We start from the raw sequence: 114,822 nt of genomic DNA on the forward strand, positions 1-114,822 counted from the left end.
GTAAAGAGTATTTTAGCAAATGGTCTTCATGCCACTTCTAAATGCATACCTGTCAACCTTTGGAATTGAAGGACATTCTTGACCATGCTACCCGGGCAAGCAATCAGAGTTCTGTGGACTCATGGACCTATAAAAATGACGATGAATTGTCTTTACTTTTTTATTTTAAGATTCTGTTATTCTGGTTCAGTTCCATTTTTTAAAATTTAAAAAGATTTAGTCTCACATGGACAACAAGATCCACATAATCAGCAGGCTGAGATGTTAAGAATTTTAACTTTTTGCCACTTTTAATAGGATGTCTCAAAATCTTTTCTCCATAAATATTCAATTTGGTGCAGGGGGAGTAAACAGTGATAAACCATGTTTGTTTTGAGAAATATAGCCAACATTCTTAATGGTCATAACCCATCTTTGCATATAATCCAGTCTGGCAGATGTACCAATCCTTTGAGTTAGAGGTAAAGGATCTAAAACTAGATACTTCAAGTCTCCCAGATGTCTCCATTCACATAGAAATCACAATGGACTTAAATGTCTGTGTCTGATGGCATAAGATTTAGGCTATACGTAGATATAGCAAAATTTCACCTCGATCCAATTTCGCAATTTTTTCCTAGGCCAAGGACTCACTGAGTTGGGGCATGTTTGTAGTGTTGGGATAAAAGCTTTTAGTTGACCAGGGTGGACGGGCATGTTTTATAACTCCATGAATGGAGTACCGTGCCACATTCACTGCCCAATCTCAGGGACAAAGTCAAAGGAAGAACCTTCTCAAAGTCCTGCCAAGTATGTATCATCATTGTGCTCATTGTGCTCAAAGTGATTGTGCTCATCTTCAGGATGAAGTCTTATCACTGCCAATCACTCTTTCATCTGCACAGATTTGTTAGGCTGCCACCTTCAGACTCAAGTCTCTTTTCTAGAAGCAAAACACAAATTTTCGCATTCTAATTTTGTTATCACATATTCTAGGTGTTCCAAGTAGGCTAAATGAGAATAAAATTATATAAATCAAATTAAGTCATAGGTGTCTTCAAATACTTCAGAATAGCACTAAACATAAACAATTCAACTTCCATATTGCAAATAAAACCTCAGCTAAGTGATCTGTGGTTGCCACACAGGCTGTCCACCAATATTTGGTCCTCTCCTTTCTGATACATGGTAGGATTATGCTTCTGACCCTCCTGTTGAGCCCAGCATGGGCATGTAATTGGCTTTGATCAACAAATATAAGCACAAGTGTCACTTCCAGGAGGAAGCCTTAAGAGTCAACAGGATGTCTCAAAATTTTTTTTCCATAAATATTCAATTTGTCGTGGGGGTAGTACCTCTTTGTCATATTCATTTCTTCCTCTGCCATGATGATCATCAATATTCTCAATATGACTGCTCTATCGGCCTAGATCCCTGAATAAAGATGATAACAATATACAATAGAGATACAATGTGAGCAATAAATACATATATGTTAACTCATTTAGCTTCAGGGATTGTTTGTTACTGCAACATAACCTGACTGATACACCATAACCTGACTGAAACACCATCCGTTTATAGGAAAGAAAGGCTTGGACACTAAGCACTATGATAAATGTTACTATAATCCAAAACAGAAGAAACTTAAGACTATACCTGCTATATGGCAGCATATAGATGATATGTGGGTATATCTATAACAGACTTCTCTCCCATCTCACCCCTCACCAAAAAAAACAAAGACAAAAAACTTCTCAAACAATTGGATAATCTGAATTCTTCAAAATCAATGTTCGAAAACTGAAAGTGAAAAAAACAGAGTTCCCTCATTTTGACCCATTTGTCAAAAATCATTTGCAGACTTCCACTTCTTTTCTAAGACCAAGCACATTAATCAAATACAGAGCTTCAAAGGGGCTTCATTTTGAGTGACGGAACAGACAAATAAATTAGCTGCCCATGGCTCCTTTGTAATTGAAGAGGACCAGTCTGACCCAAGGGGAGAAGACTAAATCAAAAAGCAAAACATCCAAGTAAAAACAGCATCGAGGGCCTTAAACAAACCAAAAAGCCATCCTATACCCTCTCGTGTCCAAGGGTGTTATGTATGAGCCAAGCACGTGTGTGTTCATCCACTAATAAGAGAATGCAAACATCCCACATGTGATTGATTTCTTATGTGCTACCATCATAAAAATAAGTTTGTGTCTGGAATACATATTCCAGACATGTGGCAGTTTATAAACCTGATCGTGCATGTTACACCTACAACTTACAAACATTTTTCTCTTTGAAATGATGTGACTCTAGAAGGTTTTCTTCTTTATTTCTGGGAAGAATCGCTTCAAGTTTCTCATTTAAGTAAGTAAAGAACTGCTCGTTTTTAGTTTGAAGAGCTTTTAACTAGTGACTCAGTGAAGAGTGATGTCATATGTTATCCTAGGACTGCTGGTGTGGTTCTCTCTGCTCATTCTAACCATTCCCCCTGTTTCTGTGGCAGGCAGTAATCCCCGGTTTCCATCCTCTAGTCAGCTTCTTCCCAGCCAGCCATAAGCGAACAGCCTCACAAGCAGCGGATGAAACAGGAAGTCTGACAGCTTGAGTCTGCAGTGGGACCCCTAGTGTTTTCCCACTCCATGTCCTGGCATCGTTCCCCAGAAGTACAAACACACACACACACAGAGCTCCCATTGTTGCAGCCTTCCTCAGCCCACTGATCCTAATATGGAATGCAGCAGGAAACCCATGATTTCCTGACACTCGGCAAGCTGGAGGAAGCAAGGGGAAAAAACTCCATTAAAAAGCCCAGCTTTCCTCCATGTTAGATGTGACTTGGAAAATGAGAAAGATTTAGCAAAATTCCACCGTGTCTTTTGCCAGGCTGGAGACAGGGAGAGCAGAGTAAAACCCTCAGGCTGCTGAAATTTCTAGGCTGTGAGGAAGCCCCTCAAATTCTGTGAAGATAAGGGTTTCTTAACTCACACTGAGAACGGAAAGGGGCAGACCCTTTTCATAACTCCCCCAAGTGTGTGTTACCTTTCTTTACCAGCATGGTAAGCAACAGGGCATATCCCAGCCTCGGACATGTCTGTATGATCCAAGGTACCCAAAGTCAGACAGAGTAAATTCAAGCCTGGCACTGGCTTTCCGCCGCTTCATGTGCTTTGGAAGAAGCAGGAGAAGCAACAGCAGCAGGAGTCCCCAGCAGCTGGAGCCGCAAGAATGAACTGCAAAGAGGGAACTGACGGCAGCTGCGGCTGCAGGGGCAACGACGAGAAGAAGATGTTGAAGTGTGTAGTGGTGGGGGACGGTGCCGTGGGGAAAACCTGCCTGCTGATGAGCTACGCCAACGATGCCTTCCCAGAGGAATACGTGCCCACTGTGTTTGACCACTATGCAGGTAAGAAAAAGTGGGAAACTCTCTGCATCCAGATAAACGATGCAGGAGGCGATACCTTAAGTTCAGAGGGGCCTGGCTCATTTCTAATGTCAGTATTGGGTGCGGGCCTGGCAGTAACCAGGGAGCTTAGCATAGTGTACAACCCAGGACTTGACTGTTGGTAGAACAATTTGTGCATCAATTTGTATGGTAACACTTTTTCTCCCTTAAAGCGAATGGGTAACGGCAGGAAAATACTCTGACGTGCCTTCTAGATTTGGGGGACAGAGATTTTACTCAACATTTGCCTTAAGATTCATTAAAGTTTTACTATGAACATTTTTAAATGCAGTGTAATTGCATCACAATTCTTTTCTGCCAAAAAAAGAACCACCACTAGACACACAAATGGTAAAAGGATTGTTCTTGCCGCTCTTTGCGTATTCACCTCATGCCATTTACAAATGAAAATGCTAAGATTAAGAAAACATTCATTTTTTCTAAAACAGTTGGTGCTGTAATACTATAGTTTTATTTTCCTGGGGTTGTAGATTGGGGGAGAGTTTTTAAAAGGTTTTAAATATGTATTAGGCAATCTGTATCTTAAAAGAAAAATGTTTAACATGTTTTTAAAAGTAAAAATACAAATAAAATCGGAATTATTTTAAAGTATGTCCTGAAAGGACAAAATGCACATAAAATATTTTAAAGCATGGCAGTTAAGACACTGTAGTCACAACTTGCTGGGGACTTTTTATTTTTTGAGTGTTCTAAAGTTTGTAGGTGTACTTGTCTGGGTGATAGTATTATCTAAATTTTTCCATTTTGATTCTTACTTTTTCTCTTACTTTCCAAAACAAATTTTATTAAGTTTATCAAAAGCAAGTTAATGAAATTTTTCAAGCTTATAGTAGCTTACATTTTATAACTTTTTAATCATAACGATCTTTATCAGAGATCTGAGACCTTGTGAATGGAAAATTTCTCCTCCTTCATTTTGGCTTTGGGTCAGGTTCAGCAAAGGGGAAATGGCCCACAGGAAACCAGCGTGAGTGTCTGCTTGGCAATGTGGCCATTTGAAATCCTCCTTCTATAGAAAGTAGCTTCTTTTCCAGAACTAAGCCATCACCTAAGTCACTGCTTCCCCCAACACTTACATGATGTATGAAAATATTACACAGCAGACAGGGAGAGAACCACAGTGAATACAGTATCCATCTCCCAGCAAGTTTTTCTATATTTGTAGAAATTAAGAGCAAATTTTAATGCTGGCTCACTTAAGCCTTTCTGAAAATATAATGACTCTGCCCAGAGAAGAACATTTTAATGAGAACAGAATAAAGAGAAGAACAGGTTGACTTTCATCTTGAGAAAAAAACTAATTATAAAATTTGAGGGTCTGCGCCTTGAGAAAGTTCCTCAGATTCTTGTCCTGAAAGCATCTTAGCAAAAGTTATTTATTCTACACCTTCTTTCTGCCAAAAAAGGGAAAGTAGCTACCTTATTTCAGAAACTTTTAAATCAAAGGTAGAACTCAAAATCTAAAGGGAGAGGCTTCAAATGCTTATGAAAATTATGTATCCAAATCCCCATGTATTCAGGGAGCCAGTTACAGTATGGTATCAGGAAAAAGGAGAATCAAGTCAGCCATAAAAAACCACACTAGAAATCAAACAAAGGCTGAACCACAGCTAGATTCCACTAGGCTCCAATAATTTTATATTTTAATTATGTACATACTTACTATTGTTGAGCATTAAAGAATCTTAAAGATTTTGGCTAGTCTATTATTTTAGCTCCCAAGAAATCACAGCCACTATACTCAGAGCAATACTTTGCACATAGTAAGCATTCCTAAACATGGTTACTTTGATGTACACTTTGTACCTCCTTAAGTGTATAATCATCTCATGTGCTTTCAGTAAGGTTAAAAAGAGAATGAAGACATGAGCCACATACATCTAGGACTATAATGAAGTCGTCTTTTTTTTTTTTTTTTGAGACAGAGTCTTGCTCTGTCACCCAGGCTGGAGTACAGTGACGTGATCTTGGCTCACTGCAACTTCCACCTTCCAGGTTCAAGCGATTCTCCTGCCTCAGCCTCCCGAGTAGCTGGGATTGCAGGCGCGCGCCACCATGCCTGGCTAATTTTTGTATTTTTAGTAGAGACGGGGTTTCACCATGCTAACCAGGCTGGTCTCAAACTCCTGATCTCGTGTTCCGCCTGCCTCAGTCTCCTAACGTGCTGGGATTACAGGCGTGAGCCACCGCACCGAACCAGAAGTGGTCATTTCTGTAAGCAGAAGGATCTTCTCCACCACAAAGACTTGAGTTCCTTTTACCACCACTGTCCTGATATATGATCTGGTTGAATATAAATCCTTAAGCAGACACGTGAGCATCTACAATCAATTGCAAAAGAACTAAATGCCCTCTTCTCCATTTGGATCCAGTGTCTAGTTCCTGGGTCCTACCGGCCTACTCTAAAATGACAACCTGCAGTTGAGTGCTGAGACTTTAGAAGTTATAGTTCAAGTCATAGAGAGCCTATCCATTTTTACTAGTAGACTTTTTACTAGTAACTGCCCAACCCAGAAAAGTAGGGATAAAATAGTAAGGATGGAAATACAACCTACTGTGCAAGATGGTGATCTCTGAAGCCAGGCAGCCCAGTTCTAATACTGGCTCTGTCATTTACTCTGTGGCCTTGAGCAAGTTACTTAACCTCTCTGTGCCTCGGTTATCACAAATGAGAAACAGGGACAATGAAGGTATTAGAATTGTGTGTGAGAACAAAATGATTAAATATATCTTAGAACAGTGCCTCCTGTGTGATAAGAGTTAGGTACATGGTAGCTATTAAGAATATGGTCTTGATACTTGCATACAGCCAGGAAAAAGAATGAAAATGTAATTAAAAGATAAAGACTACAAGGAGGAAAAATGTAATTACAAGAGTATCCTTTAGAAGACTAAGGTAGAATGGATTGTATGTATTTTCTTTATAAAATGGTTACCATGTTTACTGATAATTAACAAATGTGTCTATATGAAGTAATAGTAGTGGGATATTAAATTAGGAGGGGAAATATCAGTTTTGCATGAGTAAAAATATGCAAAATTGTTTTGAATGAGTTTATTTTTACAGGAAAAATCAACAACCAGCTACAAAAAACAATTTTTAAAGTTTTATGAATTCTGATGTATCCCTACCTCCTACCTACCAAAATCCAAAAGCACATCTGCTCCATGTAGCTTTCCTTGATTCCCCAAGAATAATTCCCTGTTCCATCTTCAATCCCAATTTCACAAATTTGTTTACATCTCTCGGATCTTCCACTACTGTATAGCAACTTACATGCTTCCTTATTTTCCCATCTCTGCTGTGCTGGAAATTCCTTAAGGGAAAGGAGCTGTGTCTTTCACGTCCTGTGAAATCCAACAGTCAGTTCTAGGTCCTCCTCTTGATCTCTTGGAAGCTTTTTTTATGGTTCACTACCCCCCTTCCTAAAGCATTTTCTTGGCTTGGTTTCTGGGATGCCACATTCTCCTGGTTTTGTTTCCACTCACCAGCAAATCTTTCTCCATCTCCAATGCCACCTCCCCTCTCTCTTCCCAACCACCAAATGTTGGGAAACACTGAAACCCCAGTGTTCAGTCCCTGGGTCCTCTTCTTTATTTACACTTAGGGTATGCTTGATTGTATCTAGTTTTGTAACTTTAAACATCATTCGTATCCTGATAACTCCAAAACTTGTAGCTCTACCACCAAAACCCCTTGAGACTCAGACTCATATATCCAACTGTTTGAATATCTAATAGGCATCTCATTCTTAACCTGTCCAAACCGAATTGTTTAACTTCCCCAATCTACTCTTCCCCTAGGTTTCCCCATGTAAGTACATGACCACTATTATCCATCCAGTTTCTGAAAACAAAAACTTTGGTATTGACTCCTTTCGTCCTTTGACAACATTCCCCTCCCTTTCCATTCAAACCAATAGTTATCATCCCTTCCTCCTACCGATCAGCTCAACATTCAAAATACATCCCAAACCTGATCACTTATCACCATCTTCATTGCCTTCACTCTTTTTCAAGCCACCATCACCTCTCTTTCAAACTATTATAATCAATTTCCAATTCCCTACTTCCAATCTTGCCCCCTATCATCAATTCTCCACATAACTGGCAGAGGGACTGTCCAAAACCCCAACTTCTCCAATCACTTCCCTTAACACTCAGACCCAACCCTGTATTATCTTGTATATGATGCACTCCATGACTCAGTCCCTGTTATCTCTCCAATCTCATCTCTTAACACTCTCCTCATCAGTGTTTTTGCTGTAGCCACACTCACCATCTTGCTATTCCTCAAGCACACCAAACTCCTTCCCTTGAAGAGTTTGTACCTGCTTTTTCCCCAGCCTCATACTATTCTGCTAGATCTCCCATAGCTTCAATTGACCAGATTTTTTAATGCATGTGTGCATGCACACACTCACACCACACACACACTCTCTTTCTCTCTTTAACCTATCTTGCCACAGCTTTCATTATAATAGTTAATACTACCTGATATTATGTATGTATTTGCTATCTCTAGTTTCAAAAAACAAAGTCCCACATATTATAGACTCTCAACAGACTCTCAACTCTCAGATTATTCTCAACTGAATAAATGAATTACTATGTCTTCACAGTCTTAGTCCTTCCAACACTTAGTTTCTGGTCCATTAAAACTTTGATGAATAAATGAACAAATTGCTTGTCCAATAGATATCTCTTTAGGAATGAACATACAAAAATGTTTATTACATTTATTATATTTCTGAACTATTTTGTTCATATTTTAAATAATCATTTTATCCCCATTGTAATTGTAATATAACATTGAATTTTCTTTTTCTTTTTTTTTTTTTAAGACGGAGTCTCACTCTGTCGCCAGGCTGGAGTGCAGTGGCACGATCTCGGCTCACTGTAACCTCTGCCTCCCAGGTTCAAGCAATTCTTCTGCCTTAGCCTCCCAAGCAGCTGGGACTACAGGCACGTGCCACCACGTCCAGCTAATTTTTTTCTATTTTTAGTAGAGATGGGGTTTCACCATGTTGGCCAGGATGGTCTTGATGTCTTGACCTCATGATCCACCCACCTCAGCCTCCCAAAGTGCTGGGATTACAGGCATGAGCCGCCACACCCAGCCAGTATTGAATTTTCTTGACCTAAGTGGCCTGTGTCACATCTACTGAATAGTGTAACTATATAATGTGTAAATAGCACTTGGGATTCCTTCATTTACATTATATTCAAAAGCTGACATACATTTTGGGTGCCTCACTCAAACTCTTCTAGTTCTAATATACAGAGCATATTTCAGAGTAACCCTAAGTTTGGCTGACGGCTAGGTCTAAAAGGTAGGAGCAGGGGGATGAAGGTGGGAAAAGTCACTCTTGTTTATTACAAGTGTGCCTAAGAAACAGCCCTGGGCTCTGCTCCTTACTCCCTTCCAGGGATGACTCAATGTGTCCTAACAACCTTTAGAGCTTTCACAGCTTACCATGGAAGAAGTGCATTTCTTCCCACATCCTATCTTTAGTTTTGAGTTTTGTAGCAGACCCCTCACTGGTGAAATATTCTTACCGATTAATGTTTCACGTGACATATAGCATAAGCATAAGAGCTCCATTTTGAATTTAGATTGTATGTTGAGTTAGATTTGTATGTGGTTTATATGTCCAGGTACATAGGTGTGTAAAATAAGCTCATTCCAGATGAAACGTCTTTATGATGTTCACCATTTCCGTCATCCTCTGTATTATTTTGTCTGTGAATCTTTCTTCTGTCACTCACCCTTCCAGAGCTTGTTTGTTGAAAGCCATCAAATTTGGAATACCACATGAAGCCACTATTTGCAAACCCAGGCTGCCTATGCAGGAAATTAACACAATTCATGGAAAGGAGAGAAATCCAGTTATTCTATCAGCTGATTGAGATGTAAAAGGAAGTTGTTTTTACAGAAAGCTGAAAGTCAGTTCTAACTTTTTCCACTTAGTTAAATGGTGATCAACCCAAGGTAGACAGTCACAACCTTAATGGCCAGAGCAGGGGGTGGGAAACAGGTCCAACCCACAGGGGGAAGAAAATAACATAATCATAATAAAGAGTGAATAACAATAAAGTCCCGGGTTTATAAAGGGTTGTGACATAGTTCTGCTCATTTGGGAAAATTTATTCAGAAGTTTCTCTTTTGCTCTTTCTGAAGACACCTGAGAGTCTCTGAAGAATGGATGAGATTCTTTTTTTGTAAGCCACAAGGAAAGCTAAAGCAATTTGCACGAGACTATAAAATAAATCACCAGGTTCTTAAACACAAATATAAAAGAAGTTTGTGAAAGAGGAGACAAGAATGGGCCAGGTGAATCACTCACTCTGTTCCTTCTAAATGAAATGATACTCAAAACCCTAAAGTCTCATAGGTATCTAGTCCCCTGATGTTTCTTTTTGAGGCAGTGTGATGTGTAGCTGATGATCTTTCTAGATTCTAGAAGGCCACACTAAAGATACAGTGACAGGAATCAGGTGCACACATTCCTCCACAGTGTACACTGTGATACTTAATAAGAGCAAGCTCCCTCAGAGGCTTCAGGGATGGAAATTGCACTCAGAAAGCTGAAATGTACTGCAGAGGTGGTAAATTGTGAGCTGCTTCTCTTAGGAGTAAGAAAGAAGAAAAAATAGAAGAGGGACAAAGAAAAGTATCTGTGACCAAAGGAGCATGAGAAAAGCCATGTTCCCAGGGGTGGAAGCTGCATCTGCCCCTATGACCCTCTTGCATTCCAGCTTCAGCTGGCAACAAACCAAGGACTGTGACCAATTCAGGCCTCATTGGACAGTCTCCCTCTGAGCAAGACTTTGCAAGACTTTTAGTTCCACATAGCTCTGCACCCTGCACCATCCAGGTCCAGAAATTCTTCATAAATTTTACTACCTATTTGCCCACTGAAGTTGAGCTTCAGGTAAACAGTATTTTATTCCTAGACTAGCTTTTTTCAGACTTTTCCATCCCTTCTCCTTCTTGTGGGACAAATAACAAATTTGGCTCAAATGACTCCGTACATAGGATATCTGTGTTTTTGGATAGAGTGGCCCTGTTCTGCGTCAGCATGGAGGTGGGCACAAACATAAGGTGGCTCAGGAAAGGACAGGAAGAAAATGCAGCAGAAACTGTCTCCCTCATTAACCCTGAGCACAAAAACCACAAGGATCTATGGAGGCCCTACCATCTGTGTAACACAGGTTCTGATTTGGCTGAAGGTTTACTTCCCTGCAAATAAAAATCTATGACATATCTTGGGTTAGTTGGCAGAATCCAAACAGTTAATGTTCTGGAGATACCAGAGTCAGGATCAATCCCATCATAAATTCAATATGGGTCAGCTCTGAGTCACAGAGTGGCCTGGTGTTGTTTTTGAATGCTCCAAAGTCCCTAAACATTTTGGATGTGCCCAGTTTTCACACAACAAAAGGACTTGATTCATGTCTATTCACTTAGCACTGTGTCTTGGTTCATGGTACAGCTTTCATCTATGGTGTTCTTCACTCCCAGCCTCAGCATGAATTTCACTTTGGCCACGTGTGTGTGATCCTACAAGCAGTATGGTGGTATTAATTATGACACTAGGACACCACTAGAATATATGTTAACTACAATAACAATAGCTATACACTTATATAGTTCTTGCTATGAGTCAGGCATATTTAAAGTATTTTTATATATCAATTCATTGCCTCCTCACAATGATCCTATAAGATGCTATTTTTTTCACTTTTCATTTTTTAAATTTTTATGGATACAGGCCAGGTGTGGTGGCTCATATCTGTAATCCCAGTGCTTTGGAAAGCCAACGCACAAGGATCCCTTGAGCCTAGAAGTTCAAAGTTACAGTGAGCCGTAATCATGCCACTGCACTCCAACCTGGACAACAGAGCAAGACTTCATCTCTAAGACAAAAAAAAATTGTGGATACATTAATAGTTGTTCATATTCACTTATGGAGTATATGTGATGTTTTGATACAGGCATATAATGGGTAATGATGAAATCTAGGTAACTGGTATATCTGTAACCTCAAACATCTATCATTACTTTGTTCATTACATTCTAAACCTACTCTTCTAGTTATTTTGAAATATACAATAAGTTATTGTTAACTATAGTCACCCTGTTGTGCTACTGAATACTAGATTTTATTCCATCTAACTATATTTTTGTACCTTGTACCAAATAGCCAACCCTCCTTTATCATAAGATGCTATTATTTTCTCAACTTTGCTGATGAACAACTCCCAGCACAAAGATATTACTCTATTTCCCTCAAGGTTAAATTGCTTGTAATGGGGTTAAGTGGAGGCCATGGAATAATAAACAATATAAGCAGTGTATAGGTAATAACAATAAAAGAGCCACTGTGAGTTACGACCTGCCATTAACAAGTAAATCCAAACATGTAAGGGATTAACTCAATGGCAAAGTATTCCTTGCTCATGTGATGCTCCTAAGCAGGTATTCAAGTCAGTAGGGCTGCTTTCTTCCTTATGGTCATTTAAGGTCCCAGGCTTCTCACATCTGGTAACTGTGACATCCTCTAGGATTTCAGTTATCTGCGTCCACCCAGCCTAATGAGAAAGAGCATGGAGAAACTTGAATGGAAAGTTTTATGGGCCAGGCCTGGAAGTGACAAACATCATTTTAAATCACACTGCATAGGAGTTTATTTAGTCACAAGGCCACACCTCACTGTAAAGGTGGTTGGGGGGAAAGCCTGCCTATGTGCCCAAAAGAGGGAAGAATGGATTTTAATGGAAACTAGCAATCTCTGCCTGCATCACACTCTGTGGCCACCAAATATCCTTGCACATTTTTTCCCACATGTAAAACAAACTCACCCTTTTCCCTGGAGGGACCACCTAGGGTTGCGTTCTGGCACTGCAACTGTGTCAAAGACCAGCAACTGTTAAGTGATGCATGATTCTTTTCATTTGACCTAAATGTGACTCCTTGTGATCCAATAAAAGACAAATTATCTACCCATATGCACCATTTGCCCCCGTGCAATGGTGGAACAGGAATGGGATAATCAAAACACTCAAACTCCCTTTCAGAAAGGGAAGAATGGGAGACACGTTGTAATAATAGAATTCTGATGACAATCCTGATAGTATCATCTATTAATGGAATCCAGAAACAATCGTTTTCTAACTCTGTGAAACCATGAAGATCTGTATTCTATCAATCTCAGCTTTAAAAACAACCAATTCATCTCTTCCCTTTCTTATAACACCTTGCTAAATACGTAAAGTAACAATTAATACATACTAACATTCTGTCATTTTCCTGTCTCTTCATAGAGTGCTGTGGACTCAGTAGGGAGTAGCTTTACCTTCCAGGTTTCACAGACAATAGTTTTACAAAATGTTTTGCTGCAGTATAACATAGATCATCTTTACAACCTGCTCTGTTTTGTCACCATCTGCCACCTAACAGCCAAGCCAACAGTACATGTATTTTTAGGTTTTTGTAATGATGGCACCACACTACTAGGTAAGCTAACATGCTGTAACAAATAGGCCAAAATATATAAGGGTTCAAACTATTACAATCCTATTTTCTTACATAATTGCAACATGTATGTTAGATTTAGAGGGTACATGTGCAGATTTGCTGGCTGGGTATATTGCATGATGCTGACGTTTATGATATGAATGATCTCATCACCCAGCTGGTGAGCACGATACCCAATAGTTAGTTTTTCGACCCTTGCCCTCTTCCTTCCCTCCCCCACCAGTGGTACCCAGTATCTATTGTTGCCGTCTTCCTGTCCATGTGTACCTAGTGTTTATATCCCACTTACAAGTGAGAACATGTAGTATTTGGTTTTCTGTTTCTGTGTTGCTTTGCTTAGGATAATGGCCTCCAGCTACATCCATGTTGCTGCAAAAGACATGATTTCATTCTTTTTTATGGCTACGTAGGATTCTGGTTGTATATGTACCACATTTTCTTTATCCAATCCACCACTGATGGGCACCTATGTTGATTCCATGTCTTTGCCATTGTGAATAATGCTGCAATGAACATATAAGTTCATGTGTCTTTTTGGCATAATGATTTATTTTCTTTTGGATATATGCCCAATAATAGGATTGCTGGGTAGAATCCTGCTTTTGGTCATATAAGAGACCTTGGCAGGTCTTCAGGTTGGTGGGATAGTTCTGTTCCATGTGGTCATTCAGGGATCTCCTTTTTTCCATCTTGTTACTCTGCCATCATCTAGGGCTTTGTGGTGCTCTATATCTAGACACTGGAAGATGACAGACTATGGAGGAGTAAGGTTAGGGAGTGGTGGTATGGGCCAGGCTCACAGGTGGCATGTATCACTTCTGTTCACATTTCAATAGAGAGAACTTAAACTGTAGGCCACACATAATCACAAGGAAGGTGAGCTATGTGCCCAAAGAAGGGACAAACAGACTGTAATAGACACTTAGTCATCTTCACCACAGTCATTAAGTTGAAATTGCTTATACCAAATACAATAGGTACAGATAAACATATCAACTGCCTTAGCACCATATTTAACTTCCTATTTATTGTACTACATATGACACACCTATATTTCCCAAACTTGCCTGGTCATAAGAAAAGCTTACTTGTTAAAAATGCAGATTCTTGGGTCCATATAAGGGCTTCTACACCAGACCCATTTAGAGACAGAGCTGTGAATATGAATTTCTTTTTATTTATTTATTTATTTTTATTATACTTTAAGTTCTAGGGTACATGTGCACAACGTGCAGGTTTGTTACATATGTATGCATGTGCCATGTTGGTGTGCTGCACCCATTAACTCATCATTTACATTAGGTATATCTCCTAATGCTATCCCTCCCCCCTCCCCCAACCCCACTACAGGCCCTGCTGTGTGATGTTCCCCTTCCTGTGTCCAAGTGTTCTCATTGTTCAATTCCCACCTATGAGTGAGAACATGCAGTGTTTGGTTTTCTGTCCTTGCAATAGTTTGCTGAGAATGATGGTTTCCAGCTTCATCCATGTCCCTACAAAGCACATGAACTCATCCTTTTTTATGGCTGCATAGTATTCCATAGTGTATATGTGCCACATTTTCTTAATCCAGTCTATCATTGATGAGCATTTGGGTTGGTTCCAAGTCTTTGCTATTGTGAATAGTGCTGCAATAAACATATGTGTGCATGTGTCTTTATAGCAGCATGATTTATAATCCTCTGGGTAGACACCCAGTAATGGGATGGCTGGGTCAAATGGTATTTCTACTTCTAGATCCTTGAAGAATCGCCACACTGTTTTCCACAATGACTGAACTAGTTTACAGTCCCACCAACAGTGTAAAAGTGTTCCTATTTCTCCACATCCTCTCCAGCACCTGTTGTTTCCTGACTTTTTAATGATCGCCATTCCAACTGGTGTGAGATGGTATCTCATTGTGGTTTTGATTTGCATTTGTCTGATGGCCAGTGATGATGAGCATTTTTTCATGTGTCTGTTGGCTGCATAAATGTCTTCTTTTGAGAAGTGTCTGTTCATATCTTTCGCCCACTTTTTGATGGGGTTGTTTGAGTTTTTCTTGTAAATTTGTTTAAGTTCTTTGTAGATTCTGGATATTAGCCCTTTGTCAGATGAGTAGATTGCAAAAATTTTCTCCCATTTTGTAGGTTGCCTGTTCACTCTGGTGGTAGTTTCTTTTGCTGTGCAGAAGTTCTTTAGTTTAATTAGATCCCGTTTGTCAATTTTGGCTTTTGTTGAAATTGCTTTTGGTGTTTTAGACATGAAGTCCTTGCCCATGCCTATGTCCTGAATGGTATTGCCTAGGTTTTCTTCTAGGATTTTTATAGTTTTAGATCTAACATTTAAGTCTTTAATCCATCTTGAATTAATTTTTGTATAAGGTGTAAGGAAGGGATCCAGTTTCAGCTTTCTACATATGGCTAGCCAGTTTTCCCAGCACCACTTATTAAATAGGGAATCCTTTCCCCATTTCTTGTTTTTCTCAGGTTTGTCAAAGATCAGATGGCTGTAGATGTATGGTATTATTTCTGAGGCCTCTGTTCTGTTCCATTGGTCTATATCTCTGTTTTGGTACCAGTATCATGCTGTTTTGGTTACTGCAGCCTTATATAGTTTGAAGTCAGGTAGCGTGATGCCTCCAGCTTTGTTCTTTTGGCTTAGGATTGTCTTAGCAATGTGGGCTCTTTTTTGGTTCCATATGAACTTTAAAGTAGTTTTTTCCAATTCTGTGAAGAAAGTCACTGGTAGCTCGATGGGGATGGCATTGAATCTATAAATTACCTTGGGCAGTATGGCCATTTTCATGATATTGATTCTTCCTATCCATGAGCATGGAATGTTCTTCCATTTGTTTGTGTCTTCTTTTATTTCGTTGAGCAGTGGTTTGTAGTTCTCCTTGAAGAAGTCCTTCATATCCCTTGTAAGTTGTATTCCTAGGTATTTTATTCTGTTTGAAGCAATTGTGAATGGGAGTTCACTCATGATTTGGCTCTCTGTTTGTCTGTTATTGGTCTATAGGAATGCTTATGATTTTTGCACATTGATTTTGTATCCTGAGACTTTGCTGAAGTTGCTTATCAGCTTAAGGAGATTTTGGGCTGAGACTATGGGGTTTTCTAAATATACAATCATGTCATCTGCAAACAGGGACAATTTGACTTCCTCTCTTCCTATTTGAATACCCTTTATTTCTTTCTCCTGACTGATTGCCCTAGCCAGAACTTCCAACACTATGTTAAATAGGAGTGGTGAGAGAGTGCATCCCTGTCTTGTGCCAGTTTTCAAAGGGAATGCTTCCAGGTTTTGCCCATTCAGTATGATATTGGCTGTGGGTCTGTCATAAATAGCTCTTATTATTTTGAAATACATCCCATCAATATCTAATTTATTGAGAGTTTTTAGCATGAAGGGCTGTTGAATTTTTTCGAAGGCCTTTTCTGCATCTATTGAGATAATCATGTGGTTTTTGTCTTTGGTTCCATTTATATGATGGATTACGTTTATTGATTTGCATACATTGAACCAGCCTTGCATCCCAGGGATGAAGCCCACTTGATCATGGTGGATAAGCTTTTTGATGGGCCGCTGGGTTCGGTTTGCCAGTATTTTATTGAGGATTTTTGCATCAATGTTCATCAGGGATATTGGTCTAAAATTCTCTTTTTTTGTTTTGTCTCTGCCAGGCTTTGGTATCAGGATGATGCTGGCCTCATGAGTTAGGGAGGATTCCCTCTAATTCTATCGATTGGAATGGTTTCAGAAGGAATGGTACCAGCTCCTCTTTTACCTCTGGTTGAATCTGGCTGTGAATCTGTCTGGTCCTGGACTTTTTCTGGTTGGTAGGCTATTAATTATTGCCTCAATTTCAGAGCCTGTTATTCGTCTATTCAGTGATTCAACTTCTTCCTGGTTTAGTCTTGGGAGGGTGTATGCATCCAGGAATTTATCCATTTCTTCTAGATTTTCTGGTTTATTTGTATAGAGGTGTTTATAGTATTCTCTGATAGTAGTTTGTATTTCTGTGGGATCAATGGTGATAATCCCTTTATCATTTTTTATTGCATCTATTTGATTCTTCTCTCTTTCTTCTTTATTAGTCTTGCTAGCAGTCTATCAATTTTGTTGATCTTTTCAAAAAACCAGCTCCTGGATTCATTGATTTTTTTGAAGGGTTTTTTCTGTCTCTATCTCCTTCAGTTCTGCTCTGATCTTAGTTATTTCTTGCCTTCTGCTAGCTTTTGAATGTGTTTGCTCTTACTTTTCTAGTTATTTTAATTGTGATGTTAGGGTATCAATTTTAGATCTTTCCTGCTTTCTCTTGTGGGTATTTAGTGCTATACATTTCCCTCTACACACTGCTTTAAAAGTATCCCAGAGTCTGGTATGTTGTGTCTTTGTTCTCATTGGTTTCAAAGAACATCTTTATTTCTGCCTTCATTTTATTATGTATGCAGTAGTCATTCAGAAGCAGATTGTTCAGTTTCCATGTAGTTGAGTGGTTTTGAGTGAGTTTCTTAATCATGAGTTCTAGTTTGATTGCACTGTGGTCTGAGAGACAGTTTGTTATAATTTCTCTTCTTTTACATTTGCTGAGAAGTGATTGACTTCCAATTATGTGGTCAATTTTGGAATAAGTGTGATGTGGTGCTGAAAAGAATGTATATTCTGTTGATTTTGGGTGGAGAGTTCTGTAGATGTCTATTAGGTACATTTGGTGCAGAGCTGAGTTCAATTCCTGGATATCCTTGTTAACTTTCTCTCTCGTTGATCTGTCTAATGTTGACAGTGGGGCATTAAAGTCTCCCATTATTATTGTGTGGGAGTCTAAGTCTCTTTGTAAGTGTCTAAGGACTTTCTTTATGAATCTGGGTGCTCCTGTATTGGGTGCATATATATTTAGGATAATTAGCTCTTCTTGTTGAATTGATCCCTTTACCGTTATGCACTGGCCTTCTTTGTCTCTTCTGATCTTTGTTGGTTTAAAGTCTGTTTTAACAGAGACTAGGATTGCAACCACTGCTTTTTTTTATTTTCCATTTGCTTGGTAGATCTTCCTCCATCCCTTTATTTTGAGCCTATGTGTGTCTCTGCATGTGAGATGGGTCTCCTGAATACAGCAAACTGATGGGTCTTGATTCTTTATCCAATTTGCCAGTCTGTGTCTTTTAATTTGAGCACTTAGCCCATTTACATTTAAGGTTAATATTGTTATGTGTGAACTTGATCCTGTCATTATGATATTAGCTGGTTATTTTGCTCATTAGTTGATGCAGTTTCTTCCTAGCATTGATGATCTTTACAATTTGGCATGTTTTTGCAGTGACTGGTACTGGTTGTTCCTTTCCATGTTTAGTGCTTCCTTCAGGAGCTCTTGTAAGGCAGGCCTGGTGGTGACAAAATCTCTCAGCATTTGCTTGTCTGTAAAGGATTTTATTTCTCCTTCACTTATGAAGCTTAGTTTGGCTGGATATGAAATTCTGGGTTGAAAATTCTTTTCTTTAAGAATGTTGAATATTGGCCCCCACTCTACTGGCTTGTAGAGTTCTGCCAAGAGGTCTGCTGTTAGTCTGATGGGCTTCCCTTTGTGGGTAACCAGACCTTTCTCTCTGGCTGTCCTTAACAATTTTTCCTTCATTTCAACTTTGGTGAATCTGACAATTATGTGTCTTGGAGTTGCTTTTCTCAAGGAGTATCTTTGTGGCATTCTCTGTATTTCCTGAATTTGAATGTTGGCCTGCCTTGCTATGTTGGGGAAGTTCTCCTGCATAATATCCTGCAGAGTGTTTTCCAACTTGGTCCCATTCTCCCCATCACTTTCAGGCACACCAATCAGACGTAGATTTGGTCTTTTCACATAGTCACATATTTCTTGGAGACTTTGTTCATTTCTTTTTCTCTTTTTTCTCTAAACTCGCTTCATTTCATTCATTTGATCTTCAATCACTGACACCCTTTCTTCCAGTTGATCGGATAGGCTACTGAAGCTTGTGCATATGTCACATAGTTCTCATGCCATAGTTTTGAGCTCCATCAGGTCATTTAAGGACTTCTGTACACTGGTTATTCTAGTAAGCCATTAGTGTAATCTTGTTTCAAGGTTTTTAGCTTCTTTGCGATGGGTTCAAACATCCTCCTTTAGCTTGGAGAAGTTTAATCGCCTGAAGTCTTCTCTCAACTCGTCAAAGTCATTCTCCACCCAGCTTTGTTCTGTTCCTGGCGAGGAGCTGCATTCCTTTGGAGGAGAAGATGTGCTCTGATTTTAGAATTTTCAGCTTTCCTGCTCTGGTTTCCCCCCATCTTTGTGGTTTTATCTACCTTTGGTCTTTGATGACAGTGACATTCAGATGGGGTTTTGGTGTGGATGTCCTTTCTGTTTGTTAGTTTTCCTTCTAACAGTCAGGACCCTCAGCTGCAGGTCTGTTGGAGTTTGCTGGAGGTCCACTCCAGACCCTGTTTGCCTGGGTATCACCAGTGGAGGCTGCAGAACAGCAAATATTGCAGAACGGCAGATGTTGCTGCCTGATCCTTCCTCTGGAAGCTTTGTCTCAGAGGGGCACCCGGCCGTGTGAGATGTCAGTCGACCCCTACTGGGAGGTGCCTCCCAGTTAGGCTACTTAGGGGTCAGGGACCCACTTGAAGAGGCAGTCTGTCCGTTCTCAGATCTCAAACTCCATGCCGGGAGAACCACTACTCTCTACAAAGCTGTCAGACAGGGACATTTAAGTCTGCAGAATTTTCTGCGCCTTTTGTTCAGCTATAGCTCCTAGTGACGGGAGCTCCAAAGTGACAGGGAGAATGGGACCAAGTTGAAAAACGCTCTTCAGGATATTATCCAGGGGAACTTCCCCATCCTCGCAAGGCAGGCCAACATTCAAATTCAGGAAATACAGAGAATGCCACAGAGATACTCCTCGAGAAAAGCAACTCCAAGACACATAATTGTCAGATTCACCAAAGTGGGGTGGATTCCACCCAGCTTGAGCTTCCTGGCCGCTTTGTTTACCTATTTAAGCATCAGCAATGGCAGGCACCCCTCCCTGAGCCTCACTGCCTCCTTGCAGTTCAATCTCAGACTGCTGTGCTAGCAATGAGTGAGGCTCCGTGGGCATGGGACCCTCCGAGCCAGGTGCGGGATATAATCTCCTGGTGTGCCGTTTGCTAAGACCATTGGAAAAGTGCAGTATTAGGGTGGGAGTGACCTGATTTTCCAGGTGCCATCTGTCACAGCTTCCCTTGGCGAGGAAAGGGAATTCCCTGACCCGTTGCACCTCCCGGGTGAGGCGATGCCTCGCCCTGCTTCGGCTCTCGCTCGGTGGGCTGCATCCACTGTCCGGCACCCACTGTATGACAGGCCCCAGTGAGATGAACCTGGTATCTCGGTTGGAAATGCAGAAATCACCCATCTTCTGCATCGCTCACACTGGAAGCTGTAGACTGGAGCTGTTCCTATTTGGCCATCTTGGAACCTCTGAATATGAGTTTCAATAAGCTTCATAGGCATTTCTAATTAGGTAGAACTTGTGACACTGCCGTTTTAGAGTTCAAACCCATTTAGATATCACAAATGTATATAGTTTAAGCTAATGTGACTTAGTAGGTTCAGAAAACCCTTCTTTATGATGTAAAGGTGCCTATGAATCAAGCCAAAAGGATCAATTCTATAGTCAACCATCCATCAGTAAAAAGCAACTTAAAAACAGATATGCATGTAAAATTTCTTGACTTGGGAGTTTCCAGCAGATTGCATCAAACAGAAAAGGCCTTTATAGCCTCTTGGAAACAGCTATCAAATTCCTAAGTAAGGAACCAGGGTGCTCTCTAAAAGATCTGTACCCATGGTGGGGACATAGAGAGCCCCTGGAAGAAGGAGAATACAGAAGGCTGAGAACAGAAAGTATTGGGAGAGGGCTGGTGCAGGGTGGGAGGAGAAGCCTCAGGGAGTCAGACTAGAGGCAAGTGGGAATTGTGATGCGTAGCAGTAAGGAGACTAACCTTACCTACTCAAGGGCAGCCATGGGTAGCCAAGTACCAGCTGCTGGGGAAAAGCCTTGAGCTTGGGCATAATCTGCAAAGCTACATACATGTGAATCACTCTGCCTATGAAATAAATAATCAACATGACTGTAAGACCTTCAGAGGGTTCACTGAGGGAAATTAGAGAGCACCTGCCCTCATGGGAAGAAACAAAGGAATCTTAAAAAAAAACAGGAAAGATCCTGGGATCTTTGGGATGGTTTTAATGTGGTTGTGTTTTGAAGCTGTGATTTGTTGTTCCACATCCATCCAGCCTTGTGATTATGAAATGAACAGTAAACATCTGTTTCCCCTCTGCAAATCCTTCTGTTCTTCTTCATGCTTTGACCTAACATTTGGGGAAAAGGAAAGGAAACAAAAACAGAAAACTTCTTACAGTACAAGTTCTCTGAGTCCAAAAAGACCTCTACTTAGGTCTTCCTGAAAGAGAAATGCATAAATTTGGGGAGAGGCAGATATTTTGTAACCGGAACTCAGCCACCCTTATCTGGACAGCCAGTTTACAATCACTGTTGCTAACAAGGACCAAGCCTTCCTTTAGTCTCTCCAGCTGTTTTAATACAAACTGGTAAATCAACTGACTACAGATTACCAACAAGAGAGAAACAACACTCTGCATGGCCTGAGCAGAATGCACCACAATGGACAAAATGATTCCTGATCTTTTTGCAGCAAGTTACTTAATTAGCTAACATTAAGTAGCTGAGTATTTACTGTGTGTCCAGCCCTGTGTTGCCTTTGCTATCTTGCTTGAGCCTCACATTATCTCTAGGTAGTAAGTATCCTCATTCCACAGACAAGAAAACCGACGCTCAGAGAAGTGACATGTCCAACATCCCTCAACAAAGAAATGGCAGAATTGGGATTCAAATCTATCAGCTCTGCAAAGGGGGCCACTCTGATTAAGTTGGGCCTCCTTTCAAAACCTGTTTATCTCCTCTGTCATTATTATTTTCTTCATTTGCTTAATTTTCCATGGCTTGTCTCTCCCTACAATATACAATTCCTGAAGGCAAGGCTCTTTCTGTCTTGTTTACTTTTATGTCCTCCATACCTGAGAATGAGCCTACAACATAGTAGCCACCCAGAACTGTTTATTGAATCATTGAATGAATGAATGACATCCAAGAGTCTCAGTCTTAACCAGTGCACTACACTGAAGTTAGCATCCTGTGTGGACACTCAGGATAATTTTCTATGTTGAAATTATTTTAGCCTCCCACATGCTGAAAGGATATAATGTAAGTACCATGAGCATACTTTAAAATAGATTATATTGACCTTATTTAAAACTTGTAAAAAAAATTGTTTTCTCTAGAAAAGAAAACACCAAAAGGTTTTGCTTCCAGTCAAATTTTAAGCTTATGAGTTCTGAGTGATTTAGCTAGGTGTAAAGTTGTTTTCCTAATTATATTCAGGATTTCTGTTCTACTTCTATTATATTCTGATGCTATATCCGAGAGGCAAAGGGAAAAACTTAATTACTTAAAGTATGTGCTGCATACATTTTTTCAAATAATGAGGTTAATTAAGAGGAAAAATAATAAGCAAGTAATCTCCTTAATATATGCCAGATACAAACCTCCTAAGAATTATGAAGAATGTTCATAAAACGTAACCGTTCATCTCTTAGAAAATACACCAATTTTCAACTGGTATGCTTGCAAGAGATTCAATGACTATGTTCTCATTCATTAATAATGGGGCACATTATACTTGTCAAAGTAAGAATTATTAGGAGGAAAAAAAGGCTATGCTCTCTCTCCTCAGGAGTCCTCCTCTCTGCTCATATTGAATTAGCTTGCACTGGAAGCACTAAATGCTTTTTTATCTCAACTAAAATGAATTTCATATGACATTTACAATAGTTCAAGGTGGTAAATAAGAGCCTTAAGAGTTTTCCATAGTACACACACTTTTAACCAAACTTTTCAAAAGAGACAAAGAGTTGATGCTAAATCTTAAGTGTCAATATTAGGCATAAACTTTGCTGTAGAGATTCTACTCTATTCATGTCATTCATTTATCCTCTTAATAAGTCTCCATACCATGTTCTTTCTTTTGGATAAACTAAATCTGTCAGGCTGGTCAGAGCCATTTTCTTTCCCTCAAGTCTAGCCAAGATGAAGAATGCCTCATTATTATCCTCAGAATAATTACTCTTCATGTATTTCAAGACCTAGAAAATTCTCATCCCTGTCATCCTCAGATGATACACCCAGATCCTTCTCACTCCCCCATAGCTATTTGACCTATTCTTTCCCCCTTTTTCAATGGACAGCTTTTCGTGAATTCACTACAAGTCAATCACAAATGACTTGCATTTCAAATCTACAGCAAGCACACAGTCACTCTTGCACTTTTTGGTAGGAATAGGTATCTTGTCAACATGGCTAGGTGCAGTCTTGACAGGAGGTAAACTCTAAACGGTCTTTTAGATTACCTCTTTTTCTTTTTTCCCCTGGGTATGCAAGTTAATATAGGTCAACCTAATTAAATGTAGACAACTGAAGTCACCAACATGAGAGTACTACATTTCTCTTCTGGCATTTTAATAAATCTCCATTCAATTATCCCAGGTTTATCTACATTATAATATCATGTTAAAGCTTTCAAAAGACAGGATTTCTTTAGATCTAAGAATTAATACCATTGTGGAATCTTCATATAAGTTCAAGAGACCACATGGCACCTAATTAGAAATGCCTATGAAGCTTATTGAAATTCATATTCACAGTTCTGTCTCTAAATGGGTCTGGTTTCGAAGCCCTTATATGGACACAAAAATCTGCGTTTTTAACAAGTAAACTTTTCTTATGACCAGGCAAGTCTGGCAAATATAGGTATGTCATGGCACTTGAAGAGCATGCTTAACCTTGGCTCAACAGTTTTTAGTAGTTTAGGAGGCATTTTTGTCCCTGTGACTACCATAGATCACTGTGCTTTATAGTAAGGAATATGGTATCATTTTAATAGATAGTCTAGTTTTACTAAGATTTAGTATGCAGTACATTACACCTCATCTTGAGTTACTCTTTTGCTTCATTCATTTCCTACCAGTTAACACATTAAAAGTTTCTTAAGGGTAGTGCACGTCAGCCAAACATCCCATTTAGCAACGTCACCAACTGCTACAGATCCAATTCCAGTTTCACTGGAAAAGATACTCTATACCACGGTAATCTAGAACTCAGCAGATTTTCTGGATACAGGAAAAAATCTTAGACTCTAAGCTATAAACAATCCCTGAGACAACTACAATTGACCACAAGTTATCTTGGAGCCTACTGCTTCATCAACTAACCTTAAGTGTAGTCATATACATGGCAGAAGAAATGGCTTTGTGTCATCATAAAAGTTTCTATATGTGGTTCCTCAAGTAATTTCCGAAACTCTAACTGATGTCCGAGCGCTGCACTTATGGTAGGAGATGAAGAGTAGAAGAGGGTTAGGATATAGATAAATAGATATATAGCTTCAATGTCATAAGCAGCTAGTAAACTTACCATAGTTTTCCTTTGTGATATCCCTACCGACTCGGCTTTCCCATCTTTCACCATCTCCTGAGCAATTTAGAAGCCTGTTCCCTGTGAAATGAGGAAAAGAATTATATTTTATTGGCAGACACTTAGCTCCACTTTTACAGCCAGTATCTAGTTATTCCCATAAACCCTGCAATTAACTCAGAGCCCAGAAAAGAGCACCACACAGAGCATTTTGAGGGTGAAAAGGGTCAGCCCACAGAAGGATCCATTTGTTCAGTAAAAAATGTTAGCATTTTTCCACTTCTTTGAAAACGGGGACCGGCAACCTTTAAGGAAAGTATCTGATAATGGTGACTTCAGAGGATTTAATGCACTTTTTTTTTTCATTTCATGGTTGTTGAAATCAAGAATCTACTATATCAAGAAAAATTGTTTTTTCTTATTTAGTCTTTTTGCCTTCTTCTACTTCTTTTTTAAAGGTTTCTAAACTTTCTTTGGTATGTGCATTAAGAGTTCTCTTTTCTGGCTGGGCATGGTGGCTCACACCTGTAATCCCAGCACTTTGGGAGGCCGAAGCGGGAGGATCACAAGGTCAGGAGATCAAGACCATCCTGGTCAACATGGTGAAACCCTGTCTCTACTAAAAATACAAAAATTACTGTGTGTGCTGGTGTATGCCTGTAGTCCCAGCTACTTGGGAGGCTGAGGCACGAGAATCACTTGAACCCAGGAGACGGAGGTTGCAGTGAGCCAAGATCGCACCACTGCACTCCAGTCCTGATGATAGTGCAAGACTGCATCTCAAAAAAAAAAAAAAGTTCTCTTTTCCTCCCCCTCTGCAGTAGCTCTGTCTGGTGAATTTCTACATGAAGGAGAATGCACATCTCTCTAAGAGAAAAGCAGCAGTACATTAACTTGACGAGCAGCTTCTGATAAGCCAAATTTCATGATAGTACTATTTAAATTTCCTCCTTTATTAAGAAATAAAATGACTTAAAATATTTTAATGGTATACATGAGAATCATAGGAATTCAGTTATGGAAATTATGCTGCGATGCAAGGACTAGCATATTTCTTCTTTGGTGAATTAATCAGAGATTCTGAAGAAATAATGCAAGTCTATCCCCAAGCAATGTCTATCAAATCTACAGAAAGATAAAATTAAGTAACATTTTTCTCTGTGATTCTTCAAGGACAAGGTTTTTTTAATCCCCATTCTTTGTTCCGCTAGGATTCGTTAGTATCCTCTTTGGTGCAGACAGTGATCCTCCTCTATTACTCCCCAAACTTCTGCTCTTTTCTCATTATAATATCAAGTCTCTTAATACCTGGGTGATTAAAAAAAAATCTGTACAATAAACCCCATGACACAAATTTACCTATGTAACGAACCTGCACATGTACCTCTGAACTTAAAAGTTAAAAGAAAAAAAAATCTGGTTGGTTACATTAAATAGAAAAAAAAAAACAAAAACCAACCAAACAAACAAAATTCAGGTCTCAGAAACAAGAAGATTCCACGTAATCCATGTAATCTAGGGAGGAAGACAAGCCGAGGAACTACCCAGTGCCAGAAATCCTGGCTGGGCAGCTCCATCTCATTGGCCAGGAGATGTGCTTTCAAGAGAAGGATCTGCCTGGAATCCTGTTCCGTTACATCAGAGTAGGCACCTAACTTAAGGGAGCTGGATATTCTTAGAAAAGATCAAAGTGTTCGCTGGAATACAAAAGACTGCATTTTAACTTGACTTCCCAAACTCCTTCCTCCCTCATACACACACTATCCTTCAATGGCTAATGATACAGAAATTCAAAAAGCAAAATGGAATTTTTTACTAAAGAATCTGACACTCTGTTCTATTTCTAAATATCTATGTTGTGCTTGGTCTCTTGAGGCAGTAAGACCCCACAAACTTTCCTACTTCTCCTCTATTGTCTCTCAGCTACATGAGACCCTCTCTAAAACAGCTGCTCGGGCTGGGCACAGTAGCTCACACCTGTAATCCCAGCACTTTGGGAGTCCAAGACAGGGAGATTGTGTGAGTCCAGGAGTTCGAGACCAGCCTGGGCAACATGAGGAGACCCCATCTCTACAAAAAAAAATTTTAAATGAGCCGGACGTGGTGGTGCGTGGTTGTGGTCCTAGCTACTTAGGAGGCTGAGGTGGGAGGATCGCTTGAGCCCAGATCAAGGCTGCAATGAGCCATGATCGAGCCACTGATCTGAGCTTGGGCAAAAGAGTGAGATTCTGTCTCAAAAAAAAAAAAAAAAAAAATATATATATATATATATATATATATATACACACACACACACTCCTAATCCCTCTGCCAGGCTCTTCCTTCTCACAAGGTAAGCCTCTTTCTTCCTGTCACACATGGGCTTATAGTAGGTACTTGGTAATAAATGCTGATTGTATTGCTAGCACTGGAGAATGGTGATAGCATTCTCTGACATTAGAAATAAAATCAGCATTATATATGAAAGGATACAGCACTTTTTCCAGTGTCAGAAACACATTTCCCAGTGATGAGAACTGTGTTATGCATCTCCCATGGATATGCCCAAGGAGTTCATTTTAAACTGCAAAATGAGAAATTTAAACTAGACAGGTTTGAATATGACGTTGCCATGCAATTTCCAAAGTGGTCGTGGCATCCCCCTGCAGAGGCTCTGAGAAGACTTCGGTGTGAGTGGATTCACTACATAATGGGCACAGCCTGGTGTTATGGTGGAACTGAATGTCAAGAGAACAAAGGCAGAAGAATGCAACTTTTTTTTTTTCTTTTTTTTTCTTTTTTTTGAGATAGAGTCTCGCTCTGTCCTCCAGGCTGGAGTGCGGTGGCGCAATCGGCTCACTGCAAACTCCGCCTCCCAGGTTCACGCCATTCTCCTGCCTCAGCCTCCTGAGTAGCTGGGACTACAGGCGCCCGCCACCGCGCCTGGCTAATTTTTTGTATTTTTAGTAGAGACGGGGTTTCACCGTGGTCTCGATCTCCTGACCTTGTGATCTGCCCGCCTCGGCCTCCCAAAGTGCTGGGGAATGCAACTTTTTAAAAAGTATCTTATTTATTGCCCTCCTCACCTCTGTGTTTCTGGATAACACAAAGGAGCTAGGGAAGGAAGGACACAGCTCTTCCTGCTCTCAACTCACCTATCATTGTTGAATGACAAAGGACAAGAAGGAGTCAGAGCAGAGTTTGGGCTCATGAGCAAATCAGTGGACCTTGAGTTTGTTTTTCACAGAATTTAGAGATGCAAGTCATATGTGAAGATGTTCCGTCCTGGAGGCACTTTCTCCAAGTTTTATCCACTCTGCTGGGTATAGTTGAGAAGCAGGAAATGATGGTCAGCCATCTGGACTATTGGTTCTGGTGGACCTATTGGTCTAGGAAAGAGGTCTTATTTTCCTCTGTCTCCAAGGCCCCACCCGGCTTCTCTGTGTTGAGCCCCTACCCTTGACAGATGACTCTCCCTTAGTGTTGCAGATCACTTTTCTCTCCTCTTCATCCAAGTTTACATTTACATCTGACATGTTTAACAATTACCCTACTCTCCCATCATCTCAGGATCTACAAGCTGAGTATTGCCCAAAACCCCATTCTCTCATTCCCCTATATCAGTGCTCCTCTTACTGGGAGGTAATTATTATCTGCAGAGTTTCATGGAAAAGTTATGAAATATTCATAGAGGCTAACTTTCATACCTATCGCATTAGTTCAGTGCTGGGAAGGATGTTTTAAATATGAATATCCCAACCTTGAATTTCAAGGGCACCACTGGAAGAAAAGACAGAGAAAGGCAGAGACAGAGACACAAAGACTTCCTCTCTCTTGGTGGTACAAGAAGGAGGGAGATATACTAATATATTCCTCGAGTATTGTTCTCCAATACCCCTACACAAACTCTGCTTTTTCAGATTAGGGTTCAACCTCATCCTAAAAAGATGATGTCAACATGTTTTAATTTTTTTAAAGAAATGATAGTATTATCCATGAAAGTTCTTTAAAAGTTTTTATAGTCTCATTTCATAGTCCAATTTCACTCAATCCTGAGAGCCTCTAAAAATAGCTTGTTGAGCAAATTTATTGCCACAGCTCACAATCTCTCTCTACTATGTCATTTTACATTGAAACCAGGTACTTAGGAAATATCCTGTCTTCTTGATAGCACAGTGCTCCAGGAGTCCCCAGGCAACTAATCTTTGCTAGCCAAATACTCCCAAGAAATCACACATTATATAATGCACATGAAAGCGTTTGTGTGCTGGAAAGCACTATAAAATGTTATTGTTTCTTATTAATAATAAATCACTTAATGTATTAAGTGTGCCAGGAGTGTAGAATGACATAAGGTGTAATTAGCCACAAGGCACAGCAAAATCCTAAAACCAAAGACATCCTCTTTCCCCAACACTGCATCTCTAAGAATGTAGTTAATCTTTATTTGTTCCTTCACACATGCATAAGCAATATGAATACATGAGTGCCAGAAATAGGGCTCAGAACTGGAGGTCTCTGCTTCATGTACTGTAACTCATGCGCACGGCCTTGTTCCTTTTATGGATAGAAATGCCTCCGAGCTGTTTGCATTATCTCAGCAGCAGTTGGGGGAGGGGGGATCTGCACAGTCCACATCCCTCAGCCACAGTACCAGAAGAATCGTTTCTAATCAAGCATGTAAATCCATTTGTATGACCTTAGAAAGACTCCCAATAAGAACGTTTGGATATTAAAACACTCTATTCTAAAAGACATCATTGTAATTGTACTGTTTACTGTTGATACTATACCTAAAACAATGTATTATCTAGTGAAAAATCCAGGCCTGCTTTAAACAGAATAGTTAATAAGCACAATGAGTCCCTACTAGGATAGATCTAGAATTTAGTTATTTGGAAGATTTTGTTTGTTTCTTTCCTGATTCCTCTAGCATTCTGACTTTGGAAGTTAATGCTCACTCTTACCCCACACTCCCAGTTTGGGGGCCCTGAGCCCAGCCCCTCGCCCCATGTCAATTTTGGAAGTGTTTGAGGTCAATCTTCAAGGAAAGCCAGTGTCCTCAGATGTATCCAACTATCACTTAAATAAACTATCATTTATACTTTTTTTCTTTTTTTTTTTTTAATGGAGTCTTGCTCTGTCACCCAGGCTGGAATACAGTGGTATGATCTCGGTTCACTGCAAGCTCCGCCTCCCGGGTTTACGCCATTCTCCTGCCTCAACCTCCCAAGTAGCTGGGACTACAGGCGCCCGCCACCTCGCCTGGCTAATTTTTTGTATTTTCAGTAGAGACGGGGTTTCTCGGTGTTAGCCAGGATGGTTTCGATCTCCTGACCTCGTGATCCGTCCGCCTCGGCCTCCCAAAGCGCTGGGATTACAGGCGTGAGCCACCACACCTGGCCTCATTTATATATTTTTAAACAATAAAGGTTAGAAGTTGATGCAGGAGAAAAATTTTCCCTTGGAGCAGCATAAATTGCCTCCAGCTTTCCAGGAGAGGGTTATATTTGCTATCAAAGAAAAAAGAAAAGAAAGCCATTTATAAACAATCTCATCCCTATTCCCATAAACATTGAAAATCTTTCATTTCTCAAGCAATTTCAACTCTAAAACGCATACTGAGAGTTTCTGAAAACCTATTTGATGTTTTCATCTTTACTTCTGTAAAAATAACAATATCTCATTGAGACTTCTGATATGACCATGATTGTATAAATCCAGTTTTCTTCTCTTCTATTCCTGAAAACTATCCAAAAGAAAAATGAGAAACAAAAACACAAATTGTATTTTCAGTAAAACGAGGACCCAGACTCTAAAGTATTTTGAAAAGGATGCCAAAAAAACAATAGAATTCACAGAAGAGACAACAGTGGGAAGTAGAAAGAAGGACCAGTGGTGTCAGGTCTCAGAAATGTCCCATAAAAACATACTTTTTTTGAAGGCAAGGGACATGCCTGGAGGGGAAAAGGACTACAACCCATGTATATAAAAGAGGTTCAGAAAAGAGATGAATCTTGCGGGTATCAGAAGTCTTCAGTAGACCCAGTTCACATCACAGAAGCTAAGGGCTTCAGGAAGAATAATGCAGATCGAGCCATATTTATCTGAAGACATAGTCTCTGTAACAATTGAAAGTATCAGTCTTTTCATGTAAAAAAACCTGCCCAATCAGGAATACCCCTTTGACCCCTTCTCATGACCATTCACAATAGCTTATACAGAAAAATTCACCTCTTCATATAATAATCAATTTTTGAAAGAAACTAGTATTGCACTTAAAGGTGCCAGAAGAAATAAAGGAGGAAAAAAATCAGCAAAATTTATTAGCAGATGAGACTCGCCCTCAGGAAAAATAATGCCATATGATAGGTAAATATTGTGAACAAATATTTTGCTATAACTGAGAAAAACATAATGAAACAATTACCTCTATTAAGAAAGAACACAAGGCAAAAATGCAAGAAATCAAGGAGAGATGGCAAGACATGTGGAGAAAGTGGAATGTGGGCTAGCAAAACTCAGGAAAGCACTAGAAGGAAAAATAAAGCCATCAGAGAAATGCAGATAAAATTGGAAACAGACCCTGTAGAAAACACATTAAGGGGTATGAGAATAGAGATATGAAAAGTAAGCCAGATGTAACATAAATAGCTTAAAAGAATTAGAGAGAAAACTATGTATAAAACAATATATAAATAAAATAATAAAATATGTATATAATATATAAAATTACATATAAAAGAATAAACAAGGGAAACTCAGCATATGTATAACTGGAGTTCCTGAAGGATAAAAGAATAAAAGCATAGTAACGTCATAGACCAGATTTGAATATTGCTCAAGAAAAAAAAATATCCTGGAGTGAAAGACATGAATCTACACCTTGAAAAAATTTTGCTAGGATAATTAACCTGGCCCAGTCAATGCAAATACAACTCCTAGAAAAGTTAAAGAATGCTAGCTTCAAAGAGACAGGCAAAAAAGATCAAGTCACTTAATGAGATGAAGGGAGTGTATTAGATAGTACTAAGACCTATTCCTAATACTAGAAGATGATGGGGCAATACCTAACGATAATCCAAAAAAGGAAGTGTGAGCTAACTATTCCTTTTTTTTTTTTTTTTTTTTAAAATATATACAGAGTTTTATTCTTGTTGCCCAGGTTGGAGTGCAATGGTGAGATCTTGGCTCACTGCAACCTCCTGGGTTCAATTGATTCTCCCACCTCACCCTGCCGAGTAGCTGGGATTACAGGCGCCTGCCACCACACCCAGCTATTTTTGTATTTTTAGTAGAGACAGGGTTTCACCATGTTGGCCAGGCTGGTCTCGAACTCCTGGCCTCAGGTGATCCACCCACCTCGGCCTCCCAAAGTGCTGGGTTTACAGGTGTGAGCCACCACGCCCAGCTGAGCTAAGTATCCTTACATTCAGCAAATAAGACTTCAAGTAATGGCTACAAACAAACAGTTTTGAATATGCAAGGACTCTAGGAATACTGGTCTCATGAGGCTTTCTTGGGGAAATAAACTAATATAAGACAAATTTCAAGCAATGAAGACTGAGGAACCTATAGTAACAGCACTAGTAGTTAACAGTAAATGTATTTAGCAGTAGAACTAAGACACAACAAATGTAGGTATTAAACTGACAGAACAAAATGTAAGTATAAGAAGCCTTTCCAATATAAAAATAATACTGGCTGGGCGTGGTGGCTCATGCATGTAATCCCAGCACTTTTAGAGGCCTAGGCGGGTAGATCACTTGAGGTCAGGAGTTCAAGACCAGCCTGGCCAACATGGTAAAACCTCGTCTCTACTAAAAATACAAAAAAAATTAGCCAGGCACAGTGGCAGGTGCCTGTAGTCCCAGCTACTCAGGAAGCTGAAGCAGGAGAATCGCTTGAACCCAGGAGGCAGAGGTTGCAGTGAGCCGAGATCACACCATTGCACTCCAGCCTGGGCAACAAAGTAAGACCCTATCTCAAACAATAATAATAATAATACCATCAACAACAATTGGGAACGGAAATAAGAAAGGGGGTGGGGAACAATGGGTACATACACCAATTGCTTATTCTGTAGAAACTTGGAAATCAAAAGAACACTTAAAGCTAACAAGTTTAATAATAGACGTATACATGTGATAAATCCTAAGAAAGATAATACTATTCACTGAAATTGGATAATGGCAAAAAGGGAGTGAAAAGGAGAGAAAGAAAATATGTATTTATCGTTGTTCATAGTAAGGAAATAATAAATACTCTAGAAAATGGAAGAAAAAGGCCATTATATGAAATTAACAGGCCGGGCGCGGTGGCTCAAGCCTGTAATCCCAGCACTTTGGGAGGCCGAGACGGGCGGATCACGAGGTCAGGAGATCGAGACCATCCTGGCTAACACAGTGAAACCCCGTCTCTACTAAAAATACAAAAAAAAACTTAGCCGGGCGAGGTGGCAGGCGCCTGTAGTCCCAGCTACTCGGGAGGCTGAGGCAGGAGAATGGCGTAAGCCCGGGAGGCGGAGCTTGCAGTGAGCTGAGATCCGGCCACTGCACTCCAGCCTGGGTGACAGAGCGAGACTCCGTCTCAAAAAAAAAAAAAAAAAAAGAAAGAAATTAACAATGATGAATTAATACCTAGTACAAAAATGTGAGCATTCCTAAATATCAGTGCTATACATACCAGAATATTTATTCTAAATATAGAATATGTAATATGAAAGAATTAAGACCAATCATAACTGTCATATCAATAACTGTAAATGGCCAAAATTAACCTTTTTTTAAAAAAAAGTATTTCTGAATGAATTGCAAAGCAAAACCCGGTTTTATGCTGTATACAGAAGACATACCCAAAACTAAATGATTCAGAAAAATATTTGTTAAAAGATAGGCAAAAGTTCATAAGATAAATGCATAAAAGGAAGCAAGGTCTTGACTGTATTATCAAACACAGTAAAATTCAGATCAAAATGTACCAAAAGAGAAGAGGGCAGTTTATAATGCTAAAGAGCTCAAAACAAAGTGAGAATATAACATATAACTATCAATGCGTGATATAACATAGTATCAATAGTCTGAAAGTAAAATCTAGAAAATATAGAAGAGAAATAAGAACACATTGGTAAAAGTAATCTTTAGTTCACTTCTCTCAGTCTATGGTAGTCAAGTGGATGCAGACAAAAAATCTCAAAAGAAATATTTCCAGAGAAGAAATAGAGAAAGTTGTTAAAGGGCTAACCACCGCCCCCCCGCAAAAAAAAGTACCAATCTCCAAGGGTTCTGTAGGACAACCTACAAATGAAAGTACCAGAACCAGATGATTTTGTAGGAAAATCCTACCAAACCATTTACGTGATATTAGAACTATTCGAGAACATCATAAAAGAAGGAAAAGTTACAAATCACTTTTGTGAAATAAGTATAACACTAAAGCCCAACAAAGATTTAACTAAAGAAATCTATAGAATAATCTCATTTTAGAAATATCAATACATGACTACCATATGGCTGATAAAAAAAAGAAAAAAATTATTAAGCAGTAGAAATATCAATACAAAAGTCATATATAAAATACTGCCAAACAGAATTCAGCAGCCAGGTGCAGGAGTTCTCCAAAGTGTTTTAAGGATGGTGCAACATCAGAAAATCTGTTAATAAAATGTATCATTTTAGTAGGCCTGAGGAGAAAGATGATATGATCATCTTCATGGAAGATTTTTAAGGCATTAGAAAAATGAATTATTAAAATTTAATTTAAATAACAAAATAGGGAAATGATGGTATGATAGCCTCAATGTTGACCACTGTCAGTTCCTTCCCTCCCTCTATACACAACATGTCCCTCCCTCTATACATCAAGGCATCTATACATCTCCCTCCTCTATATAGCAATAAAAGGAGTTTATTCCTCAACTTTTGAATCTGAGCTGGTCCTATAAGTGTCTTAACCAAAAGAATGCAGAGAAATTGAATGAAGAAAAATCTAAAGGACACAAAAAGGAACAATACCCTAGAAGTCATTAAAACAGATTATAAAATCTCTAATTACAACAGTGTGGGACTGACAAATAAATGTACCAACAGTCCAAAACAGTACTGTATAGAAAGCCGAAACACAGAAAATACAAAGGGGACTTTGGCAGAAGAAAAGCAAATTATTCAACAAATACTTTGAGACTGCTGGATTTGACAATGATTCTAACTTAATAACACACTTGACTGGCAAAGATGTAGAAAAATAAACACCAAAGACGGATTTACATGAAGCTAATGAAGATTACATTTCAGAGCCCCTCATTTGCAGGGGCACCTTCCAAGGTTCTGGAATGGCTGTAAAAAGGTGCTCACATGGTCATGGATTAATTAATTTGAATTTAGTCACATCAGTATAGGGTTTTGCTGCTTTTATGCCCAGTTAAGTTATTGCTAGCCTCCCTAGGATAAGAATGGCTTCCAAGAATATTCCTGTGACCTGCCTACCAACTCCCCTCGTGCTGTAGGACAGAGGTTAAGGGCCATAGATTCCATTGTCCTATGAGCATGTCCAGGCACCCAGCACTGGAAGGATAAGTTGCGGAGGTGATAAAAGGCTTGATATGTTTCTCATTCTAAATAAAATATGTGTATACTTTTACACTAACTTTGTATTTCTATTGTTGGATTATCTTTCTTAAAGAAAACTCATCCATTGATTGATGGTGGGAATGTAAACTGGAGAGCAAATTTATCAGGATTTCAAACACATATTCTTTTGACCCAACAATCCTTCCTTCTGAAATTTTGTCTTACAGCTGTTCTCATACATGTGCAGAGTGACTTACAGACTTGTTCTTGGCAGCATTGCTTGTAATAGCAAACAATTGGAAATAATCCAACTATCTAAGAACAGGGGACTGATTCAGTAAAGGATGACACACTCATAAAATGGAATACCATGCAACTGTTAAAAATAATGAGGAAGCACTTAAAGAATTGATCAATAAATATCTTATGATAAAGTTTTATGTGAAAAAAGTCAAACTACAGAAAAATGTGTATAGTGTGCTTCCATGTGTGTAAAAAAGACTAAAACAGAATAGAAACACAATTGCAATGCACACACACTTTAAAAATCTGAAGAATAAACAAAACACTAACACACCAGTCATCTATTGGAGGTTGTAAACTGGATAAATGAGAAACATGAGTGGGAATTGGACTATTCACTGCATGCATTTATATATTTTTTGTGTTTTAACTCATGAATGTTACTATGCATTCACAATTAAGTAATTTTTTAAGGAACTCATGGCAGCATTACCTTCCGAGTTTCTTCCAGAAGCCTTCCAGAACCCGCAGTGAGGATTGCCTGCTTTCCCTACATGCTCTCACAGCTCCTTCTTCTGACCTGTCATAGCACCTATCACACTGTATTGTGATGGCCTATTTCCTGAGGTGTCTCTTTCACTAAAATACAAGTTTCATAAGAGGAACCAAATCTCTAAGCATCTGGCACGGCACCTGCTTCATACAAGGTGTACAAAATGCTTGTCAAGAAAAAGTCAATAGGAAATAAATCATTTCCTTTTAGAAGTAAAATGCTCAACACTATTTGCTTAGACAGTATATCTACAAAGTGAGTCCAAATTATTTGGGTCCAAATAACTGCTTTAAAGCAAAAAAGAGAAGGAGGAACGTTAGTTTGAATTTAACCATGTTAGTATTATGTATTGATTTTCTATTGCTGTATGGCAAACTACCACGATCTTAATGACTTGAAACAATGCTCATTTATTAGCTCACAGTTCTGTAGGTCAGAAGTGCAGCAGGCATGAATAGATTCTCTGCTTAGGATATAATAAGGTCAAAATCAAATTGGTGGCCAGGCTGGTCTTCTCAGAAGTCTCTGGAGAAGAATCTGCTTCTAAATTTATTCTTTTTGCAGAATCATATCCTTGGGATTGTAGAGCTGAGGTTCCTGTTTCCTTGTTGGCCATCAGCTAAGCACTGTTCTCAGTTTCTAGAGGTCACTCACAGTCTTTGACACATGGCCCCCTCCATCTGCAAAGCTATCAATGAAGCACTGCCTTCACAACAGATTCTTCTCCTGTTTTAAATCTCTAATTTTCCCTTATGCTACCAGCTAGAGAAAATCTCTGCTTTTAAAGGGAACATGTGACTAGGTCAGGTTCATCCAGATAATCTCCTTATCTTAAGGGCAGCTGATTGGTAATTTCATTGCATCTGCAAAATCTCCTTTGCCAGGTAACAGTAACATAAACATGGGAGTAATACCAGGGGTCAAGGATCACTGGGGTTATTTTAGAACCATTTCCACCATACCATGTTGACTCTTAACATGTCAACACTAATTATCCCTAAGGAATAGTTACCCAAATTTGGGCAGCAAAGAATTTTCTCCCTTCTCCACATATTTCTCTCTCCTTTCAATTTCTGGGATTTAATGACCTGAGAACACCAGCTGGTGTGTCTCAAGATTGCCTCAACCACCATGACAGAAAAACAGTGTGTGGGAGGGCAGAGTGGGGAGGTGGTGGTGATGGAAGCAAAGGTATGTGCATGGACAATCCTAAAAATAGTCACAGGAAATTGAACAACAAAAAACGTTTTTATTTAAAAAAAAAAAAAAAAAACCTGGTAAGTATAATTTCTATAGGTATCTAAGACTGACCAAGATTTAGAGGGAAATTCCCCAGACCCAAGTGGAGTCCTACTGAAAACAGAAATGTTGTCCCTCACATAAAGACTTTGAAGTTGCCATCAAGTCCACTGACTTTCGCGTTTTCTAGTTTTTCTCCCTATAACTATGTTTAAATGCTTTCCTTCCTTCCTTATTATCTGGCATTATTTGACATGTCTATTCTCTATTTCCCCTTGATTTGACATTGTTCTTCTATATAACAGTACCATCAGAACTAGCAGTAGTTCCCACTGTCTATTCTCTATTTCCCTTTGATTTGACATTGTTCTTCTATATAACAGTACCATCAGAACTAGCAGTAGTTCCCACTGCCCAGCATTTATGCCCCCAGTACTCACATGACTGTCCTTCACACCTTCTTCAGAACCCTGCTCAAATGTCACATTAGCAGCAAGGTCTTCCCTAATCAGGCTGGGTAAAAAGGAGCTACTCTCCACTCATCTTGCCTTATTTTTCAGTAGAATTTATCACTATCTAATACATTGCACACACATATGTACATACACACAAACACAAACACACACACACACATACACACACACTTCTTTATTATCTGTCTATTAAGAAAAGGGGGCCATATCTCTAGCATTTAGAAGAATTCCTGCACTCAATAAATATTTTTTGAGTGAATGAATGGAAGTTTACAAGGGTACAAGGCTTTCACTTTTTTTTTGTTTGTTTGTTTGTTTGTTTGTTTGTTTTTTGAGATGGAGTCTCACTCTGTCACCCAGGCTGGAGTGCAGCTCACTGCAACCTCCACCTCCCAAGTTCAAGCAATTCTCCCACCTCAGCCTCCCAGGTAGCTGGGACTACAGGTGCCCTCCACCATGCCCGGCTAATTTTTGTACTTTTAATAGAGATGAGGTTTCACCATGTTGGCCAGGCTGGTCTCAAACTCCTGAGCTCAGGTGATCTGCCTGCCTCGGCCTCCCAAAGTGCTGGGATTACAGGTGTGAGCCACCACGCCTGGCCAAGACTTTCACTTTTAATTATTTTTATATGTTAGTTCTTCCTCAATTCCAACAATGATTTGTATCCATCCCTACCTTTTTCCTCAGATTTTATAAGCCCTTTATAGTGGACATAAGAAAGTACTTATGAATAAGCACAGAAACTTTTACCAGTTCCATAATTCACTAGTGAACACAACTACCTTGCTCGGTGATATTAACAACTACTCAAATAAAGTGAAATCACTTTCTTTATAACATGCTCTGCTTCAACCATTGTTTTTCCTGGTTCCATGGGCAAAGAACTAGTCATGCTTTTGCAAAACTTCACATTACAATAATGTTTTATAGCCATGCTAGGAATGGATGCACACACATGTACAGTGGTCAAAAGATGTGATTTTAAATCAAATATGCACAAATTAAACACTCAGCTCAGTATTGCAGTGGTGACTTGATTTTAGACAAGTCACTTAAACTCTCTAAGCTATTGTTTCTTCATGTATGAAATGAGGATAATAACAGGACTTATTTCACCTAAAACTTATGAGGATTACATAAGCCAATGTATCAGTATATGTAGCAGTGTTGAACAAACATCAGTGGCTTCTGCTATTGTTATTTTTGTTCATGTGGGAAAGATACTTGATACAACTTCGTTGTCCTTTTGTAATATCTCATCTCATAGACTATATTTTCTTTGGCTATGCTCAGTTTCCTATATCCAGGGAAGAGTAAATAATACAAAATGCCCATAAACAAAACCAGTGTGGATTAATGTCGGTTGGTTTGGCTCCTAAAACACTGAAATGAGGTTGGAAGTGATGGGGCACACATGTGTGATGCTCTCTTCATAAGAAGAACAGACAGTCACGAGAGTTGAGTGCTTAGGACACTGGCATGCCTGAGACAGGGGATGATGCAACATGACTTCCTGGGGTCTCTTCCAGACCTACATTTTATTTTTCTTGGTAAAAGCTCCATACACTATGAGTTTCATCAAATCATTTTCAACTAGAGAATCACGCCTGCCATCCTCAAGTGAAGTCTTACATTCTTGGGAATTCAGGCCTACTTTCTTCCTTTCTGATACGTGAAAAGATTACTTTTTCACAAGTCCTTCTTAACTTTAAATTTAGAATAAGAAAGCTGTCTAAAAACTACATTTTGCTGATCGAAGATAATCCAAAAGAGGATTCAGATGGTAGCAGAAGGGAGAAAGGTATGCTAGGGTACCTGGGAAATGGGCAACAAGGAAAACAAGCACAGTCTGTGTCTCAGAGCCACTTCCCTGAATAGCTGTTTAGGAAGTTTGCCAGAATCTAAAGCCAATGCACACGGGTCCCTTGCAGGCAGCTCTTGACCGCACAGTCTATATCAAAACTCAATAAGCCATAGTTGGTTTAAAATTAAGTCACATTATCATGTTTCCCATATAAGATTGAGAGGCAATAATAAATATGATTTATGCAATCATAATAATTATACCATACAATTCATCCATTTAAAGTCTTTTTTTGTCTTTTTTTTTGTTTGTTTTTTGAGACAGGGTCTCACTCTGTCACCCACGCTGGGGTGCAATGGTGCAATCTCAGCTCACTGCAACCTCCATCTCCCAGGCTCAAGGCCATCCTCCCAACTCTGCCTCCCAAGTAGCTGGAACCAGAGGCATGCACCACCATGCTGGGCTAATTTTTGTGTTTTTGCAGAGATGGGGTTTCACCATGTTGCCCAGTCTGGTATCAAACTCCTGGATTCAAGCAATCCACCTGTCTCGGCCTCCCAGAGTGCTGACATTACAGGCATGAGCCACCATACCCAGCCTCCATCATTCAATAAAGACATATTTTCATGAGTATTCTTAATTCTTCAAAGTTGAGGTGAGTAGCCAAAGGATAGGTGAGGCAATATAAATTGAGGAGAATGTGAGGATCATGGGAAGTGGTATGTAAAAAAAATGGAAAAGTTAGTTGGGAAGGAAAAAAAAAAGAGAGGGCTTTGTATTCTCAAACAGTGCTCAAGAGCATGGCCTTTGAGCTCATGAAATAAGTAACTTCCTGCCAAATCCTGAGAGACAAATAGTATATTAGTGGTTTTCAGGGACTGTGAAGGGGCTGAACGGGGAGTAACTGCTCATGGGTACAAGGTTTCTTTTTAGAGTGATTATTCTGAAATGTATTATGGTGGCGGTTGCACAACTCTGGGATTCTACCCAAAAAACTATTGAATTGCACTTTAAATGGATGAATTGTGTGGTATGCAAATTATATCCCAATGAAAATGCTGAAAAAAATAACTGAAAGGGGGAAAAGTAAAGATAGTAATATGATGCCTTTGCTTATGAAAGTTAACCTCAAACTAGATAGTAGCTAACAACTGAAATAATGGGAGAGAAAATTTTATTTCAAATTCTTAGATAAATTCATCAAAGTCCTTAGTTCCTGAAATCACAAACTAGATTTTATTTAATAGATACAATAACACCTGGCTACCAGGACAAATAACTCTTGAATCTGTCATCTCCATTCCTACTGTCACTGTTTAGTCCTCCTCTCTTCCCTGGACCATTATACAGTAACAGCCCTTTAACCAGCCTGGCTTCTCCCTTGGGACTCATTCTCCATATTACCACTGGAGAGGTCTTCCAAACAACATAACAACAAATCCAAGCACATCAATCCTCTGATCAATAGCATTCAGCAGCTCCCAACCCTTCCCAGAATAGAGTTAGGAATCTCTAAACAGGCTTAAAATGCCTCCATTTTCTGTGTTCTAACTCCTCTTTTCACCCATATCCCCAACCACACCCAGGTGAACCCTGGGACTGGACCACACTGCACTGCATGTCAGTCCCACACTCTCATTTCCATATTTGTGCAAGCCACCTGGTGTATACAACCGTCATTGTCCCTGAAAAGCTTTAGTACACAGCTCAAACTTTACCTCCTTCTTGCAAGCTTCGTTATTTCCCCAGATGTTCTACTGGGTGATTCCTACTCTATGATTCCTTAATTCATCCATGTGTTCTACAAATATTTATCGAGTGGCTTTTGTAGGTCAAGCATATAGTACCTTGTCTGTGCCTTTATTACAGCAGGGTTCACACTGATAGAACTTTGTACATCTCTGCTCCTCCCACTAAACTATGATCCCTCAAGGACAGATATCATGTTCTATTGTTCATCTTTGCATCCCTGCTCCTAATATACTGCCTGATATATTATAGGTACATAACAATGCCTTGGATAAGTAAAAAAAGGCACTAAAGAGATTATTTGAATATGCTCAACATTCCCTACAAATCATCCTTTCACTTTAATATAAAAGACCTGATATAAAAGAGATATGTTGTATTGGTATTAGTAATAGTAATGCCATTTTGTGGTTGTTCAGATCTAAAGCCTTTGGATATGTAACCCACACATGTACACACACATATATGCATATAGACAAATGTAATCATATAGTTTTTCATATTTGAACATGAAAGGATTTAAAACAGATAAAATAAACCATTAACGTAATTTTTCTCACTTTTGACTTTTCACATATATTTTTTCCAAAAAAATATATATGAATTTGTACTTAAGAAAAGAAAGGTGAAATTCTCTGTCCCCATAGAGCTCCATCCACACTATTATGCAGATAACCGTTTTCTTTAACCACAATTTCTTTGGTAAGCCCTGAACAAACATTCCAATCGTTTGCTAAACATATCCACTGAGGCATGGTGCCCTGTTAAAGAAATTAGTTCCCTTCCTTTTAATTTTAAAATATCTATGAACCAGTAAACTCAGAAACATTGTGATCCCAAAATACTATTATGTTTCCTGCCAAGTTTCTTCTGTCTAATCTAAATCTCCTCGGGTTTCTATGCTAAGACGAAAGCATTTTGGTGACTATCTCTTTACTAATATGCCAAACTAAGTTCTCGTGGTTCTTCGTTCGGGACTCTAAATTATCAAAAGGCATATCAGAACTATTACTGGCTCCAGAATGTGATACATTCCACAAGAAAACTCTCCTGGACTCCAAAAAAATAAAGACACTATCACAGGGAGGAAAAACAGGTGAAGAAACAGCTATAGATGAAATGCTGTGTTTTAAGCTGATTGGATTCTGATTTTAAAAAGAAAAAAGCTATTAAAGTCATTTTGTAGGCAATTAAGGACATTTTAATATGCAGTGATTTAGATTACATTAAGAAATGAATGTGAATTTTCTTGGTTATGATCATGCTGCTGTGGTTATATAAGAGAGTGCTCTTATTCTTAGGAGATGCTGCTGAAGTATTTATGGGTAAAATGTCACCATGTCTACAATTTACTTTCAAATGGTTCAGGGGGCAAAATATGTGCATATACATGCAAAGAGAAAGTATTTGTGGTAAATTGTCAACATCATTGGATGTAGATGGGGGTCATAAGGTGTTCCTATAATTCTTTCAACTTTTCAGTATGTTTCAAAATTTTCAAAACAAAAAACTGGAATAAAATCCTCTTTGAAGAAAATTTTTTTAAATAATAACTGTCCCTTATTATTGAAATAGTGTAACACACACTATTTCAAATTGATAATGCCATTTAGTATTAGAGATAAATCTATTGGTCATTCGTTATTAACTCCAGAACTGTGTTTATATCACAAAATCGAATTCGCTAATCCTACTATAGAACTTATCAAAAGACTTGAGGTTATAATTATTTTCTCCTAGAGAAGAAATCTCAGAATGTAAGTTTATGACTTTCTGTAATAAATGCTTTTTTGCTTGAACACGTATTCCCCAGGAGAAAAATGTGTGCATGGAAACACATGGAAGAAATTCTCCTTCCTTAAATACATTTCTTAATTATTTCAATGTTTTAAAAGCAATCATGAACAGGTTTTATTGTTTTATATTTTTCCACATATAACAAACCTTCCTTTCTACATCCTCTCCTCTTGCTCTGACCCTATAGAATTCTCTTTTATGGCCAACAAGTTCCAAGAGAGGCTACAGGCTCTGTTTCATGCGTCACCTGACAAAGTACCTTTTCTTGGAATAAGGTCTCTTCAGTAAAGCCTGCTGTGTAAGCCAGCTATGGTGCTAGATTACCCAGCTGAATGTCTTCTGGAATATTTTTTTCAGTGTCTGTGTATTAGTACATTTTCACGCTGCTAATAAAGACATACTCGAGACCAGGCAATTTACAAAAGAGCCTTAATGGACTCACAGATCCACATGGCTGGGGAGGCCTCACAATCATGGCCAAAGCTGAGGAGGAGCAAGTCACATCCTACGTGGATGGTGTTAGGCAAAGAGAGAGAGAGAGAGCTTGTGCAGGGAAAAGTCCCCTTTTCAAAACCATCAGCTCTCGTGAGACTCATTAAACACCATGAGAACAGCATGGGAAAAACCTGCCCCCGTGATTCAACCACCTCCCACTGGGTCCCTCCCACAACACGTGGAAATTCCAAATGAGATTTAGGTGGGGACACAGTTAAACCATACCAGTCTGTATGTGGCATGAAATGCTTTCTAGTTACTAACAAGTAGTCAAGTGTCCAGAATTCTCTCTTTATGGAAAGAGGCTTGAAACACACACACACACACACACACACGCACACACACACACACACACGCACACACACACACACACACAGAGTTGTCTCTCAATCTTTGTAGGAGGATTAGTTCCAGGACCCTCCATAGATACCAAACTCCATGGATGCTCAAGTCTTTGATATCCAATGGTATAATATTTGCATATAACATACACACATCCTCCTGTATACTTTAAATCATCTGTATATTACTTATAATACTTCATACAGTATAAATTCTTTGCAAATAGTTGTTATACTGTATTGTTTAGGGAATAATGACAAGAAAAAAATATGTTCAGTACAGCAGCAATTGTCCCTTTTTTTCCTGAATATTTTTGATCCTTGGTTGGTTGAATCCATGGATGCAGAACCCAAAGATCTGGAGGGCTGACTTTCTACTGTGCAGAACTTTATTTCAAAGGAATTTGAATAGACAAAAGAAGATGTTTCATGATACACAGCCTGCCTATAGAAATAAGAGAAAATATGAGCAAGAGAATAAAAAACAATTTCTTATTTTTTAAGAAGGAGCTTGGACCCATATGAAATAAGATGACATAACCTAGAAAGCATGATCTGACAAAATATTAACCAGTTCAGTTTATTTCATGAGAAAAAAAAAACTTTAAAACTTAACAAGAATAATTGTCTTTAGTTTCCAAAGTACTCTGCACAACACTTGAAACAGTATAAATGTCAGATCAATTGCAGTCCCCAGAAAATTTTTAATTTTAAACATTAAGAAGTGTCTGTTCTTGAAAGTCTTTATCATTTCTAAAATCCTCCTAGCTTCCCTCTTAGGCCAAAGCAGGAGACTAGTATGTGGCATGCATCCGGTTAGCCGTGACTCAAAAACTCTAACACACACTTGTTAAGTTTCAGTTTAACTTAAAATTTCATGGTTTCGAAGGGCAATTTCCTCTTCTGGTTTTCCAAATAGTATCCAAATATGGCAGAAACAACAGAAATAGCTGAGAAATTTTGATGAAAATTTAGCTACACATTTGTTTAAAGTTTGATTTTTTATTAATTTCTACTGGATTTGAAGGTTTGACTGAATTAATTGGGGTCGATCGTCAGACTATCTCCATCACACCTGGTCTTGTTATCACAGCACAGCCAGACAAAGGGGTTTTTCACACGCTTCTCATTCTTTAGCAAGTACAACTTAGGTGTGAAAGAAATTTTTCTTGCCACTTAAGCCTGGCTGTTCTCCCACCCTGCTCTGTCCTGCTGGTCCTTCAGCTGCCAAGCACTGGCAAGCTTCAGACCATATTCACCACACTCTAGAGTCACTCTAATGAGTTCGTCTCTTGGCCTTGATTTCCACCAGCAGTAGATCATGGCTTAACATGGCAAATCTTTCACGTAGGGAAAAAATCTTTCTTGATAATTCGTGAGAGATGAGAACAAAAAATTGTACAGTTCAGGTATATTTAGAAAGCTGAAATCAAATTCATTTTAGAAGTACTCTTAGAGGTAGCTACTGTGTTTTGTTAGCTTGTTTATTTGTTTGCTTGCTTCCTTTCCTGGGCCAAAGTGAAAAATGTAGTTCAGACCAGACCACTTTTAGGAAGCCATGTAAACTGTTGAAGCAACAGTCATCATCAGCATGGTATAAAACTAGCTTTTCAAAAATCAGGGTCAGAAGAAACTCTTAAGCTATGCATTTCATTATTATTTTTTTTTTATGGATGGAACCAGGGTCTGGTTCCATCGCCCAAGCTAGAGTGCAGTGGTGCCATCTCAGCTCACTGTAACTTCTGCCTCCCAGGCTCAAGCCATCCTTCCACCTCAGCTCAACCTCCCGAGTAGCTGGGACTATAGGCATACACCACCATGCCCAGATAATTTTTGTATTCTTCTTAGAGATAGGGTCTCACTTTGTTGTCCAGGTGGGTCTCGAACTCCTGAGCTCAAGCCACCTGCCCACCTTGGCCTCCCAAAGTGCTGGGATTATAGGCATGAGCCACCGCACCTGGCCTATGTACTTTCGGTAGTGCACAGGATGGTAAACACAGTCAGCATGGAGCTTATGGAGTCCTGTTCATGCCTCAGGAACTATGAAGGGGATTTTCATATATATCCGCACATATTCCTAGGGATCCTGGGAGGTAACTGTGATTTGTGCAATGCTGGAAATGAGGATGATGCGGCTTAATTAAGAAACATGCCCATGGTCACATCATGCTTGAGTGGACAGCAGAGTTGGAACTGCATCCCAAGCTCATAACCTTAAACCACTCTGCTATATCACACCCTAGGCTGGAAAGTGGAGGCCCAACTTAGCATGCAGTCTCTCCAGGTCATTAGACACTGCTGGGACCTATTTGAGTGAATAACAACTCATGTTTGATTGATTGATTGATTGATTGATTGATTGATTTATTGATTGATTTGAAAGGGAGTCTACTCTGTCGCCCAGGCTGGAGTGCAGTGGCACGATCTCAACTCACTGCAACCTCCACCTCCCAGGTTCAAGCAATTCTCCTGCCTCAGCCTCCCGAAGTAGCTGGAAGTACAGATGCCCGCCACCACGCCTGGCTAATTTTTGTATTTTTAATAGAGACGGGGTTTCACCATGTTGGCCAGGCTGGTCTGGAACTCCTGGCCTCAAGTGATCCACCAGCCTCAGCCTCCCAAAGTGCTGGGATTACAGGCATGAGCCACTGCGCCTGGCCAACAACTCATTTTAAAGTAGGAATTGAAATGAGCGTTCAGGCAACAAATTTGGCCCATGTTACAGAGAAACTCTGGGGAGCCCATAGATTTTCTGTGATTCCCCTGTCATTCTAAGAACACTTGAAGACAAGAATCCACATACATAGACTCCTTTGAGAAATTACAGTGGCTTCAAATTATTTCTGAAAGTTGCTTAGTAACTTAGATAACCACTAACTTAGTTATCAGAACCTGACTTGACTGACCTACTGCACCTGACCTGGGCTGCTTCTCTGCTTCAGGGGCTAAGACAATCATGTCAGGGTGCCTTGGCTGCCATTGTTGTGATAGTCACTGCTATCCACTTGCAGGACAGACATACAAGGAAGCAGACTTCTCTTAAGATGGTTAGAGAAAGAGAAACACCAATCGATGTGTGATATTTTCTGGAATTAAGGGCAGAGAAAAGGGAAGCTTATGAAGTAAGTCAGGGCCAGGTTAAAAGACTAGAGATTAAATTCTGAAGAACCGAAATAAAAACTTGTGTGGATGTTTGAATCCCACTATTTCTAATCCCCAGGAGTAATGGCCCTGACTTGCATTTCCTTTATAAAGTACCAAAGAATGGTAAGTACTCTGTAAATATGGTAGAATGAGAAAATGAATAATTTAAAACATTGAAAATAGAGCCTTTGAGAAAACCCTTAAAAGGTTGGATTTGTTTAATAGGAAGAAGCAAAGGCTGAGAGGTAATTCGTGATGAAACAAAAATATTAATAGTTTTAATAATAAGAGTATGTAAATATACTTTCTTTCTGGAATAGCCTAAGTGTAGTTGTATCTACAAGAAAGAAAGTAAAAAATCTCATCCTTTTCAAAGATGCACACTTATTATTGTCATCAAAACCATTAAGTGTTTTTTGGCATGAGATACTACTCTATTAGTTGCTATGCAGAGCAATTTGGACCGAAATCCCACATTTCTTTAGGAATTATAGACTCATTCCTGCAGAGGCTGCTGTAGCACAGTATAACAAATGCTTGCTGGATGATTGATCTCAGAGAAGGGAAAAGAAAAAAGATACAGCTGAAGATGTGTAGGGCTCCAGGCATGAGAAGAGAAATGTGAATAAATGAGAGAGAGTGGAATATTTACATTGGATATGCGGTAAAAGTAATAAGGGAAGGAGTGGATGATTGATACCCAGCAGAAGCTGTCAAAATGCAAAAAAAAAAGCAAGCCCACAAACTATAGGGTCACTTGTTTTATAAACTTGTTATTAAGTCACACGATAGATATTTCATAAATACCTATTATCCTTACAGAACAAGTAACAAAACATAATGAAATCAAGTTATGTTAGGATTTCCCCCCACGAAATTAGGTTTTTCAAGGAAAATTATTCAATTCATTTAATGTAACTAAGACATTTATAATAGGATTCCACTATATTGCTTTTCCCATTTTTGACAATGGTTCCATGAAACAGCAACTATAATTCACTAAGAATGTGTTCAACAGTGGACTAAGTAGCTAAAGCTTTTGGTTTCAAATTCAACCCATGGCAAGTCCTCTCTGAATAATTCCCTTGCTTTCTCCCCAGAGAGCTCAGGAGAAACAGTGACTAACATAATATATAAATACCAGATAACAAAGACATCCAGAAAGTTCCCTTTGAGGTTACCATCAGTTCTAGAGTGGCTCGCAAAATGCTGCTCAGGGAAAAGACCAGTGCAGTGGAGGCCACACCATATGCGCATTCATTCCATGGTCATTGAAGTTTACATTTTTGTAATGTGGATTTTAAGCAGGGAGTCAAAAATTCAGTGTCATCCTAAATGTATTGACCATCTGTCCTCTAAGTTTTCTGGGAAAGCAGGACCAAAAATCATTTGCATCCTCCCAAGTCTTCCACAGAGCCATAAATACTCCAGAGGCACAGAGACAGGGAGAGAGGAAGAGATTACTAATCCCATCAACAACTTGCCGGTTTTATTTTTATATTTTAAATGAATACTTGTTACCCCTGTCTCTGGGCACACATTCAGGAGAATGACTTGCCAATAGTTTCTGGTGGTTTCAAGGGAAGGTTTAAGATTTATTAATACAAAGGAAAGTAAGTACAAGCAAAAGACACTCGCATTAACTACCTTTATGTGCCTTCTGCAGCTTTGCAGATGACAGGAACATCAATATCCAGTTAACTTTGCAGAGCAGTTAGTTATGTTGTTAAGAGGTTACGAGAAAAAAAAGTGCAGGCTGGCACCAGAGCCAACTGGGAAGTCAGCCTAAGGCCTGCAGGGTATCTGAAGGCGCAAAGCCCCGTTGGCACTGGTTGATCCAGTAGCAAAATGTCAAACTAATTTATATTCAGGCCAGGAGGTTCTATGGACTAAAGAAAAATGAATAAGTAGTAGAAGGACACTATTTTTCATGGCTACATTACCCTCAAGTGAATTAAAAGTTCACTGGTGAAATCATCAATGCCTCTCAAAAATTTTCACCAAATGTAGTGCTTTGGCAGAAAATGACTACAAAGTAAATGCTTTGGTGGTAAGTCCAAAGGAAGTTGAGAAACTTGGAGATGGCATGGGAGTGTATCCAAAAATAGAGAGCACAAAATGTCTTTGAAAGTCCATGTTTTAATATCCTTATGAATTTGGCATTCTACCTCATAATATCACCTTGTTTAAAGTGAAAGTGAAGTGCATATACTTTCATTCTGGAATAGCCTAAGTGTAGTTGTGTCTAAAAGAAAGAAAAGAATGATAGCTCAAAGATGTAAAATGAAATGGCCACAATTTTTTGCTACATGCAGTGTTATTGTATAAATGAACAACTCCGGCAAGTGATTAAAAATTAAATGTTCCATTTCCTATTCAGTTTTATAGTTCAAAGATAATCCCACACTTGAGGAGGCAGGAGAATGACTTGAGACCAGGAGTTTGAGACCACCCTGGGCACCATGCAACATAGCAAGACCGCATCTCTATTTAAAAATTTTACAAATTAGCCAGGCGTGGTGGTACATGACTGTAGTCCTGGCTACTTGCGGGGACTGAGGAGGGAGGATCCCTTAAGCCCAGGAGTCTGAGACTGCAGTGAGCTATGATTGTGCCACTGCACTCCAGGATGACAGAGCAAGACCCTGTCTCAAAAAAGAAAAAAGGGGGCAGGGGGTTTTGTTGGGAGTTGATGTGCAGGAAGACACATTCCTTGTCTGTGCCTCACTGCTCAAACCCACTTGGAGAAGCCTGTCTCAGATGGGAAGGCACACATTGACAATCACCATAAGTTTCTTTGCCATGATTCTTTTTAAGCCATTCCCCACTCCAATTCTGTGAGAAAAAACTCATAAGCTCTCATTCAAACCAAACGCCACTGTCAACAGGCCTATACAACCAGTTATTTTAAGGATGGCAGTTCAAAGATGTCAAATAAAATGGTCACAAGTTTTTGCTACGTGCAGTATTTTTATACAAATGAAAAACTCTGGCAAATGATTAAAAATTGAAGGTTCCATTTCCTACTGAATTTTACAGTTCAAATCAATATGTTGTGTCATCCACATCCCCAAATACAAGGGACCCACTGGATTCCAAGGGGCATGACAATGCATATTGTAGGCATAGAAAAGTGGCCAAGTGGTACTTGCACCATCTCGTAACTTTTTTAATTGAAATCAAAAACAAATTGAAGAAAATTTCAAAGGGAAAAAAGTGATAAAATATACCTTCAGGCTCTCTCTATTCCCAATCTGAACAAGCCCTTTTAAAAGCCAAAGGGAAAACAAGTATTTTTCCTCATCTGTCTTGAGGTAACCCAGCTGGCGTCATTATTAACTGGTGTTTCAACTGGAGTGAAGAACTAAAACTAGCTGCTCCTATTCCCATGCTCTCTGGAAAGGCATAAGGATATAAAACTTGACATTTCTGTTTTGTTGTTGTTGTTGAGACAGACTCTTGCTCTGTTGCCCAGGCTGGAGTACAGTGGCATGATCTCAGTTCACTGCAACCTCCACCTCCTGGGCTCAAGCGATTCTCCTGCCTCAGCCTCCTGAGTAGCTGGGATTACAGGCGTCCACCACCAAGCCCGGCTAATTTTTGTATTTTTATTAGAGACAGGGTTTCCCCATGTTGGCCAGGCTGGTCTCAAACTCCTGACCTCAGGTGATCCACCTACCTCAGCTTCCTGAAGTGCTAGGATTACAGGCATGAGCCACCACGCCTGGCCAAAACTTGACATTTCTAATGCACCAAAGAGGAGTTAACCCCATGACCAACACCATATTTTAAGTCTAAATTGTAAGGACATCCTAAAAAGCATCGCCATGAAACAACTCCTCAGAGAGTGAGGAAGGCTTAACTCATGACTCCTTTAAACATGTTATGAGTAATACAACAATAGCAGTGACTACTCTGGAATGGTGATCTTTTTTTTTTTTTTTAATTGGGCTATGAGAGATCATACACTCTCTTCCAAGGCAAGCAACAGTCATTTACATAATTGTGCAAAAGGCACTCTTTCTGATGTGATGCCAAAAGATTGACATCATGAAAAGCATACTTTATAGATGGCCTTCTATAACTGACTAACATCAGTTGATTAAACAGTACATATTCCTACTCAGAACATGTACAACATTCATTTCTGAAATAGATGATTCTATTTACTTCTCATCTTCAGTCTCATTAGTTCCAGCATGGGGATGATAGAGCTCTGACTTCATAGATTTGTTGGGAGGAAGATGTAAGATACAACACACTCAGAAAAAGTTCTTGGGAGTTGGCATATTGCAAGAAGGCAATACATTTTAGCTGCTATTGTTGCTATTATTGTTGTTTGTGAAGCTATTGAGAACATTATCAAAAAAAGGTAATGTTCTGGCTGGGCCGCAGTGGCTAATGCCTGTAATCCCAGCACTTTGGGAGGCTAAGGCAGGTGGATCACCTGAGGTCGGGAGTTCAAGACCAGCCTGGCCAACATGGAAAAACACCATCTCTACTAAAAATACAAAAACTACAAAAAAAAAAAAATTAGCCAGGCGTGGTGGCGCATACCTGTAACCCCAGCTACTTGGGAAGGCTGAGGCAGGAGAATCACTTGAACCTAGGAGGCAAAGGTTGTGGTAAGCCAAGATTGTGCCATTGCACTCTAGCCTGGGCAACAAGAGCAAAACTCTGTCTAAAACAAAACAACAACAAAGGGAATGTTCTGTTGAAAATTATCATCTTTGGAAATTAATAATGGCTACCACTTTTGAACACCCATCAAATCTCAAGCATTACACTAGTGATATTTAGACACATTATCTCTAATCCTTAGAAGAATAGCACAGAAGTATTAAGATACCAATTTCGAAAACAAGAAAACTGAGACTGAAATACATTAAATAATTTGCCCAGGGTCATAGAACCACTTAAAAATTAATTTTCAACAAATAAATAAAGGAGTTATCAGGTAAACAAAGGCTTAGCTTTGATATCATTATTCTTGTCTCTGATTATGTCCACTCACGCATGGGTATTTGTGTGTATACATGTGTGTTCACACACTCCAAAAGCAGCACAGCATATTGAAAACTGTATGAGCTTTGGAGTTCAACAAACATGAATTTACACACGGTATCCAGGGTTTACTGGCTATATGACCCTCACTGCATATCAGTCTTTAACTGTAGAAGTTGCTGAATAACTAAAATCCAAACATTCCCTCATCTCCTCCATCATATATTTGGAAATATTAAACCCAAAGTGCTTCCATCTTGTTCTAAAAAACTCTGTAAGCATCCAGGTACTGAAGCAACTTCAACTCTTTTGGTGCTGTTGTGTCTGAGCATTACTACATTTTAGTTATCACATACAAATTCATAATAGAAAAGAAGTTCAAGATTGTCTTGCTTCATAAAAAAGAAAAGGCAGAAAACACAACTGGCTACATCAATACACACGGTATACTATTTAAAAATTTTTCTTGGCTGGGTGCAGTGGCTCACACCTGTAATCCTATACTTTAGGAGGCTGATGAGGCAGGAGAATGAATTGAGGCCAGGAGTTTGAGACCACCCTGGGCACCATGCAACATAGCAAGACCCCATATATATTTAAAATTTTAAAATTAGCCAGGCATAGTGATACATGACTGTAGTCCTAGCTACCTGGCATGGGGCTGAGGAGGGAGGATCATTTAAGCCCAGGAGTTTGAGACTACAGTGAGCTATGATTGTGCCACTGTACTCCAGGATGACAGAGTAAGACCCTGTCTCAAAAAAGAAAAAAAGGGTTATAACTGTACAAATCTGATCTTAGACCAATGTATAAATCTGGAACTATGATCTCGTTGTTGGTAAATGCTTACAAACTGAAGGATCTGGGACACTCCTAAAATCCTTAACTACCCATGGACGCTACTCAATAGAAGACATTCACAAGCACAGTGGCCCAGACCATCAGACTCATCAGAAGAAGCGGGTGATTAGAGCCCAAACTTTGAATTCACACAGACCTGAATTCTAATCCTGGCTCTGTCACCTATTAACCAAGTAATGAATGTTATTATTAGATGATTTATGACCTTTTCATAAACTCAAAGGAGACTCCATAGTGCAACGATTCCTGGTATTTCAAAGACCCGGCTTAGGAGTCTCCTGATTCCCCTCCTCCACCCCAGCTCTCTCCTGGCAACAACCCAGGTTGCTGGGCCAAGCTCCAGAGAAGGGCACAACCCCATGTCTGGTTCCCATCACCTTCTTAACTACTCACTTTCTCCCTCCTCTCTCTCACGTCCTCTCTACTCACCACTCATCTCCAACCCACCACCTTTCACTGTAGTATTGGAAATATTTCTCTTTTAATCTCAGGCCATTTCTTTTCCCTCCCATTTCATGTGTAAGTAAACAGCACAACCTACAACAACAACAAAGATAAAAATTAAAAGTCTAGAGTGTCACGGAAATTGGGCTTAATAATAAGCCAGTAGGCCGGGCGCGGTGGCTCAAGCCTGTAATCCCAGCACTTTGGGAGGCCGAGACGGGCGGATCACGAGGTCAGAAGATCGAGACCATCCTGGCTAACCCGGTGAAACCCCGTCTCTACTAAAAAAAAATACAAAAAAAAAAAAAAACTAGCCGGGCAAGGTGGCGGGTGCCTGTAGTCCCAGCTACTTGGGAGGCTGAGCCAGGAGAATGGCGTAAACCCGGGAGGCGGAGCTTGCAGTGAGCTGAGATTGTGCCACTGCACTCCAGCCTGGGCAACAGAGCCAGACTCCGCCTCAAAAAAAAAAAAATAATAAGCCAGTGATAATCAAGAGCCTTGTAAGCATCCAGAGGTTTTCTTTGGAATCTCTACAAAAACCACATGGTAGGTAAAGCCTGGATTTTGAAACCAGACAAACTGGTGTTCTATTCCCAGCTCCAACTCTTACTACTACTGTGTTCTTGGAAAAGTTACAAAACCTGAGACTCTTTTTTTCTTGTACTATTAAAGTAAGAAATTAATGAGCTAATTCACATAAAGCACTGGTACGGTGCCTACACGGTAAGCATGCCATGAATGTTAGCTATTATTCATATGATGCTCTCTCTCCTCCTATCTCTTGCACCTTGTTTTTCTTTGACCACTAGGATCGAAAATAAAATTTTCACAATTTTTTCAATGTAACAGTATGTGGAGTAAGAAAACCTTCTGTTTTGTTATATATTTATAAGAAGTCAGCTTTACTGTGCACTATTGTGAGCTAGCCTAGGAATCTAAACGTAGAAGTGGCAAGGAATGGAGGGTGGGCAGATAAATATATTCCAGGTTTCAGATTCAGCTGGACAAACTAGATCACAAGCTGTTTACAGGTTTATGAGAGAGGGCTTTAGAGTCAGCCCTTAGTGGAAATGGGGCTTTAATTCATTAATTCATTAATCCATTTTAACTGTTCCCTACATTCTTACCCAGCTCCATTTTACAGATTTTGAGACAGAATTGGAAGGGAATTCAGAACAAGTCTGGAATCAGAAAGACATGGATCTAGGCTGGGAGGCTTCTAGGAGTGAAAGGAATCTTGGCCTTGATCTTGGGTGAAGAATGAAGAATGGAGTAGCCAGAGCAAAGACTAAGCAAAAGGTGGTAGAAGTGTGTTGAAATAATACACAAGTTTTCTCAGTGCAAACAGTAAGTAGTATGTGGGCTCTTTTGACCCTCAACAAGTCCCTTAAGGAATGAACTTGGAAGAACAGCCTTCTAGAACAACATCTCCAGTGGTGTTTCCCTGCTCACCAAATGTATCTGAGCTTTCAAAGCATGGAATTTGAAATTAAAACCCTTCTTTTTTTCAGGCTACCCTCTTTTCATCATTCTTCCGTTTCTACTTTTCTCTTTCCTGTAGCCCTATAATCTAGTGTGTTCTAGCGAGTAGGTGAAAATATATATATACAGAAAAAAAATAAAGACACTATAATCTTAGAAGAAATGATGGACATTTTCATTGTAAATTCTCTTGTAAGAGACTACTAAGTTTCTATTAGCAAATGAAACTATCCTTATTCCCACTTATGAAAGTAAATTGTCTCCTTCTCATACTTGAATGTGCCCTTGGGTAGAATAATGATAGGGGCATCATCATGGCTTTTGGTAGGATCTATTTTGCCTCCTTCTCACCTATTGGTTATGTGTGAAATAAGATAAATTCCTCATATAAGGTATAGCCCCTAATAAAGTATTGTATTAGTCTGTTCTCGTGCTGCTAATAAAGACATACCCAAGACTGGGTAATTTAAAAAGAAAAAGAGATTTAATGGACTCACAGTTCCACTAACTGGGGAGGCCTCACAATCATGGCAGAAGGCGAAAGGCACGTTTTACAAGGCAGCAGGCAACACAGAGAATAAGAGCCAAGTGAAAAGGGAAACGCCTCATAAAACCATCAGATCTCATCAGACTTATCCACTACCATGAAAACAGTATGGGGGAAACTGCCCCCATAAATCAATTATCACCCACCAGGTCCCTCTCACAACATGTGGGAATTATGGGAGCTACAATTCAAGATGAGATTTGGGTGGGGACACAGCCAAACCATATCAAGTATCATATTAATAAATTATGATATGGATCTTTGACTAAGTGTGTTAGTCTTGAGTAGTGTATCAAAACATATACATATTTTCTTTTATAATACAGTAATTCTATAAATTCAAATGTGGGCAAGTTTTTGAAAATTTATGTCAAGGTAAATGCAATTAAAAGAAGTGGAACATTTGTAGAGCTAAGGAAATAATAAAATATTCAAGTTTTGGAACTCCTTGACTTACATGCCTTAAATCTGAGTCAGACTTCCCTAGATACTAGTATTATGGAAAAAGAATTTGCTCCCTCCCATCCATTCCAGTGCCAGATTTATTATTTATTGCAGCTCTTTTCCCTTTTAGCTCCCTTTCTCATTCTAAGGTATCCAGAAGGGAATTCCATATTTTACTATTTCGAGTAGATTTCAGAGACAGGAAAAATGATGGGAGTTTGGCCCTTAATAGAATGGTCTTTTCTTCTGCAATTATATAAACTCAATACTGATTTATATTTCCTAACATTGCTCTCTTTCCTCTGTTTACTGTTCATTTATTTAACAGACATTTATTGGCATGGTAGAGCCACAGAATGAACAAGGCAGACACAGTCCCTTTATCACTACAAGTTATAGGGGTAGTCCTAGCTTCAGATGAAGCTTTAAACATTACTCACACATCTTTCAGCCCTGCCTTCTCAGGGTTACTTCCACTCTCAGATAAATTTCTTTTCACAGTTCCCAGATGGCTCCCAGCAGCTCCTGGAGCTACCTCCTTACTTATGCACTACTGGTCAGAAAGAGGAACCATTCCCCACTTTGCCCCATCTCCATCCTCACTCAAAGAAAGGACCTAGAGTTGAGTCCTGTTGGTCCCAGTTGGTCTGGCTCGGGTCATGTACCAGTGCCTAAGCAATCAATGTGATCAAGAACGTGGGATATACAACAGGTTTAAGCTCATCAGAGCCCATTCTTGCAAATAGTCAGAGCCCACTGCATATGACTGAGAAGCTCAGGGCACTTTTAGGAAAGATAAGAAGGCATGAAATTGATGCTGGAAGGAACAAGACACGTCCCTAAAGTCCCTGTCCTTACAGAGCTAAAAGCTTCTAAAGAGTTGGCAGAATAATGGGAACTCACCAACCCTGCACACACATGAATCATTTCTGATAGATGAGGGCTAACAAGTGCATAGTCTTGGGAATCTTCCCATAGCAACAGGATGCAAGCCGAGTGTTCTGTTAAAAACTACCACCAAGCAGCCAGCATATGCTCAACACTGCTGGCCTCTGGCAGCGATTTAGAGGTGAAACTTTTCGTGTCCAATTAGTCTACACCTTGACTCATGCAGTGCCTAAGAATTCACCTTTATTTATAAAGTTCAGGATCTCAGATAAATTTGACAAGAGCTGCTAAAACTTCAAGTGTTTGCAAGGATATTAGTTTTCTCATTTAATCATAGTTTAATTTTGATTAACAAGTGGACCTAGTTAGAGAAAACTGAAAATAGCTCCATTTGAACCTCATGTTAGTAGAAATATTCCTTCTCAATCTTGTTTTCCACCTTAAATACTGGATTTATTTCTAAGCTCACATGTTATACCTCATCAATCTAATGCTCTAAGTCAGTGGTTCTCATCCTTGGCCACTTCGGGAGCTTTAAGAAATATCAATACCTAGGTCTCAACCCCAAAATCTCATTCAATACCTGGATATCGATAGATTCTGTTGTAATTGGTCCAGGGTGCAACCAATGTTAAGAACCACTGTTCTCAGTAGAACCATGTTAGAGACAAAGATAATGTCTCCTAGGAAGACATTTGATAATGTGTCAAATTTGCATAAGCAACCAATTTAAATGCTGTAGCCGATCAGTTAGGAAACAGTTAAAGTTGACCCAGGATTAAATCAAATTCAGAAATAGGGGGAAATGTTCTCCACATGAACGGCAGGCCACCCATCCGTGCATGCTTTTGCCGCAGCTAGACACATCGCCCACATCTCTACTGCTACCACCTGGTCTAAGCCACCATCATCTTCTCCCCCGGCCACTGTAATATGCTCCCAAGCTATAAAATATACAAGCTCTCCAGGCCATTGTCTGCTTACTCCCCTCATTCACTGCACTCCAGCCATATTGACCTTTCTTTTTTCTTTGAGACAGGGCCTCACTCTATCATCCAGGCTGGAGTACAGTGGCCCGAGCGTGGATCACTGCAGCCTTAACCACCCAGGCTCAAGTGATCCTCCACCTCCCGAGCAGGTGGGACTACAGGCACACGCCACCATGACCTGCTAATCTTTGTAATTTTTGTAGAGATAGGGTTTTGTCATGTTGCCCAAGCTGGTCTCAAACTCTGGGGCTCAAGCAATCTGCCCACCTCAGCCTCCCAAAGTGCTAGGATATTATAAGCGTGAGCCACCGTGCCTGGACTCATACCTCTCCCATCTCAGGACCTCTGTCTGTGTTTTTTCCTCTGCCTAGAATGTCACACACACACACACATACACACACACACAAATACACAAGGACTTTTTTCCACTGTGCACACAAACACTGTGCCTTGCACACTCAACTTATTGCTCAGGGCTCAGTTTCAATGTCAGGTCTTCAAAGGGGTTGCCCCGACCCCTAGTCTAAACTGAGCCTCTAGAGGCCGGGTGTGGTGGCTCACGCCTGTAATCCCAGCACTTTGGGAGGCTGGGATAGGCGGATCACTTGAGGTCAGGAGTTCAAGATCAGCCTGGCCAACATGGAGAAACCTCATCTCTACTAAAACTACAAAAAATTAGCTGGGCGTGGTGGCAGGTGCCTGTAATCCCAGCTACTCAGGAGGCTGAGGCAGAAAAATCACTTAAAGCTGAGAGGGAGAGGCTGCAGTGAGCCAAGATTTTGCCATTGCACTCCAGCCTGGGCAAAAAGTGAAACTCCGTCTCAAAAATAAATAATTAATTAATTAATTTTAAAAATTAAAGTTAAAAAAATCAAGTGAGCCTCCTGTTTTACATCCCCTTAGAGTCCTGTTTTATATTTTCCTAGCAAGGGGTTATTTGTACAGTATCTGGCTCCCCTTCCAAACTACAAGCTTGGCAAGGATAATTCTGTTTTCCTCACCCATGCATGCCCTCGCACCCAGCTTTGCCCCTGGTCCATAGTAGATTCTCAATAAATAATTATTAAGTGTAAAGAAAAGAAGTACATTTTATTGTACCATTTCCTTAAACTGAAGGACATTGTAAGAAATAGCTTCTGAAGTATATAGCCATAATTACTCAAAATCACATTTAGGACCTTGTTCACTACATTATTGTAAGTCTTCTCTTTACAAAAACCCATAGAAAAGAATTATTCACAGTCTCAATTCTAGGAACAGTGTGTTTTTCCTGAAAGAGGAACACCAACCTAAGCTTCAACAAGCTCTCTGTAGACAAACCCAAAGAGAAAGGGGAAGGTGCTGAGCAAGGCACACCCAGTTACTGCTCCCAGATTTACCAATCAGATGATTCTCTCACTCCACTGCGGCATTCAGGCCAAGTGTGTTGACCCTAAGTGATTTCCTTCACATGGAAACATTACGTCAAGGGGAAGGAGGTCCTCTCTGCCAAACATCATTGACTTAATAACATTTATTTAGTAAGTATTTTATAAGATAAAGTCTCTCTTCATTTTCTATCGCTTCTGTAACAAATTACCACAACTTATTATCTTATAATTTTGGAGGTCAAAAGTCCAAAATGTTACAGTGGCTCACGCCTGTAATCCCAGCACTTTGGGAGGCCAAAGCGGGCTGATCACTTGAGGCCTAGAGTTCAAAACCAGCCTGGTCATCATGGTGAAACCCCACCTCTACTAAAAATGCAAAACTTCGCTGGGCATGGTGGTGCACGAGAATCACCCAAACCCGGGAGGCAGAGTTTGCAGTGAGCTGAGATCACGCCACTGTACTCCAGCCTGGGCAACAGAGAAAGAATCTGTCTCAAAAAAAAAAAAAAAAGTCCAAAATGTGTTTCACTACACTCAAATCAAGGAGCCAGCAGAGCTGCATTCCTACAGGCTCCAGGGCGGAATTCATTCCTTGCCTTTCCCAGTGTCTAGAGGCTGCCTACATTCCATGGCTCATGAGCCCTTCCACAGCACCTCCACCCCTGCTTCTGTTCTGACATCATCTTCTCTAACAGGTTCCGGGAATTAGGATGTGGGCATCTTTGGGGGACCATTATTCCACCTACAACGGTTATGTCAAATAATGAGAGGTCTGTGGATAGGCCAAGGTATATATTTGGGATTTGATTAAAACCATATCCAAGAACTATCTATTATCTTCAGTATCCAGTATCATCCATTCAGACCAGTTCATGAATTCAAACAGTTCAGCCCAAAGACATGATATAAAATAGTTTTCATCCTGAAAAAGTAGCCCAGGGATATTTTCAAAACTTTGTTTTAACCCTGAGAAAAACATCCTTCCTAATCAATAGTCCTCTAGTGTGAAGCTGTGATGAAAGAAGCTCTTGTTATTCCTCCTGCTTAGAATTTACTGCTGTCTTTCTTGTCCCCCAGTCCCCCATGCCCCAGACTCTCACTCCTAGCCATCTCCTAATCTTCTCCCTTCGCTCCTCCATGCCTTCCCAAAAAGGAAACAGCATCAGGAAAGGGACATGAAAATGAAATAAGAGATAGGGTATCATTATGTTGCCCAGGCTGTTCTCAAATTCCTGGCCTCAAGCAATCCTCCCACCTCAGCCTTCCCAGTAACTGGGACTACAGGCATGAGCCACCACACCTGATAGAAGCACCTCTTAAGAATAGAAACATGAATATGAGATAATTTCTAACAGACAAATTACAAAATTCTCTGTAACTATTTAGGTTGGGATTTGGCTGGATTTTTAGACAATTTTTCTAGCTCTCCTTCTAGCTCTGGATCTGTATAGAAATTGTTTGTATCACTTGCCTATTCTTTCTTTTCTTATAAACTCTCAAATATGAAGGCCTCTATCATTCTCAAGATCATGCAAGGGGTCATTCAATTTGTCTGTTATCAGTCCTGAGCCTAAGGCTGTCATTTGGACATGCCAACTCCTAATTCCTCCATCTGCTAAAAGTACACTTCCCTGAATGCTTTGAAAGCACATAGGTTTTAAATAATTTTTTTAGAGGCAGGGTCTTACTCTGTCGCCCAGGCTGCAGTGCAATGGTGCAATCATAGCTCGCTGTAAGTTCAAACTCCTGGGTTCAATGATTCTCCTGCCTCAACTTCCCAAGTAGCTAGTTTTTTCTTAGAGATGAGGTCTCACTACATTGCCAGACTGTCTCAAACTCCTGGCCTCAAGTGATCCTCCCACCTTGGCCTCCCAAAGTGCTGGGATTGCAGGCATGAGATACTGTGCCTGGCCCCTAGATAAAATTTGAAATCATTTGCTTAGTTATTTTCCTGTATTCATCTAGGTCCCTTCCCCCTCCTTGCCTATCTCTGCTTTCTTCCAGTCATTTCTATCTTTAGGTAGGTCAGCACTTACTGATTTGTAAGGCTACTCCCTTCCTATTGTTTCTAAGATGGTATGACAAAAACAACTAGTTACAAATGCCATACCCCACGGTCAATGAGCAGAAGATCCTTGCCTTGCAGCACAGTCTAAAAGAGAACGTTTTTTTGCTGACTGGTAGAGGGTCAACCAATGTGATAGTTAAAAACACACACGCACTGCTGGAGTTTGTCTCAGGAGGTATAGTTAATATCCGTTTATTTTCACTAATTCTTTTTTTTTTTTTTTTTTTTTTTGAGACGGAGTCTTGCTCTGTCGCCCAGGCTGGAGTGCAGTGGCACCATCTCTGCTCACTGCAAACTCCGCCTCCCGGGTTCACGCCATTCTCCTGCCTCAGCCTCCCGAGTAGCTGGAACTACAGGCGCCCACCACCTTGCCCGGCTAGTTTTTTGTATTTTTTAGTAGAGACGGGGTTTCACCGGGTTAGCCAGGATGGTCTCGATCTCCTGACCTCGTGATCCACCCCCCTCGGCCTCCCAAAGTGCTGGGATTACAGGCTTGAGCCACCGCGCCCGGCCTATTTTCACTAATTCCTAAGTCTGGAACGTAACTAGCAGGTGTGTTGTTTTTCTGTCTCTTGGTTGGGAGTCAGATTTGGAAGCAGAGTCGCTTCAGCTCCAGAACTGTCCCCCATAGTGCCCCCAGGCAGCACAGTGGTTGGAGTGGTGGTAGAGCCAGCCCCTTGCAGAACTGGGGGTCAAGGTCTTGAGCCCATCCCCCAGGTCCTGAAATTGACAACTGCAATGGCTGCCTTATGTCACGCAGGACTGGATCAGCCCTTGTCTCGGCTGTCAGTGCTGGGAAGTGGCCAAACAGTCCATCACTGTCTATCCTGGAGTGAGCCCAAGCCAGGGGCTCAGTAGGCTTCCTTATTTTCTAGAATTGATCAGTTTCAATTCAACAACTGCGTCTCCTGGCACGCATACCAGAAAGTATCACCATGGCCTTCTGCTATGATTTTCTGGGTGCTGGGAAAGCTACAAGACTCCACAACTCCCCTCTAGTCCACCAGATGCTCCTGAGACCCCTAGCAGAGCTTTATCCATTTGATGTGCTCCCCTGTGAAATGTATGCGCTCCTGGGGGCGGGGGGCATTTAAGCCATCCATTCATTCAGCAGACCTCATTAACTGAATACTCATCACTTGCAAGGCACTGTGCTGGGCCCTAGAGAATTCTCTTTGTCTGTAAGGAGTTCACAGTCCAGTCAGTTATTAAGCATTTGCAGTAGCTCAGTGTGCGGGAAAAAAAGAAAATTGGATAGATTTTAGTCAAGGAGAAGAGAAAAGCAGGATACCAATTTCTAAGGCCAGGGAGGAGAAAGCGGGGAGAGCGGAGCTCACCCAAAGAAGATAAACTTGTGTGACTTCCCCAGCTGCTCCTAAAGCCATGCCCACACAGGCTGCCATGGTAGACAGATGGACAGATGGGCAGAGAACAACAGTGGGTACCTTCCACAGGTCCAGAAGCACATCTTTAAAATTATGTCACAGAACTTCAAAAGGACTCTTGAAGTCCCCATAGAGAAGAAAGCACATTGGGTTTTTATAGCGATCCAAGCTGCTGGCTACAATCTACTGAAATATTGCACTAAACAACAGAAAAGCAGCCCTTTTCGCAGCCTTCTTGGCCCCCATTGCTCACTTTCCTCCCTTAACTCATACTCTCAAATGTTGAAGCCATCATCCCCTTAATAATGACCCAGGGGAGCAAGAGAAATTTTTCCAAGACCTAAGGTTACTTTGTTACAATTTCATCTCTTTCATCTCTTTTTGGCCATAGTCCCTTCCATGCTTCAAATCCCCCATGGTGACCATCAGCCCTCTCGGGAGGTTCTTCCCACAGCAGGTCCCTGCAGTTCTCTACAGGAATTCATCTGGGACCATGTCCCCACCCTCTTAAGGTCTGGCGACCAGTGATGGGGCAAGGATGAGCACTCCAGCTGCTGTCCTGACCCAGTTTCCTTTCTGCATTTCCTTTGTGGAATACACCGCTTCCTTTATACGTATCTGTCAACACCTTAGGGGCTCAGAGAAGCTACATTTAAGGGAAGGATGAGAGCCTTGTCACTTGAAGTGGGGTCTGCAGACCAGTAGCAAGGGCACTACCTAGAAGCTTATCAGAAAAATAGATTCTCAGGGCCCACCAGACCATCCGAGTTAGAACCTTCACATTAACAAGAACCACCACCACCACCCAGCTCCACCTCCCCACAGCCTTACCCTCCCCTACTCCAAGCTCCTGATTCAAATGCACTTGTGATGGCAGCAGGAGGAGTAAGCCCTGCCTTCTGCCCTGTCTCACACTCCACTGAAGGGCCACCAATCCAGGTGTGAGCTTTCCTCTCTCTGTTTTGGAGCCACACATTTCTTGCAGCCTTAAGAAGAGGCTCTTGCCTTGACTTCACCAAGAATGCCAACTCTACCATGAACAGAAGGATATTCTGTGTCACTGGGGCATTTGCAAATCATTACGGCACCTTTATCCTTTTTTTTTTTTTTTTTTTTTTACCTTTTTTAAGAGACAGGGTCTCGCTCTGTTGCCCAGGATGGAGTGTATGGAGTGCAGTGACCCAGTCGTAGCTCACTGCAGCCTCCAACTCCTGGGCTTAAGCAATACTCCTGCCTTAGCCTCCCAAGTCGCTAAGAGTACAGGTGCATGCCACCTGGCTAACTTTTTTTTTTTTTTTTTTTTTCTTTCCTAGTAGAGACAAGGTCTTGCTATGTTGCCCAGGCTCTTCTTGAATTCCTGGGCTCAAGAAGCGATCCTCCTGCTTTGGCCTTCCGAAGCACTAGGATTACAGGTGTGAGCTATCATGCCTGGCCACGTGTTTATCCTTTATTCCTCAACCACATGCTTCCACAGCTCATCCCTGTGTCACTTACTCCCTGCACTATATGCCAACTGGGGACTGGCATCTCCGTGACTAAAAATATTATTTTATTTATTGTCCATCTGTTGAATCCCTATAGTGGGCCAAATACTCTGCTAGACATTTGTCCTTTAAGCAAGAGCTTGTGGATCAGAGTGCACAGTCCCACTGTATAGCCCTCATTAGAAATTTGTGATTGGAGGGGAGGGAGAAGCGCAAGCTTCACAAGATAGGGATGCCAGAGCGACAGCAAAGGTAATCAGTATGCTACTGCAGCCCACCCCAATCATACCCACACGTGGCTCTTCTGTAACATCCTTTGTCTCTTGGCCAGTCCCTTCCTGGAGGGCAGGGCTCAGTAATGTATCAGTCCCCCCAGGAAAGAACAGGCTGGACCAAAGTGACAAGAGTCTCTTGGCCGGGTGCAGTGACTCACGCCTGTAATAGCAGCACTTTGGGAGGCCGAGGCAGGTGGATCACGAGGTCAGGAGTTTAAGACCAGCCTGGCCAACATGGTGAAACCCCGTCTCTACTAAAAATATCAAAAAATGGCCAGGCGCCGTGGCTCACACCTGTAGTCCCAGCACTTCGGGAGGCCAAGACGGATGGATCATGAGGTCAGAAGTTTGAGGCCAGCCTGACCAACATGATGAAACTCGTCTCTACTAAAAATACAAAAATTAGCCAGGCATGGTGGCACGCACCTGTAGTCCCAGCTACTCAGGAGTCTGAGGCAGGAGAATCGCTTGAACCCGGGAGGTGGAAGTTGCAGTGAGCCAACATTGTACCACGGCACTCCAGCCTGGGCGATGGAGCGAGACTCTGTCTTTAAAAAAAAAAAAAAAAGAAAAAGAAAAGAAAATTAGCCAGGCATGGTGGCACATGCCTGTAGTCCCAGCTACTAAGGAGGCTGAGGCAGAATTGTTTAAACCCAGGAGCTGGAGGTTGTAGTGAGCCGAGATCACACCACTGTACTCCAGCCTGGGAGACACAGTGAGATTGTCTCCAAAAAAAAAAAGAGTCTCTTTATCAGCTCGCCCTGACCCAGTCGCCAGCATCCCTGACCACTGTCCACTCAAGAACCAAGCCCAGCTCAAGCTGAGTTGCCCTTCCAGGCAGAGCCAGCTCAGACAAGAAGTTTAACAATCCTCCAGCATTCATTTGGGTTTTCCCAGATGAAGGGTCATAGGTCAAGACTGATGGAAACAGAGAGAGGCCACAGGTTAGAGAGCTATCTGAGTGACCAGGTCAGATTAGGGCAACAATGAAGGTACCATGGAAGCTATGAGCCAGGCCCGAACAGCCTAGCAAACCAGACTGAACCAGCCCCTTCTTCTTAGAAGGTGCTTTCAAAGATGGATTCAGGTTACAGTAGCCCATGGCTCCCTACATCCTCCTTCCTTTCTCACCATATTCCTTCCCCACCGACCCCATCCTTCTCCCCAGGAAATATGACTTTTTCCCCTCCTCTGATTTTTTTTTACAAGGCTATCATTTCTCTGTAGTTACTGGCAAAGCCACTGAATACCACCCCTCCCCAGCCTTACTCCCACACCAGGTCCTGAATACCTTACTCCACGAGGACAGAGGAGGGGAGGTGATTTCACATCCCCCCATCCAGGGGAAGTCCCAACCCCATATCCACAGGGCTCCCTGGCACAACCTCATTTTGCCTGTAACCCATTAGTGACTGACTCCAAAAGGGCTGTCATCTGGCTCACACCTATAATCCCAGATCACCTGAGGTCAGGAGTTTGAGACCAACCTGGCCAACATGGTGAAACCCAGTCTCTACTAAAAATACCAAAACTAAGCCGGGCGTAGTGGCGGGCACCTGTAATCCCAGCTACTCAGGAGTCTGAGACAGGAGAATTGCTTGAACCCGGGAGGTGGATGTTGCAGTGAGCCGAGATTACGCCATTGCACTCCAGCCTGGACAACAAGAGCGAAACTCCATTTCAAAAAAAACCAAACAAACAAAGAGGGCTATCATCTTATTTCTAATTCCCTTTCCTACCCTGAGCCTTTAACCTTCTGGTCTAATAGAGATTACAGTTTCAGCCACCCATGCTAGCCTTGACAGTGTCATACTTTACGCAGCTGATTATCTACAGGTTCCAAGAGAAAGATATGAGGTTAGTATAGTAAGAGAGTTCAGCAAATAACCCCTTGACCTGTATATATATATGTTTATATATATGTGTGTGTGTGTGTGTGTGTTTGTGTGTATGTGTAGTATTATAAATGTTCTATGTTGGGATTACAAGAAAAGTATTAAATTATAAAAGTTTATCATCATTCCCCTCCTTCCACTTTCCCCTTCTTTGGCTGAAGAGAGAAAGCACCCTTGGCCACCCAGCTTCCCTCTCCCCAACAGCCCAAAAGAGAGTATGAGGGTACCAGTCATGCCCTGGGCTTTCCTGAGTTGCCAGAAAGGAAACTAAACTCTTTACAAAGGCATGCTGCTAAAGAGAAGCAAAGCTTCAAGGCTGTGGCAGGCCATGAAGAGTACTGAGAAGAAGGTGGTTTTAAGAAGCAGTGCTACGCTTCAGGATTTGAATCCCCTCTGGTGTCTTTATCTTTCAGGTGAGAACAGAATGGTTTACAAGTATTGTTGGCTGCAGGTACTGAGTGTTTCCTTGTATGTGAAGCCACCATGAGAATGTACCACATGGTTCCCATTTATATTTGAGTTGCATTTTTTAAATGCTTTGTTTTGTTTTGTTGAGATGGAGTCTCACTCTGTCCCCCAGGCTGGAGTGCAGTGGCATGATCTCTGCTCACTGCAACCTTCGCCTCCCGGATTCAAGCAATTCTCCTGCCTCAGCCTCCTGAGTGGCTGGGGATTACAGGTGTGCACCACCATGCCTGGCTAATTTTTGTATTTTTAGTAGAGACTGGGTTTTGCCATGTTGGCCAGGCTGGTCTCAAATTCCTGACCTCGTGATCCGCCTGCCTTGGCCTTAAATGCCTTTAAATGCACAGAAACTCTAGTGAATCAATTGTACCTTACCTAAAACCAGGCAGAAAAGCATCAGCAAAGCCAAGAATAACAATTCGAATCCTCAAACTGCTAATCTAGTGAGGCTATTGACCCCAGGAGCCAGATATTGCACAAGGCATCTTTCTATCTTTCAGTGACAACGCATAACATAGGTGCTGAAGGGAGTCAACGTTAAGTGCATCCTTTCACCAACTTTGAAACTTTCCTTAAGAGGACTAGCTAACCATGCACTTTATGTTGCTGATAAGCATCCCAAAAATTATATTTTTATTTGTAGGTGCTTTGAATGAAAACAATTAGGAAAAATATGTGAACAAGGACAGAGAAGTGATAGACTTCTTACCTTACACAAACTCTGAGAACATACTTAATAATAAAGGTAACAGTGAAAGATGGTCTTGCATATATTTATTACAGAAAGGATCCAACCACTGTTTTATCTCAAATTATCATATATATAATCCTCCCCCAATCATAATTAACCATCAAATGTGAATCAGCAGATATGAATATTTCTTGACCTATATTAAGAAATAAAAAAATAAGGTTACCTTATTTTTATTTGAAAAGAACCTATGTTTGTTTTTGTTTTTTTTTAATTTTTTTATTTTTATTTTATTTTATTTTATTTTTTTAAATTTATTTATTATTATTATACTTTAAGTTGTAGGGTACATGTGCATAACGTGCAGGTTTGTTACATATGTATACTTGTGCCATGTTGCTGTGCTGCACCCATCAACTCGTCATTTACATCAGGTATAACTCCCAATGCAATCCCTCCCCCCTCCCCCCTCCCCATGATAGGCCCTGGTGTGTGATGTTTCCCTTCCTGAGTCCAAGTGATCTCATTGTTCAGTTCCCACCTATGAGTGAGAACATGCGGTGTTTGGTTTTCAGTTCTTGTGATAGTTTGCTAAGAATGATGGTTTCCAGCTGCATCCATGTCCCTACAAAGGACACAAACTCATCCTTTTTTATGGCTGCATAGTATTCCATGGTGTATATGTGCCACATTTTCTTAATCCAATCTGTCACTGATGGACATTTGGGTTGATTCCAAGTCTTTGCTATTGTGAATAGTGCTGCAATAAACGTACGTGTGCATGTGTCTTTATAGCAGCATAATTTATAATCCTTTGGGTATATACCCAGTAATGGGATGGCTGGGTCATATGGTACATCTAGTTCTAGATCCTTGAGGAATCGCCATACTGTTCTCCATAATGGTTGAACTAGTTTACAATCCCACCAACAGTGTAAAAGCGTTCCTATTTCTCCACATCCTCTCCAGCACCTGTTGTTTCCTGACTTTTTAATGATTGCCATTCTAACTGGTGTGAGATGGTATCTCATTGTGGTTTTGATTTGCATTTCTCTGATGGCCAGTGATGATGAGCATTTTTTCATGTGTCTGTTGGCTGTATGAATGTCTTCTTTTGAGAAATGTCTGTTCATATCCTTTGCCCACTTTTTGATGGGGTTGTTTGTTTTTTTCTTGTAAATTTGTTTGAGTTCTTTGTAGGTTCTGGATATTAGCCCTTTGTCAGATGAGTAGATTGCAAAAATTTTCTCCCATTCTGTAGGTTGCCTGTTCACTCTGATGGTAGTTTCTTTTGCTGTGCAGAAGCTCTTTAGTTTAATGAGATCCCATTTGTCAATTTTGGCTTTTGCTGCCGTTGCTTTTGGTGTTTTAGACATGAAGTCTTTGCCCATGCCTATGTCCTGAATGGTACTACCTAGGTTTTCCTCTAGGATTTTTATGGTATTAGGTCTAACATTTAAGTCTCTAATCCATCTTGAATTAATTTTCGTATAAGGAGTAAGGAAAGGATCCAGTTGCAGCTTTCTACTTATGGCTAGCCAATTTTCCCAGCACCATTTATTAAATAGGGAATCCTTTCCCCATTTCTTGTTTCTCTCAGGTTTGTCAAAGATCAGATGGCTGTAGATGTGTGGTATTATTTCTGAGGACTCTGTTCTGTTCCATTGGTCTATATCTCTGTTTTGGTACCAGTACCATGCTGTTTTGGTTACTGTAGCCTTGTAGTATAGTTTGAAGTCAGGTAGCGTGATGCCTCCAGCTTTGTTCTTTTGACTTAGGATTGTCTTGGAGATGCGGGCTCTTTTTTGGTTCCATATGAACTTTAAAGCAGTTTTTTCCAATTCTGTGAAGAAACTCATTGGTAGCTTGATGGGGATGGCATTGAATCTATAAATTACCTTGGGCAGTATGGCCATTTTCACGATATTGATTCTTCCTATCCATGAGCATGGTAAGTTCTTCCATTTGTTTGTGTCCTCTTTTATTTCACTGAGCAGTGGTTTGTAGTTCTCCTTGAAGAGGTCCTTTACATCCCTTGTAAGTTGGATTCCTAGGTATTTTATTCTCTTTAAAGCAATTGTGAATGAAAGTTCATTCCTGATTTGGCTCTCTGTTTGTCTGTTACTGGTGTATAAGAATGCTTGTGATTTTTGCACATTAATTTTGTATCCTGAGACTTTGCTGAAGTTGCTTATCAGCTTAAGGAGATTTTGGGCTGAGACAATGGGGTTTTCTAAATATACAATCATGTCATCTGCAAACAGGGACAATTTGACTTCTTCTTTTCCTAACTGAATACCCTTGATTTCTTTCTCTTGCCTGATTGCCCTAGCCAGAACTTCCAACACTATGTTGAATAGGAGTGGTGAGAGAGGGCATCCCTGTCTTGTGCCAGTTTTCAAAGGGAATTTTTCCAGTTTTTGCCCATTCAGTATGATATTGGCTGTGGGTTTGTCATAGATAGCTCTTATTATTTTGAGGTACGTTCCATCAATACCGAATTTATTGAGCGTTTTTAGCATGAAGGGCTGTTGAATTTTGTCAAAAGCCTTTTCTGCATCTATTGAAATAATCATGTGGTTCTTGTCTTTGGTTCTGTTTATATGCTGGATTATGTTTATTGATTTGCGAATGTTGAACCAGCCTTGCATCCCAGGGATGAAGCCCACTTGATCATGGTGGATAAGCTTTTTGATGTGTTGCTGAATCCGGTTTGCCAGTATTTTATTGAGGATTTTTGCATCGATGTTCATCAGGGATATTGGTCTAAAATTCTCTTTTTTTGTTGTATCTCTGCCAGGCTTTGGTATCAGGATGATGTTGGCCTCATAAAATGAGTTAGGGAGGATTCCCTCTTTTTCTATTGATTGGAATAGTTTCAGAAGGAATGGTACCAACTCCTCCTTGTACCTCTGGTAGAATTCAGCTGTGAATCCATCTGGTCCTGGACTTTTTTTGGTTGGTAGGCTATTAATTATTGCCTCAATTTCAGAGCCTGCTATTGGTCTATTCAGGGATTCAACTTCTTCCTGGTTTAGTCTTGGAAGAGTGTAAGTGTCCAGGAAATTATCCATTTCTTCTAGATTTTCCAGTTTATTTGCGTAGAGGTGTTTATAGTATTCTCTGATGGTAGTTTGTATTTCTGTGGGGTCGGTGGTGATATCCCCTTTATCATTTTTAATTGCATCGATTTGATTCTTCTCTCTTTTCTTCTTTATTAGTCTTGCTAGCGGTCTGTCAATTTTGTTGATCTTTTCAAAAAACCAACTCCTGGATTCATTGATTTTTCGGAGGGTTTTTTGTGTCTCTATCTCCTTCAGTTCTGCTCTGATCTTTCTTGCCTTCTGCTGGCTTTCGAATGTGTTTGCTCTTGCTTCTCTAGTTCTTTTAATTGCGATGTTAGAGTGTCAATTTTAGATCTTTCCTGCTTTCTCTTGTGGGCATTTAGTGCTATAAATTTCCCTCTACACACTGCTTTAAATGTGTCCCAGAGATTCTGGTATGTTGTATCTTTGTTCTCATTGGTTTCAAAGAACATCTTTATTTCTGCCTTCATTTCGTTATGTACCCAATAGTCATTCAGGAGCAGGTTGTTCAGTTTCCATGTAGTTGAGCGGTTTTGATTGAGTTTCTTAGTCCTGAGTTCTAGTTTGATTGCACTGTGGTCTGAGAGACAGTTTGTTATAATTTCTGTTCTTGTACATTTGCTGAGGAGTGATTTACTTCCAATTACGTGGTCAATTTTGGAGTAAGTACGATGTGGTGCTGAGAAGAATGTATATTCTGTTGATTTGGGGTGGAGAGTTCTATAGATGTCTATTGGGTCTGCTTGCTGCAGAGATGAGTTCAATTCCTGGATATCCTTGTTAACTTTCTGTCTCGTTGATCTGTCTAATGTTGACAGTGGAGTGTTGAAGTCTCCCATTATTATTGTATGGGAGTCAAAGTCTCTTTGTAAGTCTCTAAGGACTTGCTTTATGAATCTGGGTGCTCCTGTATTGGGTGCATATATATTTAGGATAGTTAGCTCTTCCTGTTGAATTGATCCCTTTACCATTATGTAATGGCCTTCTTTGTCTCTTTTGATCTTTGATGGTTTAAAGTCTGTTTTATCAGAGACTAGTATTGCAACCCCCGCTTTTTTTTGTTCTCCATTTGCTTGGTAAATCTTCCTCCATCCCTTTATTTTGAGCCTATGTATGTCTCTGCGTGTGAGATGGGTCTCCTGAATACAGCAGACTGATGGGTCTTGACTCTTTATCCAGTTTGCCAGTCTGTGTCTTTTAATTGGAGCATTTAGTCCATTTACATTTAAGGTTAAGATTGTTATGTGTGAACTTGATCCTGCCATTATGATATTAACTGGTTATTTTGCTCGTTAGTTGATGCAGTTTCTTCCTAGCCTAAATGGTCTTTACATTTTGGCATGTGTTTGCAATGGCTGGTACCGGTTGTTCCTTTCCATGTTGAGTGCTTCCTTCAGGGTCTCTTGTAAGGCAGGCCTAGTGGTGACAAAATCTCTAAGCATTTGCTTATCTGTAAAGGATTTTATTTCTCCTTCACTTATGAAACTTAGTTTGGCTGGATATGAAATTCTGGGTTTAAAATTCTTTTCTTTAAGAATGTTGAATATTGGCCCCCACTCTCTTCTGGCTTGTAGAGTTTCTGCCGAGAGATCTGCTGTGAGTCTGATGGGCTTCCCTTTGTGGGTAACCCGACCTTTCTCTCTGGCTGCCCTTAAGATTTTTTCCTTCATTTCAACTTTGGTGAATCTGGCAATTATGTGTCTGGAGTTGCTCTTCTCGAGGAGTATCTTTGTGGCGTTCTCTGTATTTCCTGGATTTGAATGTTGGCCTGCCCTACTAGGTTGGGGAAGTTCTCCTGGATGATATCCTGAAGAGTGTTTTCCAACTTGGTTCCATTTTCCCCCTCACTTTCAGGCACCCCAATCAGACGTAGATTTGGTCTTTTTACATAATCCCATACTTCTTGCAGGCTTTGTTCATTTCTTTTTCTTCTTTTTTCTTTTGGTTTCTCTTCTCGCTTCATTTCATTCATTTGATCCTCAATCGCTGATACTCTTTCTTCCAGTTGATTGAGTTGGTTACTGAAGCTTGTGCATTTGTCACGTATTTCTCGTGTCATGGTTTTCATCTCTTTCGTTTATGACCTTCTCTGCATTAATTGCTCTAGCCATCAATTCTTCCACTTTTTCCTCAAGATTTTTAGTTTCTTTGTGCTGGGTACGTAATTCCTCCTTTAGCTCTGCGAAATTTGATGGACTGAAGCCTTCTTCTCTCATCTCGTCAAAGTCATTCTCCGTCCAGCTTTGATCCGTTGCTGGCGATGAGCTGCGCTCCTTTGCCGGGGGAGATGTGCTCTTATTTTTTGAATTTCCAGCTTTTCTGCCCTGCTTTTTCCCCATCTTTGTGGTTTTATCTGCCTCTGGTCTTTGATGATGGTGATGTACTGATGGGGTTTTGGTGTAGGTGTCCTTCCTGTTTGATAGTTTTCCTTCTAACAGTCAGGACCCTCAGCTGTAGGTCTGCTGGAGATTGCTTGAGGTCCACTCCAGACCCTGTTTGCCTGGGTATCAGCAGCAGAGGCTGCAGAAGATAGAATATTGCTGAACAGTGAGTGTACCTGTCTGATTCTTGCTTTGGAAGCTTCCTCTCAGGGGTGTACTCCACCCTGTGAGGTGTGGGGTGTCAGACTGCCCCTAGTGGGGGATGTCTCCCAGTTAGGCTACTCAGGGGTCAGGGACCCACTTGAGCAGGGAGTCTGTCCCTTCTCAGATCTCAACCTCCGTGTTGGGAGATCCACTGCTCTCTTCAAAGCTGTCAGACAGAGTCTGCAGAGGCTTCTGCTGCGTTTATTTTTTACTGTGCCCTGTCCCCAGAGGTGGAGTCTACAGAGACAGGCAGGTTTCCTTGAGCTGCTGTGAGCTCCACCCAGTTGGAGCTTCCCAGCAGCTTTGTTTACCTACTTAAGCCTCAGCAATGGCGGGCGCCCCTCCCCCAGCCTCGCTGCTGCCTTGCCGGTAGATCACAGACTGCTGTGCTAGCAATGAGGGAGGCTCCGTGGGCGTGGGACCCTCCCGGCCAGGTGTGGGATATGATCTCCTGGTGTGCCTGTTTGCTTAAAGCGCAGTATTGGGGTGGGAGTTACCCAATTTTCCAGGTGTTGTGTGTCTCAGTTCCCCTGGCTAGGAAAAGGGATTCCCTTCCCCCTTGCGCTTCCCAGGTGAGGCGATGCCTCGCCCTGCTTCAGCTCTCGCTGGTCGGGCTGCAGCAGCTGACCAGCACCGATCGTCCGGCACTCCCCAGTGAGATGAACCCAGTACCTCAGTTGAAAATGCCGAAATCACCGGTCTTCTGTGTCGCTTGCGCTGGGAGTTGGAGACTGGAGCTGTTCCTATTCGGCCATCTTGCTCCGCCCCCGAACCTATGTTTGTTACCTAAAAAGAACCCATATTCTGGCTGGGGATATTAGAAAAAGATAAATGAAATAAATAAAGGGAAAAAACACCAATATATAAAATTCTAGGACTGAATAACAAAGAGACAGGCAAGTAAATATACTCTTAGGATGACAACCATGCACCAAAGTAGGAAACAGAGAAAAATGGCTTAATGGTCTCCAAATTATATTGTAATCATCTGGAGAAGAAGTTAGTGAGAGCAGAAACACACACTAAATATTCACTTGGCTAGTTTATCTCACTATGCCTAGACATTGTCAATAAAGGGCTATATTTAGAACCAATTTACTATTGTTGTCTGTACAGCTCATATATTTCTTTCAGTTTACAACTAATACATTTTGGCAGATTCCCACATTCTCAAATGCACAATATTTTCTTGGTACCTCTGGAAAGCAAGTATAGGTAGAGCATTAGTGGTTCATCATAGTTTTCTGAAAAAGATGAGTTGCTCTGCAATACATAGTTTATAAACCTCCACTGCAGCAGACCTATTTATCACACATTATACTCGTAAAATTATAAGCTTGGTCTTACAGCCTAAAATAAATCTGGATAAGCCTAAGATGAAAGCTTCTGAGAGTCAATATAGGAGAAATGATAGAATTTAAGTGATGGGAGGTAAGTTAAATGACATTTAATCCAATCTGTATATACATTAACAACAGCACAATAACCACACCCAAATACTAATTTTTCTAACTGTTGTACAGGTTCATGATAGCAAAGAATGGAAAAAATAAAGTGTTTTCTGTGGTTATTTTACATATACATGTAGAACTTTATCTCCTGCTATCTGCACATTATATCCTGAATATTTTACCACATTCCCCATTATTTTTTAAAAGGTTCGGTCTTAAGGCTGCTCTGTAACTGCTGAGGACCAGTCCCTGATTGTTGAGTGTGTAAATGGTTTCCAACTGTTAGCTACTATAAACACTTTGATGACGAATAGACTTACATATACACATTGTTGTACACATGTACAGATGTTTTTTACCATAATTACCAAATGCCCTCTATTTATATCAATACTACATTAGCTTTTATTCTGTCATGGGGGATACACTGCAGAATAAGATTGCCGAGTCAAATGTGAAAAAGACGTTTCCTGTTTAGGCTTTTGATCTATATTGCCAAATGGCTTTCCAAAAGAATTAAGCCATAAATTTGCACTTTCTCCAGCAGTGTGAAGTGTCCATATCTTTATGCACTCACCCGCACTGGGTATTTCTTCTCTTCGGCATTGCCAATTTGAATGACCCAAGGTTGTATCTCTCTTTAATTTAAATTGTTTTCACTCCAATGTTAATTTGCCCTTTATATTTATTTCTTTGTGAATTGTCTGTATTCTTTCTTATTTTCTTTTGGGTTAATCCTTATTAATTAGAAAATCTGTTTATGTATCAAAGATATAATCTTCTTTGATAATATATGAAGATATATTATAACCATTTTCCCAGTATATTTACCTGTCTTTTTTTTTACCCCATCCAATGACCTATTTTACCCTTCTTTTTTTAAATTCAAATATATCCATATTTTTCTTTATAGATTTCATCATTTGCTTTTGTATTTTCAAAGTCTTCTTTATTTCCAAATAGTAATCAATTGGATAAATATGATATATTGACTACTACTTCTTTTCCTGCTGATTTGAAATGTTATTTATCATACACCAAAACCTTACATATGTCACATAGCACTGTGACAGACAGAAAATCCTGTTTATTTCCATGATTATTGTGCTGGAGCTAAACTGCTTTAATTAGTAAAACCATAATACACATTAACAATACAGTATGCCATATATGTTAACATATACATCCTGCCATTCTTTTTCATTATTAGCTATTCTCACCAGTTTAATTTTTCATATGGCCACTATAATCACTTTGTCATGTTTCCAGCTGAAAAAAGTCCTATTGAAATGACTTGAAACTTATTAAATTGGGAACATCTGACATTTTTACACTATAAAGCTTTCCACCCAAGAACATAAGCTGTTTTTCTATTTGTTTTCTTTTAGGTCTCTCAGCAAAGTGGTGTGCTTTTTTTTTTTTTTCATGAAGGTGTTGCACATTCCTGGACACTTTATAGTTTTTATTGTTATTGTGAAAAAGATATTTTCCATTACATTTTCCAACTAGGTATAGCTGGCATCTAATATAATTTTTAGAAGCCTAATAATTTTCGAAAACTATTGACAGGAACGTACTATTCCACTTTTATCAGAACTTATAACTCGGTCACTTCTTCCCAAAGTCTTACTTAAATAACAACTCCCCTGTCCTCTGTGGCTAATGTCAGGCTGGCCTGGCTTCAGTTGGAACCTCAGACATCTTGCCAGGGGTCCTGCCCCACTGGCCTTGAGTCAGGTAGCTTTGTAGCTGGTGAAAATTGACCAGGAAGTGGAGGAGAGTTCCAAACACAGATTCCACCTAGCAGAGCCACGTGTCCATGGCATCCCCTCACAGCAGGTGAGCCTGTTCTAATGTCGTTGCTGGTGACCCATTCTGCCATTAAGTGTCCAGAAAAGCTAATGGATGACCCTTTGGGAAATGCCAGGGACTCATGGAGAGAAAATAGATGCCTCCATGAAAACCTTCAATTTGGTTGGAGTATAATGTACTTTCATTCACTCAGCCAATATTTATGGAGCTACATGCCCAGCCTATGTTAGACCCTGGGACATGAGAATAAATAATACACTGCTTCTTATGACATGGATGAGTAAACACAAAACAGCCTTAAGATATTCGGGGGGCATCAGAGAAGCATGATGGAAGTGAGTTTTCCAGGTTGTGGGAGTGTTCCAAGCTAACAAGTATGGAGAAAGCATTCCAGAATTTCTTTTCCAGAATTCCAGAGGGAACAGTTTAAGCAAAGGCATCACGAATACAACACATTGCAAGAAGTTTGGGTTGTAGGAGGGTAAAACATAAAAGAGAGCTGGAAAGGTAAGCCAGGGACCAGATTGCAAAGACTTTGTAAGCTCTTAGATGGTATTTGAATGTTATCTCGGAGATGATTGGGAGCTGCAGCTGTGTTACTCTGATTGCAGTGAGGAAAGGAAGGACAGAAGATGAGCCTGGAAAATGGGATGCCGACTAGAAAACTTTTGCAATGGCGACAGCTAAGAGGATGGTAAGGAAGAGTCGGATTCTAAAGATAAATAGCAGGTGGAATTGGCAGGATGTGGAGATCAAATAAATGCTGAGGAAGGAAGAGTGAGGTCAAGCAAGACTGAAATTCCAGGATGGGGATGTCTTGGAATTGTGGCTCTGTCTTTGGTTTGGCTTCATCCCAGAGTCCTGGAACTAGGCAAATTCCTCTCCCTTCTCTTCCTCCTTCTCCTCCTCCTCCTCCATCACCAAACAGGTGCTGAAAAGGGCAGACCTTTCCCTAAATATCCACCTCACCCCAGAACCAGGGCAACTTTATTCCAGGAAGCTGTTCCCAGAGGTATTGTTAATTCAGAAGCCACTTGCCCAGTGATACCACCTTACATTTGTGTAAGTTTTGACATACAAAACTTTCTTATTTATAATCTCCTTTGCCCTGAAATGAACCTCATTTTGCTAATAAGAAAATAAAGGCTTAGGGAAGTTGCAGCTTGCTCAAGTTTCAAGAGTTTGTTCACAGTGGGTCTCCAACTAGTTCTCCTGCTTTAAAATCCAGGGAGGTTACAAATTGGTACAACTGGACAGGCGTGGTGGCTCACGCCTGTAATCCCAGCACTTTGGGAGGCTGCGGCAGGCAGATCACTTGAGGCCAGGAGTTTGAGACCAGTCTAGCCAATGTGGCAAAACCCTATCTCTACAAAAAAAAAAAAATACAAAAAAAATTAGCTGAGTGTGGTGGTTTGTGCCTATAGTCCCAGCTATTTGGGAGGCTGAGGCAGGAGAATCGCTTAAACCCGGGACACGGAGGTTGCAGTGAGTTGAGATCATGCCACTGCATTCCAGCCTGGAATGCAAGACTCTGCCTCAACAACAATAACAACAACAACAAACTGGCACAACTCTAAACCAAATCATAAGTCACAACAGGCATACCTAAAGGAGAAAAGAAACAAGACCAAGGCTGGAAGTGCATGGCACTTGTATGTTACCCTATTCAAATGGGACTCTCATTATTGCAGGATGAATATACAGGACCTAAGGAAAGAAAGCCCTCAGCTCAAAACCCTAACATATTCTCAGGAAACCTCTTTGGTTTTCTGTTCCATCTTTGTTCTACGAAAACAGGACCTCATGCCAGCACAACAAATAAGGGACTTCCCTGAACAACTTTCATTTCACATGTACACACAGCCTGCAGCTCAGGTGACAAGAGGCACTTTTTGCAAAGAAGGGAAACAAGGGAGCTGGCTGAGGCAAGCTGGTGTCCACGGGGGAGAAGAATTTCCAGCAGCATTAAGAAGAATGAAACTCTACCAGGAAAGAACTCACCACCACTCATATTTATGTAAATGCATTGTTTGTTTCTAGTTTCACATTAACTGCTAACTTATTTTGATTTGAAGAGAATTTCAACCCTGATGCTTGTGAGTTTGTTCCTTATCAAAGGTACATGAATGTCTGTAAGCCTTAAAACAGGTCAAAAAAAGCACACAAGCAGCCTGCAGGAGCAAACGCTGGAACTAAGTGAGTTACTGTCCCGGACAGGATCGTCCAGGCCACAGAAAAGGAAGAGGAGCAGGAGATAAGGATCAGTTAGATGAGAAAGGGGCAGTGGAAGCTGCTGAAGATACTCGGTCAGCATGATGAGGGTCAGAATTACAAATGCTCATCTAAATTCTCCATTTCGTGCAGCCCTCTATGCATAGATGCCCAGTTGTGATGATTACCCCTGACTTCGTATAGTTTCTTCTGCCCCATTAGGGTACACACAGTTTGTTCACTTTCCGGGTAAGACAGAGGCCCAGTGACTACTTCCCATCATTTCACAAAATGAGTAGCAACATGGACTCAAATTCAGGCATTGGGAGAGGGGCAAGTGTTGAAAAACTACCTAATGAGCACCGTGTTTACAATCTGGGCAATGGGTACACTCTAGAAGCCCAATCCCCATCAGTACGCAATACACCTATGTCACAAACATGTACGTGAACCCCTGCACCTAAAATAAAGTTACATTTTTTTAAATTCAGGCATTATAAAAAGCCTTTGAAACTGGGATATAAGGCCAAAAGCATGCAACATGTCCTTTCAGTGTCATGCTGTGCACCCTCACCCTCAAGGATCAATTAATTATTAATTATCTAAGGGAAATACTTTTGTTTCTCTCTGCTATTAACTATAAGCTTAGACTTTATGAAGTTACATGTTAACTTGTACATTTTGATGAGCAGAGATGCAAACAATTCCAATTTCGTGGAAACGGCATCAAAAGTTATCTTTTCTATAGGACAATAGCCAGTTTTCTATTGAAACTAACCACCTATGCTAACATTGCCTTTTTTCTTTTTTTCCTGGTTTTTTTTTTTTTTTTTTTTCCAGACAGTGGCTTACTCTGTTACCCAAGCTCTGGAGTGAAGTGCCAAAAACATGGCTCACTGCAGCCTTGATCTCCTGGGATCAAGCATCCTCCCGCCCCAGCCTCCCAAGTAGCTGGGGCTACTGATGCACACCACCACGGCCAGCTAATTTTTCTTTTTTATGTTTTGTAGAGACGGGGTCTCACTTTGTTTCCCAGGCTGGTCCCAAACTCTTGAGTTTAAGCAATCCTCCTGCCTCCCAAAGTGCTGAGATTACAGGCATGAGCCACTGCACCTGGCCTAACATTCCTTTTTAAATATTATAAATGCCTAGTTCTTCAAAATGCTCTTTGAACAAGATTTACCATCTTGCAGGTTCACTCACAAACGAGTTAATAAATCTTTGATATGTGCTCATCCTATATTTGCATGAAAGCTGTGTTTTTAACTTTCCTAAAATTATATTTCTTGCTATATCCAGAATCCAGTGTTTCTTCCTCCAACATAGCAGCTTTGTGGTACTACATACACCACATAGTCAGGTGTGCCTCATTCTACCTGGCAAATACAGTACACGAGACATAAGAATGCAGACAGCTGGTTATGTGCTAGCAACTGAATGGCACTTGGAGGCATCCCTGTAACTGACCTGACATTTCCAACATTTCTCTTGAAAGCCATCCTATATTCATAATATTGACTTCAAAAGACCACTCTTGGCAGCTGAGACAGGCAACCCAATGAGGAAGGGGCTTTGATGGTTTACTGGGCATGACCGACACTTCCTCATCCAGATTTGCAGAACACACATTGTTTTGTGAGATAACTGAAATGCTGAGGGAAATAGACATAAGTTCTACCTGAGCTATTTTCTCTCTGGGTGAAACTCAAGACAGCAAGACCAGGACTTAGACTTCATTAGCATCTCACACCAAGTCACAAAATTAACCACTCCAATTCACTCAAAGAAGACAGACAAGAGAGCAAAGAGTTTAATGGATTTGGGGAAAAGGACCTTCATTTTACATACTTACCAGGTCACTGACAACTTTTCACACTTTATTGAGAGAACCATCTGAGCCATTAGCAGGTCATTTGACCTACTCTCTTTAAAACCTCTCTAAGCTCAGAAAACAACACTATTAGCTCCAGGGATAGAAGGTAATCTGAGATTTTAGTCTGACCACTGTCTGCCAGGCAGATTTGCTGGCTATAGGCCCTTCCCAGCAGTTCCAATCTTGCCAGGAGCTTCAAGCTGCCCCTCTGCACATTTTGAAGAACTTTCTTCTGCCCCCAGTGCTCTATATCCGTACTGTGTATTCAGCATCTATTATGTGTGCCAGGAACTGGCTGTGTACTGTGGGGTATACTGGGCATGCAGACTCTGCCCTCAAGGATCTTCCTATCCAGTGGGGAATATCAGACAGATCTAAATACCTATTATAGGGTAGAAAATGACTAGTAATTCACAAACGTTAAGATCACACCATGTGCCAGTTAATGCGCACTGAGTGGAGAGCAAGACAGGCTACTCCTTGTCCTGAGAATGGGTTCAATAAGCATTTGCTGAAAGAGGAAAAATAACAGTTGTTTAGCACCCACCATAGGTCAGACTATGTGCCGGGCATTTTCTCATTTAATTTCCTCCTCACAAGTACTTTCTTTGGTAGGTGATGTTATCCTCCATTTTTAATAGATAAGGAAAGAGGGGCTCAGAGACCGTAGGTGACTTTCTCAAGGTTATTACAGTGATGAATAGCAGCTATAGGATTCAAATACAGAACTATCTGACTTGAAAGATCCTGCTCTTTGGACCTCACTACATTTACCATTAGCATTTTATGACAATACCTTCCTTCTGCGCAGGTGTGACTGACTCATTTCCAAATTGAGAAGCCTCATAGGACACAGGTTGGCAAGCAATAAGGCATCCACTGCCAGTCCAAGATAAGGACTCACAAAGCCATGACCCGTATAACCCCCAGTGTTTGATTGACACTTGATCTATCTCTGGCTGTCCCTTGACGTCCTCTGGCATAAACTGTGTGATCTACTTATCTTCCTTCTGATAGAATGAGAGAATAAAAGGGCAGAAAAGAGGAAATGAAATGTTAAGGGCACAAGCTCTGCCACCTCTTTTAGGATTCCTCCAGCAGTAGTGACCTCACACACAGACTAGACAGCCACTACACAGCAAAGCTGAACATCCAACATGGCTTCCACACCCAAAATGGCATCCTCCCTTCCCCCACCATTTTGCCTTAACTCAAGGAAATTATTTTAAGTCCTTCTCTTTTACTCGTTTTGAGGAAAAGAATAATTCAGGATTTCATAGCTTAACAAAGCCATCAGAATGAAGCCTCAGTTAGTGAGCTAGGGCAGCCCTGCCCTGTGTGCCCACCTTCTTGGTATCATCTTCCCCAGTGCACCCTGGGCAGCTCAGGACCACAGCTGTTCCTGCCGCAGTGCACCCTGGGTAGCTCTTGGACATCCTCAGGAACTCAGCTCAGACACCTTCTCCTCCAGAGAGCCTTTTCTTTTTTTAATTTCAACTTTTATTTTAGATTCAGGGAGTACATCTGAGGTTTGTTCCATGGGTATCATGCATGATGCTGAGGTTAGGGGTATGATAGCACCCATCACCTGGGTACTATGTTTACTACATACCCAGGTAGTAAGCATGGTACCCAATAGTTAGTTTTGCAATCCATCCCTCCCTTTTTCCCTCCCCGCTCTAGTAGTCCCCACTGTCTATCATTGCCATCTTTGTGTTCATGAGTACCCAATGTTCAGCTCCCACTTATGAGAACATGCAGTACTTGGTTTTCTGTTTCTGCATTAATTAGCTTATGATAATGGCCTCCAGCTGCATCCACGTTGCTACAAAGAACATGATTTTATTCTTTCTATGGCTACATAGTATTCCATGAGGTATATGCACCAGGCTTTCTTTATCCAGTCCATCCTGGATGGACACCTAGATCGATTTCATGTATTTGTTATTGTGAATAGTGCTACAATGGACATATAAGTGCATATGTCTTTCTGGGAGAACAGTTTTTTGTTTTTTGGTTTTGGTTGTTTTTTTTTTTTTTTTTTTTGGATATCTACCCAGCAATGGGATGGCTAGGTCAAATGGTAGTTTCAAGTGCTTTGAGAAATATCCAAACTGCTTTCCACAATGGCTGAACTAATTTACATTTCCACCAACAGTGTATAAAGTTTCCCTTTTCTCCACAGTCTGACCAGCATCAGTTGTTTTTTGACTTTTTAGTAGTAGCCATTCTGACTGGTGTGAGATGGTATTATACTATAGTTTTGATTTGCATTTCTCTGAAGATTAGTGATGTGGAACATTTTTTCATAAACATGTTTGTTGGCCACTTGTATGTCTTCTTTTGAGAAGTATCTGTTCATGTCATTATTAGAAAGCTTTTTTGTTTTTGCTTAAGTTACTTATAGATTCTGAATATTATACCTCTGTTGGATGTGTGGTTTATGAATATTTGTTCCCATTCTATAGATTGTCTGATTACTCTGTTGATAGTTTATTTTGTTTTGTTTTTGTTTTGCTGTGCAGAAGATCTTGAGTTTAATTAGGTTCCACTTGTCCATTTTTGTCTTGGTTACAATTGCTTTTGAGGACCTAGTCATAATTTCTTTCTCAAGGCCAATGTTCAAAATGGTGTTTCCTGGGTTTTCTTCTAGAATTCTGATATTTTGAGGTCTTATATTTAAATCTTTAATTCATCTTGAGTTAATTTTTGCATATGGTGAAAGGTAGGGGTCCAGTTTCATTCTTCTGCATATGGCTAGCCAGCTATCCCAGCACCATTTATTGAGTAGGGTGTCCTTTCTCCATTTCTTATTTTTGTAAACTTCATCAAACATCAGATGGCTGTGGGTGTGCAGTTTTATTTCGGGATTCTCTATTTTGTTCCACTGGTCTATGTGTCTGTTTTTGCACCAGTACCACACTGTTTTGTTTACTGTAGCCATATAGTATAGTTTGAAGTAGCGTAATGTAATACCTCTGGCTTTGTTCTTTTTGCTTAGAATTGCTTTAACTATTCAGGTTCTTTTTTGATTCCACATGAAATTTTGAACAGTATTTTCTAATTCTGTAAAAAATGACAATGGTAGTGTCAATGATAAAAAGTCAAACTTTGTAGAATATTTGAAGAGATTTATTCTGAGCCAAATGTAAAAACCATGACCCATGACACAGCCCCAGGAGGTCCTGAGAACATGTCCCCAAGAAGGTTGGTTACAGCTTGATTTTATGCATTTTAGGGGGGACAGAAGTTACAGAGACATAAATCAGTACATATAAGGTATATGTTGATTAGGTCTGGAAAGGCATGACGTCTCAAAGCCCAAGGGCTTCCAAGTCATAGGTGGATTTAAAGATTTCCTGATCGGCAATTGGTTGAAAGGGTTAAGCTCTGTCTGAAAAGTTGAAGTCAACAGAAATAAATGTTTGTAGTTAAGATAAGGAGAGTTGCAGAAACCAAGGTTCTGCAACCTATCTATATAATATATAGATAGATAGTTATCTAGATGAAGTCTCTGGGTAGCAGGCTTCAGAGACAACAAATGGTAAGTGTCTCTTATCAGACCCTAAAACGTGCCAGACTCTTAGTTAAATCTCTCCTGGATCAGGAAAAGACATGAAAAGGGAAAGGAATTTTCTATGGATTGTAGACAAGAGACAGTTTTTCAGGGCCATTTCAAAATATCTCAAAGATATTTTAGGGGAAAATACTTTGGTTTCTTTCAAGGCTTGTTCTCTGTCATGTGATGCTATACTAGAGTCAGGTTGCAATTTGGTATCTTATTACTACAGAGTCTGTTTTGTCAGTCACAAGACCTCTGTTTTCATGTTAATGCTGGTCAGCTGTGCCTAAATTTCAAAGGGAGGAGAGTATGATGAGGCATGTTCCACCCAACCCCTCTTCCCATCATGGCCTGACCTAGTTTTTCAGGTTTACTTTGGAATGCCCTTAACCAAGAGGAGGGTTCCACTCAGTCAATTGGGGGGCTTAGAATTTTATTTTTGGTTTACAGTAGTTTGACAGGAAGGCGGTTGAATCTGTATTGCTTTGGGCACTATGGCCATTCTAACAATATTGATTCTTCCAATCCATGAGCATAGAATGTTTTTCCATTTGTTTGTGTCCTCTATAATTTCTTTCAGCAGTGTTTTATAGTTCTCCTTGTAGAGATGTAGGTATTTTATTTTTGTGTGGCTATTGTAAACGGGATTGTGTTCTTGATTTGTCTCTCAGCCTGAATGTTATTGGTGTATAGAAATACTACTGATTTTTGTACGTTGATTTTTGTATCCTGAACCTCTACTGAAGTCATTTATCAGTTCTGTGAGCCTTTTGACAGAGTCTTTATGGTTTTCTAGGTATAGAATTATATTGTCAGCAAAGAAGGATAGTGACTTCCTCTTTTCGTATCTGTCTCAGAAAGCCTTTTCTGATCCAGCTCCAGCAGTGTGTGTGTGCAGACATGTGCACAGCCAGCAGCACCCCTGCCGCAGGCCCCCACACCCCTCACACTGCCCCTGACACAGCTCATGCCACACTGCACAGTGCCCATGCTTTGCCAGGAAACCACTTGTCTCCATGCTCCATGGCAGGAAGAATTGTATCTGGTCTTTCTACTCCCACCACTGAGTTCAGTCCAGGAACCCGGTAGACTTTTGAAGAAGGAAAGAACAGAGGAAAGAGAAAGCTTTGCCCAGATCCTCCACCCACTACCTCAGCTTCCTGTGCTCACTTCAGGCCTGGAGAAATTCCCAGGGATCAAAGCTGCCACAGGAGAAAAGGGTGAGGCCCGAGGAAAAACAGACTGAAGAGAATGACTGAGAAAGCAAGGAATATCTGAGCAGGCGCTCCAGGGCTCCAGTAACATAAGTCAGAGCCATTGCTTAGGAATATTTGCAGTGCCCAGTGGGGCAGTGAGGATGACTCGACTTCTAGGAATCACTCCACAGATGGCCCCGGGACTGTATGTCATGAGACAGTCTAAGGGGTCTCTGGAACAGCCAGCTGCCCCTGACCTGCACGTACTGGGCTCACTCGAGGTTCCATGCTGTAATAGCTGGATGTCTCCCTTCATGCCTAATCCATGACAAGTTAGTGAACTGGTCACTGAAGAAACCATTTAGGCAGATTTCAGAAACATCTGACTGGGCTCTCTTCTGCCATCGGGCATGAAGAGGAAAAATTAAACAGGACGAGAGCTCTGGGCCACACAGCCTCACCTCCATTTCTGTGGCTAGCCTGACTTGTGAAAGGAAGTGAAAACATTTAAACGCCCTTCTTCCGTCAGCATGGTAACCAGGGGTGGATGGAGCTGGGTTCACCATTTTAAAATACACATTCAACAGCTCATCTGAGTGGTTGCAGCCATGTGGTCAAGCTGAACACATGTCGATCTGAGTAGATTAGAAAAATAGTTCCCAGTGTCTGGGGACATAGTGCTTTTAAACAAGTGCTTTGCTTTTCAAAGAATGAGCCATTAAGAAGTTCCTTGTATACATGTAGCCCATGAACCTGAAAAGAAATAAAAGTAAAATCAACACCGAATCAGCAACTCGAAGCAGCAGACTAGAGAATTTGAATTCTGTTAGAGATACGGTTATAAAAGATTGCTCTTCAGTTTATCTTTCATTTCCTGCACCGCTAATGATAGAAAGACTCAAAAATCATCTTCACATTGAATTTGCACATTTTAACAAGAGAAAAAACTCATACTTTTCTTCATATTTTATTTCCTTTTTCCAAAAAGCGATTCAGTTTTTTTTTTTTTTTTTTTTTTTGGAAATTTAAATTTGCTCTTTCCATTCACGAAAAGAATTCTATGACTCCTGCATTCAATCTGTTCAATCTCAGTTTAGTTTCAAGTGGAGACTTTCATTTCCAGACATGTTCAGAGTGGCTGCTGTCCCTGTTTTGCTTCTTGTTTTCAGGGCACAATTCCTTGGCAAAGCAGTAAGCTACTGACTAAGTCAAACTCACTACTTGTCGCCCTCTAAACACCCTTTATGTATGGAAGACTGAACCCATACAATGCCTTCTGCAACTAAAGTTCAAAATCATAATGAATCAATTGTGCTAAAGCACAGGAATATCTAATTTTTAAAAACTTTTCAAAATGAACGCTAAGCCCTTCTCATTTAACTATTTGCTTGCTTTATAGACTATAAAAACATGTATTAATAGGTATGATAATATTCTCTGTTTTTAGGGTTTTATAAATATTTCAAAGCAGAGAGATTTCTGATAGACAAGCTACTTACACAATTCTGTGCCCTGAAAGGTGTCCCAAACCAAAGAAAAGAAGGCAATAACTAATGAAAAAGGGGCCCAGCATTCTTTCTCATCAGAAGCTTGGTGTTCCAGAGACGAATAAGGATGGGTGGGTAGCCCACAGAGTGTCCTGGTGGCACCAATAATATTCATCTCTGTTGCAAAATCTGGACTTGGCTAAGACCATCTGCCATCACGGCAGCCCAAGGTTACCTTTCATTTGGAAATTATGCTGTCAACTTGGTTTAGAATGTACATGGGTGAGGCATATGCTTCTCCTTGCTGCCCAAGGAGATGCTGGCATGGAAAAAATGTGAAGGTGCCTGATTGAAGCTTGTGTTTATGGACTCTCCTCTTCTCTTCTCCCCTAGTGACTGTGACCGTGGGAGGCAAGCAACACTTGCTCGGACTGTATGACACCGCGGGACAGGTACATTTTTATTATCTCGATTCATTGGAGGGGGGTGGTATAGGGGAGGAAAAGATCCGTTTGCTTAGGCAGATGGGACTCATAGCACAAATATTACCCATTCTGATCATTTGGGGCTAATTTATTGTCTGCCTAAATGACAACGAAAAGCACATTCTCGATATTTTAAAAATACTTATAACTACAAAAATCTAAATTGTTACATTATTCAAGGCATTGATAGGTAAATAATGATTCATTCATTGACTGATAACCATCAAAAACCAGAATAACAGATTTGTGACCAAGAGTTTCAATTTCTTTCTGTGGAAACCTATTCCAGATCCAAGATTCATAGATCAATTTCATAAATTTTAGTTGCACCCATTTTTTTCAGGTTATTTTCTTTGCCCACCCTTTATTTGAATTGCCTAATGAACTGCGAAAAGGCCCAAAAAGAGATTGGCTGGGGTGAGAGGAAGAGAGAGGGAGAAGATGGATTATGTGTTGGAAGGAAGAAAAGTCAGAATCCTAGATGTTTTCCAAAAGTGAGAGTTAACCCTGAATAACTGGGGGTTGACTCCAAATTCCCTCAGATTCTTGAAATCTTCTCACTTTGTCAGGACTATTTCTTCAAGTTGGAGAAACTGGCCCACCAATAACGTAAGACAATGGCTAAAACCCTCAACATTTAATCAGTTGGCACATGCTCTCTTTGGGTGAAAATGGCACTTAATCTGTCTTTCCCAGCATCCCACACATCGCTACGAAGTTTCTCAGGTTCTAATGTTCTAATCCAGTTCGTGGATTGGTGGAGGGGAAGTGGTTAAGGAACTGATGGCTGTAGTCCAATTTCTTGGATAGAGCTTTTGTTATCCTATGTCTTGGGTCATTTATTTAGGTCAAAATCAGCAGGTTGTTCAGTCTGTCCACATTCTTACACCTTAAGTCCTTTGGAGTGAACATTTTACCCTGCTATTTCTCAGTGTGAGTTTCCTGGGAATTGTTGTTTGTAGTGATGCATTCATCTAGGCCTTTTTTTTCACAATTGTTTTGGATATACATCATTTTGCTCAACTTGAAAGCTCTTCACAATAATATAAATAAATGGAATTCTCTTTGGGGATTTCTGTGAAAATTTGTAAGGACCACTGTATAAATATATGTGGAACATCAAAGGTTGGTGTTGGCCAGACTAGGGTGCGGAGCCTGGAAAATCTAACACCAGACTCAAAGCTTCTAAGAGCATCCAGGGTCCCCTCACTGGCAGATGCCTGTTTTGGTAAGCTACCGCCAGGAACTGGGAGAGAAGTGACCACTCATGTCAATAGCAAGCCATATGACTAAGAAAGGAGGCCCCCTACATGCTCAAATGAAAAAATCAGTTTGCTTCTCTGATCTAAGATACAAGGGCCTCAGGATAGCTCATGCCCCCAACAGAAAGCATTCCAGCCACAAGGGTACACCACTTTGGAGGCTGAAGTTGCCTGCTCTATTTCAATCACACAATCATTGGGGTGTCCCTATTCATCAGGAACTCATAGCCTGAAAGAGACAGGAGTTTATACCCTCCTCCCCCATAGTCAGATTGTACTAATACAATCCGGTTTGAAAAGTTCAATACGGCAATGATTATTTCATGACTCTGAAACCTCTCTCTGGTCCCTCTGGCTTCGGAAAAAGTCTCTCTGACCCCTGCTGCCCAGTCAGTTCTCCCCCCCTCTGCAGCAATCCAACAAGTATTGCCTCCTGTGCGTTAACTGCTCCAAGAACAACCTCCACAGGCTTCTGTTTAATTTTAAATCCAATAAAACTCTTTAAAAGCTCTTGTGGAGTTTAATTATTTTTTCCCACTGTTCTGTCCTTTTAAGAAAAAATTTAAATAACACTAATATAAGAGTTGAAGCTGTAAGACGTTGTAAAAATATCTTTAAACACCACATCAAAACAAACAGAATGGTCTCAACATCTGACACAAAAGTGATGAAGACTGATAAAATATAACAAATAGATAATAAGATATTTTTTCAACTAACTCTCACTTGAATGCTTTATATTCAGAGGTAGACAAGACTCAAAATGAACCATAAAGCATGGGGAAAAGGAATCGGAACGTATCGTAAGGTTCCTTCTAGGCCAAAAATTCTATGATGAGGACTTTTCACGTGTAATCTCAAGAAACCCTGATAGAACTGGAGTAACTAGGCAGAAGGACTTGAGGCTTGACCCATGGGAGACCTTTCAGCTGCAGAAGATTGCTGAATAATGGGAATGTGGTACACAACAGGATAACCTGTCATTCATTTTCTAGAACAGGGATTCTCAAACAGGAGTATGTGTCACAATCACCTGTAGGGCTTGTCAAAACTCAGCTACTGGGCCCCACTCCAAGAATTTCTGCTTCTCCAGGTCTAGGGTGGGACCCAAGAGTTTGCATTTCTTTTTTTTATTTTTATATTTTTATTTATTTATTTATTTGAGACAGGGTTTCGTTGCCGTCACCCAGGCTGGAGTGCTGTGGTGCAATCTTGGCTCACTGCAACCTCCACCTCCCGAGTTCAAGCAATTATCCTGCCTCAGCCTCCCAAGTAACTGGGCTTACAGGCACCTGCCATCATACCCAGCTATATTTTTGTGTTTTTTTCTAGAGACGGGGGTTTCACCATGTTGCCCTGGCTGGTCTCAAACTCGCGACCTCAGGTGATCCGCCCATCTCAGCCTCCCAAAGTGCTGGGATTACAGATGTGAACTACTGCATCTGGCCCAAGAGTTTGCATTTCTAACAGGTTTTCTGGCAATGCTCCTGCTGGTCCCTACACCATACTTTGAGAGCCACTCAAAGCGTGGCCCACCAACCTGTGGCATCAACATCACCAGGAAGCATGTTAGAACTGCAGAATCTTAAGGCCTATCCCCAGCCTACTGAATTTGCAAATCCATTTTAAGAAGATCTCCAAATCATTAGAATGCACATTAAATTTTGAGAAGCACTACTCTAAACATTTCTGGTGGTTGAGGCATTGTTCTGAAAGTTAGGAGGATGCAATGAAAAATAACCATTACTGAAATGTATTCCCATAGTTCTACAATTCAGCTATTAAGACTTTGTAACAAATTTAATTTGGAAACAGTGTCCCAAAAATTCCATTCCCAGTCCTAGGTAGAATAATCTGCCTCTTCTCAGTTCTATTCTAGTAAATGTGCTGGATAGCTAAAGGATGTGTATAATTCAAAAATACTCATTTGGCCAATTACTTACAATGGAAGAGAGATGATTTCAAAACCAATTGATTAATCCCTGAACCACAAAAAGGAAATGTCTCTGAATCCAGCTATAGAGTCCATCTCGCTTGAATAATTAGATTTTTGTGCATGAATAAACCAAGGAGCAATCCTCCACATTTTTGTCTTGAACTAACTGAAGCAAATGTGTTCTGAGAGGTAAAGTGATAGGAACTCATTGTCTTAACCCTCAATGTCAGTGCTAAACAAAATCATTTGACTTGCTTTCCCTTAACTTTGAGGCACCTTGTCTGCCTCAGACCTGGCTACAGCCCCATGAGCCATGGCCTGAGACACTCCTACCCCTCCACAATTCAGGCAAGCATGTGCTAAAGATAGTTTATAATGGGCTGGGTGCAGTGGCTCACGCCTGTAATCCCAGCACTTCGGGAGGCCGAGGCAGATAGATCACAACATCAGGAGTTCAAGACCAGCCTGGCCAACATGGTGAAACCCCGTCTCTACAAAAAATACAAAATTAGCCAGGCATGGTGGTGGGCGCCTGTAATCCCAGCTACTCGGGAGGCTGAGGCAGAAGAATCCCTTGAACCCAGGAGGCAGAGGTTGCAGTGAGCCGAGACCGCAGCATTGCACTCCAGCCTCGGCAACAAAAGCAAAACCCCATCTCAAAAAAAAAAAAAGAGAGAGTTTATGATGAAGTCATTTGCATACACTGTCAACACATGGTGGCTGCTATTAAACATTAGCTCCCTCCCCCAAACCCTGAAACAAACTAACATTTGGACTTGGAGTGGAGCCCTTTGAAGATAGATTCGTCACAACTCTGTTTAATTCTCTGTTAGGTAGAATTCCAAACATTAGATGAGGCGATGAATTGAGGAATTTTTCTCAGGGTGAGTGCATGTAACTCCTCAGATCACACTAGGGAGGAAATAAGGCCAACCAGCCCCGTAAGCCAAATCTATTTAGGTTGTGTCAACTCGTCCTGTACGAGACATGTCCCTAGTAGTGTGTTACTGAATGCTAAAGGGATATCTGGAGCTCAGATCTTTGGCTCAGCTATGAAAGAGTCCCCGAGCCGACTTTCCCATAATGTCCTTGCAGGCCAGTTTGTTTACAATGCATCAGGAGAGACCAACCGGACAGCAGGCTGTTGGTTGGGTTGGGGATGCCGCAGCCGGCCCTGAGCATTCACCAGCTGAGGAACTTCAGACTGGGAAAGGGCTGTTTCCCAGGCTACGGCTTGCAGCCAGATGGCCTCCCACCTCACTGCAGGTCATTACAGTAGAACCAGCCATAGTACTAAGACAAGGGCTCACCTCCTTCTCTTGATGTGGCCTCACCTAGAAGGATGATATGGGAAAGCCCTACTCAGATTGTGGCCTCTTGGGCAAGACTCCAGGATGGGCATATCTCAGAGACAACACCTGTGAAAATGGCAGTGAGCAGCGCTGCCGGGGAGGCATGGCCGTCTCCTGGTGTCAGGAGCCAGGTGCAGCCTGGCCAGGTGCCTGGTTCTGTGGAAGGGTGAACCACCAGGTTCCCCACAGAACCAGGAACCATCTGCATGTGGGCAAGCACAGAATGGTGTCTGTCACTGAGAAACCACAGCCCGCAGTAGCTCAGCCATCACCAGTGACCACAGAAGTAGAGAAGCAAGGAAGGCCATCAACCGAGCCCCTCACTCGCCCGGGTCTATGTGTCGCACATCTTCCCCAGACCCTGATTTCTGAAGTCCCGCTTTCCCCCAAGGGCTGAGGAAGCACACAACCAGGCAAGGAAGCAAGCACAGCTAGGGCTTACGAATGGCAAACCGGGCTCCACTTGGAAGGAGGGGAGCCTTCCCCTTTGCTATTGGCTGATCCAAGGGGGCCATCTGGAGCACAGGATCTGGCAGCAACCCTCTATGGAAAGTTTGCCTAAAACCTCAGAACAAATGTTTTCCCTCAATGAGCAACTCCAACTTTCTTGCTTACATGTATCTTCATGTGGGATTTTCAGGAGTAGGCAATTTGGGAGATTAGGGAGAAGTTTGCCCACATAACAGGTGCTTAGTAAAAGTAACCTTAGGACACAATCTTACTTCTCCCCAGATTATGAAAAAGAGAGCTGCAGGAACATTGAGAGTTGCGGTTGGAGTTTTCAAACATTTGGGTCTTATTACTACTCAGTTCAGAAAAAGTTAATTTCTGAATCAGCCCTGGCATCCAATAAGGGTAGGGAAATGCTTCCAGGACCAGCAGCTGTTGTTGATATGGGATGGAGGATGGACTCTTTTACTGGATCGTTCAAGTACGTACTATGTTCAAGACAATGTTCTAAGTGGCCTACAAATATTAACGTATTTTATTCTCATAACAACTCATAAGGCCAGCACTATTAGCCTCATTCTGCAGATAAGGAAAGTGAGGCATGGAGAACTTACCCAAGATCACACCATAGTCACAAAGCCGGAGAATTTCTACCCACCACCGATGCTCTTAAGCACCATGCTGTGTACCCACCCTATACACGATGCCCATGTTTTTCAAATTCAGCCTGATTTATGGGCGAATATGAAAATGAGACTTGTACCAAAAAATCTGGGATAAACGTCACTAAACCCAAGACTTGGAAGCAGAATTCTATTTCCAATTTAATGTGGGTATGGGGGGTGGGAGGAGCTCAGTGCAACTCTCTTTGCTGCTCAAAGTGTGGCCCCTGGACCCAGTAGCACTAGCATCACCTGGAAACTTGTTAGAAATGCACATTCTTGGGCTCCATTCCAGTCCTGCTACTGAATAAGAATTTGCACTTTAGCCTGGGCAACATAGCGAGACCCTATCTCTACAAATTTTTTAATTACCCAGGCGTGGTGTGCATACCTGTAGTCCCAGCTACTTGGGAGGCTGAGGAGAGAGGATCACTTGAGCCCAGGAGTTCAAGACTCCAGTGAACTTATGGATCAGTGCACTACAGTGTGGGCAGAAAGCGAGACCCAATCTCAAAAACAAAAAAGAAAAAAAAACACAAAATTACATTTTAACAAGGTCCACAGGTGATGCAAATGTATGTGGATTCTAAGAAGTGCTGTCTACAAAATGATTTCACTTACCTGCATCATGATGCAGCCTATAATATTTAGGACCCAGGTGTTTGGCACATCTGATGCTAACACTTTCTCTGAACTGTTCGTGTTTAATAATCACCCATAGCCACCCCAGAGCACCGGATCTGCCTTCAAACTGAACGTGTTCCTGCCATCAGGGTGAAGTTGGGCTAAAAGCACTCAAAGGCCTACTTTGCCCCAAATACTTCCCTGCACTCCCCAATCCTAGCCTGTTTGTCTACTTTACCCCCAAAGCTCCATTTGAGCTTCTCTTTTAGATTAAAACCATGTCTCCTCACGAAGCAAACAAACACCTGTCTTCCATTCTGAATTTCAACATTAGAAAGGGCCTCAAATACCAACCAAACCACTTATCCACTTCTCATAGCCCCTAACATCATCTCCACATGTTACCATCGAACCCAGGGCCCAAGCATGCTCCCTTGTGAAAAAACATTAAGTTACCAGCTGGCACAAATTCAACTCCCCCAGCCCCCAGCGGACGCTTTCTTTTATTAATCCTGACCCCCCTGCCATATTTTATAGCTGCAGCCCAGGGTTAGCCCCCAATAGCCCAGGTGTGAGCCTTTTTTTTTTTTTTTTTTTTTTTTTGAGACGGAGTCTCGCTCTGTCGCCCAGGCTGGAGTGCAGGGGCGCGATCTCCGCTCACTGCAAGCTCCACCTCCCGGGTTCACTCCATTCTCCTGCCTCAGCCTCCCGAGTAGCTGGGACTACAGGCGCCCGCCACCACGCCCGGCTAGTTTTTTGTACTTTTAGTAGACACGGGGTTTCACCTTGTTAGCCAGAATGGTGTCGATCTCCTGACCTCGTGATCCGCCCGTCTCAGCCTCCCAAAGTGCTGGGATTACAGGCCCGGCCGAGCCTTCTTTAAAACTATTTTTGCCCGGTTGTCCTGGTTAAATTACTCCATCTGTCTAGACCTTTGTTTCTTAAACCATAAAACTGGCTCAGGGGAGAGGGAAGAACAGGAACCTGTGGTTCTGAAACTTGAGCTGCATCAGAATCACCTGGAGGTTTTGTTCTAGCACTGACGGTGCAGCCTCTCCCCTAGCGCCCCAGCCGCGGCGGGCTGCGTGGCACCTGGGAATGTGTAGTTCTAACAAGCTCCCAGGTGACGCCAAGTTGCTGGACTGAACAGCATAGTTTGGAAACCACTGCATTAGCTAATCTTTAAGGCCTTTTGGAATGGTATTTTCCCAATTCACTCAGACAAATATTCTACATCATTCCATTTTAAGATTAGCCAGCAGAGTAAGAGAACTTTAACCTGTCTTATTTCCACATAAATCGAATTATTTCATGTATTTTCATTTTCTTTCCCCAATTGAGTTGCCAATTCTTACTCCCCTTACATAGTTCATACAGCATCCTTAACAGTGCTATGTATTCAGTAGGCACGAAATTTTTTAAATGGCATGATACAGCAGGACTAAGGTTTCCACAGAAGAGATCCAGAGTACAGAGCAGTGAGCCCAGTGACTGACGCTATCAGAAACGACTCAGCTGGAGGGCCAGAGGGTAAATGATCAGAAACAGACTTCTCTCACCTGCCCCACCTACAGTCAACCCAGCAACCCGTGGTCTTCCAGCTTTTCCATAATGTGAATAGAAATCCTCTGATAGCCACTGGGTTAAAAAATCAGACAAACATACTCCTTTCCGACTATGCACAACAGTTATTTGTTCCTACCTAATCTAGTTGTGACATTTCTCCTCATGGCGTTTTGCTTTGGTTTTTGGCTTTGAGGTTTTAAATATACAGTGTTGCTGCCATCCAGTGGTAATCTGAGGCAGATGCAGGCCATCAAATAGATGATACAACCTGTGGTCAAACGTTTTGATTGCTGGGTAACATATGAGTCAACATTCCTAGACAAGTGAGTTAAGAAAATGCTTAATCTGTCACTTAAAATTCTGAGCAGCAGAAAACAGTGTGGTTACAATTGACAGCCAGAGCTGGATTGGGGCTAAATACCCCATCCTGGTATTTATGAACTCTGTAACATTGGCCCATCATGGAACTTCCCTAAACCTTAACTTCCTCTTCTATGAAATGTGAATGTTGATGGTACCATCCTTCCAGTTCCATCAGGAAGATGCAATGAGAACGTACGTAAGAGTTTGAAACAATGTCTGACCTTTAGTAATAAGCCCTCGGGCGCATCCTCCGTTAATGGTGCAGATGATGGTAAAGTACAGCCATGTTCTCAACTCCAGGCCCACCCCAAACCAATTAAGTCAGAACTCCCAGATAGGCAGGCCCACTCTCCAGAGATTCTAATTTAGCTAGTTCCTAAGTAGAAAAGGGGGTGGGGCAGGGAGTTGATTAGCAGAGCATCAGGATGGTTTAAAGGCTCCCCAGGTGATTGTAATGAAAGTCACTGCAGTAAATGGCCCGCAGAAATGCCGTGTGTTCATCTGCAGGTCACTGTAGAGGTCATTTCATCCAGTCCGCCAATAGGATTTATTGAATATTTGCTGTGAAAAGAGTACATGTAGGGATGAGGAAAAAAATCAACACGGTCCCTACTCCATTTATGACAATCCAGATGGGAGCATGCAGTGGCAGAGGGCAGGTGGTGTGGTGAACAGCTGTAGATTATAGCCTGGGAAGGAGACTTCTTGGCTCATGGGCCATACAGCTGCTCTTTAAGGGAATGTTCCAGAGAGAAAAGAGAGAAGTGGGGAGACGACGGGAGAGGAGATTTGTCTTTCAGAGCTAGTTGTGTAAAGAGGAAGGGTAGTGCCAAGAAATTAGCTATCCCTTTCTCCACTGCCTCCCCAGCTACACACACACACACACACACACACACACACACACACACACGACATAGGCACAACTTGGCTGAGACGCAACCTGACCCGACTTCCCAGTATGACCAGTGTTTATTCAGCTGTGCGCCAAACTCCCAATTATTTGCTTGACTAGAAATGTGGTAAATTAGCCACAATAGTGGAGTTTTTTTGGTTTTGGGTTTATTTTTTAGGATTTTACTTTTCAGCATCCTTGCCATCTTGCTTTGCATTTTGCATTAGGTACCTAAAACCTTTGCTTAAGTTTTAATAGTAGTAGCAGTAGTGGCCACATATACTGAATCCCGTGTTCTGCGTACTCTGAGTAGCTAAACAATAGATCAATGCATGCCCACCAACCAGAGTGGACCATACTTAATATTCTAAGGTACTTCCTTTCAGTCTCATGTGTGTGTACGTGTGCACATGTGTGTACTTCCTTTTCTGGTCTTTTTAAATTTTTTTTATTATACTTTAAGTTCTGGGATACCTGTGCAGAACGTGCAGGTTTGTTACATAGGTATACACGTACCATGGTGGTTTGCCGCACCCATCAACCCGTTATCTAATTAATAAGTATATTATTAGAGTCAGTGGAAAGGTTGATATTAAAAATATATCCAAGATATATTACATTTTAAAAAACACAAGTGGCACAACAATATGAACTATTTAATCAATTTGTTTTTAAACTAAACATGTGTATACATACATACATAAATATAAAATGGGCCAGGTGTGGTGACTCACGCCTATCATCCTAGCACTTTGGAGGGGCCAAGGCGGGAGGATTGCTTGAGCCCAGGAGTTCAAGACCAGCCTGGGCAACATAGTGAGACCCCATCTCTACCAAAAAATTAAAAAATTGGCTGGGTGTGGTGGCATGTGCCTGTAGTCCAAGCTACTTGGGAGGCTGAAGTGGGAGGATTGCTTGACCCCGGGAGTCTGAAGCTGCAGTGAGCCATGATCACGCCACTGCACTCCAGCCTGGGCAATAAATTGAGACCCTGTCTCAAAAAATAAAATAAAGTAAAATAAAATGTTCAGAAGGACAATGTTTAAGCAGTAGCCCTCTCTGAGGAGAGGAAAAACTATCAGAGATCATACCAGGGATGAAAACAAGCTTTCACTTCTACTCTATGTACTTCTATAATGTTTGCATTTTTGCAATGAGCATATACATGTTTCATGAGTTTCTGAAATGTTTCATGAAGAGTAGTCATGGCCCTAATAAATGAGTTAATTATTTATTAACTCCTCTCTATGAATACATATATATGATAGGTGTGAACATATAAGTTTAGTTGCATATATAGTATACACACATATATAGTGTATACACATTATATATAGTGTGTATACATATACAAATTATGGTATGTATGGACAAATGTCATGTTGTGATATGTGATGTATATATAAATATGGTATGTGTATGCACATTCACACACAAAGTTACTGTTGGCTTATGTGTTACTAAATTCTATAAAAATATAAAAAACTTACTATTGAAATATCAGGTTTTGCCTTGGAACTTCCTCAAACATTTCACATACAGTAAAAGGTTCTTGCTAACATTTTCCCAAAGTTGAAATGATGCAAAGTTTTACTTTGTATTTATCAACTCCCACTAAAATAGCAAATACATAAATATCTTATGTAACCAGAAACTCTTCCACAGAGCATATTCTGATCTGAAAAATCTTTAGAAAGAAAATAATTAAGCTAGCATTTTTTTTATTTGGCCTTTAGGTAATCTTTGAAACAAATCCAAAATCCTTAGCTCTAAACCCTCACTCAACATATTTCTTCAAATATTGTGGTGTCAAATTTGGCAATAACTCTTGTTTTGCATGTTAGTTCATTTATTCTAAATTAAATTTGGATACAATTTTTTTTAATTGTGTGAGGAGAGGATTCCTGTTGCCCTGGCAAATAGCTCACTAATTTAAATATAGTATATTCATTACAACACAATTCCAACATGATGGAAGAATTACAATAATCTTTACTGAATGTTACACTTTAAATGGGTGAACTTTGGTTTTTTGTTTTTATTTTGTTTGTTTTTTGAGACAAGATCTTGCTGCATTGCCCAGGCTGGAGTACAGTGGCAAGATCACGGCTCACTGCAGCTTCAAACTCCCAGGCTCAAGCCATCCTCCCATTTCAGCCTCCTGAGTAGCTGGGACTACAAGCATGTGCCACCATGCCCAGCTAATTTTAGTATTTTTTTGTAGAGATAGGGTCTTGCTATATTGCCCAGGCAGGTCTCAAGCTCAAGGAATCAAGTCATCCTCCTGCCTTGGCCTCCAAAGTGCTGGGATTACAAGCATGAGCCACCTTGCCTGGTCAGGTGAACTTTTGAATACATAGAAACAGAGAGTAGAACTATTGTTACCAGAGGCAAGTAAGGACAGGAAACGGGGAGGTTTTGATCAAGGGTACAAAGCTGCAGTTAGCTAGGGTGAGTAAGTCTACAGCTATAATGTACAGCATGATAACGATAGCTAATGATACTATATTGCATACTGGAAATATGCTAGAAGAGTAGGTTTCTGGTCCTCTTGCCATAAAATATCTTTTTAAAGATAAGCTGTAAGGAGATGAATATGTTAATTTGTTTCACTATAGCATATATATGTATATCAAACACCATGTTGTACACCTTAAATATATACAATTTAAAAACAAATAATAAATAAATGGGTGAACTTATGGTATATATCTCAATAAAAATGCTAAAAATATTTTTTAAGTTCATCTTAAGAGGGGGCAATACATAATCTCTGTACGTAACAAAAAGGTGTTTTTCTGATTGATGGCTCCTTTAGTTCTAGTAGAGAAAGAACTACCAGATTCTAGGGTTGAGGAAGAAACGGGATCCCAGTGCGCTGTAGTGGACTCTTACCTGAAATCTGACCTTGGAACCACATGGGACACACCTTACACGGGCTGTACAAACCCTTGTCTGCTCTTCCCACAGGAGGACTACAACCAGCTGAGGCCACTCTCCTACCCCAACACGGATGTGTTTTTGATCTGCTTCTCTGTCGTAAACCCTGCCTCTTACCACAACGTCCAGGAGGAATGGGTCCCCGAGCTCAAGGACTGCATGCCTCATGTGCCTTATGTCCTCATAGGGACCCAGGTTAAAATGCGGGCGATGGCAGGGTGGGGGGGAGCTGCAAAAATGGGAAGGCCCTTTTGGTACCTCGTGAACATCCTATTCTGCCAAACGCTATGGAAGAGTGTCTCAGACATGTCAATCCTATGAACAGAAGCTCTTAAGGTGTGCATGATGATTTAGCCCATAGTGGAAAAGATAATAGAGCTCTTTAATATGGAGCAGAAAGTTTTGATATGACCTTCAAAAATTAATCTCTCTGATTTTTTTTTAATAACAAAGTAATGTTAAAAACAGACACCCTTTGCCAGGCTTGAATCCGAGCAATGAGGTGAGGGTGTCAATTGAACACATTATCTAGTATTTTTTATATCTGAAATCCACAGTTGTTTTAAAACCACAAAATAGGTGGAAGTGTCAAGGTGACCACAACAATCAGAATAGGCATTCTATGACAGGAATTCTTTAATTATACTTCTGGAGAAGGAAGATAAAAATTCACCACTGTCCATTCCTTTTAAACCTCTTGGTCTTCCAGATCTTAGAGAAGAAGTTAAAACACATATACCAAATAAACAAACCTACGATTGTGAAAGCCTTTATAGTGTTCTGAAAGCTAATACATTTCCAGTTTGAGTTTCCAGTAGTAAGCCAATCACATTAAATGTATTAAAGATTGTTACCGTTTATAGTTTTAAATGGATTTTGTTCTTTGGCATTTTAAAATCCAAATTACTATCCCAAAGACATAGGAATGTACTAATACTGAAGGGCTTCACTGTTGTCTGTTTCATATGCTATTTCTTTCTATTATTCATTTATGTTCATTTTGAACAAGAGAATTTTTTTAACATAAAGAAAAGAAAAGTATTTCCTAAAGAAGATATGGACAGGTACACAGTATATGTATTTACTTAGAGAAAGTAGAGGAATACACATTTTCGTAAGTCAGAGTAATCATAGTTAACGCTTCTGCTCCGAAAGATAACTGTTTGTTTCAATGAAGTCTTTTGCCTTGAATTCTAGATAATAATGTTTGTCCATATTGATGGAACCTGAATCCCTGCTGCCAAATATGTGACAGAATATTCAATCACCTTTCTGTGATTCAAGCTGATTTTATTAGAGATAGGCACAAAATTGAGCAATTCTCTCTCTCTCACACACACACATACACACACACAGTTAGTAGAGCTGAGTAATGTGCTTATAAAAGGGACCCTAATATACTGGTCTTTAAGACACAAGCCCTTGTGTTCCCATATTCACACCCATTCATGAACACATGGGTTCACACACACAGTGAGGCTTTAAAGCAACCAAAATATTTAATGAAATTATCAAATCTAATCCAGATATATAAATGCTGTCTTCAAAGTTCTACCTTTGAAAAGATTAATGCTTATCTTGAGCAAATCCTTTGAAAATTTCTCTTAGGGACTTGCCTTCCAGAGCTTGCAGAACATTTGTTACAATATCCTCACAAGTAGCAAATCTTCATACCTCCTTTGAGGATGAAGATTTTATTTGGAAAAGCAAAAAAAAAAAAAAAAAAAAAAAAAAGATGTGTTCAAAGCCAGGAAACAAACTAGTAAATAATGAGTAATATACTTTGGGATCAAATAAGGCCTCACTGTAAGGTCATGAGACTGGTTATCTTGCATGCCCTGTAAGCAGAATCTAGAAATAAATAGAAAATTTTGAAAAAACATCTAAGATAGCAACAGAATCATCCGAGTAAGTCTTCAGCTCGCAGGGTAACTGTTTGAAGGGGAAAACATAAGGAAAGTCTGTTGTGTACATTTACAAAGAAATTGCTTTACTTTTTTAGACATAACATGGGCATGTGAATCTGCTTCCTTAAAGAAAATTTAGCAACTTCAAAGATGTTAACAGGGAAAAAGACTCTATGATGTCACAGTTTAAAATATCTGGCAAGGCCTGAGAAAATAAATAAGTTTATCACGTGTGTTTTCTTGCCAGATTGATCTCCGTGATGACCCAAAAACCTTGGCCCGTTTGCTGTATATGAAAGAGAAGCCTCTCACTTACGAGCATGGTGTGAAGCTTGCAAAAGCGGTACAGTCAGATTTGAATTTCATTTTAAATGTATGCTGAGAGAAGAGTGTGTGGTATGCTTTGGAATGGGTGTGCAACATTGGGTTTTGCTTTAAAGTGCAATGTGTTTAGAATCTTCTCTAAGCTTTCTATTCTCCCCCTCTGTTCTAGTCAGGCTGGAAGGAGCCATTTGGTTAGCCTTCTTGTCAGCCAGCAGTGTCTGTTTTTCATTCAGAAAGCAATTTGGTGAATTTAAACAGCTGAAGCACTTATCATTTGATTTAGCAACCTCTAGAACATCTACTTGCCATATTTAGTATGAATAAAGGGAGTCGTTAGATATATATTTGTAAATCTCACTGCTTATTATGGATGTAACTCATTTAAATAACCCCATAAGAGGCATTTTGTGATTTTCTTGGGAGAGACTTGGGTTAGCATCTGGCAGGGTTATATTTGTCCAGTATTTCTCACCATATAATGAAAAGCCACTTAGAGAGCCTGGATTGTGTCACAAACAGCATCTGGAAGGATAACATATACCAAAAAGTGACTAGTTGGGGATCTAAGTGGCTGTTTGGCAGATAATAGCAACTTGCTCAGAGCTGGAACTGTTTTCATGGACCTTTCTTCCTTCTTGAGAGCTTAACATGAAGACTTAGGAAAATGCTTTAGAAAGTATTTGCCAGACACCAAGTCTTTGCCTCCCCCATTATCCCGAGATGTAAGCAAAGCAGCCACTGAAAAACATACGAGAGGATGGAAGTGCTTTATGCAAGAGGAGGCCAATAAATCACACCTCCAGAACTTAAATCGGATTCCTCATCAAGGCATAAATCTATTGACCCAGGTCAGAGGTTTGAAAATTTTCAATCTTACTTTCTAAGTGACTATCCTAGTAAAATGCATACCCCAGGCAGAGTTAGAAGTCACCCTCTACAAGCCGGTCAAGAATATTAACCACAAATTCTTCACTTACAAAACTATGCATTTATCTTATTAAAACTTGCTTGTAGGCCCTAAAACTAAGCATGATACACTCAACTAGAAATGAATTAAATACAATCATGTTTTTACAAGTACACTGCATGAGAACATCTCACAAACACCTGATCGAGATACTGAACCCTTCCTACTTCTATGCACAGTAATGTCAGTACTAACTAGCGCCAGCCATTCACGGAGTTCTTAGGATCCTAAGTACTTTATAATCTCTCTCACTTCAGCCTCATGATGACCCTTTTAAGCAGATAGCCTTGGTCTCAGCTTACAGATGAGGAAACAGTCTTAGAAGACAAGCACGTAGCTAATAACGAAGTCAGAAACTTCCCATCCAGCTCTATGGACATCACCACCCGTGTACCTGACCATTGTGTGAATAACCTCCAACTGTGTATCTTTCCTTGGGTGAAATGGGTTTATGCCTGTAGGTTCTTCTACCTTCTCCTCAAACATTCAACCTCAAATGCTCTCATTAAGATACCTAAATAGCTGGGAGGCTGAGGCAGGAGAATGGCCAGAACCCGGGAGGCGGAGCTTGCAGTGAGCTGAGATCGTGCCACTGCACTCCAGCCTGGGCGACAGAGAGAGACTCCGTCTCAAAAAAAAAAAAAAAAAAAAAAACAGATACCTAAATAGGTAGCTCCATAAATAAATAATTGTATGTGGTTCCTTTCTACACATTTTTCGCAGTCAGGAGGTCCCCACTGGCCGGCACCAGCTTCTTGCAGGAATTCACTTTCTGTGTTCCTTCATGCCGTCGGCTTTCCTAGCCTCACTTCTGGTTGGGGAAGGTGTTTTTTTCACCCACTGAAAAGAAGTCATTCCAAAGCCTCCCATCTCATTTCATCCTTATTTTCGGAACAATGGCTGAGTTCACCATTTATATTGCCTTTTGCTAGTTTCTCCTAGCAACTGCTCTCCAATACAGAGGGAATCACGTTTAGCTTACAAAATCCAATTTAGAAGAAAACCTAGCAAGATTTTAACTTGTCTTATCACAATTCATGTAATTACAGGGATGCTTTAAGTTTCTCTACTCTCTGACTTTTCTGTCAAGTAGTTTCTAATCACAGCTAGCATGTATGGAGTGTTTATAATGTGCTAGGCTTGGTGCCAGGCACCTTACAGCCTTTGTCTTAATTAATCCTCACAGCAAACCCCTGAGGTGTGTGTATTATTATCTCCACTTTCCTGCAGGAAACTGAGGCTCAGAGAGGTTAAGATCGCCCAGCTAGCAAGTGGCAGAGTGAGGATAGAAAACTGTGCTTTAACCACCCGCTCTTCTGCCTCCCTCCTATATAATCTGAAAAGAAACCTTTAGGTTTGGGGCCTCTTTTTTATATGCTGGAGTCCCTTATTTTCATGTGCAAAGCTCCCCCACAACTTAAAGGCTTTGCAAGTTCAGATTTTTCATATCTGATTCTTTCTGTTCAATACTTTTCAATTTCCAAAGCATTTTCCATCTAACATCTCTTTTTGGTCTCAAAGGGTGTTTTATTTTTAAAGGACATTTTTTATATCATACATATTTTCAATTCTTTGTACTCCAAAGTCAACCACATTTACATATTTTACACTAATTTATCAGAAATATTCATTATTCTTTGACTTCTTTTATCCTCCCTCTTCTTATTACTGTAGTTTTTAATCCTCAGCCTACTTTTCCCAGTCTTTTACAAATTTGTAACTGTCCCTATTGCTGCTAGAATTATTAAATTGATTAAGCGCACCTGATATGTGCCAGGTGCTATGCTGGATGCTACACTTTTTAGCTCTAAGATGAGAGCTCTTTGTGCGTTCTCTTACCCAGTTCCATCTAATACAGTCTAAACGTGATCTTCTAAGTTCAGACTTCCTAAGGTATTTTTTGATACAGGAATTTGCTATTTTTTCTTTTTTAATCTCTGCATTCTCTTTGCCCTCTCCTGCCACCTTCTTCACCCTGTGCCTTTTGTTGTTGTCACTCTTTAATTTAGCACCTGCTAAGTTTCCCACCGGGCTTTTAACATGCACAGGTGGGATTTAAAGCAGGAAAATTGCTGCAAACATCCTGTCATCAATGTTCAGTCACGTTAATCAACTGGAGTCTTTAATGCCCTCTTCCTGACTGGAAGAGTCACTGCCACCTGCCTTGTGCTGGCCATTTTCCCTTTCTCCCCTGGTCATTGAAAGTCACTTCACCAGTTAGGCGCAGTGGCTCACGCCTGTAATCCCAGCACTTTGGGAGGCTAAGGCGGGTGGATCACGAGGTCAGGAGATCGAGACCATCCTACCCAACATGGTGAAACCCCATCTCTACTAAAAATACAAAAATTAGCTGGGCATGGTGGCGCTTGCCTGTAATCGCAGCTACTCGGGAGGCTGAGGGGAGAGAATCACTTGAACACGGCAGGTGGAGGTTGCAGTGAGCCGAGATGGTGCCACTGCACTCCAGCCTGGCAACATAGCAAGACTCTGTCTCAAAAAAAATAAATAAATAAAAAGAAAGTCATTTCACTGCTGGTGTCTGGGTTACAAAAGCCAGAAGAGGAAGGAGACAGGCAAACAAAAGCATGCCACCTGGATAAACACAGTAACAAACAGCTGGGCAATGTACCAGGTAGCACAGAAGAGAGAGAGACTAATACATTCATGGAAGGAGCTTTCAGAGATTTCTTTAACCAGTTAACATCTCACCCAGGTTTGAAGGATGAGGAAAAGTTTTTCAGGTGGGCAGAGGGGTCTGGGGAGGGCACAAAATTCCAGACAGGGAGACCAGGACATGCAAAGGCATCCTTTAAAACATAGGGAGTGGCCGGGCGCGGTGGCTCAAGCCTGTAATCCCAGCACTTTGGGAGGCCGAGACGGGCGGATCACGAGGTCAGAAGATCGAGACCATCCTGGCTAACACGGTGAAACCCCGTCTCTACGAAAAAATACAAAAAAATTAGCCGGGCGAAGTGGCGGGCGCCTGTGGTCCCAGCTACTTGGGAGGCTGAGGCAGGAGAATGGCGTGAACCCGGGAGGCGGAGCTTGCAGTGAGCTGAGATCCGGCCACCGCACTCCAGCCTGGGTGACAGAGCCAGACTCAGTCTCAAAAAAAAAAAAAAAAAAAAAAAAAACATAGGGAGCAAAGTTCACCCACAAATGTTTTGATCAGTCCAGACAGATATTTTTAATGCAATTTAGTGGCCAACATTTAACAGTTTGGAAACACATTTCTAGCTTCTAAAAGAAATTCAGAAGTTCGAGCAACTCTAGGCCAGCATTTCTTCATCAACGGAAACTGTTAAACATTCTTTTAGATTAAACATGTACCCTTCAGTCTGCCACAATCCCCACCACTTCCATATTATCCTATACTGAAGTAACACACTTTACATTATCCACCCTTGAACTGGCATCTCTGCATTATAGTCTTCAAAGATCAGCAGCACATCCATCCAGCCTAGAAATGTTTTTCCTCTTTCACCAATTAGATCATAATGCTAACGTGTTGAGATGGTGGCGTTTCTCTTACAACCTGTTTGGTTCTTTTTGCTTTTCTTGGCTCTCTATTTGCCTTCTCTGTGTGCCTTTGCTAATTCTCAAATGAGGAATAAAGAACTACTCTGCTACTAGCCATTTATTTAGACAGGAGCTTACTCTCTTTATTCCACTAACATCTTCTCTTCTTTTCTCTCCGTTTACAGCAAATGCCTTCCTTTTTCCTCTCTTCTCTCACCGCCCTTACTGTATCCATTACAGCTTTGCCCATTTATTCATTAATTTTGCCCTTTCAGCTACAATTTCTTTACATTTGCTAGAGACAGCCCAAAAGAGTAGTTAAGACTTTGGCTCAGGAGGCAGACAAATTCGAATCTCTGCCATTTTCTTAGTTGTGTGGCCATAAGGGAGGTTACTTAGCCTCTCTGGGCATCAGTTTCCTGAGCTGTGAAATGAGGATGGTGACAGACTTTTCCTTGTAAACTTCTTGTGACAATGAAATTAGCTCATGTACCACAAGGTCCAGCTCAGCAAATTATAGCTGTTGTTAAATCCATGAGCCCTCTCAGATATGTCTACAGCTGGGAAGATCTCTTTGCCTTTATCCCTTCCAGTCACTTTCTATCTTATTCTATAACTTGTCCTGGCCCAACTACAACAGCATGGAAGAAGTACTAGGTTTTGTTTTACTTGATTAGTCATTATGTTTTCTTTTTTATTTCTTGTCAGACTCTTGTATCTTCTGTACATCGTTGATAAATGTCCCTGCTTTTAAGATAATAGGTTTTAGCTATTATAAAACAATTAGAAAAGTGTTTTTTCAGTTTACACCCTCAATCTCTACTTTTTTCTTGAAAATAAGTCATTTGGGTAGAACACACTCCAGATTGCTTGCACGTGTATCTAAACAAGGAGCCTCGAATCCTGAACCCTCCCAGACGGCTTCTAAATACTTGACTGTGTAGGTCATTTTGCTCCAAGGAGCAGATGAAGTTGCTGCCGTAAGAAGGGCCACATTTCCTTGAGACAATTTTTCATTTCACATCTTTGAGGACACAGATAATTTTTTTAGCAGTCTGGTTGTGCTTTTTCCTTGAACCAGAATGAATTCTTCTCCAACCCTCAGAGCACTTGACACATGGTAACAATACCTACCTCAAAACTGGGTTCTGTTTCTCACACGTGTTTGCCAAATCACACCCATCATCTGATGACTACTTTTTCTATCAGTACAACATAATGTTATATTAACCCGGTTACACAATAATGCCTTTATCTGCTATTTCATTATCTTCAGAAATGTCTGAATTGGAAGAGACAAGTTTGGGCTCCTCCCGCTGCATCGAAAGGCAAAGCCTGACACGCTGTCAGCCGCACTCTGGGGGCAGGAGGAGGCGGAGTGCCCTGCCCCTCCTGCAGGACTCCAGGTGTGAGTGAGCTCAGCCCAGCTGTCCTGGAATTCCAGGCAGAATCGATCCTAGGCTTGGGATCCTTAGTGGAGAGGCGTTCCAGATAGAAAGGTGCCACAGCAGTTTCTAGGTATTTTTCCAGACAAGTGCCACCACATTACAGTCAAGTCATTCAGTCGTTCAGTTGGCAACACCGTTGCCATTAGATTAATGTTCTTTTCACATGTGTTTGAATCAAGCTTTGAACACAATCCCAAAATGCAACAGAAGGCATTTCATCATGTTATTAGGAAAATTTTCTCTGCCCTTTATTCCTCTCTTGTATCTAACTGTTTTTAATTATTTTAAAAAGTTACTAAAACCAAACCATGGTTAAAATGAAAGCCATAAAACAGATTTTCAATATTCAACATCTTTTTCTTTTGGTATTTTCCTTTGGCTCATACAGTAACCATTCTTGTCAGGAAAAAAATGTAAAGTGCATCACCTCTGTCGGAGAAGTTAGGAAACAGTCTCTGGCCCAACCAAAACCACTTGATTTGATGCTTAGTTTTCATATTTGTGGCCTTTGAAATAAGTGGGCAATCTCATTTCATTAACTGTCAACTTGACCAGCTTCTTACAGAGCTGAGTGATAGGGGTCACAGTTACTGTCACAGAGCAAGGAAAAGAACATGTATCAAGAGACGCAGATTCTAGGTCTCTTTCTTTCACTTGCTAGTTGAGTGCGCATAAGCCATTCATTTTACCTCTCTGAGGTTATTCCCGCTCTCTTCTAAGCCAAACCACAAGTTCATTTAGTCCACATATTGCAAACTGGCTGGCTGCTCCCACATATATCCCACATCAGTGTCTTGCTTGGCCCATGGTAAATATTTCATAAATTGGTAAATATTAAATTAAAAACTCCAAATTTCCAACTCCTCTTGAAAAATACAAAAACGGGCAACAGTAAACCAACATCACCACTTGGAAGCTGATAAAACGGCACACTCTAGAGGGGCATGTGCTTTACCGCCCAGCATAGTCCCCACCTCTCCCTACTGTCTTGCGCCAGCCCCACTTTATCATTTACGTAAGCTATTGGGCATAATAGGCCTATGATTTTGCTACCTTGTTTTAGCCACTTGTCTGCTGTGGTTTCCAGGAACTCACCATTTAGCCAACCTCTTGTGAATCTGCTTTAATTTTACAAAGTGATTCTTAAAATGTGAATCAAAAACTAAAGCCATTTCTCTAGATGTCCTTAATAGTAAAAGGCCAGCATCACATCACTGACTCTTCCTGAGCTTATGAACAATTAAAACCGCAGGTCTTCACAAGAAGCTGACGCTAAATACGGTCTGCACTGGTCTGTGATTTTTAAATGAGAATCTATAGTTCTGGCCTGAATTTCTATATTTCTCATGAGGGGTTTGTGATTATCAAACACACCGTAGTATGAAATCATCAGAATATTTAAAATGAAGCCCTATGCAGAAATACCTTATCATTTATATAGACTGTACACTGACAAGGAGGATGTCTCTGGCATTAAATGTCTTTTATAATTATTGTTACATGTTTTATTATTATTGTTACATGTTTTAGTGGGGTTTTTTTTTTACTTTTTTTAAAAAATATGCCTTTTAAAGTATGTTAAGGCTGGGTGCAGTGGCTCACACCTGTAATCCCAGCATTTTGGGAGGCTGAGGTGGGCAGATCACATGAGGTCAGGAGTTATAGAGACCAGACTGGTCGACATGGGAAAACCCCATCTCTACTAAAAATACAAAAACTAACCCAGCTTGGTGGCACGTGCCTGTAATCCCAGCTACTCGAGAAGCTGAGGCAAGAGAATCACTTGAACCCAGGAGGCGGAGGTTGCAGCGAGCCAAGATAGCGCCACTGCACTCCAGCCTGGGCAACAAGAGCGAAACTCCATCTCAAAAATAAATAAATAAATAAACAAATACATAAATAAAATGTTAAAACTAAATAATAATGCCAGTTGGATATTACCTTGTTGAGGTATACCTTAAAAGAGGTACATTTTAATCAAGAATGACCTATAAAACCATATCACTCACTCCCTTTCTATCTGCTTTATCAACCAAGCTGACACTTTGCCTTTTATCATACCAAAGGAGATACATTTCACTTATACATGATTTACACATTCTGCCTACAAATGAGAGGATATGAAAAACAAGATCATGCACCCCTATTCTTCACAAAACGTATTTAAATTATATCATTGGTTTTGAATTGTCTCCTACTTTTTTAGATCTTTATATTTTTTATATTCTTAGGAATAAATGGTTATGGATCAATTTCAGGACATACTGCTTTCCAGAAGTGATCCACAACCATTTATTGCCAATAAAGGAATGTAAGAAATACAAAAATACAAAAAAATAGGATAACAGATACAAATTGAAATGAAAAAAAAAAAGACAAACGTAATCCAAACCACCCCACAAGCCGTTTGTAGGACAGGCAGAAGTGAGTGCTTGTCTGGGCAGTGAGCTGATACCACTGTGCTGTTCTCTTCTTTCTCTCTCATGCCTTTCTCTCTTTTGCGTTTAAGATCGGAGCGCAGTGCTACTTGGAATGCTCTGCTCTGACTCAGAAAGGTCTCAAAGCGGTTTTTGATGAAGCAATCCTCACCATTTTCCACCCCAAGAAAAAGAAGAAACGCTGTTCTGAAGGTCACAGCTGCTGCTCAATTATCTGAGGTTGTCCGGGACCTGCCTCCACCCCACCCAGGCATGAGAATGGCAGCCAATGTCTGCGGCCAAGCTCCAGCCAAAAAGGAGGGCACGACCAGAAAGGAATTCCCTTTGCACGGAGGCTTGCCCCTCCACCCTGTGAGCCCTCCCAACACAGCACACTAGTCAGCCCACTGCCACAACCTCCCTGCCAGCCAGAAGCGTCCGTACTGCACACTCTCTGAGAATGCTGGGCCTGGATTGCAGACAGCGCCGCTGCTGATCAGATCAAAAACAAAGTCAAAGGCCATCTTCCATTTTACAAATCCCCAGCTCATGAACGCGAAGCTGATAGGAAATCACCCCAGGGAACCCGAAAAAGAAAGTTGGTTCCTCTCTTGGTGGCCTTACTTGATGTTTTACAAAACTTGGGACGACAATACTAACCTTTTTTTCTGAATCTGCTGTTCTACCCATGCGTCTCACATTCATTTGTATTATTTCAAGAAATGTACTAATTTCCAGTTTACTCAGGCCTTACAAATCCATACCAAATTAGCCTAAAGACAAGGCATTTTATATTCATTTCTATTTTCAGTATGTTTCTACCAAAGCTATTAGAATCAACACGTACCTCTGAATGCCTGATTATAAGAAGACACGAGAAGACTTAAAAGTTTTAGAAATTTCCAGAGCCATGATTTTTGAACCTGATTGAAAGAAAACCATCTGAATTGTTGCAGGTCCACATTTTTGCCAAAGATGCACTCTACAAATGCTTAGTAGTGGCCTGATTTTTTCCATATTATATTGCCATGACAAACTAAAAATGAACTGTGTTTAAGAATGTAGTATTTCTGTTTTTCATCCAAGTTGATTGGGGGAAGAATATGGCAGGATCCATCTTTTACAGTATTGTGTATTCAGTCAAGTGGACGTTCCTGCTCTTCCCTTTCCCCATTGCATGCCCTCTTCCTCCCTTCATTTCACTTTCTCTCATGCCCAGATCCTTTTTTCTCCCCAGTTATAACCCAGTTATAAAAGAAAGATCTGAGCATAAAAATACATGTTTAAAAATACCTAAAGGTAAAGGAAAGTGTCTTAATTTTTCTATTTACTTCAACCGAAAGGCTTCTCAGCTCGCCCCATGTAAGTTCTCATTCCATGTAAATGACATTTTCCAGTTACAACTGGTACTGATATTGCATCTCTCTTTCCTTACTCATCCTCCCAAATGTCTTTGTGGGAGCCATATCAGTGGATACCAAGCTCTGTATCCATTTGTCCCCTACCCTCCACGATGTGTTACATAGAACAGGGACTTTGGTCCTGGGAAAGCAAAAGCTCGCAGTAAGGAATCCTGTGCCAAATCATGTACAACAATTCCAAACCTCCAGGAATGTTTGTATCACAGAGCAAATTACTTCCTGCCTTTTCATTAGCGCCTATCAGGGCTTCTAATTAGTCTTACTTGCTTATAAGTGCCCTGGAATCATCCAGGTAGGAGCTTAATTTTTTTCAATTGCATGAGCGAAGTGCTTCTTAGTAGTATGAAATTACAACAATTTTAGTTTAAGACTTTCCAGATTCAAGCTCCCACTGTTGGAAAAAACCAGCCTTTCTAATCTCTTCTGCTACTGGAGTAAGCCCTTAAGAATTGCGTGATAGCCAGGCACAGTGGCTCACGCCTGTGATCCCAGCACTTAGGGAGGCTGAGGTGGGTGGACCACTTGAACTCACGAGTTCGAGACAAGCCTGGGTAATGTAGTGAGACCCTGTGTCTCTATAAAAAATTAAAAATTAGCCAGTTGTAGTGACACACACCTGTAGTCCCAGCTACTCAGGAGGCTGAGGCAGAAGGATCACTTGAGCCCAGAAGGTAAGACTGCAGTGAGCTGTGACTATGCCACTACACTCCAGCCTAGGTGACAGAGCAAGAACCTGTCTCAAAAAAAAAAAAAAAAAAAAAACCCTACATTTCAAGTACTATTTCCCTTCTCTCCCATCTAATTGCTAAACATTTTCTTTCATATGCATACACTCCACTGACTAGAAAACGGGAGTTTTAAGTCAAAGCTTGACATTTAGAGAAAACAAGGACTTTCTGCCTTTATAAATGGAAATCAACTGTGTATGAACTATAACTCTGCAGAGGTGATGAACTCATCCTTTACAAACAATAATGAGTTTTAGTCCTGTAATAAATGAAATGTTACTAGGCAGCTTTGTTGCATGATTGCATAGTTACATCTTGCTAACGGGCCACTCGTTTCTCATTGACATGGATGAAAAATTGAGAGCAGTATGTTTCCAGGTGTGTGCACTCGACAGGCAAATAGCTCCCCAGGTCATCGCTCCCCTAATGGGCCACAGGAAGTAAGCTGATCATGATGGGGAGATCACTCTGTCACCCAGAACCAGCAACTGGATAGAGACTGTGGTTAGTGTCTGGGTGGAGCACAGGCTCCCAGAAGTCTTAGGAGCTAATTACTGAATAAAACAATCAAAAACAAAGCAACCTAAATAAGTTAATGTCATTCTGCCAAATTAATCAGTTATTCCTTGTTTCATGGCAAGATCCAGTTTGTTTCACTAAAAAGTGTTTTCTGCTATAAGATTAAACTGTATTCTGAAACCAAAGATAAGAAGAGACATAGAGGTCAGGCACAGTGGCTCATGCCTGTAATCCCAACACTTTGGGAGGCAAAGGCAGGTGGATCATGAAGTCAAGAGATCGAGACTATCCTGGCCAAAATGGTGAAACCCCATCTCTACTAAAAATACAAAACTTAGCCAGGCATGGTGATGGGCACCCTGTCATCCCAGCTACTCAGGAGGCTGAGGCAGGAGAATTGCTTGAGCCCGGGAGGTGGAGGTTGCAGTGAGCCGAGATCATGCCATTGCACTCCAGCCTGGGCAACAGAGCCAGACTCCATCTCAAAAAAGAAAAAAGAAGAGACACAGAAATTTGAGGAAGGATCCTTTAATGGTCCACACCATCTTCCAAAGTCCAGAAGTGGCAGCTGATATCCATTTGAAAGTAGAATCCTAGCTTTTCAGAGCTAGACAAGGCCTCAGAAACAACTATAGTTCAATTCCTCATTGTACCGATGATAAACTCAGACCTAGATGGGTAAAAAGAGTTGTGTTGTAGCAGTGCTGTACAGATCTCAGTTTTTCTGCTTCCCATACAATCCTCTTCAACCCAATACTACAATGTATTCATTATCACACATATTAAGCTGGAGTTCTGTAGCCATGTTATTAGAGTTGCAACTGTTTATCCTATAGATTCCAGCCACATTTTAAACACATAACTTCATGTAGTTAGGCCACTAAAAATAAAGTAATCCATCAAGCTAGTAATACACTAGAGAATTTTGCCTACATACTAAGATACCTGAAATCCACAATATATGGCAATTTAACCCCCATCTAATAATGGCTCAATCAAGTAGCTAAACATATTTATTTCACTCGGATGGTTGGTTGGTTGGTAGAATGAATGGACTCCTTGGCTATTTTGGGAACACAAAGGACTAGGACACAAGTCAAAGCCACGTCCACACTAAGAAATCCGGGCTGATTTCTGCCAAGAAAAGTTACAAAGAATAATTACTTGATAACGTGGGGAAATGTCAACATAAAAGAAGTAATGGATAAAAAGAAAGAAAAATGAACAATTGCTGAAGACAGTAATTACAGCAACCCTAAACCAGAAAGCACTAAGCCAGGAAGCCAAAAACTAAGCCATACACATATGACAAGGTACGGCGGTTGGTCCTGAGACTTCAGTGAGAATATGTCCGATCAGGATATGCAAAGAACCATTTGGAAGATTTCTAGTTCATAAGAGAAGTACCAAATGAAGTGGATGTGACCATATGCAATTTGCATAGGACCCCCAAGGAGGAAATGGTATGACATGGTAGTAAAAAAGCAATCACAACTACACTCACAATTTTAGGAGAAAATAAAACTAAATCCAGAATTTGAAGCCAACAACAACAACAAAAAAGTCATTATTTAGGGTACACGTTCCTGTGGGCAGTACCTTGCAAAGTAGAGCATCTTCAAGAAGAAATATTTGACTTGAGGTAAGGCTTTCACGATTGCCATATTACATTCATAAAGGCAAACTCATCCTTGAGACCAAAGTGACAGAAGATTAGAAATTAAGGCTTTGCTTTAAAGAAATGTTGACATCATGCTGGAAATTATTATCCAGCTACTTACACGTTTGTTTTTAAATCCATCCCTATGTTTAGCTGCCAAAATGCAAACTGCGCATCCTCTCTCAACAGAGAGTGCCACAGGTCACCAGCTATTATTCTCCCAGGAGTCATTGAGTAGGCTGCCCAAGTACACGTAAGGAAACTCAACAAACTGTTTCCATTTCAAGGACCATTAGAAACAGAAAGGAAAAGAGAAGGTCAGGGAAACTTAGTTTCTAACAAAGGAAGTGAGGCACTTTGAAAAAGAAAATATTTAGAGAACAGAGAGGAAGCTAAACCCAAACAACCAAAAGACACAGCTGACGATTATTCCAGGAAGTTGGTAACTTCTGCTGGTCTCTAGAAGCACAGGAAGAAAAGGACTCTGAGCGTGAAGAACACTCGATGGTTCTAGGTATCTAGGTAGAGTCAGTCAACAGGGCTGACCATGTGATCATCCTGGGCAATTCCACCTCACAGTTCACTAAAACACAAGTGAAACCCTGGGCAAAGCCCTTTGGGTCTTTACTAGTAATGGAGGACATCACCCTCTCACTTTCTCTGCTTCTACACAGCAGGCAGTCAAGGAAAACTTGCCAAGAAATATGAGTGAATAAATGATTTTGAAAGTTTCATTGAGCAGGAACAGGAAAAGGATGATTTGGGGATAGCTGGAAGGATAGTTACTTGTATGAATAATATTTATTCATCTTCAGTGAGATATTTCTAAATAGAAAGATTGCATTTAAAATGTACAACCACAATAACAGAAGAAAAAAAAATGTGAGACAAAGCAACAGTTCATAGTGCCACAATGGTCAACAAAGACCAGAAAG

The 114,822-nt window shown here is 40.7% G+C and overlaps 1 protein-coding gene across 1 annotated transcript; it reads left to right on the forward strand.

Annotated features, from left to right (window-relative positions):
- The first annotated feature begins 2,466 nt into the window (after positions 1-2,466).
- RHOJ (ras homolog family member J) lies at positions 2,467-111,994 on the forward strand. The gene is made up of 5 exons (XM_025392701.1): positions 2,467-3,382; positions 86,839-86,897; positions 99,008-99,172; positions 101,132-101,227; positions 109,652-111,994. Exons 1-5 carry the CDS (start codon positions 3,205-3,207, stop codon positions 109,796-109,798), a joined length of 645 nt encoding a protein of 214 aa, XP_025248486.1. The 5' UTR covers positions 2,467-3,204; the 3' UTR covers positions 109,799-111,994.
- The last annotated feature ends 2,828 nt before the right edge of the window (positions 111,995-114,822 follow it).

The sequence above is a fragment of the Theropithecus gelada genome, chromosome 7b, assembly GCF_003255815.1.
Source record: "Theropithecus gelada isolate Dixy chromosome 7b, Tgel_1.0, whole genome shotgun sequence".
In the NCBI taxonomy this organism is placed as follows: domain Eukaryota; kingdom Metazoa; phylum Chordata; class Mammalia; order Primates; family Cercopithecidae; genus Theropithecus; species Theropithecus gelada.

Coding starts and splice junctions, on each gene's coding strand:
- RHOJ (XM_025392701.1), top strand. CDS start 3,205: ATGAACTGCAAAGAGGGAACTGACGGCAGCTGCGGCTGCAGGGGCAAC. Junction 99,173..101,131: donor ATGTCCTCATAGGGACCCAG/GTTAAAATGCGG, acceptor TTTTCTTGCCAG/ATTGATCTCCGTGATGACCC. Junction 101,228..109,651: donor GTGTGAAGCTTGCAAAAGCG/GTACAGTCAGAT, acceptor TTTGCGTTTAAG/ATCGGAGCGCAGTGCTACTT.